General features: G+C 39.0%; 1 protein-coding gene and 1 pseudogene across 1 annotated transcript; one reads left to right on the top strand and one right to left on the bottom strand.

The window, feature by feature from the left end:
* Window positions 1-6,390: 6,390 nt before the first annotated feature.
* Window positions 6,391-82,599, bottom strand: LOC139711376 (uncharacterized; annotated as a pseudogene).
* LOC139711375 (uncharacterized) lies at window positions 72,586-74,972 on the top strand. Its single transcript, XM_071623263.1, has 3 exons — window positions 72,586-73,114; window positions 73,370-73,956; window positions 74,407-74,972. The coding sequence occupies exons 1-3, from the start codon at window positions 72,586-72,588 to the stop codon at window positions 74,686-74,688; spliced, it is 1,398 nt and encodes a 465-aa protein (XP_071479364.1). The 3' UTR covers window positions 74,689-74,972.
* Window positions 82,600-114,450: the final 31,851 nt, after the last annotated feature.

Raw genomic sequence — 114,450 nt, 5'->3', positions numbered from 1 at the left:
GGAGAAAGTCATACATGTAGTTTGTACAAATGGTGGTGGTGTCCCATAGGGGGCCCCTGGATATGTACATGTAGGCCTACATGCAAAGTTAGCTAATTTTGATATAGGTACTTACAATGTAGTTTCAACTTTTTCTTCTTAAAAACAGTTGAGTGCATTTTGACCAAACTTGACAGGTTCCAAGGTTGGGTGGGGGGAATCATAGTGCGTGGTGGTGATTGTCCCCAGGGGGCCATATGACTCCAGATTAAGAGGATGTTCCCCCCGTTCAGACTGTCCCCCGTGTCCCGAAACATCCCCCAGGGGATCCCCCGGTACCCAGGACATCCCCGGGAAAATCGACTGTCTGGACGGTCTGCTCTTCAGTACCCCGTCTCCCGGTTCTATCCCCCGGGTTTTTCGAAAGAAGAGCGACCTTGGCTCGTAATCCGAGATCGCGCACCTGTTTTAATCATAAGTGCGCATGCGCGAAATGTGGTGTCCAGAGAACTGCTTCTGCTCAGGTCGATCATGGTAAACGTACACAATTTCGTGACTACAGCTCCATCCAGGCCAGTGCAGCGGTGCTTCAGTACATGTTGTACACCGCGATTTCAGGTTAAAATGTTTGACTTTTGATAATGATAATGTTCAAATCATCCGCTGGAAACGTTGTCTGTGACGCTTCATATCGTATAATTGTCTCAGTTTAAAACTACTGACAATCTTCACTAGCATGAAGCAAATCAATCCGAGGAATAATACAATCCCACTCTCATTCATCCTCGATGTAGCAAGGCCGTTATCAAGTTCGACAATTCAACAGTGATCGCCATGCAATTGTTCTGTGCTATATTACCGTACCGTATATACTGTGCTCGGCTAACTAGCTTCAAGGTAATTGCATTTCCCGCGCTAGCATGTGCGGGCGCGCCTTACGTTACCCATCTCCCGCACACCGGGGGATGTGTGGACGGTCGGTCATAAAATGAGAAAAATTTCTCGCCCCCTTCCCCCGGGAGACGGGAAACGGTCTGAACGGGGTGAATGTTACTCAAGGGTCCTGCAGCAGTATATCCCCACATCTCAAGATTGCTGGAATAATTTGCCTCAGGTGGAGTGCCATAATGGTGAAGTGTACCTTGGAGGTGAGTAGTAAACCTGTCGATTGCTTGTTTATTCTAGTGATCACTGTACGTATCAAGGAAGGGACCAAATAAAGAGTCCCATTAACTTTGTTCTGAGGTTTTCCTGTTCGGGGTAAAAACTGATGGCAGTTTTTCTGTCAACATTGACTCTGTGACAAGGAACATTAGCTTTAGTGCTGGAAGACCTCTGTTTATTGTTGTTAGGTGATCTGTTTGTGTTCATTTTGCATTGATGGCTGTCAATTGCATGTTTTATAAGTTTGTTTCAGTACTGTTCTGTCTTCTTGCACAAAAACCTTTGAGGTATGTTTTGTCACTGATGTCCCTTTTTCTTGTCTACATGTATTTGGCTGTATGCTAAGCATAAACAATAAGTAGAAGAATCTGATGAATGGGATGTGTATGTGGAGTAAAAATAAAAGTGCTCTTCTTTTCTACTGCAGATGAATTCATGACATTGTAACTGTGATTTCTGTACTCTTTAGAATTGTATTCAGTCATTTTTTCAAGGTCATCCTATGCAACACTTGAAATCAACCCCCTTCCCCCCCCCCAAAAAAAAAAAAAAGTTGTAAAAAATATAGAATTGTCACTCTCGTTTTCTCTCCTCTTTGATTCCATTGAGTAAGTCCACTCCATATTCCAGTTGGAAAGAGTGAAATCCAACAAGCAGCAAACTAGATGCTTTATCATGACGAGTAATGAAAAGGTCTTTCCACCTGATTTTGTTCCAAAATAAGACTTGCATCTGATGGAACATGCATCAGTGGAAAAGGTATACTTCTGATTATGGTTTGTTCCTAAACTCTTCTATAATATTAAAAAATAAAATAAAAAATAAGAAAAAGAAAAAAAAGAAAAAGTGGAAGATGGTACCAATGCGTGGATCACTTCACAAGTAATAATATAAACAGAGTCAATTTCAAGTGTGTTTGGAGTGAATAATATTACATATGCATTCTCACAAGAGACATATATTAGAATATCAATTTTGCCACAAAATATACAGATGTATCAATACACAGACACACATTCATATTTACATAAAATGATTACAATTCATACGTTCAACCCTACATGCTGCATGGATGATGATGATGATGTATTGACCTTCTAATTAATAATGCTTTCATTAACCAACTGAATACATTTTGTATTACACTTTTCACCAGGTCCTGGTCAGACATGTCATAAATCCATTCCTGTTTGGTTGATTGAGAACTGGGCAGATTTAATCACACTCAGTCATTTTAGCAATTACACATGAATTAAAGAAAACATCTTAATATGCTAGTTTCATCGCTAATAACTTCACCTGCTACTTGCCACAAGTGCACCTAAATGACAAACAAAATGGTTAGTTATCCATAAACCATATTATATCTCAAGCTGTGTAAATACATCATTGACATGGTATCCAGTCGTGTCTGATACATGAATTTGGATGACATGAACTGTACAATGAGTTGTTTTGAGGTACTGCCACACATACATGTTCATACAAAACATTTGCACCACAATTTCACAAGCATGATGAACTAAAAAAAAAACACACATTACACATCATAATGAGTGATCACCACCAACAAAACTGCTTTTGGTGAACTGGGTACTCTTTCAGTAGTCTAACAAGAAATTGGTGTCTGTACAGTTAACTTTTTAACCACTTTGCATCAGGAGCCTTAATAGTTATCTAAATAGATTGCAAGTGTAAAGATACAATACTGTTCATGATTTTTGGGTGGTCTTCAGATGAGTAACACCACAATATAGATCCTGAATGATTGTGAAAGTGCAGAGCAGTATGTTTATCATGATCTAAAGTATATGAATATAGTATAATAACAGAAATCTTTGTTACCAGCTTACAAATGTGGAAATTAATGGCAAATGAACGACATGCGTTTGATGGATGGATAGATTGGAAGACGTGTTTCTCCTACTTCTGACCAGGACAACAAAATATGACCAGCATTTTTCTGGAAGTTAAAAAGAGATGTATTGATCACCTTTCAAACTACATTTACCTTAAAAAGTGAGTTCTGACCGATTCTAAATGAGACTTGCCAAATACATAAACACTTGTTTTCTGCACACAGTGTGTATTAACACATCATTTTCTGCTACTGGAAGGAATGAGATTTGAAGAGAATACAGCTCCTTTATGGCAAGATAAAGTTTAACATGTATGTTTTTTGGTTCTACGTCTAAGTAGACTATTGAAATTAACCTAACCACAATATCATATTATGAAATGTCAACAACTTTAATTTTACCCTGACTCACAAACATGGATGACATTTGCCTATCATGCAGAGAGTTAGTTCTACTAGGTCTCTTAGTGACAATCATTCTGTCAGTCAAGATAAATGTTTCTTTGCATATCTCCTACAACTACATTTTGTAGCATAAATGTGGCACTCCTGTGAATACTATATAAATACATTTTACAAATGGTCAAACACACGTACATACCCTGAAATGAAAGTTTGACATGTGCATAGAGCAAATACATTGGCGTGCTGTAAGTTGCAATAGTTGCAGTTACTGCAACGACAATTTAATGTTAACCTTTTCCTGAATTCTACAATAGCATATATTGCCGTTATCACAGATGAATGATATTTCCAGACCACTCTATGACGGGGGCTGTGGAATATCTCGCAAAACCCAGTCATCACAAAGGAACTGCCTCAGTCTATTATTTTCAGCCAGTATTGGGTCAAAAGTCACACATGAGTTAAAATTGATAAAAACTCTGTACCTGCAGACTTCCATCCCTCTCAAGACGAGACAAATAGAATTGAAAAAAAAAATCCTTTAAAAACAGAGTACTACGTGTTAACAAAATACATTTCCCACTTTTGATCCTTAATAGTTCAAAAACTATACATCCGATAACACTGTCATTGATATGAGTACTACCTGAATAGTGTACAATTTAGTTGGAGGTGATTTGAATATGAGAGCATGAATCAGTTTTGTTAAATTCATTATCAATTTTAAAGTTAAGTTCCAGATTTTGGTCAAATTTGAACCCTCTGTACAAAATTAAACTTTACACAGGAACCAATGATGTGTATGTGAGTGTGTGCTTACAATGACCCTGAATAATAGACATGAATACCATGAATATCACCTTTTCAGAGCTCTGCTGACTAGGCTTCTGGACTCTTGCTCCAAGGCACATCAATGCTTTATTAATGATTCATGATGGATTGCCCTGGGCACTGCTAGTCTGAATTAATGGTAAAGGGTAAAATGCATGCACATGAAAAAATATAAGCACATGTTTTCATGTGCTTGCATACACTACATTTCAGGATGAATAAAGACTAGCTGTGATAGTGGAATTTCTCATGAATATGTAATACTAGTATAGAGCATTTCAATCCTGGCCATTGTTCAGGACCATTGTCAGGGTGTTAACCACACACTCCCATACACACCAATTGACCCCAGTGCAAAACTGAAATTTGTACAGAGGGTTGAAAACAGTGCAAAATCTGAAACCTAACTTAAAAATAAATCTTGAATTTAATGAAACTGATTTATTCTATCATTTTTAAATGACCTCCAACAAAATTGTACACTATTCAGCTATTGCTCATATCAATGTCAGTGTTATCTGATATATAGTTTTTGAACTATTCAGGATGAAAAGTGGGAAATGTTTTTTGTAACACCTAGTACTTTATAGTATAAAATGCATTAAAAAAAAGTGGACTCCAAATTCCATTAAAAAAATAAATAGAAGAAACAGGCTGTGAAGTAAAACTGGGTTTGTAGATATATTATGCTTACCAAGAACAATTTGTAAATAAAAATTTATCCTGCATAAAATTTACCACTGCCTGATGAAGTGGATACAAGGCATAAAAACTACATAAAAACATACTCTGTACATACACTGTGTTTTGCTGCAAATCAGTACATGAAAAGTACTCTCTGGCCTGTCACACTATAACTCTGCATAGATACCTCATAAACCTTTCAGAAGAACGAGAATTCTTCTGAAAATTGGACACCTGCGTAATTCATTTATGGAAGTGTCAATATTTGCAAATGTGCACCTTACATTGAAAGTAGTTCAGCCAACTTGTATAAGCAAGGTTAGTTTCAGCAGAATAATGCAAGTGGAAGGTAAGTAATATCAGAAAGATTACTACCATAACAAAATGCATATACAACACATGTATGAATACATTTTAAAGTGTGCGTTCAGCCATTTCTTTGAAGACACTGCAGGACATATTCTCAAGGTGTTCAGTTACTGAAAGCACTCAAAAAATGGATTTGCAGGCATTAATACTCTGCATCAAAAGTATGATTTCATTAGATAATATTGGCCTGCTTGAAATTTCATTACAATTGCTTCAATCTTCACAGAAAATCCTTAGTCTGAAGATGAATCTTGTCATACCAATATATTGCTATCATATCATATGATTGTTTATCCGGACATGATTATGTTACAATGCTGTTAATAGATACACCAACCTACCCATGCAACCTTCATCCAGTGTATCAGAGACACAAATCAATTCATTGCACTCAGCCTTTGCCATGTGATGACTGGACTTGACCAGCAAGTTCTCCCTTTCTTGGTTCTCTTCATCATCTAACAAAATAATCATCACTCAATAAATGTCCTGTATCACCATACTTAGACCAGCATGGTACAACCTAGAAGACATCCCGCTCCAACTGGCAAAAGACTTCAATAACAAGTTTTAAAAAAACACACATTTAGAGAGGCACATAATTGTATGTATGACCATGGAATGTTTGGCATGTACACTCATCAGTCAAGAATATCTCTCATGCAATCACAATCATGATTCCACATGGCAAATATATGTTCAGTCAACAAGTGAGAATGTCTGACAAAAGATTTGGTCCGTGTGATGCGAAATCAGTCAACCTAACCAGCAGGTCTGTCACAGTTGGATATCTCATCCGTACAACCTTGCCATCTCACATGCTCTCCTGTCACATTTCACCTCTGAAATATTGTGGTTTATTAGTAAAGAAAACCACACGGTAGTGGAAGACTTTTGGCTGTTCTGCTTCCTCAAAATGAACCTCAGAATAACCACTCTTGGGCAATGCTCTTTACAGGTGCAGTATTTTTACACCTACACAAGATGAGTAAAAACCTCCAGTCTCCAAGCTGTGTAGCCCACACAGCTGGACCACCAGGAACCAAATCTGACGTCCTCCTCTGTGTAACACTCAAAGGATTCCAAGGATGCCATGAATCCTAGATGAGGCGCTCATCTGTCTCCATATCAAAAGCAGCCAGAGGCATTCCACCGTCCATCTCCTCCTTGGCTGGGTTGTACTTGCCTTTCATTTTGCGGGATTGTCGTAGGTACCACCAGGCGTAGACGCAGAGAACGGCCAGCAGGACTAGGACCACCACAAGGGGAACCACAATCACCACCTGGTTGGTGGCCACAGGCTTTGGTGTAGTGCAGAAAACACCTGTTGTAAAGATAATAGAATTGTGAAAAGTCTCAGTGCCTGAACAATTATATCATAGTTTGTATACATAGCTGATACCACAATTATGATATACATGTAGTCAATTAGGGTCCTTCACTTATCTTCAAACACATTGCATGTACTGAAATTAATGAGTCTTGCTTCAAGCTGTTTCAATAATCAGTGCTTATCAAATAATGAGTACTAAATAATCAGAGCTTATTCATGTCCGCACAGGGCAATCTACAAATCAGTTGCAATAAAAACAACTGAATGCACGAATCATAAATCTGAATAAATACGCAGTACCCACTACTATATGGGATACGAACCATCACTGGCTGACAGGCGGAAGCTGGGTAGTCTAATGGATATGATGCCTGTCTAGCAATCAGAAGGTCATGGGTTTGAATCCCATTTGATAATGTATGCCCATGATTTTTATCATGGCTATTCTCTCTAGGCACTGAATAACTGGTGCTTATTTACATCTTCATGTAATTACAAAGTATCTATGAGAGATGATAGCAGCCCAGAAGGCTGGTACTGTAGTTACAGAGATGCAAGGTATCTCACTGAACATACCTGTGAACTGACTGGTACACCGACATTCATAAGTTCCCTGTAGATTCCTACAGGTAGCTCCATTCTGGCATTCTGACTGTCCATTGGTGCACTCATTGATATCTCGGCCACACTGTGCTCCTGCATACCCAGTCCCTGTACAGTCACAGTTGAATCCATTCACCGAGTCCTCACACTTCCCACCATTTTGACACGGACTGCTGGCACACTCATTCCTCTCCGTCTCACATGAGTCCCCAGTGTAACCCGGAGCACACTTGCACTCAAAGAAAGGTCGATTGTCGATGCAGGTTGCACCATTCAGACAAGGCTGGGAGAGACACTCATTGATGTTCTGTGTGCAGAATTCTCCAGTGTAACCAGTCTCATTACAGTCACAGTCATAGGTCCCATTGCTGTTGATACACACACCATTGTTGTGACAGGCATCTGCTTGCAGACATTCATCAACGTCCACCTCACAGAGCTGACCATCGTATCCTGTTCCAGTGCAGTCGCACTCAAAGGCAGAGGTCATCACGGTGCAATCCTGGGCCTGGGAACAGAGACTACGCATGCAGCTTTCATTCTGGCCACAATCTGTCAGTCCCACGGGTGCCTGTGTGCAGTCACACGGTCCAATATAATTACAGCTTCCGCCATTCAAGCATGGATTGTATGCACAGCTATTGATGACAGTATCGCACAGTTCTCCACCAAACCCGAGGGCGCACTGACACTCAAATCCATTATTCACCACATCTGTACATGTTGCGTTATTCTGGCAAAGTGCCAAATCACACGTCCTTTGGTCAAGCTCACACGTTTCTCCAGTAAAGTGCACAGGGCATTGGCATTCATAGGCATTCACAAGGTCGACACATGTCCCATCATTTGTGCATGGTGCACTGGCACACTCATCGATATCTGTGCCACAGTGGACCCCAGTGTAGCCTGCAGCACACTGGCACAAGTAGCCCACAAAGAAGACCTGGCCCGGGGTGAGGCTCTCTACACAAGTACCTCCATTCTTGCATGGACCAGATGCACACTCTGCAATGTCAACATCACACAGCTGTCCTGTGTAACCTGGTTGGCACAGACATGTGAAGTTGACTTCTGGCATTTGGGTATTATGGAAACATGACCCGCCATTTGCACACGGATTGACATCACACTGATTTATTGGCTCCTCACAATTTTGCCCTCTGTAGTACTGGTTGCATTTGCAGGTGTAATTATTCCCCTGGAGACTGCAGGCTCCTCCATGTAAGCATGGCTGGCTGAAGCAGGAATCTACCAGCTCACAATAGGAGCCATAGAATCCATCAGGACACTGACACCAGTAGTTGGAACCATTCCGTAGGCAGGTGGCTCCGTTCAGACAGGCGTGCTGGAAGCAGGCATTGTACACCTCACAATTCCTCCCCTCCCAGTAGTCTGGGCAGGTGCAGTTATATTCCGTATTCTCGTAATTTTGTGCACACACACCATCATTTTGACACGGTTCCTGAGTACACAGCCTTCGGTCTGTGCCACAGTTTCTCCCAGTGAAGCCTGGCTGGCACACACAGCGGTAGTCCAGGGGAAAGACATGTCTACAGTCCACTGTGGTGGCAGCGTTGCAGGGGTCGTTGTCACAAACATTGATCTCTGTGGCACAGAATCGATCAGTCAGTCCCTCTGGACACACACAGGTGTAATTCTGATGACCATCCACACAGGTAGACCCTCGCTGACACTCATTGACTAGTAGGAGTCAAGGTATGAAAGGAGAATGAAATCATTACATGCACACATTACAGGACAGGTTGTGGTAAAGCTGATACAGGCGACTCCTGTTATAACAAAGTCCTCGCGACTGGCAGTTTTCTTTCATTTTATCAAGATTTTGTTACAGCTAAACACAGAAACTAGACATATTGATGATAATTTTGGGACATGGATTTTTTTCTTCATTGTAATGAAATTTCATTATAACCCTATTTGTTGTAACTGGAGAGCACTTTATCATTTACAGTTTGCAATACTACACATAAAAAAGACCAATGTATAATTGTGTGTGAGAGGACATGTCACAACTCAGTTCGTTCCAATTGACACTTCACACAGTCTCCAACACCTATCTACAGACAAATAATACAGGCAAGGAAAGAGATGAATTCAATATTTAGCTAGCAACGACTGACTGACTGAACACTACTTTCACTATCAAGCTATCACTTTTGGCATCTGCTAACAGCATAGAAAAAAGTTCACATACCAAAACCATATTGAAATCTTATATTTTTGGTTTGCAAGTCAAGACAGCCTGAAATCACTCACACACACACACACACACAAACAAATTTTATTTTCAACTGTTTTTATACATCAACAAAATAAAAAGGTTGAGAAAGCAGAGCAAAAAAAGAAGATTATACAGAGACCAAACCCACCTAAACAGTCATCCACACTAGATGAACATGTGGCACCTTCCCAGCCATCTCTACATTCACACACGTGGTCATTCCAGATGTCCACACAGTAGGCTGTGGCTGGACATGGGTCTGGGTTACAGACATCCACAGAGGTACATCCTGTCTTGACATTGAGTCTGTTGATGGTCACCCCGGTCTGGGCATTGGCTGCGCTGGACAAGTAGTGTAGACGCTGACTGTTGACCATGGGGTTCCTGATACAGCCCTGAAGAAAAACTCTTTGGGGAGACCCTATGGAGATGAGAAAGACAATTTCAGATGTAAAGACCTCTGTACCACCAGTCCAAATACACACTGTCAGACAGACATGCACAATGTCAGTTAAACTTACACACTGTCAGTCAAACACACACATTGTCAGTCAGACATACACACTGTCAGTAAAATATCACACTGTCAGGCACACATACAAACTATCAGAAAGACATACACTGTCAGTCATATATACAAAACAGCACTATAGCTAGGAAAGCAGTTCATGGCTACATATCCGTGTTTCTGTCACACACCTCATTCAATTCTCTATCCCAGATAAAATTACTTTCTTACTTGAATTGATATATTTGTTAATCCCAGGTTCTAGCAGGGATTCATTACCAGGGGAGAGATTATAATGGTTATATATTCACACAATACAGCAGTCACACATCAGTCACATTTTAGCATGTGCCTTGTGAACAGTTGAGATCGCACATTAAGAATCAAGGTTTCAAGTTTGCCCCCGTACTGAGTATAGTTCAATACCTGGAGTGTTCGTTCCACCGAGCAGGATCTCAGCGATGGGGTTACTGGTGCCTCCATGAATAGGAAAGTTTCCCGACAGAGTGAATTCTCTGGTGTCATGTTGCACGGTGATGAAGGAGCCGTGTCTCTCAAAGTGAACCGCCTGCCACTCAGCATCAGTTACATTGCTGCTGATATCCAGTGTCTTCAAGTCTGGTTAAAGCAAAATAGCATTTAGGATACCAGTGTGAGGATTCAATTCTGAGCCATCTGACATTACATATCACTTCACAATGTAAACTATGAAAAGTTGAATGGTGATATAAATGCATTAGTATACAAACAAGTTGGACAACCACCGTTAAATTTGTTGGAGAGTAGACATCCTACACCACACATCAAGAACTAGTATGGGCAAGGAAATCAGCTAAAAAAAAAAACTAGAAATGTCGCTATGGCGACTGGTATGCCTCCGCCATAATGCATGATTCTCCTAATAGGTCTAGATAGTACATGTGGACAATGTGTGATTACATTTTCAAAAAATTGGCAAAATATTAAAATGATAAGTTTGTTACAAATGTGTTGAATGTTCACCTTCCCTGACCTAGGTTTAATTGGATGAATAGGAGAGCATGTATTTGGGGATTTAAGGACTTTAAGTTGACTTTGACCCATTCACATGTTTATGCATTGAGTGATTTTCATGGTATGGAGAAAAAGTGCAATTTCTGTATTGAATAGTAAATTGTTACCATTTTCATCTGGCCTTTGACCCTAAAATTCATAAGATAATCACTGTCAGGCAGAACATGCATAAATATGTAGTAAGTTTCAAGATAACTTGAGCCACTTCCGAGATATGGAGGAAAAAGTTAGTTCAGCACTTTCACTTGATCTTTGACCTATTGACCTTTGAGGCAAAGAAAAGAAAAAAAAACTTTCCAGAGAATCTCTATTAGGTTATACATGCATACACCAAGTGTAAAGAAAAGAAAAATCCTGCTGGCACTGCATAAACATGACGGAAATAGTAAAATTTTGAAGTGTTGCCCTTGACCTTTGACCCCTAACCTTTGACCCCAAGAACCCTAAATTGTCTAGATAATCACTGCCAGTCAGTACATGTATGTTCCATGATGATACCTTGAACAATTTCCAAGGTACGGAGAAAAAAGTGCAGTTTTAATATTTTTATTTGACCTTTTGACCTTTGACCTCATGACCCCAAACTTTCACCAGAGAATCTTAATTGGGTAATACATGTATACACTAAGTTTCAAGAAAATATCTTCAGGCATTGCATAGATATGGTCGAAATAGTGAGATTTTATGTATTTGACCTTGACCTTTTGACCTTTGACCTCGAGCATGTGCACCCAAAAGTTGATAGGCACAACTTCACCCCCTAATACACATACATGCCAAGTTTCATTAGGATACCTCAAAAGGTTTTTTAGTTACGCTGTCCACAAAATTCATTACGGACGGACGGAAGGACGGACGGACAACCCAAAAACATAATGCCTCCGGCACCACTTCGTGGTTGAGGCATAAAAAACAGAAAAAAGAAGATGAGAGCTACAATGGACATCAACTGAGTAATCCTTTTCATGTAGATTCTTTTGCCAGTTTTTAACACTATTTCTTAAAATTATGCTGTCCAGCAGAATGTCATATCTACTGGATAAACTAGATTTTTACAATTATAATCATTCAAGATAAACTTCAGCAATATGAAATAATATGCCTCATACTATATGACGACTTGAATACAGTCAATAATTTAGTTCAATTGGTCGAAGAGTGATGATAAATGAATGCGCACAAACCAGTAAATGAGCTTATCAACAACACTTTCTTGCAACACCTACATGCAGTGTCTACACAAACATGAAAGGGCAAATGAAGCTTACTGGCATCAAAATAAGTCTGAAGCACCAGTGATCCATCAGTGATACGGAGAACAATGTCATCCACTCTGGCATCTTGAAGGTGGAAGAATCTAATCATCATGATGATCCCACCCTGATCACGGGTGTGAAACTCCACCGAGAAGCTATCTCCAAATGAGATGAGTCTGGAGTCCAAGACAAGGCGGGTGTAGCTGGAAACGCCATTATAAGTGGATGATGTAGCTACGGGGGGTAAGAAGAGACAAAACGATTCATAAAGCTTTCATTCTAAGAAACATTTTACATTTCATTGTATATACTATTCCAAACATCTAGCATTAGTGTGCAAAGCAAGTATACACCTTAAGGGCTAATACACACTGAATATAATATCAGAATCATTTTCATATTGGTTTCATGTTCAACAGCCTTACTACGAGTTGACCAGATCTGTATGGAATATGATACTGCTTTCAAAATTGTCTACAAGAATATATGTATGAAGATGTCTCTGCACACACAATACATGATTCAAGCTCTCCATGATTTATCTTTTGTTTCACTTTTTTAAAAACTATGATTATATATATCACAGAAGGTGAAATTGCAAATATTTATCTGTTTTTTAATATCAGCCACCTATTAAACTCACATTTCCTGCAGAAAGTGATTGCGTTTCACAGGCATAGTCCCAAGCAAAACATTAGGCTTTATTTCACAGCTGAATGCATTAACTCAAAATTAATGGATGGCAAATTTTGAGAGTAATGAGACATCACATACTTAGTATTCTACCACTGAATTTCATCCACGATCATGGCGAAGGAACAAATTTCATTTCGTCCCAATGCTGGAAGCTACAATACTTGTATGTAGCATGAAAAGCTGTATTAGACAATACCTTACCACTATCACATTTACAAGCATACAGGAGCCATAACTATACAGTATGTCAAAAAGAAATTGCAACCAGATTTCTGCATAGATAGCTTTCGAAATGATCAATCAATCTGAATGTAATTTCAGGGTATGAAACAATAATTTCTTATGTACTTCTTGCAGAAAACCTCATTTGATTTGGTTAAGTGGTCACAGAGAAATGTGGATTGTTGTAAAGCATGTCATGGGACCGTTCTTCCAAGATTAGCACTAGGATGCTCCTGCCATTTTGTAAGGTATGAACACAATGAACAAAAAGCGGAGGGAAAGGAAGGGATTCCTGACATGCTCTACAAAGATCCCAATATCTCTGTGACCACTGAAACCAATTGAATGGGTTTTATGCAAGATCTATGTAATCATTTAAGTTTCATACCTTCAATTGCATTTTTAATGATTCACCATTTTTAAAGTTATTATTGCAGAAAGTCCAATTTTAATTTTTTTTTTTTTTTTTTTTTGGGGGGGGGGGGGGAGAAGGGACATACAGTATAATTACAGTATAATAGTATATACACTGTAAGGTCACAAATTACTATAACTCATGATAATAATCCAGCTATTCATGATGTCAGAGTAATCTTTTTATTCAATGAATCCAATATAGATATTAGAATGCACAAAATTTCATCAAGATATTGACAGAAGAGTACTTCCACCAATGTTTACAATGTGTAAATGAGTCAAAAGATGATGAACATAATGCTCCAGTAAATTACCCAAGAAATGCAGTGTATATCCAGATTATATCATGCTTTTCCTTTTCCAATATACCAGAAGTTACCTCATCATACTATGGAGAAACGTAAATTGAGAAAATCACTCTACACCCTGTAGTAAAGATATTACACCATTCTACACATAACTATGTCATCTCAATCCTGTTATTATTCCATAGGCCACTCTCTTGCCATTCACCGTGAAACGATATCAACAAAGCCAAATATCCTTTACTAAACAGCCTCTTAGAACACACCGGTGTAACAAATCAAAATCAAATTAAAAGACCCATATAGACGTGGATAGCGTGTGAATTGTCCCAGCACAATAAACACGACTAAAGGAGACTACCAAGAGAGCATCTTGAATGAATTGTGCCTTACCATTCCACTTCTGTTATTCATATTTGAAAAAGAAGGAGGATATACAACTAATGGCGGACATTTGAAGCTTTCAATGAAGAGAGAGAGAAAGAGAAAAACAAACAAACAAACAAACAAACAAACAACCAAACAAACAAACAGTGAAAGTGCTGCTGTAAATCAAGAATATTAAGACACTAAAACACATGTCACACCATTACTGGCGGCCAAAGGAAAAAAATGACTGGTTCTAATACACACACTGGAATATTATCCTTGTCCATTTATCACATAATTTTGGAGAGAACAACTATTTTTCACTGATGTCTTCATAGACTAGAAAACTAGATTGTCTGAGTTCTAAATTCTGGCCAGTGAAACAGCATATGATAAATCATATATTTTGAAGTGCTTTAGATCACACTAGACAATACCTGGTCACAGAGAATAAAAAAAGATGAAGGATAGCAGAAGGTAATATTGTCTGCTTGGAAGCAAACGGGCTTAACTTCACAAGCACTGTGCAGTTTTTACATCCTTCTGGCTCTGAACTAATTATATAGCAATGGCTAATTCTTATTCTTGCTCCATTACAAGAATCATAAGTACATGAACAGCTTACACCCTACACTTGTCTTTCCAAACTTCAGCTCAAACTTGGGTTGCACCCACCTTCTGAACAGTCTGGTTCCACGAAGTCCCTGGTACAGTCACACTGATAACCCTCCCAGCTGGCTTGACACACCCCATCATTCTGACAAGGGGAAGGGAAACAGAAGCCCTCCCTTCGGCACCCTGGAGTCGCTGGTGGAGGGTCACTCCTAGCAATAAAGGATGTGGCCGTCTGTAGCTCCACCTCCTGTCCATTGATTGAGAGCTCTCTGATGCAGCCAACAAAACTACAAGGATAGGTGCGAAAGGGTAACACGCTTTACTTGCATTCTTTCTGGAGCACTATTTGGAAAGGAGAGCCTAAATATCATAAGTGGTTACGTGTAAAGGATCTCACAGTATTGCATGCAATAAATATTTACTAGTTGATACGAGTTAAAGACTGACTGTAGTCCACATTTTATGACTAGCAGCCTGAAATAGACAGGATAGTAGGAAATAAATCAAGCAAGCTTCACAAACAGACAAGCTCAATTTTACCATTTGAGATTGCTCCAAAAACAAGTGTCACAGAGGAATTAGGAACAGAAAATACACAAATATAGCTATACACTGTACATTGCAGGGATTCTATAGTAACTTAATAAAGATATAAGACACACTCTTGAAAATGTGCTGAAATCAAATGTACTTCAACTTTAATGTGCATTTAAAAAAATAAATCTTGTTTTAGAAGAGTACTAAATGATTACTGTATAACAGACAACTTGGAAAAAAAAAACACCTTATATGCACAGCGAATATTACAGCTAGAATGAAGAAAAATCACTGAAGCCAGGGAAAACTTATACACCAGTATATCGTCGCTGGGGTGACAGGACATTGTGTCTCAAATTTTGGTGAAAATTACATTTTTTGATTAATGGTCAGATAGTCATTTAAGAGGTGTCCTATCTAAATCCTATCTGTCTGACCCCCGAAAATGAAGCCTTCATAGCATGTCAGAGGAAAGGCAATCCCATCCAATATAGTGCTTTGGCTGCCATATTTTTTGGCTCTCCTGAATATGTGACATTTTGTAGATACAAGGTCTTGTCACCCCTGTGACGATATGGATAATTCAATTTGCTGCCTGCATACAGAGGGCCAGCCTTACCTAGCTGTGGTAGGCAAGGAGTCCTGGAGTGCTATAAAGGCTGATGCAGTGCTGAGTCTTCCAAATAAGATAGGCATCTCAAGATCCAAGGATGGAGGTGCCAGGATAGTACCTGAACTACTCTCACTGGACTCTGGGTCTGTCACTGGTGTAGAAAGAGGAGATTATAAACATTTCAGTGGCACAAGCACATTGAGCCATGCATATGAAGAAATCAGTATTTGAGTGTACTACAAATGCAGTCAATAGAGCAAAGATGATTATATAACATTGAAAGTATCTAAATGTCTTGAAGAAACTGAATGTTGCATTTCTAGACATGAAAGTCATCATATAAGGTCTATCTTTTATCATTTGGAGACACATTTACTGTTCTTAATGTTACTTAAAACACATTTCATAGCAACAAAGTATTGAACACTGATACTTGCATCTTATCAAGAGCACAATCGGTCAATCGTACAACAGTGAAAAAATGGATCACCGTAGTTTAAGTTTGCGCAGTCCACTGGTTCATGTTTCAAACCATGAATGACTGATACATACCATCAATCATGAGCTGCAAACTTTCAAGGACAGAGAGCTCCATGGTGAACCAGTTTCCATTACTGACTGGTACTGTGATCTCAGTGGACAGCACCCTCCCTGGCTTCAGCAAGTTGACCAAGATAGACTCATTGCCTGCCTGAGAAATGGACAGACCTGATGTCTGGAGGAAAGAAACCCAGGATAAGAGGAGAGGAGAAGAATGGGTCAGTGAACAGGGATGGACATGTATGAACACAAGAATATAGTTTAACAAGGAAAGATAACAAGGTAGTAAGACATAAAACATCATCAAATATGCGTTCCATTCGAAAATCAGAACCACAGTCATGTAGCATGTGAAAATGTTCACGATGATAAATTGTGTTCATGCTGTAAATATGGTAACTGCTGTATAAGCTGTTATTTTCACTGACATTTTCGCAATCTAGGAGGTCACATACATATTCATGAGCTGTTGTTTTTGCGAATTGACACCGACGCTTTCTCAAATGCATTGTAATCCTAGCGCATGTCGACATTCTCACGTGTCGTTAAATTCGCGATCCAGCTGTGATTCACAAAAATTAAACCCTCGCGAAAGTACCAGCTTATACAGTACTACATTCTAGGAAAAATACAGAATATCACTTTTGCTTCAATTTCAGAGGCATATTGAAAATTACCAAGAATATTGACATAAATGTGTTGAAGATAAAATACAGATGAACTCAAGCTTGTCACCTACCATGTACAGAATGAGACCTGGGTCAACACTTCCGGCTGTGAATGAAAACTTGATCCTGTTGATGACCTGTCCCGCTGCAATACCTCCAGCTCCAGCCCCAAAGTGTAGGAACTGGTCTGCATTGAAGCTGGCAAGGGTTTGGACCTCACAGTGAGTCCCCGAGAAGCCCAGAGCACATGAACACTTATAGGAGACCCACAGGTCCATGCATGTTCCTCCATTCTGACAGGGGGACGCTCGACAGGGAGAAGAAATGAGGCACCCTGGGGTGGGGCCGGTAGCATTGCTGTTTGCACCCCCGGCAGTGACAGAGGGGTCTAGGGTAGGAGGGCTGAGGCTCTGGACTTGATTGTTGACAGTGAAATCCTAAAAAGCAGAAAATTCAATTATTCAGTCATTACTCATTTCAACAGGTATTCTTGGTCGACAGTTAGGTAGCATGACTGACAATTTATTGTATGTTATGGGATAAATCAGGAAACCATTATCACAAGACATCAGTGATAAATAACATTCAAGCACAGCAAGAGCAATGACCAAAACAACAACAACAACAACAACAGAACAAAACAAGAGCTACAAGTGCACAAAGAAATTCATGGTAACAAAAAGGAAAATGTAGCCATACCCTTGACATACCTGAATGCATCCAATGAAGTTATCAACAGTCTTCAGTTTGGAGATGATGTAGGGTGAGGCAGCAGGCCCTATACCACCAACATAGAGGTCCTCATTCAGCTCCACTGGGCCTCCTGACACAGAGGGCGCCACACTGCTAGAACATGGTGCTGCAGCACAGTTTCCCTCATCGACCATCACAGTGAGTGCCGAGCCATTGAGAGTGATGGTAACTTTGTGTGTTGAGCCATCGTTGAGGGCGCTGCTCAAAGATGTTATCAATGATTCACTGCCAACATTCATGGTTGTCACCAGAGAGCCATCAGAAATCTCCACAGCAAGATGGTCAGTGTAGCCATTGGACTGAAGCTACAGTGTATCAAACAAAAAATGATAAAACCAATCTTACAAACTGTATCACTGTGATTGGCTACCTAGATTCAACACTTATCTAGCATTAACAGAATTACAAAGAGCTAATTTCAAACTTGCTTTTGAAAGTACTCTTGTAAAAATGTACGCTTGAAATGCATTATGATGATTAAAATATATACCTGTATCCTTGAGAAGAGCTAATTTTGTAGATCATTTACAGAATTACAAGTTTAGTATGTCAAATATTCGGTGTGATTCTGGCTGATGACTACTCACTACCTAAATTTTGAGCAATTTCAATATAAACAGTGAATGCAGATGTTATACTGTTATGCAATATGATTGTATTTCACAACTATGTAATACATACTACAGATTTGTCACTATTATCAGGAAGGATCTGATGGAACCACAAATACTGTTTTGAATAAGTGATTTGTGATATGTACAATTGCCACACTTTCTAGGTAACTATAAGAACAGCTTACAGGTCACATATATGTGCAATAAGTGAAAAGTTTTCAACCTTTACAGAGGTATGATAGTAAGCAAATAATCAACGTTGGTGAAGGTGATGGGACAAACTATCACTTCTGAGGCGATCTGGATGTAGCTATCTTTCCGAAGCGCAGCTGAGGAAAGATAGCATACATATTCAGATCGCCAAGTACGTGATAGTTTGTCTCATTGCCTGAAACTAAAAGTTGATTATTTGCTTTATATTCCACATCTAGGGTTCTAATGTTAGATATTCGTATTTTATTCCACATCCGAAACCGTTATAGCTGTCACAGGGTATCCTCAGGGCTTAAGCTACTTAGTTTACTTTAGACGTATGCGCGTAGATGACAAAACAACGAATTTGCTCCGCGCCCGCCCTGCGCGCGGCAACGAAATAAAAGTGCGTTGCACTGTGGTCTATCACTTGACCCAGGTCAAATGATAGACCACAGTGCAACACACTTTTATTTCGCGCATACTCAAAATTGTACGTTATATCACGCGTTAGGACTGTGTGGACTCAGAGATCAGCGAAACAAAATGACTATCATCATAGAGTGTAACTAACTTTTCTTCTCAGGTGATGTGATGGGCAAAACTACGCTTTATCATGTGATCAGCTCTTGACCAATCCTATAGCAAGATTCTTAGTATGTGGAATATAATGGCCACTACTAGGAGATTCTCCCCACCCCCATAACACACTTACTCCCTCATTGTAAAACAGGACACCAGATGGCAGAGTAGTCACAAAGGTCATCTCCACGGAGACCGATTCCACTATCTGACGTCGTACTCGCCTGCCACCACCGGTCGGAGTGGCAAGCTGACTCAGAGGGGGAAGCCTGATGTAGCCCAACCCATTGAAGCTGGCCTGGCTAACGGTACCACAAAGGGTACCTGAGGTCCCTGGGGCACAGCTGCACTCATACATGTTGATCTCTGGCTCAAGGCAGGTGGCACCATTCAGGCAAGGATTCGAGGCACATTCTTGGATATCATTTTCACAGTTGGCTCCTATATGGACAAGCAAAAAGAGAAAACAACTGAACTCAATGTCAGATAACAGACAGGCAATAGTCCTACCTTCATATACATCTACTACAGTAAACTCCCGTTGTACTGAACACAATTACAATGAAACCCTTGTTAAAATGAAGTAAGGATTCAGGTCCCCAAATTATTGTCTATATAGCTTTGTATGCTTTATCGTTCAGCTACAATGAAATTTTGATATGACGAAAGAAAACTACCAGTACAAAGGATTTTGTTATAACCGGAGTCACCTGTATATAAGGAATGCAATGTTGTCAAACTCATAATATCAGAATAAGTTCTCACACAAAACAAGCAAATATATGATTTTCAATTCAAAAAATAATAATCTCCACACATATCCCTTTTCTGCTCCAATCAAGTCTCCAATTTCCAACTTAAAAGACAGAGTTAATGCAAAATTCTCACCTTCATACCCTGGGTCACAGCTACAGTTGTAGAAAGAGATGTAGTCGTTACATTGACCGGAGGCACAAGGGTTTGAGGAACACTCATTGGTTTCCTGCTCACAAAGAACACCTAGATACAATGGAATAAAAAAACGATGTCATATTTATTTTCAAATGTTTAATGAAATCTGTCATATATGTGCATCTTACTGATCTCTTCAACCTTTCAAAGCTGATATTTAATGGATCTTAAACATTTTGCTATGGACTTTTTTTGACAGAAAAACATAACAAGGTTACACAAAAATAAATGGTGCAGAAGTAGTTTACATGACCTTTTGCGGTTAATTCTTTAAAAATTACCACACACTTTGTCAGGTGCATTACCTTCATATCCAGCAGTACAGTTGCATTCAAAGCCATTGATGAGATCCTGACAGATAGCTCCATTAAGGCAAGGGTCCGATTGACACTCATCAATGTCAATACCGCATAGGACACCTGAAAAATGAGTTAACAGTTTCCTTCTGTCAAAGCTCAAATGTGTGCTGTACTTAAATCTATGCAAGGTACATTTTGTTTCTTACATACATACAATATACGCATTTGAAATACATTATTGTAACTTGATGCACGGGAAACTTATGTCATAGATTATACTATTTGCTGTAGCACTTTCCAGGAGAGGCTACACTAAATCTCAGAAGCAGTATATGTTAATCCAGCACAACACCAATAATCTCTGTTCACAGAGGCAAAGACAGTATGCTAAATATTTCGCAAGGATTGCATTTTCACGAATTTCACGAGTCAGGTGCTATTCGCGATGACTTGAATGTGACGTGTACGCATACATTTCTTCATTCAGTGCCATACTCCATGATCGCGAATTTAACTACTCGCAAAATCGTCAGAAGTCCCAATTTGAAAAGAAATTAGACTTGCTAAATATATGGCATGTACAGTGCTTTGACAAGACTAATGCAAGTGTACAACAACACGTACACAAAGAAAGGAAAGGTTTATCTCATTGACACCTAAAGAGTGAAAATATGAATCAGCCATTTTCCTTGTGAATAAGCCTCTTCTCTCATCGAACAAGACATACCATTATACAGACAGTCCTCAACAGGACCACCCTAATAGACACAGCTTTTCATAGGTCAAGGAACAGTTCAGAATTGGTGCAGAGGACACGTAAAAGAACATACCTTCAAAACCTGCAGCACAAGCACACGAAAAGGAATTGACGCCGTTGAAACAGGTGGCGCCATTAGCACAAGGGTTGGAAGAACATTCGTCCAGCTCTGTCTGACAGTTGGTTCCATTGAAGCCAGGGAGACAGGAACACACGTACTCATCGATGAGGTCAGTGCAGGTGGCATTGTTCTGGCACGGTGAACTGGAACACTCATTAATCTCAGTCTCACACACACCACCTGATATGGGAAGAAAAGACCAAGCAAGTAGTTTGATTCATCATTACATCATCACTATTGCCGTCTATGTCGTGACTAAGCATTATCATGGATAATACAGTCACATTAAATGACTGGATGAGCATCTGTCTATCTAACACACTCAAGGGTCAAATTATGAGTTTTCAAGATTTTGACATTGATACCCTTTCCAACCACAAATCGTACATCATGCTTATGAATGATGTTGATGATAAAAAATAACAAGAGTTGGTGCTAGTTGACTGGAGATGTTTTAAAGGTAGCAAATGCAGATACATATCATTGAAGAATAAAACGTAAAGCATACAACTTGAATAATGCAAAACAAGCTGCATATGTATAGTAAAATATTTTCAAACTTTTCTCAGCAAATTAAGGTCAATGCACTGAGCAAAATTAACACATGTAATTACTTTACCATTTAATGTACAGGGTATGCCATGTATTTCCAGTACCAAAATATTTAGTAAGATGCCAATGAAACATTCCAAACAGGAGTTGCAACTAAAACAACAACAATTTGACACCTTACATTTTTCATTCTTTTGTGTCAACAGACTTTAGGCCAGTTGAAATGAATTGCATATCATAATCACAATGCAAATTTAATAATAGACCTGAGTCTAAACAGCTTGAACACTTTATAGTATTATACTCCTACCCTCATATCCAGGCAGGCAGGAGCAGTAAAATCCTTGCACCAAATCATGGCAGCTTCCTCCATTCAGACAGGGTTGTGGCTCACACTCATTAATCTCCATCTCACAGAAGTCCCCCTCAAAGCCGGGGACACACCGACATAGCGGCAATGCTCCTGACTGCTCCACACACTCGCCCCCATTCTGACATATTGGGGGTACAGTACTGCACTCCAAGACATCGTTCTGGCAGTGGTCGCCGCTCCAATACTGGTTGCAGATGCAGTCGTAGGACCCCCGGTGGTTGTTGCACACACCTCCATTGAGGCAGGGTGAAGTCACACACTCATTGACATCCACTGAACAGAGCTGGCCTGTCCAGGCCGATGGACATATACACTCAAAGCCTGTATCCAGAGAGCAGTAATGTCAGGTGGTTACTCAGTAGTCAGAAAAATATAAATCAGCCAATATCAAAACTGAAACATAAGAAATATCCTCTATATCATTGCTTCTCAACATTTTTTAACCCGATGCCAACTTAAGTTCCAGCAAATTTCTCAAGGACAGTTAGATTGAACACGCATCTTTGTCATTTAATTTTTTGGTGACATTGCGGACCATCTGCGAGAGGTTCACAGCCAACCAGTGGGCCGCAGCCCCCCACCAGTTGAGAAGCACAGCTCTATATCATAAAAGTTTCAGTTTTAATGCTAACATCAATGTCTTGTCAGAACATTCCTGTATCCATTGCCACATTTTGGTATGTCTGTAGTTTCATTTTGTATTTTCACCCAGGTAGTTATCATTCACTCCACTTCATGTAACACAAAGTTTGGAGTGTTGTATAACATTGGCATTCATACTTGAGGATGTTGAGAAAACAAACATATTTGATATTTGTACTTGACTTTTAACTGGTTTAACATTAACATATACCTCATATTGTGACCACTTCACACATTAAGGGTGAAAAAAAAAATGCATTTCTGAGATAACTGTATAGATTTTGTCATTTGAAGTTTCCAAAGAATAAACTCAGCAGTCACCATTTCCCAACATTATCACCTCTTACCTGTGGATGTTTTGAGACAGGTAGCTCCATTCAAGCATGGGTCTGAAGAACAAGCCACATAGACTTCCTGACAGAAATGACCTACGAACCCAGGCTGACACTGACAGGAGAAGCCAGCCGTCCCATCGGTGTACTCAACACATGTCCCATTATTCTGACATGGGTCTGACAGGCAGTCATAGATATCACCTTCACAGCGGGAACCTGGAAAGATATACAAGTTGAATTTCATCTTCATTTGTTTCATGAAACAAATGAGTTGGGTTGGGTTGGGTTGGGTTGGGTTGGTTGGGTTGTTAGTTTTTGGTTGGGTTGGTTGGTTGATTAATTGATTACTTTAATGTCCAAATTGGAAATTCTTTGTACATTGGATATTACAAGAAATTAAACAGACATACAAATTTAATACAGCAAAATGACATACAAATTGAACAATTGAGTCACAACAGTGTAATTCTTTTCTTTCCCATTCACCTACAATGTACTACACTATTTCAAGCTTAGAGTGCTATCAGGTGACATAAGATTGTTGTTTGTCACATGATAGTCGGTCTTTTCACCTGTAAAGCCAGGGGCACAGGTGCAAGTGAAGTCCAGGCCGTTACTAGGGAAACGCTGACAGGTGGCGCCATGGAAACAGGGTTGGGGGTCACAAACATCCGTGTCAAGTTGGCAGTTGACACCACTGTAGCCTTGGGCACAGGTGCAGTCATAGCGGAATAAACCATCCACACAGGTTGCTCCATTAAGGCAAGGGTTGCTGGCACAGCTGTCTATTGGGAACTGGCACTGAGGACCTTCATATCCTTGAGGACACACACACCTGGTATGGGCAGAGGAATCAAGATCAATATCTGGCCTGTAGAACATCACACCTATCTAACACAAACACAACACTTGTACAGTAAATAACATCAAGAAATCCTCAATGTACACCAATGACACATTTCAATTTTTCAAGCACTGGATTGATTCACCACTTTGAATGAAAATCAACTATGATAACATTTACATGTCTCTGAATAAATTTATAGCTGTACAGAATGCTATCAAATCATGGTACAAGTTTGCAGATAAACTCTTAAGCTCTTAAAATATTACTTTCAGTAGTACGAGACTTGCCACATCCTCCAATTTGGCAGTCTTACTTTCCTGTAATTTATGAAATGAGTCATGCCACAAATCTTTAAAAATTCAAGAAAGCAAAATGCTATACATGGCATTAAATAAGATTCATTGATGAAATATACTTATATAACAATGAAATATGATACTATATGTGCATACTTACTGAAAACTGTTGATGCCATCGATGCAGATTTGGAAGTACTCGCATACATTATGGAGGGTACATTCATTAATGTTGACCTCACAGTTGACACCCTCAAAACCAGGGATACACAGACACTGATAAGTATTAGGCATAGGCTGGCTGCAGTAACCTCCATTCTGACACGGCTGGCTGGCACACTCGTCTATGTCTGTTTGGCAGTTGACTCCCTCAAACCCTACAACAAAAGAACACAACATCATCAATCTAGTCCATCATTTCTATTGAAAATCTCCTTGCGCCCATTACCACTTCTGTTATTAAAGAAACTGGGTTAGCTATCATCAAATATGTATGCTTTTAAATTCACCAATTTAGTTGCTCTAATTCAAATTTCATATCCAAAGCTGTCAAGCTGGATACATGCAAATTCAGACTATTCATATAGACAGAATTCAAAGCTGAACTGTGAGTTTATGACATAATTTCAAGCCTGAAAATAATTCTTGTCATGTTGTATAATGAGTACATATCACATAACAGTCATATCCATTATAACAAAGTCTTGTCTGGTTGTTGTGGAGTTCTACATAGCACTATCATATCAAAGGGGATGGAAAAGAAGTAAATGTTATATTGAAACACCTTGCCTTATGGCCAGTACAATGGGCCAACATTGCAATAGTACCAAGAACCACTTCTCCTTCCTTCTGATCACATGATAACGTGTTGTTTACTACATTAATGTCAATACAACATTCCTCATCCTTTCATTAATGCCAAAGTCATATCATTCTCACAAACATAGGAAGAGATTCACTAACCTGGCTGACAAGTGCAGTTGTAGCTGTTGATAAGGTCCAGACATACACCATTATTAAGGCATGGGTCTGACTGACATTCATTGATCTCCTCCATACAGTTTGTTCCTATGAATCCTGGCTGACAGTAACATGTGTAGCCACCTGCATCACACATGAGAGTACATAAATTATCACTTAGATCGATCACAAAGCAAAGTACTTGAGTAAGAAAAGATTTTCCTCAGGGCTGGGTGAAAAGGACACGAAGGCACAGGTGCAGATGCAGGAAAATATAATGACTACAGTACAAAGTATAAGAAAACAGATCAGTGAAGTGACATACAAATTAAAATGGAGCTGGATTATTTGAACAGCATAATCTTATTCAAATTGATTTCTAATGTCATGTGTCAAACACTACATCATTCCTAAAGCAAAAACCATCTGAGTTAACAAATGTCAAAGGACTATTATGAATAATAGCACAAAATCATCACAACTTCATAATGGTAAAAAAATGTGACAAAATTGTTCAAACGCACACATACTTGATATCATTCTTATATGTTGAATGCTAGAAATTGTCAATTTCATGTGATAGGATTAAAGACTCTGCACTTAATCTTATATCATGACATCATGCTATCTTTGAGAATCCTCAAACGTAAACTGTATACTACCATATTTCACGAGGTTTTTATTTTTGATAATTTCATGAGTCGGGTGCTATATGCAATTCAACAACACGTAAAAATATCAACTCTGATCCTGACATGAATGTGACATGCACGTATGAATTTCTCCATTCATTATTTGTACTCCATGATCACGAATTTAACCACTTGTGAAATTGTCAGGAAATCCTGATTCCCTAAAAATTAAACTTGTTAAATACATGGCATACACAGTAAATGTGCTTAAATGAGCTAAGTCATGTTGTAATGGACTAGGAGACTAAAGGCAAACTGGGAAAGGTGACTTCTAACAAATGAGGTGACTGGCAAGTCTTACCAGATGGCTGTTCTAGGCAGACTGAGTTTGGTCCACAGGGATTGAAGTTACACTGTCTGACCAGGGCCTGGCACTGAGTACCAACAAAGTCTACTCCACAGCGACAAGAATAGGAGTTTGGTCCATCCACACATTCACCGCCAAAGTAGCAAGGGTTGCTGGCACATTCATTGATGTCGATGTCACACTTCTCTCCTTCAAAACCTGAAAATGCAACAAATTCTAATATTTATCAGTGTCTTTTTACAAACAAGCTACACCACACAATCAATACCTTCCACAGTGTGTCACACAGAGTGTACAGTAACAATGAGTGAAATATGTGAAAGATACTCCCTACATTTTAGGTTATCACCTAGATTTTAGACATGCAAAGCATTTTCTACACAGTAATCAAGAGGCAAAAAGCAACACGTGGCCAGAGGTTTGCTCAGAATAACTTGCTCAAAATGTGACTTTTGATTTGAAATGTGGGATTTATATGATGTCTACATTTGTTCTGAGTGGGGCTTGTGTGAAACTTTTTGACTTATGATTATTCAGACAGACAACTTACAGATGGCACATGTTTGTTGGACATAAACTTGTGATGCTCAACACAAAGCACGGAGAAGGAAATTCCTACACAGGTACTGTGCATACTAGCAAAGCCTCAATGTTTACAGTTCATCAGTTTATCATATGATTCTCGGCAAGCTAGAGATTGACCACAAAAGTTGAAAAATAGAATATCTGAAAGTATCCTACCTGGATTACAGGTGCATTTAAATCCACCAAAGGTATTGTTACAAAGTAGCGTTTGCGTTGGATGACATCCCCCGTTTTCTTGCAGACATTCATTCAAATCCGACTCACAGCGTTCTCCAGTGAAGTTTGGTGGACAGTCGCAGGAGAACGCTCCTGGTAAGTCATTACACTGGCCCCCAAAGGCACAAGGTGTGGAGAGACACTCATTCATATCCGTCTCACACAACGCTCCACTGAATCCCTGGGCACACACACAAGTGTGTGTGTTGACTCCGTCGATGCAGGTAGCATCATTTTGGCACTGGTTGTTGGTCAGGCACTCATCGATGTCTATCTCACAGCGTATTCCCTCAAAGCCTGGGGGACATTCACACTCAAACCGGTCAAAGAAGTCGATGCAAGTCGCTCCATTGCTGCATGGCTGCGAGGCACACTCATCCAGCTCTTGTGAGCACAGCTCTCCGGTGTATCCAGAAAGACAATCGCAGGTGAATCCATTGGCAAAGTCTCGACATACTGCCCCATTTCGACAGGATCGGAGAGACATTCATTGATCTCTGTCTGACAAAGAGTTCCTGTGTACCCTTGAGCACACCGACAGGAAAACCGGTTGGCTCCATCCAAACAGGTAGCACCATTAAGACAGGGTGAGCTGGCGCACTCATCAATATTCCCCTCACAGTTGACACCTTCAAACCCTTGTGGACACTCACATGTGTAGAATCCTACCAGGTCATTGCAGGTGGCTCCGTTCCGACAAGGGTTCGACTCACATTCATTCCTCTCCACTTGACAGTTGACCCCAGACCAGATGGGAGGACACTCACATCGATACCCATTGACCTCATCCACACACGTACCAGAGTTCAGACATGGAGCCGACACACAGTCATCAATGTTCACCTCACACAGCTGACCAGTAAACCTGAATGGTCAAGCAAAGATAAACAAAAGGCATTTACTTCCCTTAAATGATGACAAAGAAATGCTTCAAACTAGAATTGTTGTCATTTAGAATTTTTAGAAATGTGATCAGAGCCACAAGAATTATGGAGTCACAACGATTATGATTATTTGCCCCCCCCCCCGACCTCGGTCGTCAATAGCGTGATTGTGGAGAAAATCAGCACACACTTTGCCCACTAAATTATCTTAAAGAATGAATCATTAACTTTGCCCCAAAACATTGTTGTTTCTCTAAATTATGCTAATTATGCTACTTTATGCATAATATTTTTTGTGCATTAAATATAAGCTCTAAATCCCTAAATAAAGCTTTAGGTGGGCTAATTTTCTTTGAATATTCTTTGCAGAATAAGTAAGGAATTTATGTGAAGAAATTGCAGTATCAAAATGGATTTCTTATGTATTTCTTTGTTTCTGAAATTTCTTATGTATTTCTTTGTTGTTTAATTTTTGTTTTTCATCATTTCTTTGTATGTAGAATAGTTGATGATAACCAAAAGGTATGTTACCTGAGAAAAACCAGGAAAATAGTTTCATCTTGTAAAACCCATTTATAACACACAAAAGTAATTGGAAACTGCCATTTTCGGTGACATTGGTCATCAAAATGTGCTATATCTCGGCAAGCGTACCCCTAATATTGGCGAAAAGGTCTCAATATCTGCGCAAGATATGAAAGGAAAAAATCACGAAATTTAAGTGGAAAAAAAATTGTTTTTTAAAATCATTGTAAAAAATGTTGGAGGAGACTTATTAAGCCCCCCCCCCCCCCAAACATAGGGTTAAGCAAAATCTGAAACAAACTAGAAATGTCGCTACAGCGACTGGTTATACCCCCGCCAAACAACATTTCATAAGCTTTGGTCAAAACAACATTTCATAAGCTTTGGTCAAAAAACTGAGGAAGTAGTTAAATCCGCAAGATCTTTCCTTGATCTTCTGCCATTAATATTCCGTTACCATGGCAACGTACTTTCGGGTACTGTCGAAAAATGCGTCTTGCACATCTACAACCAAAGGCACACATCTGTACCAAGTTTCATGGAAATTGGGCAAAAACTGAGGAAGTAGTTTGCAACACAAAATTTTCCATCATTTTGGCTCATAATATGTGAGCTGTTACCATGGCAACATACTTTTTGTCACTGTCAAGAAATGTGTCATGCTGACCTATATCCTAAGACAAACATTCAATATGAATTCCATGAGAATTGGAAGAACACTGATGAAGCAGTTTTGCCATGAAGCATTTTGCCCTATATTTTCCCAATAACATGCCGTTACCATGGCAACGCACTTTTTGCCACTGCGGAAATATGTGTCTTGCACATTAACATATTCAGATGAACATCTGTACCTAATTTCATAAAAATTGATCAAAAACTGTGGGAGGAGTTCGCAACGCAAGATTTGTACCCATTTTTGCCCATAATATGCCGTTACCATGGCAACGTACTTTTGGGTACTGTCAAAAAATACATCATGCACATCTACAACCCAAGGCACACATCTGTGCCAAGTTTTATGGGAATCGGTTGAAAACTGAGGAAGAAGTTCGCGACGCAAGATTTGCAACGGACCGACCGCCCGACCGACCGCCCGACCGCCCGACCGCCCGACCGACCGTCCGCCGCTGATTCCTATATACCCCCTTCAAACTTCGTTTGGCGGGGGTATAATAATAATAAGAAGAAAAAAAATAAGACTCATACCAAGTAATAGTTACTATAAACTCAAAGCTAGAAACATTTCAGATGCAAAACCACAGTTTTGTACACACCTGTGACTGACACAAGGGAGGTACAAACTCCTGTACATGGCCCATCTAACAAGAAACCTAAAAATAAACAAGCTTTCAACACCCTGCCAAGAGTTATAGTCATCAATGATACAGAAATCGGGATCCAGAGAGAAACGCATCTGTGACAAGCACTGTAGAGTTTTTATCTGCTTAATGGAACATGATGTACAGGGCCACGCCAAAAGCTCTTGGCACTCCACACTTTAAAACCCCGAGTCCCTAAATAGCAGCCAGATGTCAGCAGCCTGTCAATCCACACAGTGTCATCTCTCACAGGTCTCTGGTCTCTAGGGACATCCCCGGGCCAGAGAACCGGTCATGCTTGACTTCCATTAGTTACTGATGGAGTTTAGTGATAGCTCCAATGAGGCAGCACATGTTTGTTCTACTTTCATATCCATTTAGTTTTCCTCATCATCTCTTTGACACCTCAGATTTTTTTCCCCCACTTTTGCATTCACACTGGGTAGTGTATGTTATGCAGTTAACATTGTAATATGTGTAATGGACTCAAAATCTACAGCGTAACAGAAAAGTGAATTCAAGTGAAATACACATCTTAAACATCTAACTCAAAACTGACTTACACAGAGAAAAGAATGCTCTGCTGACTCATGTATAATCCAGGAGGAAAAAAATGATTGATTTCAATGATGTGATTAATAATTTGAACATTGGCAACCCTGTACACTTCACCAGATAAAGGGACTCTCCTTAGTCACAGACAGGCATTTCTCTTTCTCACTCTTTGGCTTATGATATTTTGATAGTGAAATGTTCCTCTCTACAGGTAACTGTCATTACTTGTTCAAAGCTAGCTTTCTACTACCAAGAATATAACTCTATGTGATCATAACTTTACATTTGAAGACCAAGCAGTGGAAAGTATGACCAGCTTCCCTGAATTTTATCCAACCTTAGTTGAGTGTGAAAGGTATAGATATCTTCAAGTTCACTACATGATGCACACTAGTTCATATTTTGTACAAATATTATGTTAGAACCATGAATTAAAGGTTGAAATATAACTACTGCATACTTACGAGTACTAACTAATCTACCATGGTTTTCAGCCAGTAAGAGTTTGTATGTTAGAGCTCAGTGGATAATGTACTCACCCAAGGATGCATTGACAGGTATAGCTAAGGAAGGCATCCACACAGGTGGCTCCATTCTGGCACGGCCCCGAGGCGCACTCATCTACCTCTTTGGTGCAGTTCTGACCCTCCCAGCCAGGGGCACAGAGACAGGTGTATGTGTTGGTGCCATGGAAACAGCTGGCTCCGTTACGACAGAACCCTAGCAGGCACTCATTGACGTCCTCCTCACACAGCAAGCCTTGCCAACCAGGGAGGCATTCACACAGGAATCCATTGACCAGGTCTTCACACTGTCCATTCACACAGGGGTCTGAGGCACACTCATCGATGTTACGCCCACATCGTCTCCCTGATGAACACACACAGAGAGAGAAAATACATGTAAAGGCTGGCTGGGTGATAAGTACACACATGACACAATAAAGGTATATCTTGAATATTAACATGTGTCATGAATGTTATCACTCTAGGCTATAAGGCTGACAGCTTGTTTTTCAACTTTTTTAGTTCTCATACCTTCTGGCAAAAAAAAACAATCATTAAGTATACCATGGTAATAAACAGTAACCATCTATAGACAGTGTAGATGTACATAACTGATCAGACACCAGTGATGTCTATGATTACATTGATATACATGTACACCTGAGAAGCTATTTGGGTGCACTGTTTGATAAATCCATTTTGTGTATACGATATTGTGCACATTTGCAATGTGCATAATTTTCTTTTTTCATATCCCAGAGCGAGTGCACTTAGCTACAACATCTCAAAGATTTGAGGAGCCTGCTCATTAAACAACCCAATGTTATTGTTTTGACAACATGAGAAGCAATTAATTATGGACTGACAGCAACACTCTACAGTATTTAGTTATGAACCGCCAAGGTCTGGTCAAATTAATGTGTTCCTTTGTGACAGAAATTCCAAGACTACTTATTCTGATAACTAGCCATGACCTTAATCTTAGTCAGAAATTGGCACAGTAGTTAGTTTGCACTGCCAGGAGTCGACGTCTCGATACTTGAAATATAAATGCACCTTAACTTTTACTAATAACATGATCGGCAATTTGTCATTTCTACATGCTTGTAATTATTCAAACATGAGGTGCACACATGTGGTGATATGATCAGAACTACTGCAAGCAATAAGAGGTTATGCAAAGGTGAACAAGATTCGACAGGAAATTCCTGCTACCAATGTAATGCTTACTATACAAAAAAAAGAAAAGAAAAGAAACTCATTGTGTGCTGAGTTTGCAAGCCTGACTCAGTCGACTGCTTGCCAAGTTTGTATATTCTGCACAACCTGCTCAAATGGATTGATAAATCGGTGAAAGCAACAGTACCATGAAAGCTTCATTTGCGATTCCATTTCTCACATGGATAACTTGCATTACATGGTGATTAAATAGCAGTGTTCCATTGGGGTTTTTTGAGTAATTTTTCTGTCATGGTTGTGTCTGCAAAAGTCAGGCATGTCATTTCTTTTGTTTGTTTATGTCATTGATCTGTAATTGTGTGAGTCATGTTACTATAAATGTATTGTAATTTTATAGTTTGTGTATATACAGGGCGCCACTGTAAAGCAGTTAGCAAACTGAATGTGCCTACCCTGTATTCTTTTTTTAAAGAAAACATGAATAAATAAATAGATAAATAAATAAATGCCTACCAAACCAGGACAATAACATACCTACTGGCCATTTGAAAAAAAAAAAGAGAAGAAGATAATAATATTGATTATCATAGCTTAGTCATATAATATACATCACTGTAAAACTTGGACTCTTCTCTACAACTTTTGGTTATTGCAAGCCTAGCATAAACATTTCTATTAAAAGTTACACAACTATAAAAAGCAGAACATTTTCGCAAAAGCGTTCATGCAATGTGGTCTGAGAATAATGTGGCACGCAGGGGGTTTACACCATGACACACATGGGGTTAAGAAAGCCATGGAAACACATGATGTAACTTGTCACCAATTTTGATCACTTCTAGGGAAAGCGATGCTGTCATTGGAAGAGGACCTATTGTGCTTTAATCCCCACAAGACTATAAACAGGCAATCTGTCCATCAACCCAAAACTCTGTGATTTTCTAGAGTTGACTCAAGCAGAAGCAGGGCGAGGACAAATACCAGGTGGTGATGTATGACTACATCAAAGTAAAGACATCGTCACTGCCCTTACATGACATGCCTCCTCATCACAGGAAAAGATCAAGCCTTTCCATCACTCCCACACCAAGCAATAACATGTTAATGCGTCAATTATTACCATGGAGACTATCCAAAGTATCATCATGCTTTATGCCTTGTGTTGCATGCTCTTTAAGAGAATCCTGATATCACTTCCCAAATCCTTTACTTTTCTCACATCTTGACGTACAAAGATTACTATCATCCCATGGAAACTCAACTCTTCGAAAGCAAGATACCAAGTCATGTCTACCCTTGTCTAAGGCAACTCTAACACCACTGAGCAGTATGTTAATGAGTGAATGTAATGTACAGAAAGAATTGACAGTATCCAGCCAGATTACAATATTACAATTTTGGCGATGTTGTCTTGTTCCATCTCTATAAACTAGTTAATACATTTTGCTTGAAAATAAAAGCAAGAACATTATACAAAATTGAACAACGTGATTCAAAGACGATTTTTCTGTTAATGTAGGGGTTTTGATAATCACGGAAAGTTGACACATCTCTTTTGTATGTTTACTTCCAATAAAATAAAATATGTTACGACCTTCTAAGCATCTGTAGTGGATATTTGCCAACAACCAATATCCTTTTGCTAGTTACTGTATGGGAAGAAAGGCACTCCTTCCATAAAGCAGTACATAGGAAACGTGCAACAGTCATATCTCCTTACCTTGCCAGCCGGGAGCACAGGTGCAGTTGTAAAAGTCGATGTAGTCATGGCAGGTAGCTCCATTATTGCAGGGATTGGAACTGCACTCATCTATGTTAATCTCACACCGTTCTCCGGTAAAACCTAGTGAGACAAATCATGGCAGTAACACACAGGCGATTTACAGCTGAAAATCATTTTCTTGTTTTATGCATTTATTGTTGGGTGATAAAAATTAAACATTGTTTAGAAACCTTCAAGCAGCTATGAGGTGAAAAACATAAATATAGATACAGGTATATCGTTGTTTATGTTTTGTTTTTGTGTGTTTTTCCAGTGGGACTAACAACACACAGCACTATGGGGTACAGTCTGGTGGCTATGATAGTTGTGCAAACAAACTCATTTATAACAAGGTCAGATTCTAAGCAACAAGAATTATTTTGTATTGGAATATTTCGAAATTGATTTATAAATGTTGCAATTAGTGTTCACTGAAAGGAGAGAGTGACATTTAGTTGAAGATAAGCAATATGGGGATAGAGTTCCTTGATGACTTACCAGGGAGGCAGTTACAGACGTAGCCAGCCAGGATGTCCAGACAATCAGCATTGTTCTGACATGGGTTACTCTCACATTCATTAATCTCATTCTCACATAGCCTTCCTTCAAGACCTTCTGGGCATGTGCAGGTGAAGCCGTCCATAAAGTCATTACAGGTGGCTCCATTAAGGCATTGGTTTGGGAAGCAGAAGTTGGGGATAGAGCAATTCTTGCCTGAAAATGTGACAAAAGACATAAAGGAACATATGAATGTTGCTGCCTAGACAGAACCAATGATGTTATACTGTCACATGCAATATACCCGTATCAGGGCAATTACCCTCGAAGGACAATTACCAACCCCCCCCCCCCCAACAACTAAATTACTTAATTTTAATTAATGTTATAGGACAATCTTGTAGGTGGCATTTACAAAACAATGATTTAGTGTAGACACACTCCAGCTTACACTACTATGTAACAGTCTTTGATGTGACCTAGGCATGTAACAAGGATTGCTATGGGGAAGGGCTGCACTGATCAAGGAAACTGGATCTCTCACCATGACAACGAAGAAGAAAGTTGTCTCTTCATAGGATCCTCAAATGGTTACAAAAAAATACCAAGTAGAGTTTGAGAAATTCATAAAGTCCTCTGGCTACCCAAACATTTTGTATTTTCTGAAACAACTACTGTTTCTATCACACTGCTGCAATATTCACATCTACAATTTAAAGGGCTCTATCTCTTCATAATGCTGGGAATCCTGCAATAACAGGAAGACACACGCTGACACCATGAGAACAGACACCTTAGAGGGATGTCCCTGAGTAGAGATTTCACCCATTGTTATCAGAGACGCTTGTGAAGGTTAGACTGCGATTTTTGATACAGGATCTTCTGTAACAAGCATTATATCCAAAACTTTTATTGAAGCTTCTCTGTGAGGTATAACACCATTCAAATATCCACAATCTACCTTCCGTATGCAGAGATCGATGAATAGAGTCAAACATGATATTGGATAAAAGAGTACTTTGAATCCACAACCACCTGCCATTCTCATCATATATGCCAGCAAACAACAGTAACAAAGTCCAAAATTAAGAAGCAGTGGGATACAACTGTGACTAAGTACAGCCTACACAATCACTGTGGGATGGACAAAATGTGATGTGACATTTAAAGAGGTATGAGCAAAGCCATAATAAATGTCAATTGAGTGAATCCAGCAAAATAAGTAGAAGACATCAGTGAAAATTTGAGGAGAATTGGACATTCTGTTGAAAAGTTGTGAATTTTTAAAAGTATTGGTGCATCAATAGCTAGATGAGAAGACTACTACAATTTGTGTTGGCATGTGTAAACAATATCAAGAAGATAGAGAGAGAATTCCAACAAAATTTCATTTCTTTAAAATGAATTAAGTGCACATTCCCTCAACTTGTTGCTGATGTATATCAAGGGTAATATATTTCCCCTTGCTTTCTGAAAGAGGTAAGTCAAGTGCTCTTTTAATATGCTACAAAAGTGAAAACATGTTGACTTTTCTTTATATTTTCTAATGTCATTTTACATGCATGAAATCACAAAGTGTTGTAGTCTTCTCATCCAAGGATGGCAGCACAAAAAGTTTTATAAAAAAACATAACTTTTCAACAGATTGCTCCATTTTTCTTAAACTTTTATTGATGGGTTCTACCAATATTGGTGCATTCCCTCAATTCAATTTTTTTTACACACTTGAGTTTCATTTTCCTTTTAATGATCTATTCTCTGATTCTAACTATGATCCCACACTTAACATGCCTTTCCCACTTTCAGCCAAATATCTTCAAGTCAGACAAAAAGCTGCCCTGATATAGTAACCAGGCTGTATCATAGATCAGATATTCAAGTTTCACACATCTGCTGATTACCAATCATATGAGACTCAAATCTGTCATCAATGCTTTCTGGACAGTGATGAAACCATCAGAATTAGCTGGATAGTAGACATGTGGGAAACACTACCAGTGACAAGATCCTCCTCCTCCATACTCTCATGCACTCGGGAGTATCCCCCTACACACTGAGTCACTGCTCTAACAGGAAAAGTCAAACCAAACACTGCCTCAGATTTTCAACCATATCTTATATGAAACTGAACGAAGCTTTCATGAATTTATGCTTTTCATGCAACACCACCAAAGTACAATATTTATTTGAAGGCATTGAGCATCTCTATGGACATGACACAAATGTCACTCTCAATGTTTTTTTTTTTCTTTTTTTCAACATTATCAGGTTTTATGAAATTCAAAGATGGATACACATGTAAACTTCCAGAACATTAGAGATATATACGCTCGTATGCATGAAGCTACTTTTGATATAAAGGTCAGAGATTAGGCTTAATGAGTCAGGCAGTGTTAGATAGAACAAAGTGATAATGTTGGTTGCTATTTCCTGCCAATCACTTACAAGTAACAACCATCATAGTTTCAAATCAATCATATGTAGTGACCATTTGCTGACACAAAACCACTTGAGATGAAAGACATGCAACTCTCTTTTTTTTTAAACTTACCAAATAAGCACATAAAAATCCCAAACCGAAGGATATAAATCCAGTATTTCCAAGTCACAGAATTCATTTTGCACAACCAGAAAAAGAACGGACAAGTCACTCCTCAGATTCCATGATGCTGTCTGTCTGCCCAGCTCACACCACACTCTGGCATGTGTGGGCCTGGCTGGTTTGACTCACAGCCAAAACACTGGATACAGGCAGGGTTAGTGTGATATCAGCCTGGGATTTCCATCGACACACACGCACACTGCTTGCCCTTCAACACGCTGTGTGCTGTAACAATGGTGATGTCATCACCATGGAAAGACCCATGGAGAAAGGGGCTACTAGGGGCTACCAAGGGGCAGCGAAGGGGGTAAGACTGTGATAGGGTCTACAAGTTTCTGTTTTGATACAACAATGGGTGGTGTCACCACTGCCTAAATCCCACAGATACGGGCTAGTTGGAGTTACCATAAGGCAATGAAGATGGCAAACTAAGAAGTTTGTTTAATACTGGTTCACTAGGAAGACATGTCTGGTATGAAAATATGTTTGCGAGGAACAAAGATGGATTTAGAAATTTGGGGCAAGGTTAAAGGAAGGAACGGTAGTGGAGAAGAGTCGAAGGAGAGACTGGAATTGAGAGAGAAATAGTTAAGAAGTGGAGGGGAAGGTGGGTGGCAGAACCTTAATAAAGGAGAGGAAGAGGAAGAAAGAATCAGGAGACACAGAGGAAGAAACAATCGACCTTGAAGCCAGAGATGGAAAGGGGTGGGAATACAGCTTTGCAGTGCTTATCTAACCTGAAAATGATTATCAAATTTTAGTAATTTCATAATCTATTTTCTCCTACCTTGATAAAATCTTCCCAAATTGAATATCATGTAGTGTTACTTGTCAATACTTCATTTGGGAAACAAACAAAAATATTTGTTTTACCTGAACAATGCAAAACAGAGAAAATCAAGAACAGGGGAATGACATTATACAAAGTAACAGTAAATGCTTCACATTAAAGACATACAGAGACTTCTAGGGAATGTAAAAAAGGGAAAGTCACCTACTTGACATTAAAACATAGTGACGCTTTTTATAGGGAATAAAAAAAAAAAGGATATTTAGAGGAAGATAAAAGTGCGACCTGTCAGTTGGATACCTTTATTGAACTCCTCTGTACATAGACAAGTATAGTCCTGAATGCCATCAATGCAGGTTGCTCCATTAAGGCATGGTTCCCCAACGCAGTCATCAATGTTCTCACACATGAGAGGAATCTGTGAGGTGAGACGAAATCCTGGTGCACAGCTGCACTCAAAGTCACACGTCTGGGAGGGCAGGGGACACGCCGGCTCACACAACTCAGATGGGTAGCATCCTCCATGGGACACATTCCTGGAGATTCAGACAGAATTCCAGCATGGATGGGGTTAACAGAAACAGAAAGATGGTAGAAGTAAAAGATGAAGAGTTAAGACACAGGAAGAGGAGCAAACGATGGATGGAAAGTGAAGAGGAAATCAGTGAAAGAGAAACAGGAAGATGACATTTAGTATGACAGAATGGTAGCAAGTCAGGAGGAGAAAGAGGGATAGAGGGCAGGTGATCAGATATGTTACAATGTAAAGAAAAGATACAGCAAAGATAGAAATATCAACAAACATTAAAGGAAAGAAGGACAGTGGGACAAAAATAAGAAATGGATTGGAGAGAGTTGGAGGTAAAAATAGAAAGAGCAAACAGGTTTATGGTAGGAGAGATATGGGAAATTAGAGAAAGGGAGAGAAAGACGGGGAGAAAGACAGGTAGAGAAAGAAGATGTTGAGAGACAGTGACAGAGACAGACAGACATACAAACAGACAGAGGAAGAAAGAGAGAGAAGAGAGGATTATTACATTTTTATCACTTAGGAAAGTCTGTTAATCAAATATTTTATCTATATACAACATGCAGAGATAGTACGATTAAAGGAATGATCCATTTCAATGAAACACAAAAAAATATGAATTTAACATTTTGGTTGGGCTATAAATGGCACTCCAACATCGGAAGCTGCCGTGACTCACTACATAATCATTTTTGAAGCACTCACCTCTCCAATCTAAGCTGTGAATCAAGATCAATCAGTTCGGGTGGCTCGGACGAGATGCTGTAAGTGACAAAGCGTAGCTCCTGGAAGCATGCCCTGAGTGAGGGCAGGCCAGTCTCGGGAAAGGGCTGAGTGATGGAGGTTTCGTCCGTGACACCACCGATAAAGAGCTCTCCGGCGTTAAGAGTTTGAGCTTGGCCAGCTTATGGGTGGAATGGATGCAGTCACGTGATGGTTAGTGGCAATATGTGATGAATTCATGGACACATGGGTCAAAAGGCCATATAACTTATTGGCATTTCCATATTACATCTATTATTGGGCAATAGACATTCAACACATGCATATCAATGTATGTGGTACGGAGACAGAGATCTTTATAGGGAGAAAAGTGTGAGGAAAGTCAGTCTCAAATATAACTTCTATAGTTTTGTATCTCCTATTTTTTTCTTCAATGCAAAGAAGTAGGACAAATTATACATCAATTCAAAGCTTAGCATCAGGAAAATTCATAACTGACACCCCCCAAAAAAATTCCACATTATATGGCTTTTGTGACAATGAATCACATATTTATTACGCTTTTGTATGATGATCCACAATTTGATGTTTAAATCATTATTGACAATTTCTACACCACTGTTTTCTCAAATTAAAATCTTTGTGGTTTTATGGTGTTTTCAAGGTAGCAGCAAACTCCAGCTGTTGAAGTTCTACCAAAGAGATTGACAGATTGCATGACTACTCACAATAGGTGACTTCTACCAGCTCCGCCCCAAATTCATCCTCCAGAGATGCCACTGCTCCTTCTCGTCTCACTCTCACATAGTGCCACTCCCCATCATCAAAATCTGAGCTCATCGTCATGGCAAATGCTCCTTCTCCTGTGCCCTACAACAGGATGGTTACAGAAAACATGTATGGTGTTTGTCAAATCACTGATGATGATATGTTTGTTGTTAACAAATCATTTTGTCATCTTAGGCCTTGTGCAGAAAAAAGCTGCATAAAACCTGACAAATTTTTTCTCATTATATTCATATTTGTGACATATTATTCAATAACACTTAAGCAAAAGGGAATTTTAAACCTCACAATGTCAAATGAATGTGGCAATTTCTCGAGAACAAAATTAAAAGACCTTTAAAGGAACAACTAGAGAAACTCTTTTTTCTTTTTTTACAAATTTGGTAAAACGGAAAAACACATCAACGCTTGAAGATTATCACTGACAGATTTGTTCACTTGATACTTTTGAAGACAATGATATTTCTCTCCTTTTTCTGTTTTTTAATGAGACGAAACAGATCTACTAATTATGATCCATGCTAATGACTTCCTTTTCATCACATGGGCTATGTACATACCCTGGTATTGAGTCCAAGGACTAGTCGGCCATCTTTCATGTACAGAGCTAGATAGGCTGGGCCACCAAGATAGAAGATCAGGCCAGTTGGTACTCTATTCAAGGTAGACCAAGACAAAGAATCATATAAGTGACATTACTCACATTGAAATGGGTCGTAATGTAAAATGCATGGAGCTACATCTTGGAAAGTTTAAATGTCAAAAGAAACACAAAGGTCTATGTCTCTATCACTGGATCATGCACACGAAGGGAATTTCAACCCACAGAAAAAAAAAAAGTATAATGGAAGCAGTGGTATTAGAGCAGCAAAATATACAGTGAAAATCTACAAAACAATGAAAGGAGTTATTACAGCCACAATGATGATGACATGATACCCTGAACACAAGGGCTGGTTTTTGACTTACCTGTAAGACATCATATTTATGACTGGCTTTACTCAGTCTAGTTGTCATGACATTGCATTGTCTGATTTCTCTAAAATTTGTTTGCCACCATATCTTTTGTTCAGCCATATCTATTCTAAATCAGCTTCTCATAAGGATTCATCTCTTCTTCAACATACACACAAGTGATGCTGGTGCAATTCAACTACAATGTATGATGAAGGGAAAAAAATGTCCTCTTATTCAGTGGCAGTTGGCCAGGACAGGAAGAGGTCCAATCAATCATAATGTTTTCAGACAAAATCAGATCACATGATTTGTGTATACACTGATGCAAATCCCCAGTGGAAAGAAATATTCTCTTCTTATTACTCTAAACATGGAAACAAGTTTCATTTGCAAAGCACAGATTAAATTGTTCTCTGACTTACATAAACAAACATTCCGAATGATGATGACAGCATTAAAGGCTATGGTCTGTAGCTAGAGAAAGGTTGGCATTATGACATGCAAAATGTCTGCAGTACCATAATAGATGTTTCCTCAACTGATTTTTCTTTTCTTTTTAAATCTCAAGATTTCTGATCACTCTTACGTAGTCAGATTACAAGTACACTTCAAATACAGAGATTTCAGATTGTCATCTCAGACAATCAAAACATAATGTAATAAATAGTATCCTGGACATTAGTTTCAACACTTTTACTCAACATACAATTTTGCTCATAGATTGATAGTGGACTTGAAATTTCACAGAAAATAATGCATAGTATCAGGTGGATTTGCGTGCCAATTGAAACTGAGAATATTCCAGTATCACCGAAAGCTGACAGACACAAAATACTAGACTGCTCTCAAAACTGTGTCTTGGGTGAGGAAATAAATCCCAGTCTGTGGCGACGTTATCTCATTTCCCCACATTCCACTTTAAAAAGAGCGGGAGGGGGAGAGATGGTACATGTAGCTGGAGTCACTCTCTCAACAAACATATGTCTGCTTGGAATCATCAAAAAGTGAGGAGAAAGGAAAAAAACAAAAACAACAGAGGCCCCTCGAAAGATTCCTGCTAAATCTTGATGTTTTCCTCATTTCTGGTCTAGTGAGAGTTGATGGGGATTGGGTGGCTTAGACTACTGGATTTGGACTGAGAATCATTGCTGGATAAGAGAGAATACTGAATGTCGATCGTCTGTAAGAGGTATCAGTAATACCGAATGTCGTCTGCATGGCACAAGACATCCAATGACACATGAGTGGAAACGGGTCACATCTGTGCCAGGGGATTGTATCAGGGGAATGGAGAACAGTGATTCCATGGTTGCGAGCTATTAAAGCTGACATTCGAGCCCAACCTTTAGTAATGCATTAAATGCTCTACGGATGATCTAAGTCAAATATCACTTCTTTAGTCATTAACTTTCCTTCCAGATATTATTTAAAGGACAAGTTCACCTTCATAAACATAAGGATTGAGAGAATGTAGCAATATTAGTAGAACACATCATTGAAAGTTTGAGGAAAATCAGACAATCCGTTTAAAAGTTATGAATTTTTGAAGTTTTTGTGCAGTACCCGATGGATGAGAAGACTACTGCAGTGTATGAATAACTTAGATGTCACATGCGTACAACAATATAAGGAAAATATAAAGAGAATTTCACAAAATTCCATCTTTTGAAAAAAGTACACATTCCCCTGACTCGTTACCGACAAATGTTATGGGTAATATTATTCCCCCTGCCTTTAGAAAGAGGCAAGTCAAGTGCACTTTTATTATGCCAAAAAAGTGAAAATATGTTGAATTTTCTTTTACATTTTCTTTATACTGTTGTACGCATATGACTCACAAGCTGTAGTAGTCTCCTCATCCAGCGGTTCCAACACAAAAATTTTAAAAATTCATAACTTTTGCAACGATTGTGCAATTTTCCTCAAACTTTCACTGATGTGTTCTACTAATATTGTTGCATTTTCTCAATCCTTATGTTTATGAAGGTGAACTTGTCCTTTAATGATGCAAACTTTGTTTTATTAGAACAGCCTCCAACTGATGGCACTGCTTGCTATAATTCAGGGATATTTTGCGATTTATTCACACATTTAAGCTACATTGTAGTGTTCAGCAAACGTCCCTTGCCAAACTGCCAAGAAGCAAATGCACTTCAAAGTTTGGACAACCAGTTGCCTTGAAAATTGTGAAAATAAATGAAAATGAAATACTTTTTAAAAATGATAATGAAAAATACACAGACTTTCCACTGCAACTCCCATTAGTTACAACCAGATGCTGTATTTTGATGAAATATGTGTCATTTCTCTGTTACACAGGGATGCTAACCTCCTAAACAGCACTGCAGTACTGAGGGCTGAAAAGGCAAAATTTTGGTGGAAATTCATTACTTTTACCTTTGCTGCTATAGACATGTGTAGTAACACAATTCGGGAAAAACAGCATTTTTCATGCAACCTGCAGTATTTTTTTTTTAAGTTCAAAACACTGCAAAAAAAAAGTTACAGCTGGCATCTCATGGTTACAGCTGAAGAGATTGCTCCTGTATGATTGGTCAACAATACAATAAGTCATGTGTTCTGACCACTCACTGATGAAGCCATACATTATATACATGTATGTAAAAATAGAGAACATGTTAGTTGTGTTTGAAGGCACAAAATCAAGGCAGTTGATATTACTTGTTTGTTTTAGAACAGACACAATTGCTCTTTTGACATCACAACATTAAATTCAAAGATGTTTTCACAGATATTCATATAAAAAAACAAAAAGAATCATGGAGCATGAAAGAGTACATACATGTATGTGTGCACGTGTCGGTACACCTGTAAGGTTGTTTTTAAAGATTTGTCAAGTTGTAAATAGGCATTTCTAAAGTGACTTCACTTTGGTAGAATTTTCAGAATTACTAATTATACTATCTCAAATGCATAAAAAATGACTAAAATACTTTAACACAGATGTTTATTCAGAACCACAATGTAATTGTGATGTAATATCTGCTTCCTGACATATTTTGATTAATGGGAGAGGGAATCATATGAGATTCATTAAGATAAGATTGCAATATCTATACATGCATGATTTTACAGAATTTATGGATCATTATTCAAGTACTATCTGTATCACTCAATATACAGATAAAAAGCAGACATGAAGTAAACTAAGATTGATTTGGAATCACCAGATTGACATTGCATGGCTTTCACTGGCTGGAGATTCACATATCTATTGAAGACCAGTTCATAAATGACCACAGAGTCACATCGGTGGGACATGTTAGCATATACAGCCAAAAATATCGATGTGATGGCTCAGCTGGCTTATCAGTGGGTTAGGCGCTTCCTGTCACCAAGCTAGATTACCTGTAATTGGCTCTGTCTTTACCCATAACCACTCTCATACTGATAGGAGAGCAAATGGCAAACACAATGAGGTGAAATATTTCTGACACCCAGTGAATAAAACAATTCAATTATTGTAGCCTTAAACGGCTGACAATATAGCGAATTAGTAAGGATTAGTATGTACAATAACAATGCACATGACAACAAATTTTGCGGCAGCCCTGTGTTGAAAATAACTGAAGATGAGCTAGACGATTTTTGTAATGCCATATTTTTATGCTAAAATCTCTCACATGGTTAATGACACTACATCGCAACTGTAATATTTCTTGGCAATCACAGGAAATTTGCAGTAGAACCCGATTGGACATTGCAATTTGTGACCAAAGCGCAGTTCTCATTGCAAAATTTTTAAAATTTGGGTTGTGACCAGGGTCTTGTCATTTTGATTCAGCATTCTCAATTTCAAAACTCTCTGAAAGGTCACAATTATTTGCAAAGAGCTGACCTGCGCATGGCAGTACATGAATGGTATGCTTGCTATAATTTGTACGATTGCATTTATCACATTGCCAATTGCTACCAAGGCATGCCACAGCTAGTAAAAATTGCAAGGAGCGATACATGCAGTGCATTGTGGGATTTAAAATTTTGCTTTATGGATAATGACCCAAATCCAGCAAAATAGCATCTCATTTCTCCTCACACTGTAAAAATTTCAAAATTTTGGCCACAATCCTGATTGCGACCTAAAACAAAGCATTATTTTGAATGCAATAGGAACAGCACTCTTGTAGATATCTTCACTCAGTTCCAGCTCAAAGTGGATTGTTGTAACCTCTGCAGCTTGCGTGGAAACCCTGACATACATCTCTGCACCAACTGTTGACCGGAGAGAGCTGGGATTAAGACAGGAGATTAGGCTGCTTTTCACGCATAGAAACAATCCTCTACTCTACTAAAATACGGCTTTGGGTGGGTAATCTCTTACCACATGCACACACACACACACGCACACACACACACACACATTTGCTACTTCTAAATTTGAACCAATGTGGATGACTTCACCCATTGGTTGATGCAGAGAATAATAAGTAATAATTTGGCACTGAACTCAGCGAGTGTTGAAACTAGAAACCTCAATTCTTACTGCCACCCTTTAATCCGTGCATTCTGTCTCCAAAATGCTATTCTTTTAAAGATAAGACCACATCACAAACAAGAAATCACAATCAGAGCGTTCCCTGATTCCGAGTGAAATAAAAAAGTAAATAAAGTAAAAAATAAAAAAATAAAAAAATTATACATACATAATACGCCATGTATAGACACTGTTGCTCCAAATTTGGACAATGGGACCCCCCCCCCCCTCCCCCAACTGGGAAGGGATCTGGGAATGAAACCCCTAGAAAGTATGAGATCGAAGTGGATTAGTAATTTCTTCTTAATGCAGCTCATGCATACAGATAAACAGACATACAGATCGATGAAGAATAAATAGATAGATACAAAGATAGATAGACAGATCAGATAGATAGATAGATATGTAAACAGTGCAGGGAAGGCCTAGTAAGGGCCATAGTATTTCCTGATTGCTTTTTTTCCCCACCCAGCAACTTAACCCGTTAAGGATGAGTCCCGAGTATTCTCAGGCAGGTGTCTAAGGGAAATGAGTGTTGAAACAAAATCAGCCTGTCCCAAACAGGATAAGGAAGCACATCACAGGAAGCCTGATTTTTTTTTTCACTCTTGTATTGTGCTTGTTTTGTTAGTTTTGATTTGTTCTGCTTTTTTTTTTTCATTATTCACTTGGTGTCCCCTTGCAAATGCTGAATAAATTATCATAAGAATAATAATTGCATTCTTTCAGATGCAGCTTTGAGTGTTAAAATCCAATCCTCCCAGGGTCAAGAACACAGAGAGAACTATGACCTTGTATTGACAAAATCAATCCTAACTATGCAAATAAGACATACTCTGTATGAGATGATATGGAATGTGTTTTTGTTTATAATGATGGAGAACTCTCTCACTGGTGAACTTAATTCAGAACACTAAGATTTTCCTGAAGACAATAAAAAAAGAAAAAATTGTATTTAGCTTTATGGAAAAGAAATACATTGTATTATCAATATCCTTTCCTTAATTTAGCTCTAATATCTCCATCATTATTTTGGCTGTAATAACCAGTTGCTGGGATGGTGTATGTGCAGTAGCTTGAGTCTTGTAGCTCTACAAACTGTATGCTGTACAATCCTATCATTCCTTTCACATCAAATTTGTGATTGCACAGATAAAAAGTCTGTAATGTGATGATCACTTCCTGGCCGACACCGGGGTAATCTTCTCAACAATCATCTCCGTCTGAACACATCAATCAGGATCTAATTCAATGCCATCTAAACACATTTGAGATGTCTAAATAATGCAGCCATTTAAATTCATGCAAGATCACCAGGTACAGAGAAGTCTCACACGTTGTTGATGTCTATTCACACTAAGGAGTTTTTACAGACATGGAAGTTTGGCAGTCAGTGTCATTAGCTCACTTGAGAGGTTTTCATATCCACATAATATATTACTGTTTGCCAATCTCCATTTCAACGTGGCTCTTGGTAAAGTCATAGCCAAAAAATGTCTAGTATTAGAGTTACATGTCATGCAGCCTCATTTCATGTCAGTGTAATCTGGGAAGTCAAAACTAATAAAAATCTTGCCAGGAGTGGAAGTGAACATGATAAGTTCACCAGCCAAGATTAGATAAAGAAGTACGCAAAAGATCACATTCAAAACCTCCCTAGAAATAAAAAAAAAAAAGTGAAAATCACAGAATTGCTTCAACTCAACGGCTTATTACAATTTATATTTATATCGAGATGACAAAACTCGATAAGGCAAAAGAGTGTCAAGTACCTCGGAGTGAGACATTTCTAAAGGAAGGTAGAGTTTAGCCTTTTAACTATTTCACAGATCAGAACAGATTCAGATGTAGACCCTGACATTTCAGAAGTGGCTCCATTTGACTTCCTACCCACTCCCTCCCAAAAAACTTTACATTTAAAGACCTTTTCTTTCCTGAGCAAGAGCTGTAAGTTAGCTCCGTCTCATCGCTGGGCATAAAATAAATGTCTTTTTATTCCCTTTCATGTTAATGGACCCTGCATAGCACTATCAACCTCATAGCAATATGAAATATTTCAACCTGTACCATTTTAAACATATTATGGCCCTGGCATGAACTCACTGAAAACAGTTCCCTAATAAATCACTGACATTTTTCCCAACAGGTATGGTGAGTCTGTTTTTAGCTTGAATTCCTGCCAATTAACTGGGCAGGATTTATTTCCCACCGTGGCTACCGTTTACCGCAATTACACACCATGGCCTTTTTTAACCTCGCGTGCAACAAGCTTGGAGGATTTTGTTTATAACCATGATCAGGTCTAAGCATTCTTTTCTTGTTTCATAGCGTGACTTGCTACTTTGGCACCACATCCACATAGGCATACAACCATATCAGTAAATGGATACACTGATGTGACTAACATACAGTTAGTGAGAGCTTCCATTCCATGGCATTGTGATGAACACATTCCAAATGTGTTTAATCAGAAAAATCTCACCAGTACCTTAATTTTTGATATGATCATAGAATTGAACCACAAAATCACTTTACACAAACAATGAAAAAGTGAAATAAAATCAATTAGTTCAACAAAAAATAAAGACAGGTATAAGTCTTAGATTATAGTTCCATAAAAAAAGTATTGAGCAATAATCTAGATAGGTTTCATGCAGATAGCTCACCTGGTTCTAAATCGGAGAGACAGGACAGTATGAGTGCCAGGGGTCAGGTCATGATTGATGGACACGAAAGAAGAGCTAGTCTGGAGAGTGACTGTAGTGGGAGGGGCACAGAAGTCTCCAGGACATCCATCTTTTACCCCTACGAGATCAGAGGCAGAGTCGAAGTCTAGCAGGTTGGAGCTGGTCCGGATGTAACTGATGCAGGTTACTAGGTAACCATTCAGTCGCTCTGTGTTCACCTATTAATGCATATCGGATAAGAAGAAAACAATGGTGGAATCGTTTTGCAAAAGAAAAAAGGGAAAAAAATAGCTAATGGTACCCATTTAGATCAACATTACAAATCCAACTCATCAATGAAATATACAAATTCTTGTGAAACTTAAAAAAGAAATGTCTTGCATAAATAAAATGAAATGTCATCTCGTAAATATTTCAAAAGCATACATTGTATCATGGATCTCCATGATTGTATCAGGACCCTTTAAAATTCTGAAAACATATTGGTCCCCATCTCAGCTACAGTATGTGATTAAACCAACACTATGAAAGCATGTATCCCCTTTCACTCTTCTGATACACCTCATAAATTATTAATACATTAGTTACGCCATTTGTTGACCATTACCTACACTTGTATCTACACATGTGCATGTAGTTAATTTGTAAATATTCCAAGTATCTAATAAAGCCTGTCTATGAAGTAGAGCCAAATGACAGTATTTAAAAAGGTGACTTTTAGTAACTGTGACATTATAGGGTTCAAAAATAGATCTTGGAAATAACTGTAACATTTGCTGCCAATTGGCAGGTAATTGATATGCCCAAAGGGAAACTGAATTCTCATTCTCAGTCACATGAACATGCTTAAATGCATTCGACTGCATGTAAGAATATGTCACTCCATAGAGAATTAACATACAATCCAGTTCCATCCTTACAGATGATATGAGTAACAAGACCTCTTCCTGTCTCCAAAAATCTTTTTCTGCACTAGAGAGTTACTCAATACTTGACTTCCCTCCACAAATTATTGAATAACAGTTAAATCCCTTTGTTATCTTTTGAACATATTACTTCATGTTTTGTTCAGAGGTGTCGTTAGAAATCTGATAAAGAAAGTTCTGCAAGCAGTACACAAAGAGGGAGTCTTTGATGGGACACATGCCCTTGTATTTACTGTAGCATGTACAACCTCCAAAAAAAAAAATCATCATAAACAATTTAATTTTGATGTATATATTAGTTTCTCCAGGAAGTTTTAATAGCATAATACTATTGGTACTTTGCCAACAGCATATTCTCTTTCTAGCTGTATGAATAGTGAATGTCTGCCATTTTAGATTGTCTTTTTTTTTTCAACTGTTTTGTTTTACTTTGTTTCATTTTGTTTTGGAGGGCAATTATTGACCAACAGAATTGCAAGTATATTTAAGCTTCGGGGAAATACTCACACAGAGAAAAACACTCAGACAGCCTTTAAATGTGAGTAGAAAGGCATCCCTGGGAGTGACTTCCCTGGGAGCCCACAAAGCACACTGCTCAAGTTGGCTTTTCAAGAAGGCACTCAGCGTAGCCAAGACTATGACTCACTCCCACAGACCATATCCTCCTTCCCACCCCTCTCTAACCCCTCCCTCACCCCTCTCTAACCCCTCCCTAACCCCTCCCTTACCCCTCTCTAACCCCTCCCTAACCCCTCCCTTACCCCTCTCTAACCCCTCTCTAACCCCTCCCTCACCCCTCTTATCCCTCTCTAACCCCTCCCTCACCCCTCTCTAACCCTTCCCTAACCCCTCCCTAACCCCTCCCTTACCCCTCTCTAACCCCTCCCTTACCCCTAACCCCTTCCTCACACCTCTCTTACCCCTCTCTAACCCCTCCCTAACCCCTTCCTTACCCCTCTCTAACCCCTCCCTTACCCCTCCCTCAACCCTCTCTAACCCCTCCCTTACCCCTCTCTAACCCCTCTCTAACCCCTCCCTTACCCCTCTCTAACCCCTCCCTCACCCCTCTCTAACCCCTCCCTCGCCCCTCCCTCACCCCTCTCTAACCCCTCCCTCACCCCTCATCCATCCCGCTTACCGGTAAAATAACTCACACCATCCAAAATGCCTCAGTCTCATAAATCACTCATTGTGCTCTTTAATGAGGAAATATGAATTCTTCTCTCTACTAAATGACCACACAAAATGATGACTTGCACCTTTGTAACATCCTACACACTGAATCTGGGATGTTTTGTATGACAATTAACATTGTGTTATTGAACAATGCATATTGTTTGCCACACACTGCTTGTTTCCAATCAAAGTAGACATAAAGCCAACAAATACTACAGAACAATGTCTTAATATTTGTTCCATGTAAAACTGATGAACAAGCAAATCTACAGGATTAGTCAGTCCAAGAATAATGTCTATTCTATGTTGGGTCAAATTGTCTTAATTGGTTCAATCAGGAAGTACATGTGTACGAGTTATGACAATCAAAGACAGAATAAAAAATGAGAGTTATTTCACACAGGCAGTGGTTTCTTATTGCAGTACAGAATAATGTTTAATGTGATAACTTTAACTTTAAAAGCAGAGTGTTTTCACTGTATACATCACATGAATACTGCCACATGCATCAAGGTAACAAAGCAAATCATTAGTTTCCCTTAATAACAAATCCACTTACAGTGCATTCTTGATCTGTAGTACATGTGCACAGTTAGACTGAAAGATTTACATTACTTAAGGTCCATTTTTGTTTTTTAAATTGTAAAAATCATGGGTGTATGGTTTCTTCTCCAGTACATCTCTCAAATGTTGATTTTCTCTTCTCTGTGAGGAAACAAGGAACTAACATATAGAATGTGAGAGTGATTCAAACTGAATATAAGTCATGAAGTCAGTTCTGACATCTCAAAACCACACCTCATTTTTGAACTGTGTATCATCACTATTAAGAGGTGCCTGTGTGTTAGGTTTTGATGGAAAGAATGGAACAAGAAGAGATGTTTCCATCACTGAAATCAGGGGCAGTAGTATCACATTGGTCACTGTCCCTACGGGTCAGTATCACATCTGGCCAGTATATTCATTGGTCAGTATCCCTACTGGTCTAAATGCTCACTGGTAAGTATCCCCGCTGGTCAGTATCCCTACTATGGTCAGCATCTTCACTGGCCAGTACCAGTGGTCAGTATCTCTACTGTCATTTATACCACTGGTCAGATGACAAGTTGCAAATCTTCCCACTCCTGGGGAAATCTACTCAATCTTGACCTTGGGGTAAAAATCCCTGACAGAGTAATGACATTATCTAGAACTCATGAAAAGTCAAGAAAAGACAGGTCTTGTGATCCACATAGCCCTGATTTTACCCTCTCTTTTTTCAGCTGATGATCAAAGTGACTTAAACAAGGAAGAGAGAGACTCATTGATAATGTAAATATAATCCAAAATATCACAATATATGAGACATTTACGGAATATAGTCAAGGTACAGTACAGTACTACGCATATTCAAGAAGGATGGTATCTTCAATGAAAGTCAATCAGTCTTCAATCTTCATCCACATACTAAGAGTTCATGTGTAAATAATGCTACAATCTGACCAAAGTACATGTAGGTTGTTTGTGACGGAATAGGAAATCATGTTCCTGTACCCTCACCACTCCAGCAGCTAGCAGCCTTCCCTTCCCACCTGGCCACCATATCCTTTATACAAGTGTTACCGCATGCTTTGAATGCATATCTGCAACCTAACTAATCTTCTATCCTAAAGCTCATTTACACTGCGCTTCACATCTAAATGAGGCTGATTGGGGTTTGGAGTCTTCCTTCCTTTTCAACAGGGTGGGTGAAGGGAAGGAGACCCAAATTACTATCAGGATGCCAACATTTTCATCTCAGGGGAGAAACTATTTCTTAGATATCTGAAAGGTGGTTGAAATACCTAAAAAGAAGTAAAGTTAAAGGACAAGTTCACTTTCATAAACATATGGATTAAGAGAATGCAGTAATATAAGTACACTGAGCAAAATCGGACAATTCATACAAAAGTTATAAATCTTTGAAGTCTGTGTTCTGCGATTGCTGGATGTGAAGACTACTACCGCTTGTGATGTCATATGTGTAGAACGATATATATAGAAAGCATAAAGAAAATTTAATTTTGGTTTTCTCACATCATAAAAGTGCGCATGACTTGCCTCTTTCAGAAGGTAGGGGAAATGATAAATACCCTTAACATATGGGCAATTCCATGAGAAATGTTCACTTTGGTGAAAAAATGAAGTTTTGAGTTTCACTTAAGTTCTCAAATATTCTAAGAAAGTAACATATATATTTTCATTTTTCACTAGTCGCATCTTTGTTATTACAAAATTTTTTATTTTTCTCAGTCAATGAAAATACTGTATGATGCGTTGCAATGACGCAAAAATTTGGCTATTTTTAAAGGGTTTAGTGTTTCTGTCTCTAAAGAAGGCCGGATATGTCCTAGAGGGCTTGTTCAGCTTTTAAACTATAGTCCAGTGTATATATCAACGGAAAATCACAACCAGCTTCCTTAGCATTCATCAGTTTATGACCCATTGATCCTCAAAGTTGTGTGATTTCTATAACATTTGAAGCGTCATGTCCGTTACGTTTTTTACTATAAGTTTTCATAGCCAAGAGGAAATTAGTGTAAAGTTGCTGCAAATTCATTTTCTATGTTAGGATTGAATCCCCTTGCATGTGTGAAAACCACTTTTCTATACCACTTCTAGTTTTCCTGTAAATGGCGTAACGGACATGACACTTTGCGTAACGGACATGACACCTCATATTAGACAAGTGGCAGAAATAACACTGTGGCCCAGTGAAACAGGGTGGTGATTAGTTTTAATTGCTTGAGGATAATAGGACATTTCTATACTTGAGTAAATGATTAAGTCTGCACATCACTCAATAAAACAAAAACAAGCAGACTTTGCTTTCTGCCACTGGAAGACTGTTGATTTTAGATGATCTTGCTACCCTGTTACACCGGTTTGATCCATTCCCACCTCTGGTAATCCTGACTGATAAACAGCAGCTGTCATTCCAAGGAGTATTTAGACAATGGACTTTTCACTGTTGGCCTTCCCTTCACTACTTAAAATGAGCACTTTCTACATATAAGTACATTGTAGACCACATTTAACACATATCCGCCATGGAGTCAACACAACAGCCAGGAACTCCTGCACAAATGGATCCTCGTGCATCCAATGAACATGATCACTGATGATACAACAACAAAGAATCCAAATGTTACCAGCATCAATGTCTTCAATGATGGTGTTGCCTCATAATTAACGAAAAAAAAAGTTTGTGCTGCATCCGTACATGTACCTCTCTCATCTCTATGACTCTATAAATCCACACCTTCAGTGGCACGTTAATGAGATATCACTTGCCAAGTAGAGGGCTGAGAATGGAATTGTTTGCTTTATTAAGCGTGTTGACAGTACATGTAGCTCTATCGTCAGAGAAAGTCGGTCTGAATGCTGCCTATCCATGTCATCAATACAACTAAACTAGATGTACCTCTATGCCAAGGGATATACTGGTATATGACAGCGCACAGCATCGTACAAAAAGCACAATTTTGAGATGCTATGAGAAGATGTTTATCCACTGAAAGGTACGCTGTATACTGTAAAACATGATATATTCGCGGCATGAAATTTTCGCGAATTGGAGCCGATAGCCTTTTTCGTGGCATGAAATTTTCGCGAATTGCTACTGGCATTCAATGCATGTAGTGTAGACAAAAGCTTTCGCGTGCATTTTAATTTCGCGAATTTTGGCGCTCGTGAAATTCACGAAATTAAAGTGCACGCAAAAATTCCTCGTTTTACAATAATCATTTACAACCAGTTGGTAGGGAAAGCATCCAGTATTTCAAAAAGTCCTACTCACAAGCTGGTGAGAATAATGTAACCAGTACACCACTCAGGCAAACCTTAAGAAGTGCCTAAGCAAGCAATAAGTTGATTATACAATTTGTACGAGTTGAATTTGCCGTGAAGAACTATGCTTTGTTGCCCAGGTGACCACTCTACATGGAAATGAATTATATGTTGTGAAAATTCTCAGAAAAAAAAAGGGGCTTGATCATTCACTTTTAACCAAGAAAAGAAAGCATTTGTTGACAATGATAAAGTACCGGGTACTGGTACTAGCAGTGGAAGTTTTTACAATTAGTCTACTCTATCCAAGATTGGATAACAGAGGATGATTCTACTCCAAGGATGACATTGATGCCAAATGAAAGAACTTTGCAGAAATGAAATTACATACCTTATTTATTTCAGATGATAACACTAATTTGATAATGGTACCAAACAGTTTTGTGGTCCTGTTTCATTGCATAAAAGTTGATGCAATCCTGAGTGCATTTTAATGATGTTGTAGTCAAACTATTTATTTCATACAGATCTGGTTCGTTCTGTTTTCTTTGCCTATGCGCAGATATGGAGACATGGTTTTCTGTGTTGTACATGTATGCCATTGTGGTACTCTGGGCATTGTACTCCATGTGCTTTAGAGTAGCTGTTACAGTGTAGATCACTGAAACCTGCAATAAAAGGACTTTTTGATGTTTTGTTCAAGAGCATAATGTAGTTAGCAGTGTGCAGTTATTTTAATCTTTTTATTTTGAAACAAAGAAGTGAAAATATGGTTCACCTTACAAGGGTGTCATGTCCGTTACGCTAGTGTATGATATTAAGTATCAAATATTAGGCCACTAAGAAAAAAATAACCATAGTATAAGATAGTAATATGTCCTATTTTGCTATGGTGGGTGGTAGTAACTGGAAATTTGTCACTAATTGTAGCTAGCTGGTGCAGAAGCGAATTTGTTTTATATTTCTTTGTTTTGTAAATATATACAAAGACTAACCCCCCTAAAATGATATAAATACAAGAAATATTACATGATTGCAGTTATGATGTGTGTCCCTATGTTCTAACCTTACTATGCCAACAATTGAATATCTGCTATACCTTGTAATAAAAAAATTCTCTTAGCTTACAAAAAGTGGACAAAACTGTCATGTCCGTTACACTCGAAGTGTCATGTCCGTTACGCAATATTTTAAACTATTAAAAAAGAATGAACAGTAAAACTACTCTAAATTAGGACTTTATGAGTAAAGCGTGACCTAAAGGTTAAATCAAGACCAAAACCAGCTGCATCTTATCCAAAAATTAACAGGAATTTTCATAATGGTAAGTAGATCAAAATGCCTTGTCCATTTAGTGTCATGTCCGTTACGCTTGCTAAAAATGCAATTTCTCAACAACCACTTGATAAATTTCCATGAAATTTTCTGTGTACATTACATAATACTTAAATGTGTCTGATAAACTCAATTAGAATCTTTTGGAGACTCCCAATTTCACTGTGTGATGGTTTGAATCACAAAAAAGTGGTCTGAATGTCATGTCCGTTACGCTGGAATTGACCATATGTCAGTTACAAGCTGAGGGAATGTGCACTTTTTTTTTCAAAAACTGACATTTTGTGGAATTGTCTTTATAGTTTCCTTATCATTCTACACAGGTGACATCATCAACTGTAGTAGTCTTATCATCCAGCACTGACTGCACAGAAACTTTAAAAATTTATAACTTTTGAATGGATCGTCCAATTTTCCTCAAACTTTCACTGATGTATTCTACTTATACTGCTGCATTATCTTAATCCACATAATGAAGGTGAACTTGTCCTTTAACATACTATTTCTTGCTTGATTCAGTTGATTAGAAATTGACTAATACTCATGCATTCACTAAGAGAATAGAAATGAGACTGCACACGTGCTCTCCTAATATTTCTAAGCTTAAATTCACCAGTTTTCCAGATTTGGTATCATACTAGGAGTTGATTCAGCACTGCATAACTAGGTGCTATCTAAGAGTGTTTCCCTTTAAAAATTGTTGCACTGGACATCAAGTCTGCTACCTGTACAAAATAAAATATAACTCATTCATGGCTGATATATTTGTAGACAAAGTGGCATAACTATGAATCAATCAAAGATCTCACTCCAGGTCACATAAATCTTACGCCTTCACATTCTCAGTCTAATTATTCTTTACCCAGATTTTATTTAGTAAACATGGAAATCCTCTTGCCCCTCTTCCACCCCTCCCCCTCCCCACACACACATCTCCTTTACTGTGAAAGTGGACATTTTTGTGGGTGTGGAAATATTTGCGCATTTTGTGAAACATGAATCTATGGCAATAAGAAAGACACTTTGCTTGTAACCTGCAATAATATTTCACATACCTTTGATTCAGAGCAATTAAAACCACGCATAATTAATTCTATCCGACTGAGTGCGAAAAATTACTCAAGCAAACACTTTCCACTTTTACAGGAATCTGCAGTTGGTGACAAAACACTCAGGGAGCCCAAGAGCCTTGTCCTCAGCCATTCAGCCGACATGGATGGCGTAAGTCAAGGTTATAGGAAGTCCCTCTAGTGAGAGTCCTTGCCTGCCCTAGATCCTTTGATACTGTGTGACATACGAGATGTCTGTACCAGAAATTTGAAAGGCAGAAGGGCTGTTATTAATCCCTCCTGAATTTTTTTCCTTTGAGGTTATTACCAGTAGGTAATACTTTGGTCTTGTGTTCTTTCCCTTTGGATTTAATGGCAGGTGTGTACAGCTTTTAGCAGCCATTACTTGGTGATCTTTCTTTCATGAACATTCTCTAAGTGCACCATTTGTTGAAAGAAGGCATTTTCTGGGTTCCTTGTAAATATCAGGCTTTATAGTAACTGCATCACTAGCAAAAATTATCAATCACTGTACTACAAGTATAATGTAACTACAGCCGTATCTGAAATGTAATATTCTTCTCTGACATTCCAATATTCTAGAGTCCATGATATTTGCATACAAATAGTGTATCATGGTATATTGATTGTAGGTGTGTAACAGATTTAATTCTGTTAACTTTGAGTGAGATGGTGTTCATCCATGTCACAACATCACACCTTATGCCACCAAACATAGCTCTTTGCTCACAGGATGGGGGTAAACCTCTGATGGACTCTACCTATTGGGATGACTAGAACTCCATCAGCTCTCTTCCAGATATCATCCCACACAGCTATCAGCACTCATGATTAGTGATGACAAAGACAGTGCATGATATGGGCTGTAAGCTGAACACACACATTACGCTGACTCACCCAAAGTACACTCACTGACAGACTCAATTACCAGCTTCAACAACTTTCCCTTCTGGCCTTTCCTGACCCCCTTCACTCTTCTTCCAATTTATTAGAACAAAACACGAGTTGTCCGTGTTAATGCCCACTTGGGATCACACAGACTTTTTAATGTAAATAATCAAGGCACCAATTCTATCCATTTAAAAACCTTGGGTGAAAGATATTTCTTTTCTTTTGGGGTACTGTCAAAGTGGATATTTTCACGTGACTAATTTTTCGCGCTTGGCGGAGTTAGCAGAGTTTCGCGTGTTTTAAATTCTGCGGAATCAAGACGTTAACTACTGGAACCTATGGCGAGTAAAATTATTCGCATGCTTTTATTTTCGTGCTACGTTCTGGTTGTGCCAAATGTGCGAAAAATTCAACACCAAAAAATTTTTCTATTTTACATTAACCTACAAGTATTTGAAGACCCCGATGAGTGAAAATGGTCTTGATGTACATTTTCTTGATCTGTACTCTACTCTGTTTTATTTTTACATGGGATGCTTGTGTGTAGCATGTTATCTAGAGAGTCCATGTTGGCCACTGAATAGCTCCACCATGGTACTATTATGATAGAAAGAACAGTACCTCGATCAGGGGTGGATCCAGGAATTCCGAAAAAGGGTGGGGGGGGGGGGGGGCACCCAAAATATTTCTGGTGCCACTTCCGGGTTTCATCGGCTGACAAGCGAAAAAAAAGGCTTCAGTGCAGCGCAATTTTTCACTGACTATAATCAGCTGACAAAGATGGTTTCTTCAAAAATAAAGGGGCGTGTCCCTGCCCCCTTTCATTTTTCTTTTATTTCTTTTGTTTAAAAACAATAGGGGGGTACGTGCCCATGGCATCCCCCTCTGGATCCGCTTATGTCAACCATCACACAGCATTTACTGGGACCCTCTACAATGTACAATATGTATGTCAAAATGACAGGAAACAACCTAGTGACCACTGAATTTCTAGGAAAGAACTTCCCTACCACCATGAATGGTCTTTGCTTCCTGTGTGAAAACTGTTGCTAATTAGCATTCACTCATGGCTTGGAAAGTAAATTCATCAAAACTACTAATACTGGCAATATCATATTTAAAGTAATATGTTATTTTCATGATAGGGATGGTAAATGCAGAGAAATACTATAGTAAACTTGAATCGCACATCATTGCTCCAGACAGCAAACAACAGAAAAGTCAAGTGCAATGCCAATCGACTGTGACTGAACAAAATCAGGGCTTATGCAAGTGACCAGAGCATAAATTTGGTCTCCATGTCTGGCAAGTGTGAAGCAGAAATCCCAAACCCAGTACCTTGCGGGCGCTGTAATGAGACAGTTCCTATCCACTTTCCTTGAAAGGTGGCAGAGAGAGTTGCTCGGGTGAGGTAAAACTACCAGGGTATAAAGTTGAAATTGCCATCATGGTGTGTGTGAAAGTTGTGTGTTTAGCTTGATGTGAGTCATGTCATGATGACAGTTGATGAAGTCATCCCATCACTTTGGAGGTGTCCTTTCCTGAAATACTCCATCCAATGGACCAATCGGTCAGTCAGGAAGTCTCACTTGCCACCCTGACCGTTGCAAGCTTACCTACACTTGTATATGTAACCGTGGAGTAACTGACCACAGTCACTGCATAATACTAGAAGAAGTCCTACACCTAAATTTTAAAAGTGACCATTGCATCACTGGGGGCTAACTCAGAATTCTCACTATTCAGTGAGAATTTTTGCAATTTAGTTAAACCTTTTTCCAACCATACATGTACAGGTTTACCGGTAATACCATCATCTTGTACTGAATTCAGAGCCTGAAAGTATAAAACATATATTTTACAAGACCCTGATCCTTCACTGATTCTTTCCAACCCCCACCCCATCCAACCCTTCCAAAGAGAAACACCAATAGCAGCAGAATGTATCTCTGATTCTAAACCTTTTTTATTCTTCAAAGCTGATTAATGCTATGTACACAGTACTGTACGAGCTGAAATTTTTCGCGGTGGTTTTATTTTTGTGAATTTCGTGAATCGCCTTTGAACCGCGAAAATAACAACATGCAAAAATAACAGCGCAAATAACCACGTTCAGTTAGACCCTCACAACCCGAAATTAACAACACGTGAAAATGTCCTCCAAGTAGCAATTCGCGAAAATATCTGTATGCGAAAATTTCAGCTCGTACAGTATACGATCACATTTCCCACCACAGAAAATACATCTATCTGACATAGATCAAGTATTTATGCAGCAGCAAACATCCAATGTATTGCCAAAGTCTGGTGAATAACTTTATGAAGGTTAAACACATTTTAGATGGTTTTCACTGATTTCAAACATGAGAGACCCTCCTTCATAATATAGAAGAAAACTACAATGTACAATTACATCAACATCATATGAGTCAACGCACAGTTATTACATATAATACTAACAAAAAATATGCTGCTAATTAAGATAACAAACAACCAAGGAAAGTCCTCTGTGTCAAAAGCATGGTAGATTTCAGTGCAAACGTGATTCACAGGGCTCGACTATTCTCAATTTACAATCACCATTGCCACTAATTGGAAATAACAAAAGAACTTGAAGTTTGAAATTATCAGAAAAAGTATCCATACCATAATTTGCCAATTCTATTGTTTTCAGTCATTTGTATGTAACTGTTTGGCAAGAATGATAAATGGATTTATTTCTGGCCAGCTGGATACACCCTACTGTATTCCTCCACACACTGAGTACAATGAACTCCTATAAAAATCACAATAGCAATAGGTGTAAGACAATGAAAAAAAACCCCGAATACAATGGGGGGGGGGGGGGGGGGGAGAACAATTATTTGTACTCTAAAACACTGCAGAACGTGGAAAGTTGGACACTGAACAAAGTTAACGCATGATATAACTCACTGTATCTAGTGAATGGGCTTGTATAACATATTCTGAATTTTCTATGCCCTTTAAACAATGCTATTCCTCATATTTCATGTGTATTTATTCTTTTGTATGCAGTTGACAACTTGCACATTTAATTCCGTAATGTTTATAATTTACTTGTAAAATGTGGAATACAGAATGTTATATATATCTAAACCAAACTAAAACCAAACCCAAACCACTGGGTGTAAGAAAGCTAAAATGATGAGAATTGGTGTAATGGTATTAATAAAGGGATAGTACAGTATTGGTGGAGATGAGAAATAGGCTTTTAACTTTTTGCGAGATACCAAGAAAACACTTATGAAATAGTACAGAGCATACCATTTTCAGAGGGATTCAAAGTTTATTTGATGAAAATCAGGTTTGGAGTGACTGAAACATCCAAAAACAAAGTAAAACAAAGCGATCGTAATAAAGTGTGGGTCCCACACTTATTAGAATCACTCTGTTTTGGATATCTCAGCCATTTCAAAATCAATTTTCATCAAATGAACGTTGAATTCCTCGTAGAATCACATGCTCTTTCATATTTCATAGGATGTTTCTCATTATCTTACCAAAAAATGTTAGAAATCTGAAATTAGGTCTCAAACAAAACTATACGATCCCTTTAAGTAAAGCATATTTAAGACAGGTTTTATGAAGACGGATCAGAAAGCAAATCAAAGATACTGACATCAAAAACTGGGTGTGGAATGAGCTGTGGGTCAGGTGGATTCATGGATCTTTGGTGGTGAAGAGACTGTCAGTTCAAGAAAGACGCAAGTTCACGTGAGAGAGAAGGTGGGGCGGTAGGGATTGACACAAGATGGGTGGTTATATCTAGGATTACATTGGCAATCACAACAACATAGCATTGAAGAAGCAGGACAGACAGGGGGTAAGGATGAGTGTTAATTAACCTCATGAGTAAGCCAGACTTATTAGTGTGGAGAGAAACCAGACTTATTAGTGTGGAGAGAAACCAGGTTGGTGTTAGAGCACTCATAAAGGCACAAACTGGGGTCAGATTGGGGTGAGGGCAAGTAATGTGTTGGATAGAAAGTAAGGCTGCCTGTACCTTAAACTGAATTAAGGATTGTAATACTCTAGCAAATAGAGTTAACTGTATGTCAATTTACGTCATAAGTTATGGTATCTGATGGTGAGCATGGTTGTGTCAATATTTAGGTGTTGGTATTCAAAGTGGGGTAACGACAGCTTTGCAAAGGTAGAATGAAATGGAAAGCTGTACAGATGATATATACCACCGTACGATGTAAATTACAAACTTGTAGAGTTCATACACCATCCAGGTCCATGAAGTTATGAATATGTGGTTGAGATGTGATGACAATGTGGTAAACTATCCGTGGAGGATTATGTTATCATCCAGTCTCAGCAGCTAGGGCTTTGCGTCCACTGAAACAATCCACCTGCTACATCGTAGTATATCAACAAATAGTGGATGGATTCAACTCAGCCTCCTCCAAAAATAGCAACTCACCATGAAATAACGAAGCTCACTCACTCGCTGTAGCACACATAATACTTCCAAGAAAGTCATGTCATATTGATGAAGGTCTAAAATGACAAATTTTATAACCAATTAAATTAACACTGACTCTACCAATTACTTAAAGAATTTTTGTCATAGATTAAATTTCCTATCATATGACCCCTCCCCCCCCAAAAAAAGACAGTTGTATTGAAAGCTTTTACCCTACTGTACACGTAGTACTCTAACAGCTTCTACAGCTTTATGCTGATCACAGCAAATTATTTTATGAAAACATACAAATAACACATATATGGGAAATCAAGCAATGACCTGCACTTTATACCTATCAAATTTTCTGAATAAAGCTTTCAGTACTTGAGAAATCTCATCTTACGATAACAGTGGGAACATATTTGCTCAGTACAGTTATTAAAGGGAATGTACAGTACTGGTTGAGGTGAGGATTCAGCTTGTAACATTTTGCTAGATATCTAGAAACCACTCTATGAAATGTTAAAGAGCATACAATTCTCAGGGGAATCAAACATTTATTTGATGAAAATCAGTTTTGAAATGACTGGGATATCTAAAAATACAGTAAAACAAACATATCCTAATTAAAGTCATGGCCTGTCAATTTTATTGGGATTGCTATTTTGGATATCTCAGCCATTCCAAGACCAATTTTCATCAAATTAACATTGAATCCTTCTTGAAATTACATTCTCTTTCATATTTCATTAGAGGTTTTTCATTATCTCACCAAAAAATGTTATAAACCTGAGGTTAGGTCTCGACCAAAACTATACGACCCCTTTAAATTGTTCTCTTTTTTTTTTCTTTTTTTTCCCCCTTTTTTTTTGGGGGGGGGGGTGGGGTATCATGCACTATACTGGGCTGTCTTCAATCTATTAGTATTCAACACACCCTTTGATAAAAAAAAATATACATCTTTTAAAGCCTTTTCTTTACAGCACCATTGAGGTGTCTGTATGAAGCAATACTAGTATCTCACTTTTCTTTTTTCAAATTCCTGCATCTACAATGGGTTGTAATGTGATGTCATGTAATCCATGACAGGCACTAGAAATATCTTTGGCTGGCCTGTGACTTTAACTAGAATAAAGGAAATTGGGCTGATTATGGTCACTAAAACAGGTAAAGATTCTCCTCAGTAGAATTAGTCTCAAAATAGAAAGAGGCTAATTAGATCAAAAGCAGATCAAAAGCCGTTCAAATTAATTTCTCCATAGGCATTCCGGAACAGAATTAAAGAAGAATTAGACTGCATCCCACACACAAGCCTGGGTCAGCAGTAATCAATTGGAATTTTGTGAAGCCAAAGTATTTCAGGGTCATCATCTGGAATATTCAACTTTGATCTGGCACATTCTTCTTTGGCAGCAGTGACTTTATAAAATGAAATGACAATGCTTCTCTGCACATGTGTTTATTTACCAAAAGTGCCAACATTTCATTTGAGGTCCAGTCAGGTGCCAGCTTTGGCTAGCACTCCAGCACCAGTTGATATTAATCTTTACTGCTTTTCTACTTACTATTTATGCTGTACAGTATAGTACATGTATCAAAGCACCAAATGAAAGTTTACATGCCCATAATGTCATGAAAGTATCTATGCTCAGTGATTCACAATTCTACAATCACTAGCATATTAGAGTGTATGAGTTGAAAATATGCTTATAAATCCTATCAAACAATTTACTGTATGCTTTACACACTTTGTAGCTCTGCTATCAGTTCTACAGTGAGTAAGAGTCAAACATTTGCTTCATTCCTTGTTCAAACCTTGCCACTTAATTGGAATGTTATGATTATAATCTTACTGTTGATACGTTATGACACCTCCTGATTACATACACATGCAGTAAGTGATGTACTGTATTGTTTCATCAATTTTAATTAGAGATCTCCTCATATTGTTTGTTTTCTGCCTGAAGGATTAAATGATGGCTCAATCAAGCCACACAACATGATGATGAACAATAGGAAGAGAGGTGACTTTCACTGCCTGGTTTGTCATATGACAAGCCTTTCATATTAGGGTCAGTCCTGCAATTACCTCACATCAGGGTCTTCAACACATCATGCAAAGTGAGACAAACACATTTAGGTCAGCCTAGTTGGTCAGTTGGGTCATAATGAAGAAACAACAGTCAGGCCACTGCTGCAAAGTGTGGGGATAGTCATCAAAGGAACCAGTGTTGGTGGGCTCTCTGTATGGTCTTTTTTTTTTTTTTAAATAAAAAAGAAATAGAGAAGCACTCTGAGAGCGCAGACCTCCGCTAGGCAGCTCATTTCCACCACTGATTTTGTTCTTCCATAGAGATCAGTAATTTCCACGAATACCCGGTACTTGCATGCTGAAAATCGCCCAATTTCTTAATATAGAAACCTTTTGTTCACATCATCATCTCCCAGCTGAATGGTGCCTTGCCCAAGCAGAGCACGCATTTTAGGGCACGTACTGTATGCAAAGCTCAGATACGTGCAGCTTAAGCTCTTAAGTTCATTGACCCTACCTGCCAAAAGATGAGAAATCCTTCAAAAATCCATAAAGATTCCCAGATCACAACCAAAATTAAATAATCTGTTCCATGTGTCATAATCAACTTTTTCTGCAAGTTTCATTCAAATCCATTCACAACTTTTTGAGTTATTTTGCATGCAAAAACAAACAAACCAACGGCAATGAAAATAAATGTCATAACCTCCTTCCTTGACGGAGGTAACTAGACTGAATTCTTCGGTACAGCAAGAAGATTAAGGCAGACTGCTGGGACTATAGGGTACTGGAATCATCCACATCAAATCCAAATGAATAATGGTAACACTGATAGGACATAAGTAACAAACATGCAATATCCTTTGGCAGTAATTGAATATGGTGATTGGTTCAGAATCAGTCATATGATATAAAAATGACAGCATATTCCTTGTTGCTTGTTCCCAGGGATAAACACAAAGTACTTTCAAATCACTCATCATTATATACATGTAGGCTTGTGGATGAAGTGATACCTTGATCGAATACATTTCACATTTAATCATTCCATGTAAGCAAAGTAAAATCGATCTAATTTGTGTTGTCTACTTTAGTGGGGTGGCTTAGGGACAAATATACTGATAATCGTGACACGCCGGACAAAAGTGTAATTTTTTCCTCAGACATTTGTATATATATAAGGATCAAAATTAGGGGGTGCTCCAAGAAATCTGCCAACAGTAATAATGAGAAAATACCCTTAATTTGCACATTTTTTAAAATTTTACATATGAAGCAATGATGTCTGAATTCATAGACTAGTACAACAGTGCATTCACCTAATTTCTCAATGCTCGCATCTGATTGGTCTAAAGTTCTGAAAGGCCAGCTAGCTAGCTAGGCAAGACAGCTAGCTGGCTACAGGCTAGGCCTACATGTAATGTACAGTGTACTGTGCGTGAGCACACCGCACAGTGCAGGAAGGCCTACACGTACATATTATGTGTATGTAGCTGCATCGCAGCTAGCTGCAGCAATTTGAGCATGAGAGAAACAGCTGTGTCCAGCCAATGCAGTGACTAAAAAACTCCATTCATCTTGGCCTTTGTTGGCTTTGGCCACTTTTGGGGATCGGATCTACATGTATGTTTCCTCATTACAAAGGTAAGTCACTTTTTACTCTTATAGCATTTACTGGAATAGACCTCCAATGTTATTCAAAAGATGAGATTTAACTTTGTCGTCAGGCCTAGAGGGTTTTCTACTCAAGGTCAAGCTAAATATGAAAGTAATATAGAATGACAATGTCAATTCTAACGTTAAGGGTAGTCAATAACAATAACTGAATTATTACCTGAATTACCTACGATGACGCCCAGTAAATTGAAAACTTGTAGAGGGCCACAAATTAATTGACTGATAATTCCGTGGATACAGTACCAGGTACTTCACATGGATCTCCTCAGCCCCAGGCTCAGGATTGAATCCTTTGAACGGCCCTCTTACAATAGTCCAAACAATACGACCAAGCGTTGTGGGACCGGACGCGTACATATATAACTGTTATAGAGTTGTACTTGTACTTTGAAGGGGAAATGTAACGATTTAGCAGGTTAATTCTCACGCCGTTTTCAGAGTACGTTGTCTAGCATTTAAAATGAGGAGTCTATATCAAGTCTTTGAGGGAAAGGGTGCAATTTAGTTTTCACGCGCAAACATAAGTTTAAGTGTCCAGAAACACAACCCCCATCATACAACTCAAGTTTTCAACTTACTGTCTGTATACTGCCTCTGGGTGTCATCGTAGGTAATTCGGGTAGGCCTAGGCCTACTGAGTAATTGTTTAATAAGACAAACGGTTGGAGACTAACTTAGTTAATAGAGTGAGTCCAACCCGTTGTTTAAGTTACACCAAAATTTGAAAAAAGATATAGAACTAGAACCTATCTAGTCTAAGCTTTGGCAATTAGGCCCCTAACTGGTGAGAATGATATTGATAGTTTCATTTATTGAGTCTAAGACTGGTGAGAGTGAGACTGATGTGTGTGACAGGAAAGGTTAGATCTAGACACTAACCACTTGACTTATAGGTATACTGTCTCTAGACTCTAGTATGCAATGTAGGGACCCTAACAACGTTAATGACATTCTTTGTTTTGGGTCAGAAAATTACAAATTAAGCTTAACGTTAGACTATAAGAGTTAGACTGTGGTGTATTAGTGTAACGTTAGACTCATCCATGTAGCCGTTTGTTAGGCCTAACGTAGGTCGTTAGGCCTAACTGTTAATTGGTTTGTTTCAGACCCTCTATGTAAACTATTGTAATTGTAACGTAACAAATTAGGAGCAAGCAACCTGTAACTTTATCAAAGATCGTGATCTTTAACACACTTAGGGGTTCTAGGTTTAAGCCGACAAGACACCGTGCAGAACCTTTTGATTCAGCGACTGGGCTGTCTATGCAGTCTAGACCAACCTGTGTAGGCCTAACGTTATATGCCTAGGCCTAGGCCTACTGTAGTGTTGGTTAAATTAGGCTAGGCCTAGGCTGTAACGTTAGGCCTTTAGCGTTAGATTGGAATGCATGACAGATTCCATTTGTTTGGGGGCAGTGGATAAAAAATTAAGCTCGTTAGGCCTAGGTCCTAACGTGTGTCGTTAGAACTAGATCTAGGCACCCTAAACAGAGAATCTGGAGGTGACACCTGACTGCTAGACAGGTTTCTAGCGTTAACCATTAATTCTTACTGTTAGATCAAGGTCTAGACCGCTAGACTGAAGAATCAGGCGTATAAACGACGGTTATTTATTAGATCTAATGTTAGCTTTAGAATCTAGATCTAACGTTAGATCTAGAATCTAATGTTACATCTAGGTTCTAACACTTAGGAGCCGTTCTTTGTTATAGATCTAACAGTTAGACGAAATTCTAGACATAGGACCTAGATCTAAATAGATCTAGGGATCCTAGAGGTCTAGTTCTAGATCTAGCACCTAACATTAACAATGTAATAGAGAGTCTAAGAACGTTTCTAAATTCTAGACCTCTTCGATCGTTGATTAGGCGTAGGCCCTAATCATTTTTAATTTTAGAAGATTTTTCATTTACATCATGTGAGCCAGTGATTTCATGATTTAGCATTTTAGATGTGCTAAGCCTGAGGATATTGCATTTACTTTTTAAAGACCTTCTAGACCTAGACCTCTATGGCCTGTATATAAACAGTAGGCCCCTGGCCTAGCAGTTCTAAGTACCGGTAACACTAGGTGTCTAGAAAAGGTTCTAACCTAACGTTAGTTAGGTCTAGGCCTAAGCATATACTGCACGTTGCCAGATGTAGACCTTACTAAGGTTAGAAGTAGGCCTAGAACAATCTAGTTGGGTCAAATTCTTTAAAGCGGAAGTAGGACCCTAGGCCTAGATTCTAAACTTTCAATCAGTTGTAGACTATCTAGACCGTTTTATATGGAACATAATATGTTACTGTTAGACCCTACAGGGGTAGATATCTAGACCCTCTAACAATTACATTTGACCATCAATGTCAGTTGCTGAGTTAGTCTAGCGTTAGACCTCTAACATTAAGCCTTCAAGTTCTGTTCTCAAACAGTCATGACAGTAGATAAACCGAATCTCCAGTGTGGAGCACCTTTAGGCCTACTATAAAGAATGAGAAAATTCCCTCCTTCAATTTAAGCCTATAATATTTAATTTCATGTATCACAGACAATTGACTGTACAGATATTTTTTTCAAATAAAAATTAGATCAAGAAATCCTCGGATTGAGGTTTTAAATGATTACAAATCCACTAACTGTTATTTCTCATGCAAATTTCAAATGTTCAACTAAATAATTTATTAGATAATGTGTTTTTTTTCCTCAGGGATTTATTCCTACTATAAAATAAACTGCACTTTTTAGATACTTCAGATGACATACATACATTTCATCATGTCTCAGTCTAGTCACATTGATCTGCAGTCTGTTTACAGACTTTGTGAGGAGGTCTGCACACTGTACCGTACAACATGGGCAATTGCAATACAACTATGTACGTAGGCAATGCAATGTACTAGTATTAGGTTGCTAGTCTTGGAATTCAGACCCACATCACTACATGTGCATGTTTACAATAATGCACTACTTTATACTGGTTTTCCTATGGTAGCAGGTGGTTAGTCTGTGTTGCAGACCTGAGGGGGGATTGTTGGAACAGTCCAGTATTCTTAAGCACCTTTTTACTAAATTATTTGATATTACTGATAAAGGATTATCAAAGCAGTATCTACCTCTTGAAGAGAAATAGCAAAGCGTGGCATCACACCGGTTCAGATAAATGTTGGACAATGACAGAACCAGGTGTGTTGCAGCTAATATTTTTTTTTCTACCAAAACCACTAGTCTACCAGCAGGAGAGCTGCATTTATTGCATTGAAAACTTTGTTTTGGGTATTGCCCCACATATTTCCAAACAAATGTAACCTGTTTCCTTTGAGATTGTCCGAGTCCCATAGGTTTAACACAGGGACTGCTCAGTTTCTGTAAGCACTTATGTATTGTTTTCCCTTCTGCTCTCTATGTGTTTACTTCTTATGGAGGTTATTCAAAGGTTTAAAAAGGGTAAATGTTTATTGTTTCCAGAGTTGAAGTAAAATTGAGACATTTTGAATTCTTCTTATAATATCTTTACATTTGTAATTTCACTGATAAAGACTCCAAGTGGTTTGAATATTTTGGGTCTGATAGCTATAGACATGCTATTCAAAAGTAATGTTTGGTTGGTTCACATTTGTAATTGTAATTGGCTGGTGAACAAAGTCTAGGGGGAAGTTTACAAAGGCGTAAAAAAATGGCTTAGAGTGGAATATTCCCGACCACAGAGGCGGTTTATTCAAATATTTATGATGCTTCATGTCAAAATGCATTCCATCCCAAATCCATGTGATTAATAGGAGGAAAAAGTGTACTACATTAAAAACAACAATAGTTCAACTAACCTCATGCGTCCAGCAGCAAAATGAAATGATTGCTAAGTTCTAGTGTCTTGTCAATCAAAGATGATGTTACATAATGACATTTATTCAAGTCAGCTACAACTGTATATCTATAAGCCAAAGTGAAGGGGTGGAGGTGGGGAGAGAAGAATGAAGTAAGTTACTGGTACCGGTATCTGTAGTATTGATTTTAATTATATTCATTTTAATTTTCTTAATTCTCTTTAGGTCACCATGGATTGGAGCATTTGTGTAATCTGCCAGGAACAAACACAAGAAAAACTTCACTGTCCAAAAAAAGGGGGACTCAATGCTGAAAAGGTTTATGCTTCATTTTTGAAAAATGTTGAGGAGTTCAGGAAAATAAACGCCTTGCCAATTGATGTGGACTTTGGATCTGAAGGAACAGTTGAGGCATTTGTGAGAAACAATGCCTTGTGGCACCGTTGTTGTCATCAACAATTTAATAATGACAAACTCAAACGCAAATTGAAAGGGGAAAGAAAAGATGAAGAAGAAGGAGATGCACAATGTGACATGAGACGGTCAAAGCGCCAGAAGTCGGGATTTGAATACAGGAGTTTGTGTCTCTTCTGTGAACAAATTGGCAATGACAAACTGCATAGTTTTCAAACATTTGAAGCTGATCAGTCTCTCAGGAAAATGGCAAGTGATATGCAAGATGAAGAACTCATGCACAAAATAGCAGGAAGTGACATCATTGCTCTAGAAGCGAAGTATCACATAGATTGTTTGACTAAATTTAGGAACAATTATAGGGGCCATCAGCGCAAAGTTGGTTCTTCCAGTACAGAAACGACAGAGGGCGAACGAGCACATGCTCGAGCATTTGTTGAGCTGGTTTCTTATGTTGAGCTTGCAATAGAAGATGGGCAGTACATCTTCAAGCTATCCGATCTCCACGAGAAGTATGAACAGCGTCTCGAAAGTCTTGGACATCATGTATCTGTGAACAAGGGCCGGTTGAAAATGAAGCTTGTGGATCACTTCTTCGAAACAGGCGTACAAGAACAATCAGATGGCAAGAATGTTGTTCTCATATTCCCTGAAGGTATGCAACAAATGCTGAAGGATGCTCTAAAGGACAAAGACTACCAAACTGAAGCTTTCCTGTTCGCCAAAGTTGCGAAAATCTGCAGAGAAGAAATGTTCAGGAAAACACATTTTGAATTTTCCGGCAGCTTCCCCCCGAATTGTCAGAAGATGCTTCCAAGTCTTACACTCCTGTCATCAATGATCCTTTACGGACCAGACTTAAAACACAATGAGGATGGTGATGACTCACAGGCATGTTGCACAATGGCCCAGATGTTCCTCCATAATTCAAAGAAGAAGAGCAGAAATCCGACCCCGCATAAACGCCAGTCTCAGGATAGAGAACCACCACTTCCAATCTACATTGGCCTGAACATCCATACCACGACAAGGAACAAGCAGCTGATAAATCAACTGGCCAGGCTTGGTTTAAGCATCTCATATGAGAGAGTTCTACAGTTAGAGAAGAAATTATCAGTTGCAATGTGCAAGCAGTTCACAGCTGAAAACATTGTGTGTCCATCCATTCTGAGGAAAGGCATTTTTACAGTTGGGGCACTAGACAACATTGATCATAACCCATCGTCAACTACAGCTAGAGGATCGTTTCATGGAAGTGGCATAAGTGTCATCCAATTTCCTACACAATACCATCCTGGACGGAGGCGGGTATCACAGTGGTTTCTTCCTGCAAATCCAAATGAGAGACCTCAACTGCTTGATTCGTATAGCATAGTCGAATCAGTCCATCTCAAAGCATCATCTACTAGTGTTCCCAAGGTTACTATGACGGCTGTAGATGGAAAGCTTCAAGACGCACAAGAAGAAGAGGGAAAATGGATTCAGCATGCCTCTGAACTACTCGACAGACAAACACTTAAGAAAGGAGAAGTGATCTCATGGGCTGCATATCATGCATCTAAGCAATCACCTCCTCTTGATCCTCCTGCTGTCATCGCACTTCTCCCTCTCTTCCAAGAGAAGGCAGACTCGCCTGCCATGATAAAGCATGCTATGAATGTCCTTGCAACTGTCACTAACTTCCTTAATCCAGGCCAAATCCCTGTGTTGGCGTGTGACTGTCCAATATTCGCTAACTGCAAGCACATACAATGGACCTGGCCTTCAACCCATGGTGAGGATAAGTTTGTGATCATGTTTGGTGGATTTCATTTGGAGAAAGCCTTGTGGACAGCATTTGGTGATTTCCTTGACAAAAGCGGATGGACGGAAGCTCTTACCGACTCAGGTGTTGCATCATCAGGTACAGCTAACTCCTTCATTAAAGCTGCTCATGTTACAAGGACCCGACATGCTCACCAGGTAACTGCCCTAGCTCTTTCGAAGTTACAACATCAGGCATTTGAACAGGTTGCAGCAACAAGTGGGAACCGAACATTTGAGGATTGGAGACATTCTATGTCTAGTAAAAGCCCTACCTTCCAGTACTGGGACTTGGTTTTGCGAACTCAGATTTTGATCCTGATATTCATCAGAGCTCATCGAGAGAGGGACTTCCTCCTCTTTGTGGAGTCACTGCAAAGCCTGATGTTCTTGTTTTTTGCACTGGACCACTACAATTACTGCCGTTGGGTTTCTGTCCATCTGCGAGACATGCAGTCCTTACCAGACGCTGTATCAGAGGGGCTCCAGAAGAACTGGGTTGTAAGCAAAACACAGAAGAGGTTTTCTGCACTTCCAATTGATCAAGTCCATGAACAGGAAAATGCAAAAGTCAAAGGTAAAGGTGGAGCCGTGGGCTTAACCGAAAATCCTGATGCTTTCCAACGATGGATGCTTGCAGGTCCCGAGCAAGCCAGACTGTTGACAGAGTTTGAACGTGAATACTTACCTGAAGAAGATCCAGAGGAAAACTGCAAACATCATGAAGAGACTCAATCAGATCAACAATCTTTCAGTAGTCAAACAGCAAAACTGATTGAGACAATCAGTGAATATGGCAACCCTTTCCTTGAGGACCATTCTGAATTGTTGGTCTTGCACTCTCGGGTATGTGCTGATAAATCAGTGGTAGAGACAGTACAGCATATCGAAGAACTTGGTTCCAGTCAGTATCAAGCGTACAATCGGGAAGTGTTCATTGAAAAAACCAAATCCATCCATGCACCAATCAAAAAGAATTCTCTTCCGCTCTTCAAGACATCAGTGAAGACACAAAGGAATCGCAAAACTGCAAAAATTACATCTCTTCAGAATGATGTGAGCCTCTTTGGTCGCATGTACATCGCAAACCAGCTGCGTGATGGTGACCCAACAGTATTCTTCAGCCACGAGAATCAGGTACACCCACCATCTCTATCAATTGGCGGGAAACTGCGCTTGACATCAAGCAAGTCCAAATTACTAACATGTCTGGACACAAATGGACAAGGAGAGCCGCCTGCACACATAGACTGTAAGATTTTTGATGGTGCAGCTCTAGTTCATGGGTTGCCAACATCATCCGTGTCTACATTTGAAGACTATGCAAGAACAGTGTTCAAGCCCATTCTGGACCGTGAATTGACAGGAATCAAACGACTAGACTTGGTGTGGGACCGATATTTAGCCTGCAGCATCAAGGAATCTACTCGACAGAAGCGTGGAAGTGGATTGCGCAGAAAGGTAGCACCCACGACCAAAATGCCAGCCAACTGGAAAGACTTCCTCCAAGACAGTACTAACAAAGAAGAGCTGTTCGCATTCCTGACACAGAGAGTGGCTGAACTAGAGTGTCCCAAAGAAAAGGAGCTGTATGTAACCTCAGGTACGTTATTCTTTATGTACTTCTGATTTAGACAATACTATCTCTAATAATTATAAGATTAAGATACATTTTGTGTAATTACAACCAATGCATAACAAAAGCTTGATGAGTGGGAATTAGTTTGGGAAGAGCTTCATATGATCTCACTAATCTTGAAGTATTATCCATGTAACTTTAGAACACATGTATCTATGGGTCCATAGGCAGAGAAGAAAATTCAAAGTCTTTCTCTTTTTCTCTTTTATGACTTTTCAGGTACTTCGGTGATTGCAAGGGGTGATTGTGAACCCATGGCAGACTGCACACATGAAGAAGCAGATACAAGAATCACAGTTCATCTTCAGCATGCAGTGGAGAGAGGGTCAAGGAAGATTGTAATCCGAACAGTGGACACAGACGTTCTTGTTATTCTCATCGGACAGTTTCCATCATTGTTCATTGAACATCCTGACATTGACATTTGGGTGGCGTTCGGTGTGGGGAAGAACTTCTGTCACTACAACATCAATAACATTTGCAAACATCTTGGAGATGACAAGTCACGAGCGCTGCCCCTGTTTCATGCTTACACAGGTTGTGATACCACGTCTTGCTTCCTTGGAAAAGGGAAGAAAAGTGCATGGAGGGTCTGGAAATCTTATCCTGAAGTGACACAAGCATTCCTTCATTTTGTGGATCATCCATTCCAAGCAGTAGATGTTTCATCTGAACATATCAGTTGTCTTGAGCGATTTACAGTCCTGATGTATGATGTGACAAGCAATCTCGTCTCTGTGAATGAAGCGCGCCGAGAGCTCTTCTGCAAGAGGAAAAGAAACCTGGAGAACATACCCCCAACTCAGGTACGTTCATTTGCACATTCACAGTCACTTTCCTTACCCCAAGGGATAGGACATACACGGAACAAGAAATTAAATTGCAAATACTTTTGAAAAAAACATGATTAATGTCCTGAAAAATCAATGAAAATAACATAATGATACCAACATCAGTGTTCATAGTTTAAATAATCATTTCCTATAATGCAAATGGAGTTAATCATTCTGTTGGGCAATGCGATACTCAAGTTCTTGTTTGTACAACCTTCAAAGCCTGGTGGCTTGTTTTGAAACTTGCTATTATGAAAATAGTATTTAAGTACTGGTATTAAAAAGAAACAGATATGATAGGAATTTGTCACCATCTCAACCAAACAGTTCTTTTTTATGTTAAGGTAACATGTTATTATTTGTTGAAACAGTTGATTAACTATACAATATATCTGGTGTGGTTTTTTTTCCAAACTATATTAGGATGCACTGCTCCAGCATATCAAGAGGGTATTATACCAAAGTGGCATTTGGACAACATGTCGCCAGGCACAATCTGCAGTTCCTTCTCCAGAGGGATGGGGATGGACAATGGAGGATGGTCACTGGGCACCAGTTTGGTTGACCATTCCTGAAGCAGCTAAAGCCTGTAAGGAGCTCATCAAGTGTGGCTGCAGGGCAGAAGCTGGATGTGTTTCTCGCTGCAAGTGCTCGAAAGCTGGATTACCATGCACAGAACTCTGCTCTTGCTGCTGTCAGAAATAAGCTTGCCCACATGTCAGGTATAATTACAAAATTGTATGCTAACCGGGTGCCAGAGAAGCCCACAATGATGAAAACACAATAATTAACCAGAGCTGGAGCCAACTTGTTTTATTAATTATTTATTTTTGAATGAAATTCACCTGGTGGTAAGCTACAAAGTATATGTGACATGTATATTGTACACGTTTACAGCTCTAGTTCTGTTCCAGATCTTGTCAAAGTATACACATGATAAGACGATATATCATACTAGTATTGGTTACAGTAAGCAAAGCATGAGTATACAACAGGAGCATTGTTTATTTTCATGATTAGATTATGAAGCCTAAGTCGCACAGAAATAGTAAATTCAATGACATACCAGAAGTGAAACCACGGAAATAAAGCAGAAATACATTTTTTTTTTCGAGATTCATTGCTTATAAAAATTCTGCTATACCGGTACATTATATTGATCAATCATACCAACCCTGGTGGGAGTCTCTTCAAAGTCATGGAAGTTCTAACAGGGATGCCAAGTGCAAAAGAATTTTATTAGTGAGATTTTCATGGCTCAGCATCTCGGCGCATGAGTGAGGGTGGGAGGTTTTTTTTACCCCTCCCTCGGTATCGCGGTAGGGAGCTTTTTCAATTTTTAGCTCTTAATGATGCAATCAGGTTCATACTTAAGTGACTGTTTTTTACCTATTTTGAATGACAAAAGGGAAATATACCTTCAATTGCAACTATCACATTAATCCTTTGGGCTATGCTCATTATTATAGGCCCGAGTTGCAGACTTCGCTCGATGTGTGAGAAAGATGGGTGCCATGCGTGAGATTGTGAGATGGCCCCTAAATGCTCGAGTCTCACTCAGAATGCGTGAGACTTGGTAGCTCTGTTCTAAAGTCTCCTATGAATTTAACCAAAATCTAAATGTGTAGTTGCCATGGCAACATATACCACTTAACATTCAGAAAAAAGTATTACAAATACCTCCAATCGTCCAGTCGATCAGTTGCACCTATTCAAATGAAATCTCTTCAGAACTGGAAGTTATACTGTATAGCTTCCTGTAATCAACTTCAACTTAAAACCTTTGTATTGGGTTGCCATGGCAACGTAAAAATCAACGATCATATTCCTCCCCTACTATATTTGCTTTGTACCTTCTTTCATATCAAGCTTGTGAAAATTTCATCTTTCCTACCTGGAGAAATAGGTAAGAAACCTGATTTTTTAGAAAAAAAGTTCATTGACCTTTGACCTTTGACCTTTGACCTTTGGCAAATTCACTCCAAATTAGGTTGAAATATTTTAATTGTTCTCATTATTCTTCCAGCCAGGTTTTATCCAGATTTGACATTCCTGACTCGAGAAATAGCCAAAAAACCAATTTCATAAACAAAGGTCGTTGACCTTTGACCTTTGACCTCCTTCCCAGCATCAGTTTCTTTGGAGCACCCTTTTTTTTGAAAAGGCATATCATGAGGTACCTTTGGTGAAAAAATCATGCTTTTGTCCACCGTGTCACGATAATTTCACTAAGCCACCCCACTACTTAGACTGTGCAGGATGCAATGTAAGGAGTGTTTTTTCTTTCAATTACAAAAATGAACAAATTTTATAACTGTTTCTGAATGGAAAACTAAAGCTTTTTAAGGTGAATGAATGTCTAGATTGCATGTATTGTCTTGTTTCAAAGAACTGCCAGAGTCAGCACCACATCAGCCTTTTTTTTTCTCAGAGCTAATTTGTGCCTCTGAGTACCAAAGTTTGTCTAATGATGGCTAGCCCCTCATCCCTTGCTACATTCTTTCTAAAACCTCAAGACTTTAATACCATCAAGTCTTGTAAACCCTATTCAATGTGACAGCTATGGCTTTCTCTTGTGATATCACTTCAAAGACCAGCTCTGTCATTCTCATGTGCTTGAATGATAACCTGAATAGTCCCCCCCCCCCCCCCCCCCCTCCATGCTCTTTAGACATGCTGAGTGAAGGCTGCAGTAATTGAAAACTCATTGTACATCTTTTAGCCAGGGAATCACACCATGTGTAATCAGTTCCCCTGAGCAGAGAGTGAAGATCCGCCATGCCCTCTTCCTTCTTCTCCTCCTCACAACACTTGTTGATGAGAACATCACTTTCAGTGCAGGAGACCATCAAGTATCAAGACTAGCTCTTAATGTGGACACATCCTTCTCATCTCCAGTTAGTCATCATGGAGGAACATGCTAAAAATTGACTAGTCATTATCCTGGGAGACCAAGAAAACAACCAGATCTTATCTCCTCCCACAGCCTGATTAAACCACAAAATCAAGATTAGTTATTGTGTATGAGGATGAACATTTGAAGTTAGAGTCAAATGAACATATTATTTTGGCTACATTTGTCTACAAATTAAACATAGACCTAATATTTCACATGACTGTCTTGATTTGTTGTCATGATTAATATTCTCCTGATGTAAGAAGGTACAGTTTGTACCAGTAACCAATATGTATCATTCAAATCGTTATTATTGTACACTGCCTGTGGCATTTTGTGTGAGCTTCAATAATGTCAATTCATGGGAACTGTACACTGTGTATAAAGCTTGACAACAATCTACATTGTACACAATATACACCACTTTTTGGTCTCAATGTTTGTGTGGTTTTTTGTTTGTACTTCAAGTGTGCTACATAACTGACAGTACAGAAAATCAACTTCTTTATTTCCTGCTGCTGAATTTTAAAACTTTATGGATTGTAACATTTGTGTATAACATATCATAACCAGTCAAGAGTTCAGTTTTAGCCACTGACACACTTTGACTAGATCAGTAAGAGCTACACTAGCATTCCACCTACAGCAGTTAGCTCATATCCTTCTCAAATTACATTGGTTCATACTTTCTCTTACAAGCTATAGTACTGTTTGCATGCCTACAGATCTGGTCTGCAATGATATTGAAATATATGACACTGACATATAATATACCATAATGACTGTTGTTCTCAGTTGTAATGCTTACGGGCCATGCCCTAAGGAAGCTGTGTAATATGGGAGACTTAGAACGGTAGAGGAAGGTATCGCCCCCTCTAATTGCTGTTAATCTAACCTCTCTGGTCTTTGAAACCTAGACCTTGTGACCAGCATCAGCAATATGAACAGCGCACACAAACATCCTACAATTATTCCTGGCATTTCGATTGACTCCCATGTGTCATATGAGATATTTGCTCCCGTTCTCCCTCCATCGTGCCCCTCCCTTAACACCATATCACTCTTATTTTCAGAAGTGGCACACCTTTGGTCATATGATCACCTTGCTGTGATGATCAGGAATCTATCTTACAGGGCGTGGTTATTCATGCATTTCCTAGACCCTCTTGAGTTTCTCTCCTACCCAATGTGTTTTTGACATCACGGCATAGCCACAATCTTTGCAGTAGAAAGAACAAAGTGCAGTAAAAGGTTGTTTAACATGAAGCATCCATCATCATGAACCGTTGTTTTTGACATCATGACAGATCCACAATCTTGGGAGGAGAAAGTACAAAGTGCAGTAAAGGGGTAAAAAATGACGCATCGATCATCATGATCCAGAGGTGTCTGAGACTTCAAGAAAACTATCTATCCGCTCACCCTATACACACAACGGGAAAGTATGATCATCAAGCCACGGCTGCCATGCAATACAAGGCCATGAAAGAGCAACACAAGCCTATGGCAGGTCATAGTTAATCTATTGATGCTTGAGCTTGGTGACACAGGGGAGAGACTGTTGAACAAGTCTTCTCGAATTCAGCCTTCTGAAGGGACAAAGTCCTAATAAATGGCTTTGTGAGGCAAGGCAGACTTAATTGATGACAAACGCCAAACAATGCAAAATGCTTCCTGACTCATAGAACATATAGGGTCTTTCCTTCCCATTCCCCACCCCAACTTCCCGACTCTTGACTTGATGTACATCCCAACTTCTTTCCTGGCTGCAGGTTCCAAAATGTTTCCATACACACAGACGTTCTCTCTCCTTCCTTCTCTTGCAAGATGCACGCCAAGACAATTTCCACACCAGCTGTGACCATGGCTTTGACAGATTAATAATTCATGAGACCCAAGGGTTCCAGCCTGTTGGTCAAATCCTGTCTACTCAATCTCCCTGAAATTACCAAGCATAAGATCTGCTAGATCTTATGCTCAGTCTATTCTAGTGATAGACGTTTCTGGGCTTTCCTTCGTAATTATCCAGGAACTAATCTGTTTGCAAACGATACAAGCTCTAGTATGTTTAATTACTATATATGCCATATATTTAGCGAGACTAATTTATCATGAGTCAGGACTTCCCAACAATTTCGCAAGTGGTTAAATTTGCGATTATGGAGTACCGTACTAAATGGAGAAATGTATGCATACATGTCACATTCATGTCCAGATCAGACTTAATACATTTGTGTGTTTTTGAATTCATGAATGGCACCTGACTTGCGAAATTTGCATACATACAAACCTTGCAAAATATTTGATGTATACAGTATTAAAATCAACAAACATCTGGCACATGTATCGAAGCAAACATGAATGTCTTACCGTGAGGTCATTGATGTCATCGTAGCCTCCAATAAAAAGCTGGCCCAAGAGCTGATCCATATCCAGGGCACTCTGGGACTCTGGGGTTAGATAGTTCACTGGTGCTGCAATGTTGTTGATGGTGGCAAAGGTAGTCCCGGGGAATGAGCTTCCAAGGTTGAAGATGGCCACACTGTAAGAAACGTTGGCTTCCAGCAACCCATCTCCTATGAACAGCTGAAGTTGGCCAAGGGCAAAAACAGGTGACATACATGTTTGTACATGTAGAGTGTAGTTTAATATCAACATTGCGGTTAACTGTACAAGTGCACTAGATTGGTCCTCACTGCATGTAATAATGATTTTGATTTAAACAATGCCACATCATAATGGTCCAGATTCATCATAAACATTGAGGCAACTGAAAGAAATTACTTTATACTATTTCAATTTCATGAAACACATTCTATCATTCAACATTTTTACTATTCTATAATAATCTTGTATGATATGTGGTATGATATAATCTTTGCTTGTAGTATTGCATTCTATTGGACGTGAAAACATATTCATTCATAAGTTGGGATTTTGATAACTGACTGGAACTTTAAAAGAGTGAGAGGAAGGAAAGTAAATAAAATACCTCAACCAGTGAATCCGATTCCACCTTCCACTCCAGATAGAGCCTACCACCATTAACACCAAGAGCAAAGAAAAAGTCCTCCTCCTCATCATCATCCCCCTCCTGGTAGATCAGCATCCCTGGGTCATGGCAATACCGGAAGCTGAATTCCAACACCTGTTCTGCACCCCTCAGCTGGTTTTCTTCTGAGTCTGACACGGCATCATAGCTTATGTAGGCATCAATGTCAATGTACTTCTCTGCAGCCACTGTGCACATTGAAAGTCCTGTCATGAAAATATATTAGATGAGAATGTTACATTTCATGCCTAATTTGACATCTAGAGATATTTCAACTTTACTCCAGGATGATCGAATGGTTTTATCCATCTCACCACACAGGAGTCTGCTGTATTGCACAATAGATCATCTTGGTATACAACAGCTGTGACTGTAGCTGACGAGGAATTTACTGGTAAGTAAACAGTTTTAATGAGCTTGCTTCCATGAGATGGTCTTTGTTGTTCAGAGAATAATTGACAGGAGGCAGATGGGATGGGAAAACTGTGTATGGACACCTTCAGAGAAGTACTGAATCCAAAAATTTTGTTACACTGCGTACGGTGAATTTCAAAAGCAGCACATTAATTCTGATTGCGCTACACAGCTGACTGTAGATTAATTGCGATTGGTAAATGCAGTGCTAGACTGCATTGGAATACCATGCAAATTTGGAACACATCATTTTATTACTACATGCACGTACAGTATAGTATATGCTCCCCTGGTCTGTCATACCCAGCATCCTTCATACATTTTGTATGACACAACATGTCCCAATACACCATCTTGTTTCTCTTGTTAGGAATACTAGGTACAAATTTTGCTACAAAAAACAAAAAACAAAACAAAACTTGTTTCTCCACAAACCAATGCTAAATTTTATTTTGGTCTAGAATGTAAATCTCCAGTCCTAACAATTCTCTTATCTATGGTAGCTGTCAAAAAATCAGATTTTACTATGATCAGTTTATAAAATCTTATGAAAGTAACTTGACAGTTGCATCTAGACAGAATGTGCAGATGACTGTGGCTGTGAAAGGAAAGTGTGCAGCAGTCAAGGAAGTACAATGTAAAGTGCTATTTTGGTGTGTAGTGCTCGACTGCCAAAAATCAAGCAATTGCACAGTATTGCACTCGAATGGACAAAACAAACACAAAACATACTCCAGAGCAGGATTTACATTCATTTACTCACAATCTCACTATTTGACATTATTTTTTTTTTCTGCACTGCAAAATCACACAAAGCTGATGATGATAGAATTATCTTGTTAGATACAATTGATGGCAATACATCAGGATTTCAAATAGCATTTGCCTGACAGTGGACAAGTTATTCTTAATTCTGATAGTCAGCTGTACATACTGCATTTGGCCACATGAATCAACAAGTTGCAAAGGGCAGTTAAATCTTCAGGTTTTAATAGGTAGTATATGATTTACTAGCTTTGAATTGACACAACATTGATGGGTCATTTAAGCTTTTGTTTTTGTTGATAGAAAGATCACAGCTGAAAATTGTCTTTTTTCCAATGTTGTCAACAATGGTCGTTTTGTAAAGGTAGGAGTGACATTGATCAGCAAGACACAGCGTAGCAGCCTCCGGTAAACATATTGATTTTCCTTCAAGCTCTTCCTATTGACTGCTTTCGAAACAGGTATTGATTTCGTAAGGTAAGTTCCTGTAAGAGCTGTGTGAGTTATATACAAGTTTGAAATTCTGGGAATATCAATTTTGTGTAAGGTGCAGCTTGCATTTAACTTTTGTGCTGCACATGCTTAATATTGCAGTTTGAATGCACCTACACTGTACATATCTGTACAAGGTACAGTATAAGGACATGTACCGGTAATCCCTAGAAGATCTAGATTTTTGCCTTCTTGGCAAAAGTGAACAAAATGAGAAAAAACAGTGACAACTACAGTTCAGTGTTATTTCAATGATGACAGTGAATAGAAGCCACACTAAGGTACACCTGTACATTGTATAATGTCAATTCTGAATTTGCACACAAGACACTTGAGGTGAATACCATTACAATTGCGATCTACACTGATTTCCCATAACTCTGAGAGAATGAAGTACATAGAATTTTACAAGTATTCAAGAACAAACACCTGACAGATAATTTTGACAGTGTACAGTACTATGCTGACAACTGTGTCACATACACACTAACTTTGTGATTACTGTCACAGGTATCTCTTGAATTGTCATCTCTCATGTGAATTAATCAAAAGAATTTGTCATCAGCACAGCTACAAATGTCCTTGTCCTTTGCCATGAAAGAATGTTTTCCTAATATCAAGTGTGTATCTTCATGACCAGTGAATAGAGAAAATTGTCTTTACCTGATATGAGTACTAGTGAGAAGAGTACAAGGAAATGTTGGCATGATGATCTTTGGAATGGTTTCCATGGCAACAACCTCCAGCACTCAGTTTCTTTCAGTGATATCCCTGGATGCATCCAACCTGGCTGTTCTTTCCTCCTCTTCATGGCTTCTGGTGTGTGTTCTCCTTCACAGTGTAAGTACTGAAGATTACTGGTATGTGACTGTTGGTTAGTGTGTCATGCTCCACACTGGACTGGTTTCTTCCTCATAATCCGACTCTGCTAACTTCTCAAACATGTCACAGCCTGCACAAAGTACATGTATGTAAGATCATATCATCAGTGTTCCCAAAATTTGTTCAAAGAGTTTCATTGCATCCAGTCATAAACCTCACAGACATTTCATCTCTCTGTGCATACATGCATTTTCCAATTTCCCAATTTCTCGTTCCTCAATACACTTTGTTCCTTCTCGTCCCGATGGGGTATGGCAGCCACCTGAAATCAACACAACAAAGAAAAGAATATAAAATGACTGCCTGCATACTACACAGGGAGTGTGTTATCAATGATGAATACATCACTCAATATGTGATCTACAGGTTGAAAGAACTAATTAGTAATAACATGCCTATGATGCATGTCAATTACACAAGGTATAACCAGGATGTACTAATGTTCAGACAGTAGGTTTACACTGTACATATTAAATCATACTCTCCAGGACCTCCATACTTTTGCAACTTGTCTGTTCAAGACACTATACAGTACATGTAGTTCTGGTCAATATAAACTGAACAAAATTACAAAGTATCTAAAAACTTATAAATGTGGATAAAATTATACTCTTGAGGGAGTAAATATCTGCTATAAGACAGCACATTTGTTCATATCACTAATAATGCTGAACTAATGTGAAAGTAAATCACAATCTTTTACCAGATCAGAATCAATGTGAAAAACAAAAACCTGGCATACATTATATCTTATCTGTTACTTCAAATTCATCTCAAGTTCAAGTTCATTTGATGTACAGTAGCTATTTTCAAAACAAAGGACACAAGCAACTATCAGCCAGACCAAAAATAGAGTATGACGATATTTCCAATCAACACTCAAACCTGCTCAATTTGATTTGAGAAAATGTATTCCTACATCAGAGTCACAAAAGTCTGGGATGATGTTCGAAAGGAACTGAGCAAGGTAATTAGTAAGCTTCCAGACACTCAAGAACTGTGATGAATCCAGCCCACCAATTTCGCAGTACTCCAGAGTCTCTTGATCACCCTGTCTGTCTGTAGATAATTAGGCTAAGACTATGCGGCACACTCCTTCAACCATGCATCCCTCCTCCAACAGACTCTCCCCTCTCTCTCCAGATGGCTAATCAAGTCCAACGGCACTCACACAGCGTGTTATACACAGGACAGGAAATTCTTAGTTTGTTGGCTGTAATGAGACTAATTTCCCCAAGTTATGGCCAACTTTGCACAAGGGGTGTAGAATTTTAAAGATAAATCTGCACTTTATGGGGGGTGGAGCAATTTGTCATACCTCACTATCTCTACACTATAATATAAATCAAAACAATGATGAGAGCACCACATGTAAAGCTGCATTGCATGAAATATTGACCTCCAAATAAAATGTAGAGTCAAAATCAGTTCAGTGTTGTGTTCTCTGAAGGTCACATGTCATGAATCTGTAAGTCAAGAGGTACACACAAACAAGAATCTTGTTTCATAAAATTGTATGATGTGATATTTTATATACATGTAGATCATATTCACCCTTCTAAAGGTGAACTAAAAAGTATGATGAACTGACGGTCTGGTTGCATAGGAAAGTCAAACTGAGCAAACAAGAAAAACAAAATTGCAGAGTAAGGTGCTTGGTCAACTACACATGACAATCTTTCAGGCTTGAAGATATTTTAAGTAGATTTGTCATCGACCCCTGATTGTTTTTTCAATCCCCTTAATTCTAAACCTCTAATCCACAGTATAATCCCTGATGAATGTTCATAGCATAGAGACAAAAGTTACCCTCAGAAACCAAACATTACACATGCATCCATGAGCAGCCCAAGGAATGAAGTTGTTTGTTATGATTCTTGAAGTCAATTTGAATATCAAATGTTTGCATCAGCAACCAATTAAAAAAAAAGATGAAGGCAGTGAAATACAAGACAACAATATCTTGTCTGGCCTTTTTTTTTTTCAGCACTAAACTGAAGGCAACACACTCAGCATCTACATTGTATTAAAGACAAATACAGGAATATCACACTAGTTGTATCATGTCACAAGACTTCAAGATCTCACAGCCATTACATACGTTGTTGTATAGATACCTACTTTTAATACAATGAAGTAGAAATTTTTGCGTGAGTATATTTTTTTCAACTAGCCAGGTACAGTTGGAGTAAAACAAATTTTGCATGTTTTTATTTCTACAGAATTAAAGAGATGAAGTATCATAACATAGGAGAAGTCAAAATATTTGCATGTTTTTATTCTTTTTTTCAAGTTTCATCTTAAACAAAATATGCAAAACTGTCTACTTTAGCAGTACTCCATCATACAATGTTGAGTAAAGGTCACCACCACTGGTGTGTCATATGAAGTGTGTGGATCTTGAAGTCATGCACCTCTTGTCTTGTGATGGTCTTGTCTTCTAAGGATCTTGGGGTCTCCCAAGTCTTGGGGTCTCCTAGATTGTTAATAGGATAATCACACACATTTCCTGACTCACAGCTATTCTGTCTCTGCCCATTACAACGGGGCATAAGTGAGAACTACAGACTTCCAGTTTGACAACCAGTAATATCCCTTTTTCCAAAAACAAAAACAGAAATTTCACCTTTCCCTTCTCTTCTTTCTCTCCTCTTCTGAACCTCCTCCTTCACTGCTACTCTGTGACCACACAAAATGCATCACAGTCCACAAAATACTGCACATACAGAGCACTACAATGTGTAGACCCCATCAAAAATGTGTTCAACTTTAATACTTTTGATATGAAGTACGGTAAGTTATAAAGTATAAAGTATACACGCTTGTATTTCAATGTCTTAAAAGGCACTCTATAGGAATTATGAAATCAATTCCAAATTACTGCAACATTGTAGCAACATAAGAACTAAATCAACACAAAAAGGTAAAAAAGAGTACTCTCAATCTCCATAAAATAAGTAAAATTTGCATCTCCCCTGTCTATCATCACTGTTACTGTCAATCGCAATAATACAACCGTGTACACGATATACCAAAACTTCTAACCACAGTGCACCACACAGCACAGTACAGAAGAATTGATGTCTGATGCACATTATGAATACAATATGTACCTTGTATCACACTCCCTATTTCGTATTATAATGACACATTGGCATACATTTACTACCAGGTAAATGTCTTTCAAGGAACCTTGTAGAAGAGTGTTTGCATGAGTCACTTTTTAAGACAAACTGTATATTGTGTAATTATTGAATGCAAAACCTGAAATCACTGTACAGTGATGTGACTGTACAGTGTAAATATGTCTTTAAATTGCAAATTAGACTAAAGGTGGACAATACATTCTCATTGTTTCATCTTATATCATAACCTGAACACAATAGGAAATTTAGTTCCACCCTTCAAGACTCATCAAGCTGAAGTCAAATGTCAACAATCCAACTGCTGTGTTCCATTATGGCTTGCAGTAAGAGCCGAGCTGTGTCCAAATGTATCACCAACAATAGACAATACTTCCAAGATCTGTTTTATTCCTGTTACAGACTGTATTCTGAGATGTAGACATGAAATAGATTAAACACCCCCCAAAAAACAAACAAACAAACAAACAAACAAACAAACCAACAACACAAGAACAACAACAAACAAACACAAAAACAAAAAGAAAATGCAGTGAACATTATGCAACCAAGGGAATTAAATAGGAAAATATAACAAGATAGACTGCATAAAGAACTCTCTGTGATGGTATTAATTGCATCGTGCCACAGTATTCTGTGTGATTGTTTAGGTCATAGGTCATTCCTCCTCTTCAAGCAGTTCACATTTCAAACCCATATAAAAAGCAGTATACCTACAGAGATCAGGCTCTGCTGATCAATATTAGAGGGATCATGACTAACCATTTTGCTCAAATGATTCCCACAGGCCTTTCAGCAGGAATCTTATGCCTTGTTTGTCTGCTTCCATAGCCCCTAATCCAGCATCTCTCCAGCTCGGACCTAGTCCCTCCCTCATTACTGGGTACCTGGCCCGTTCCTCACCCTTCCCTAGCTCGACCAGACGCTGTGCTTCGTACAGCGTCAGACAGTCGGAGCCTCGCCATCAAAGTGGGGAATCACAACGCAACTACAAAACTTATATCAATTTATACATTACTTATAGACGTTTGTATGTTACTCACGTAAAGTGCATGCTTATATTACAGAAGGTACATAAGTCCACAGAGAGCCCTCACGATAGTCCATTGAACAAAAAAAATGGCACTTTCTAGCGCAATTCCCGACCGTCGGGGTTCATCGTTGCAGAATTCAAAATGGCGCGTTGACCACTCAGCAAATTATGCGTGCGCGGCGTGGCTACTGGAAGTGCAGCGATCTATTGCGTGCGTGCGCTCTTTGGTAGCAGCACGGTCGACAGCGTGACCTTTAAAGTGCATTCAGATCGCATGAACTGCCGATTATCAGATGTACAGTTCGCACATGCTGCATAAATCTTCATTTTCGATAAGTTGTGAAATGTGTATACTATGTCAATATCGATAACATAGATATGTAGTGTCATTAATGAAGATTACATTTAATGAGATTGAGGTGACAAAAAATGATGTTAAGTAACAAAACTCAAAAGCGATCGCAATGCGATCACTGAGCTCTCTTTGTGTTGTGGGTCGTGACGGTACAGCCCTGTCGCTATTTATACAGCGACTGGGCTGTGTATAGTTGACCCTTCCCTAGCTCCCACTGCACCAGCCCCTCCCTGGCCCCTCCCTGGCCCTTTAATATTCTTCTAAACTGTGCACACACTGCAGTATGTACATGTCAAAGTGTTTCCATCAATTCTGAGCATTACAACAATATACAATGTACGTGTACATGTACTGTATGTCAGGTAACTACAACTGTAATACCTGAATCTCCAGATAGATCTTGGCATAGCTCTATTCATGCAATCTAACGATTAAAAACAGAGCATTCTTTATGGTATTTGGGTGCACAGTATTTAAATTCTTCTGCATCATCACATAAAGAGGCAAAGGAAGTAAGGTCAAAAAAAAAATACATGTGCATACATTATCTCTGGAGTAAAAACAATAAGAACATTTAAAAATCACTTTTGTTTGACTCCTGTCTCATACAGCAAAGGGTAACTGGGTAATCAACCCTGGGGCGCTCTTTCACACAGTTTAATGTCCTGTGGGAGCGCCCTGAGTCGACAGAGTGGTATCTCTGTACTATAAAAAAAGAAAGGCAAATTTAAGCATGTCTAAAAGTGTCCTATTTTACCAGCAAATGGCTTACTTTTAAACTATACATACAGTGTATGTGCCATATTTAATTCATATCAGCTGTGCACTTGCTCATTTCAAGATTGATCCCATGGTCTTGAAAAGAAGTTTTTTCTACGAGTTCATCTCCATATCTAATACCTTCTGTTCATTCCTTTATTTTTTTAAACAACCTTTGCGTGGCACTTCGCACATCGGCAATATGAATATCTAATGCATGAAAGTTGCAATTTTCTTAGCCTTTGGACAAGGCCCTTTCGCTGTGCGCTTTCTAGTGGCGAGCGAAAGGGTTCGAGTGAAACGCGCCCAGCAGAGAGAGATCAGGCACCACATGTAATGTTGCGCAGCAAGAGTGCCTGGTCAAAAGGCTACACTGCTACCAGCTAGCGCATGCGCTTAGGTTTAAAATCGGAGCAGTTGTTGTTCTCACAGATTCCTCTTGACCGAATCATTTAAAGTCATCAATTAAAATTTGGACAGAAAGGGACCAATGTTCCCAGGTACAATGTACATGTTGTCAACAACTGAACTACATCTGTATGTATTCAAATTGAAGCAATTTTTAGTACTTAATTTGGAATTTATATATGGACGATACTACCCTGTACGAGACCCTGAATCCTTAAATCCACAGCCCGAACATGAAGCATTGATTCAGGCTGGTCACAGTTATTGGGTAATCTGAAAATTCAGTGTAACAAATGACAGGCATACTGTTTGATTCAAGTTTGATTCAAGGGGTTTGATTGCAAGCATGCAATGCTTCACAAAACAGTCTGTTTGCATGGTTTGAGTTACCTACTGTGATTGCTATATCATGCTTATAATTATATTTTCTTTTGTTGCATAAAACTACTGTACATTACTGAAGGAGGCATGTACAACATTTTTTAGTTTTTCTCCTAATGATCCTTATTCCTAGGGATTCTTACTTTTTGACATTTTGTTGATTTATGACATGAGAAAACAGGAATTAACTATTAAGTCAAACTCAAACATAGTCTTTTACTGATGTTTCAGATGCTTATAAGTAAAAAAAAATGCTATTGTGGCTGTCATATATAGATCAAATCACAAAGGTACGGTACTGCACTGTACACGGACAGTGCGGTAGGCCCCCTACATTATGTTTGTGCTGAATGAAATGCAAAATACTTTTATTCATGAAAAATGCTTTAAACTGTTCTTGATTCAGCCATATCAGTTCGGGAAACCCACTCACAAGGGGGGCCCCTCCTTATAAGTAACCCGTCCCCCTTATAAGTAACCCCGTCCCCCTTATAAGTAACCCCCGAGGCACCCCTTATAAGGAGTCTCCACGCTTTTTTGCAATGCAACGCGAAAATGAAAGGACTGCGGCAATTCGATTGATTATGTCCATAAAGCTTCATAAGTTTCCTAGTTACTCACGAAATTTGAGCAAAATCGGTTTGAGGCATCATATCTAAAATCATGGATTTAAATGCGATGTCAAACGACCCATGCGAATGCTGAAATGCGAGCGATTACTGGCGTGAGTGTCGCCAGGCGCGGCGGCGCGGCAATGCTTGAGTGCAGACGTGGCGACTGAGTACATGTACACAGTCGCCACGTCTGCACTCAAGCATTTGCCGCGCCGCCGCGCCTGGCGACACTCACGCCAGTAATCGCTCGCATTTCAGCATTCGCATGGGTCGTTTGACATCGCATTTAAATCCATGATTTTAGATATGATGCCTCAAACCGATTTTGCTCAAATTTCGTGAGTAACTAGGAAACTTGTGAAGCTTTATAGACATAATCAAGCGAATTGCCGCAGTCCTTTCATTTTCGCGTTGCATTGCAAAAAAGCGTGGAGACTCCTTATAAGGGGTGCCCCGGGGGTTACTTATAAGGGGGACGGGGTTACTTATAAGGGGGAGGGGCCCCCCTTGTGAGTGGGTTTCCCGAACTGATATCATGTTTACTGCCCTTGACTCTAGCACTGTGTATGAGGGAGTAAAGAACAATTCCACACCATCATGTGAGCATTGACTGAAATCAATATAAAAGTATCGAGTATAAAATAGGATTAACAGAATGGTAAAAGTTTCATCAAATCTGACCAAAATAAGAAAGTCTCCCTCCCACATTTCCATCAACAGTCAGTGGTTGCAACCACAATTCTACAAAATCATTAAATTAACTAGAGCATCTATACACAGCCCAGTCGCAGTCTGGTCGGGCTACAAAATCATTAAGTTATTAACCGCAGCAGCGACCCCATGTGCAACTTACAATGTAAAAATTTAGCTGTGGCAATGATTTCATTTCATGAACTCAGGCTCAGCAAACTGTCACTGGTTTATGCAGAGAAATATTATAAGTAGATGTTATTGCACTGCTCAACACAATGTTACTAGCACGCCAATTCTGCAAAATAAGTTAACTGCTCGAAGGAATTAAACGTGAACTTGGCGAAAGAAGCAGCAGTTTATTTGACAACAAAATACACACGAATATTTGAACATATGGGACTAAGCACTTACCATTTTACGTGGTCCACATCAAGCAAACCGATTGATTTAAGCCTCAGTTAATACACCATGAGCACTCTATTATAAATAAAGAAAGGTGGTAAAAATGTCTACTTACCATATATGTCAATCCACCAAATGAGGATTGCAGCATGCAGTAGTAAGGAAATAGTTTGCAGCAACCGTTGTGTACAATTGTAGATTGTCGTCGTGTCGCCCGTGGCTGCTCATGCTGCTGCATAGAATTTGAACGGCTTGCTACACGGTTTCTTCACGCTCGACGCCAATCAGCAGGGACGCCGTTGCGTAGTCAAGTGTGTTACTGGGTGGGGATTACCAAAGGTTCGCGAGGAGCCATTCAACTCAAGCCAATGACTCATTGACAAGAATCGCTAAGCGTGCGGCGCTGAGTGGACAGAAAATGCACATGATCATCATCATGACAATCAATCAGTGAAAGTTTTATGAACTTTCTGCTAATATAGTCTTATAATTGTTTTCTGTCTAACTGATGAACCTAGTTTAATGCCGTTCTTTCTTTCAATCTCACCTCAACCTTCATTGTTTTAATGTTTTATAATTTTAAATGCGTATTTTGTATTTCTTTGAGAGTGCCAGTATCCAGGGCAGCATCACAAAAGGTTTTTTTGTTTGTTTGTGTTCTCTCATTTTGTGTGTGTGTGTGTGTGGGGGGGGGGGGGGGGGGGGGGGTGTTGTTGTTTTTTGGGGGGGAGGAGGGGGGAAGGGTCGATGGTACCCCTTATTTGACGAAAAGAATAGTCATGGTTCTGGCGGGGGCCTTGTTATCGTTCTTGCTTGATATTATATTATACCTCTCTTTCGATGTCCGTGCTCAATCCCAAATAATTACAAACAGCAAAAGTGATAAGCGTTTTGAAAGAAGTGGTGGAAAACCAAATTCTAGCTTTTGGTCAGTTGTTACCTCATCACGCCCTCTCTTGTCTACTAACGTGATAATGGAAATAGATCAAGGTGGTTGCAAGCACGACAACCTGGATACGAGTGACATTGTGCCTCCACAAGTTTTTATTTATTACCTCTGGAGACGTTGAATCAATAATTGCAAAATAATTTTCCCTGTTTTACAGTGCAGGCAAAACTGCACTCCCATTGAAGACGTATTAGTACGGGCTATACTACAGGACCTATCTACAGAACAATGCCCTGCGCCTTACTGGTATACTGGTGAGGACTTCGATGGTGCATGGTCTAAATGTCGAGTTCCAACTGATTAAAAAAAAAAAGTTGATATCTTTTCCTTCACTCTCTAAACTTTTGAAAGACACCTGCAAAGTTAAACATAGCAACATAGTCATGCATGCATACAAGAGGAACTGAGAATATAACGCTGATTCGGGAAACTCGTTGAGTATAATGTATCACAAACTCATCAAGAGAGTTGTATCAGTTTGTTTAATATTTCAAAATCATTATCATTGCAATTGTCATTAAACATACGACCACAGTTATCGTCATAATTATCATTTTAAAGTCTAAATTATCATCATCATTAGCCATATCGTTATCATTAATATCATCATCATCATCATCATCATCATCATCGATGTTAGTAAATAAGAGCAACAAAGCACAAATGCTGTGACAAATCAATTTAAACCAATAGCCTTTCAAAATCATGTGCTCTCATGCAGAGAGCTGTTTGCCATGGTTCTCTATGAGTTATTTAACTGACCGCAGAATATTATACACTTTTTAGTTCATCAACATCAGTGGAAGCCAATATCGATTACGGTGTTCCGCAAGGGTCAATTTTGGGCCCGCTCTTGACTTGTTCATCATATTGACAGCATAGTCAAACAAGTATATTCTTGTTCAATACATACGCTGATGATACTGTTATTTATTTCTCACATTCAGACATCACTATGATTGAGTCTGTTTTGAATTCTGAAATACAGAACATTTTCAGTTGGTTGTGTACATCTAAGTTGAGCCTCAATCAAGATAAAACTGTATGTTTGTCAGATGAAGTTAAAAAAGTGTAATAAACTGCATTTATTGGTAAATGAAAATATAATTTGTCAGGTACTTTCTACGAAATATCTTGGCATGATCTTAGATCCATGTTTGAAATGGAACCTCCATATTGATAAAATATGCACTCGAATAAGTAATTTGATACGGTTGTTATCCCGATTACGACATACAATCAATTGTCTAATCTAAAAGTTGTTTATACCTGTCTACCTTCAAAATACTCTTCATCTTCACCAACCACCACGTAATCTACGTTCATCAAACTCGCTAAAATTACAGGTACCTCGAATCAAGCATAATTGGGGGGATCGGGCTTTTTCATATATGGGCCCAAAACTATGGAATGGCCTACCAAAATCTCTTAGAGAAGCATCTTCCATTGATAGTTTCAAAAAGAATCTCAAGACGTATATTTTTAATTTGAATTGACAATATTGTATGCCTGTATGTAATGTATGTGTACGTATATATTGTTTGTTGGTTTATTGTCTTATTATTTTCTGTGATACTGTTGTAACATGACACAATATGTACTCTGTTCTATAGCGCCTTGAGTATCTTTTTTAGGTAGAAATGTGCGCTCTACAAGAGTCTCACTATTATTATTATTATTATAATGCAATTATTCTTCCTATTTTTGATTATGGAGATATCATATATGGTGCAACCAGTGCTAAACATACAATGTTATTACAGAAACTTCAAAACAGAGCATGTCGAATAATATTAGGAATAAGTCCGTATAGACATATGTCGGTCAGAGAGCTGCATGCACGTCTAGGCTGGAAGTCATTAGCAGTTCGGCGTTGTTGCCACTTGAACACCATGGGTTTCAAGGCATTAAATGACTTTGCACCTCCGTATTTAAAAGATCAATTTCAATATTATCATTTTAATTATTCACTTCGGTCAACAGGTAACTTAGCATTGCCAAATCCTAGGACAGAATATTGTAAAAGAACTTTTTATCATAGGGGTGCTGTGCAATATAACAATCTCCCTCCAAATTCAAAAGTTGTTTGTAGTCCTGCTTCATTTTCTAGTAAGTTAATATAATTTGTTCCAGATTTTTTATAATCCCTCTATAGTATAAGTTGATTTTCTTTGTAGCTCAGTCAATATATTCTTTTTTCTCTTGTCAATGACATACTCTCTAAAAAAGAAAGAGTGAATTTTCACTCGATTTTCACTCCCCTTGGTAGTGACGTCAAGGATCACTAGAAGTGGAGTGAATTTCGAGTGAACAGAAATTTCACTCCAAAAGAGAGTGAAAAAAGACGGAAATTTTTTTGGTGGGATGTTCACTCCTTTCTCACTCTAAATTCACTCCTGTCGTATTTCACTCTTTTGTCAGTCGTTTTTCACTCCGGAGTGAAAAAAGACGGAAATATTTCTGGTTGGATATTCACTCCTTTTTCACTCCAGGAGTGAAAAAAGACGGAAATATTTCTGCTTGGATATTCACTCCTTTCTCACTCTCAATTCACTCCTATTGTATTTCCCTCTTCTTTTGTTACTCCGGAGGTTTTTCACTCCTTTTTCATTCTTTTTTCAATCCCAAACGGAATTACACTCTACATGAGCACACATCTCTATCACAGCACTCAGTGCACTAGTTATTCAACCCTGGAAGAAAAAGTGACAATATGGTGATGAATTTGGGAATAATGTAGGTGGTCTGGAGCCATTTCTGGATAATGAATACCAATCAAACTAATACAAACAAAAACAAAAAGTAACGTTCATAATATAGATATTTGTTAATATTAATGCATGTATTTTGAAGCAAACCATCCACCACTGGTAGCCCAGTGCATTGCCAACTTTGTGTTCCAGTTTTGAAAGTCATTCCTACCCGAGCTGGATCAATACATGAAACTGAATAAATATAAGCTAGTAATCCAAATGGCTGTAGTTTCATTCTTTCTTATTAATTTATTCTTTCTTTAAGTAGCATTGAGGGGGATATAAGAAGATAATGTACTAAATGCTACGCATGTTATGCTTTTTTTATGAGCTGATTCTCTATATTTCATAAATGTGTGATGTCCACTGGATCACCTGAAAAAAAGAAAGGAATATACCTCTTGAAATATCTACACTTCAACGACAGAGCAATACACCATTACAAACAGTCTTCATGTGCTGAGTATCTGGTTTTCCATGAATTATGTGGCCAATAATAATTTTACATATTTTTATCATTTAAGAACAACTGTCACCATAATCATCACAAAGTCCCTGTAAATATGCTATTCTAGCTGTCATTCCCAAAGCTCTACAAATGAAGAGTTTGTTTGCAAAAAAGTCCATATGTGCCAAATGGAGATATTTGTGATTTAAGGTCAAGAAAAAAGTAGAGAATAATAAGAAAATGTTTGCTTCTTTTGATCATAACTTCAAAAATGTACCTTTATATGTAGTGACCAATATATCATTTAAAATGTATCATTTTGTACTTTATGACAGAGACTGTACTTCAAAATCTCAAAAATGGACTTATCAGTTTTTGTGAACAAACTCTTGAAATATTAACATCACACATTTCCCTGAAAATATGCCAAATTCATAAAGTTTGTGCAAAAGTGACAAATTTTACAAGTACCCTTCCTGAACATGTTTAATTTTCGACTACAAGTGAATATGGCATGTTCAATGATAAGCTACAAAAGACTTGCAAAGTATAGTCACCATTATCTATATTATAATACAAAAACAATTACACATGTAGTAGGAATTGTGATTGCTTTGAAAAATTGACACAAATACAGAAATTTTCAATACTGCATGGTTAATCAAGTTTGGATCCTCTGTCATGTAACACAGTGATGCTCTACAAGTACATTGTACAAACACCTAAACATACTCGATCAGAGAAGCATGGTCTTGACTTTAAGTCTTTAGGTGGGGTATTTACGTAGATGATAGAGCCAGAGGGGGGCCTCCCTGGAACCCCCCCCCCCCCCCAGACCTCGGCCATCAACTGTGCGATCATTACAAAATCCACACACAAATTGCCTGTGACACAATTTATAAAACGGTAATATTGATTTTCAAAAAAAAAGTCACTTGGCTAAATTATGCTAATTTGAGCATGAATCAGACCATTTGCTGTAAAGTTCCAAAAAGGCACATTTTTTTTTGGTGTAAATATTCTTTTTAGTGTCCATAGCAAATGTAAGAGAGAAAAAAATGTGCCATCAAAAAATTCTGAAGTATCTATTTTTTCTATTTACTCATGTATTTCTCTGTTTTTTACTTTTTGATTTTCACTGCCTTTTCAATGAAATTTGTCAGCGACACGTCCAGCATGAAAATATTTATGTTATTGATTACAATCAATAACCCCCCAAAATAATCATGCCTTCATGAAATTTGGCATGGAATGTCAAAGGGGGAGGAGGGCTCGTAGCCCCCCCCCCCCCCCCCCCCCTCAACCGGGCCTACTATTTATGGAAAAAGAATTGCAATCAATACAGTTGACACAACATGCATCATATCATTGATCTTCTTCACTTACATAAGGCATCATTGTACAATATTGAACACTTGTAATCCTTCTGAGTTTTGCCAGATGTAGCAACAACTAATGCATGCAAACTGAATTTCTTATAGAGTGATTTCATGTGACGTCATGTTGGCCACCATAATGGTGGCTTCCATAGCAAAGGCGATCAATATTCACTCATGCATGCCTCTCTAACAAAGGTGTTCTTTTGCCTTAGGTTTCCCTGAAGTAAACATTGCTGCAGCTTTTGTATGCAGGCTTGATTTCTAGTCAGTTTAGGCAATTGACTTCATTATGGTGGGCAATTGTGACATCACTGCAAACACTCTATAGAGTAATTCCGTGAAGTTGGGGCACAAAGTGTTACATTTTAGCATAACTCAATACTAATTATGCTATACATATATTGTTTATAGGCTTTACATTTGTATTGAGACTATACATTTTCCTGGAAATTTTGTGCCATTCAGACTCAATTTTGATGAAGTTATTAAAACGATATGTAACGGTGTCCTGTAGCATCGTGACGCGTCCATGTAGCATCGTGATAGTTAAAATCTGATCCTAAAAGACAAATTAATGCAATTAGCTTGACCAAAATTTGATATATGCATAATTACTAGATTAGTCAGACAGCTAAATATCTTAACCCTCCTTTCCACCGTTTTACTTTTACAAGAAAATTACACAATGTGTCACTATGCTAAGCGGTGGCCACCAAATGTTGCAAAAAAGGACACCGCATAGCATCATGATACATTTTGTGATTTTCTTTTAAAATTCAAACTGTGTACAGCAAATTTGAGATATTTAGCTATCTCATTCATATCTTGTAAATGCATATTGCAAAATTTTGGTCAAGCTAATTGCCATGATTTGTCTCTTAGGACCAAATTTTAAAATATCACGATGCTACAGGACACTGTTTCATATTGTTTAATAACTTCATCAAAATCGAGTCTGAATGGCACAAAATTTCCAGGAAAATGTGTGGCCTCAATGCAAATGCAAAGCCTACAAACAAAAAATGTATAGCATTATTAATATTGAGTTATGCTGAAATGTATTTTTTAAATATCATGATGCTACATGGACACTGCCCCAACTTCATGGAATTACCCACATCAAAATATGATTGTCAGTTGCAGGTTATCTTAATAATTTGTTACGAGGTCAAGGGAAGAATTATCCATAAGTTTGACTTGGCACATTAGTGAACTAATCTATTTGGCTCCATCTACTCTAACGCCATATATTTATCAATGATGGGCTGCAGATGTTTTGTGGAAAAAGAAGTTGAACCAGTTGAGCTTCTACCCTCAAGTTTTTCAAAGTACAGTACATCAATTACATAGAGGTGAAAATGTACAAAATAACTCTGGGTCCCGTAACCCTAGGGATCAATGATTCCCATCAATTTTGTTTATTTTTTTCCCCCTACTCCAAAGAAGATGGATGCAATAAATTTGAGCACATGCATATTGTGCTGCATCAATGTTAATCAAAGGGGTGACAAATGTATGTGGTAACTTAATCACAACATGGAGACATGATCTTCATCCCAAGAGCATGGATGACCATTGGAAGATTCTACTATTTAGCTGCTATTTGTAGCATCCCCCCCCCCCCCAAAAAAAAAAAAAAAAAATTAATAAGATCGAAAAAATTACATGCAAGTGTCTGTCAACAGTTAACTTCTCTCTTGAATATGAGACCATAAAAAGATTTTATTCAAGCAAGTCAGAATTGCCTGGAGAGAAGGGGGTGCTTAATCATGAGCGCAGCCAGGTTCGTATCATGCGGAATGCCAAGCCAAACATTCTTTGATATGCTTGGAACACCTCACAGATGAATGTATTGATTAACATGTGGCCATGGAGAGGAGATTTTTTCTTGACAATATAAGTCAAAACTATTTTCAGTTACTAGTACAACAATCAACAATTTAAAGCATTAAGAAACTCTTTTCATCGGCGAGTCCTGTTCTACTTTTTATGTTGAAGTGCTGCAGTACATCCTGGTAACAGCTTCATGCTAAACTACCGCTGAGCCTGATGAGGCTGACTCTTGTACAAGAATGTAAGTTCCAACGTCAGAGGAGCATATACTGTATCTCAAAAGAGGAAAAAGTGCAAGGGTATTTAGACCTATACACCGATGGTAGCTGTCTCTTCTCATTGGGCTTCTAATCTTACGTTGGAATGGTGCTCGGTCAGGGGCTTGGTGGGAGCTGCAACTACTCTCTCTCTCTCTCTCTCTCCTGATGAGTGGTGTCATAGCTCCTCAAGGTCTTCAAACGATACTCAATGAATCCATGATCCTTGCCATACAGGTATACTCCTGAAATATAAGAATGCATTGTAAGTCAAAGTTTTTTCTTGAGTCTCAACAAATTTGACTTTGGCACAGAGTTGACTATAACTGATGAAGATCTGGTAGCAGTAGAAATACATGTAGTGGCACTCTTATGGAAGAAAACGAGAACAGGTTTATCATAAATGAACGGCACAACTGGCATGTTGGAGGTTATCAAGTTACATTACGTTACGTTAAAGTTATCGTTCATTGAACCTAAGTCATGGAATCAGGCCAATCTGCACACAAACTTTTTAGACATCTATGAGAAGGTACATCAAAGATTATAAAAAGTCCCCACATTGCCTGTATATTTGCACAATGATTTAATTAAGAAATAGATGCAATTTCCCTGTAAAGGCCATTTTTTTTTTTTTTTTTTTTTTTTTGGGGGGGGGGGGGGGGGGTCATGCCCATGACCTGAAAAACTTTGGGTCCTTGCCCCCTAACTAAACAAGGATGATCAACTCCTAGTTTGGCTGCTTAATTCTGTCCACTAGCTCTGGAGAAAAGGTTGAAAATATTGAAGTTTTTGCAAGCTAGATGAATAAGATACCATGTATGTCACTTAGGCTTTCTGCTATAAAGGGCTAAAAAAAGTTGTAGATCACATAAACTTATGAGTATAAACTTACATGTCCTTTTGCACCTTGTGTGGCGTCTCACAAAGTGGGGTACTGCATTGCAACTGCCTTGGTTACAACGTCTTTTGCTCACTACTTGGGTATCTGAATTTAAAAAGAAAGCAAGAAGAATGTTAATCATATTATACGACGCAAATATATAACATCAAAAATTTGGCCCTCATCTTAATCTTTTAAGGGACTGAACTATTTTTATGTTTTTTTCTTGGCATTAATTTCTATTGCTATTCAGTACCACTGTTTCAAGTACATTTATTGCTACTTGAGCCAGATATCAGTTAATACATATGAAAATTTCATGCAGATAGGTTAAGTGTGAATGTGCACAGTTAGTAGAAAAATTTATACAAGATGTGATTATCCATTGAACTTCATGGCACATCAACTCCAACTTTTTTATTCATCATTGTGATGATCATATCATAAGTATTAGGACTATTACCAAATCAATATACATGTGGCCTGATGGGGCTACCAAGAAAATAAGTCAGCGTGGAGTCTTGTTCGTTAACTCTGTTTACATGTTTCATACAAGTATATCAGTCTTTATTTTTAAATCTATAACCATCACTTCATTAACAATGTTATACTTACCGGTCCCTTCTACTTTCTTTCTTTCTTTCTTTCTTTCTTTCTTTTTTTTTTTTTTTTTTTGGGGGGGGGGGCAAATTTTAGTCTGTTGTTCTCTATACTTGAGAAGACAATAAAAAAAAATGAACAGGCAAATTACATTGTTATATATTGGATGGAAATGTAGTACAAGACATGACAATGGGAAACTGGTATTCCAGACCAATTTTCAATAATTATAATAATAATATCTTAAATAATTGAACTTACGCTGTACAGTTTTCTGCTTCCATTTTCAACAATAAATATGCTACAATGATCTGGACGTGCAGATGTCTCCTCGGAACAGTCAGAACTCCTTCCCTCAGCTTTTGAAGTATCTCCTCCCCCTTGAAGTGATGTGTGTGTGTTGAATTCCTGGGCAAATAAGTAAAATTTAATGGTTTTATGAATCATACAAATGGCATGAGGATAGTAGGTCCCTCTAGTTTACATTATAAACTTGAAGTGCAAAATCATTCAACATACATATTTGACATAAGCAACAGCTCTACTTACACAACTCAAGACTGACCATAACATGGTTTTCACTTCTGTCGATACGGCAAGTACCCAGTACACATTTTTTCTTAAATACAAGTACTAACCTGTCAAGAAATCCATTTTCAGAGGGAAGGACAGCTCCAAAACTGCTCCATGAAGTATCTTGAAAATTATTTCTTCAAACAAAATAAAACCAACCAAGCATTCAGTCTCTTAATGTAGCCTCTTATGTAATTACTGAGACTCTAGAATGTAAAATAAATGTCAATCAATTTCAAACTAGTCTCCCTTCATTAATCATCGTGAAAAACAACAGAATAGCTTACAGCAGGGTTAGTGCAATGGAAGTCCATATCTCAGAGGCTCCTTCGCTGATGTTGGCCCGGTGTTTCCAGCATTCGTCAACCCTGAATTCAATGGCTAGTCGTTGACCACATCTGGTACTTTGCAATCTGGTGATCTGCACCCTCTTCGTGTGACAGAGACTGTACAGCTATCAATATCCGTCTTTGTGCTCCAAATGATGACCCCTACACCGAGTTCCTTTAAATCACCACCACTCCCAAAGAGCTGTCATGTATCTAAAGCTGGAGGAAAGTATGAAAACACAAGGTTCAGAAATGGATTTAGAACTCGATCATTTCCACAAGACAATATGCAGTTGTTTTGTCCACACAAATACTAAGTGAGCACCAATACAAAAGCTAGTAGGCCTAATTACTTTTTTAGCTACATCAGCATATTTAACGTTAGAAAGACCCAAAGATGATCTCTGCCAAATTTCAATACCTAATAAGGTCACCTGTAACTTTCATAAAAAACAATGTTGAAACATAGTACCCGTCATCGTCTGCTACAAGGGGGATCGATCTCCATGACGTGTGATGAGCACGCTGATCTTCAGCTAGAAGTGTGATGTCACAGTGGACCAACACTTAACACGAACAGTACACGCATCGTACTTCTTACCTAGTAGTACAGTAGTAGATGATCACCACACATGACGTGGGAGTGTACGTGGTACTAGTATATTCTCCCAGCTGTTTGGATACTCGAATGTAGTGGCAAATAAAAGTCCTTTTTACTACATACAGTGTATATAATGAACAATAATCATAAATCACCAAATTTTACCATTTTTCATTACCGTACTGATCGAGATCACCATCTCATCTGGCAACACAGTGTCAGTGATTCGGCTGTCAACTCAACAATAGCAATGTAGAGTACGTGTCTAGCGCTAGGCGCTTGCTTTAGCACAGCTTAGTAACAGTTATAGTATTTATAAGTTCTATCTTTATTTACACTCGACTACATTAATCTCTGTGTGATGAGTATGCTTGTACAATGTCAATTCAATGACTAACGACCAACGTTTCACTCATCACTCATTTTTTTTTTTTTTAAATCAGAACTCAAATTAACTGGTCTATTTTGTTTGAAAATTAGTCTCTAAAAAAGTTAAAGACTTTACATAGTCCGAGAATAGTTCAAGCCCTAGATACCAACGTGTACAATTAAAGACTCAACGTATTATTACATCCCAACACCCACCAGTTGAGTTTCGGCCTCGGATTCTACAACTAGCTGTTCGTATTAAAAGGTGTTCTTCGACCAGCCCCATAGCTAACTGTGTATAAGGAAAGCCCCGGGCCCGGGGTTATTCGTAAGGTAACTTACATGTTCGTTTACGGAGAGGTATAACGTTAGACTAGCCCGTAATACTGGAAAAACTCAACAAGTTATAATTAGATCGATCTTTTATGGTTTGCTTACCTTCAAAAATGTGAATGATATCTCCGCCCCACTCAATTTGAAGACAGAAATTTTCTCACGTCCATCACGACATCCAGCTAGGCTCTGATTCTCACGAATACCACACGCACGTAATTCTGTGATCCTATGCATAATACACGCACAGCTAGCACACACACAGCACACAGTCCACGCACAGGCGACGCGTCGCTCTTCAAGTAAACCATGCCCGCGCCCAAGCCAGGGGAAATTGCGGCTGGTGATTGGCTTAGAGTAAACACATGACAAGGGAATTCTCAATTCCTATTGGCCTAGCCAAATGCGTTTAATTATGTATTCACTCGGAATTCACTCGGCTTAATTTTCACTCGGAATTCACTCGGCGAATAGGTTTCACACAAATTTCACTCGTTACAAGAGTGAAATTCACTCGACAACGAGTGAAAGTCACTCTTAATCGAGTGAAATTTTATTCACTCCTTGCGAGGAGTGAATTATTCACTCGAAATTTTTTAGAGAGTACATATTTTTACAGTTTGCATCTTTTTATCCTGATATCAATATCAATTTCATGTTAGGACCCCATGGAAGAACATCCATAGGGGTGTCTTCGTAGACTGAGCTGAATGGGCTATCCTACCGCACATATTCGCTGCTTATTTTTTTTCTCTTGTTTTCTTCCCTTTCCATATTTGATGCATTCTCTGTTTTAAGCATTATATTCTTCTGTTGATCATATGTTGTATATTGCTTGTCATACTTTTACTGTACTCTTTTTTCTGCATGAATTTACGGTGAATAAATAAATCAAATCAAATCAAATCAATGTGTCCCTTTAGAAAGAGGTGTAACAATTTTCGAGAACGAAAAACAAAAGAGAGAAGTTACGAGGTTTGTCACTGAGGGCGCTCTAGTATACGGCAGAGCCTTCAGTAAGGGTGGGATTTCACGGGGCACGCGAACGATTTGCGAATGACGCGAATGGCAAAATCCAGCATTCGCGTTTTAGTCTGCAAAAGATCGCCAAACAAACGTGAGGGTTCGGAAGCGTCGTCAATTGTTCGCGAATGTCGTTTTTACTTCGGCGAGAATTTCAAAAAAGTTTGAAATTTTTTGCGAAACTTTTCCGCACACTTAGTCGGGATTTGCTCGTGAATTGTTCTCGAAAGTGTCTTTAAAGCTTCGTCATATGCGCAAGACCTTCGCAAGACACGCGCGATGTTCGCAAAATGTTCGTGAAATCCCCCAAAGACTCCGAAACTTCGGAGAATGTCTCGCGTATGTTACGCGAAATCTGCGAAGTTTTTCCGATCATTTTACGACGTAATCGCAAACTGTTCGCGTACCTTTTGAGATATTCTCGCGAACGTTTAGCGCACGTTTGGGGGATGTATGCCCTGTACGTTTTCTACAAATAAAAATCGTAGCATACATCTAAACATCAAACAATTATTAACAACTATAGTAACAAAAGAAATTAAAGACTAGCAAAGATAAAGAATATTTGATATACAAAAAAAAAATCGCAGAATACACTTAAAATCAATCTTAAGTATGTAAATTTCATTTGAACTATAGAGATTATGTGTTGGAGGAACTGCAAAAAAAAAAGATCAAATGCTTTACTAGTGGAGATACGTCCTAGGGAGGAAAAATGTAGGCAAACACACGATAGAGAAATGAGAGAAAAAGAAAGGAGAAATACAGGAAAGAAAAAAAATTCAACTCAAGAAAGCTGTTTTGAGTTGATTTTTTTTCTTGCTTCCACCTCTCCTTGCTATATTTTCTCCCATGATTATTGAAAATGTTTCGTTGTTCGCATTTCCGTCGCGTGTTCTTCGTGTACGTAACATGCTGTACTTTAGCAATGATACACACGACAATCGCACTTACGTCGTGGGAACTTCGCACAAATTGCGCAAGAATAGTTTTCGGCTTCATTGTCGGAACACATTCGGAGAAAAACTTTTCCGAATGTTGGATTTTGTCATTCGCGTCCTTCGCAAATCGTTCGCGTGCTCAGTGAAATCCCACCCTTAGGCTCCTCTATAGTGGAGGTCATATTTCTTATTTGACTTTTTAACATCATAAATGTGTATTTGATGATATTTGCCCCTACATCAAATGAGAAATTACACATTCAAGGGTTATAAAGCTTCTCAAAGGGACACTTTTGAAAAATCATGCCCTTTGGTTTTTTTTTTTTCAAAAATAAATCTTGCAGTGTTGATCAGTTCTTCATAAGATGAATACATAGATGCAGGCAGTATCCTTGATTATGGGGGTGTCATCATCACCTTATTGCCTACAAAGTACTTTAAAAGACTTTGTTTTGTCAAACAGAAACTTCATGTATTTTGAGCTGTTTCAGTGGTAGCCAAAACAAAGAAATACATTAAAATAACACAGTCATTCAAAGTTGTGTGATACTGATGACTGCTATGTACAAAGATCTAGTACCACAACAACATAATAAGAAAACAAATTGTAGCCAAGCAGAGTTGGGGGGGGGGGGGGTGATAGAGGAGAGGGATGGGGGGGGGGGGGGGTTAGGAAGGAGAAGGGGGAGGGAGGAAGAGATCTGACGCAATAGATCAACATAAACCAGCAGAGCTTGTATGGGATGAATACTTCCCATAGACTTGTGTGCATTGCGTGCATTCTCTATAGGGCTCACACGGGTAAATAATTCCCCATAGAGACGTGTGTTAAAATTCAAATTTCAAAAAAAAAATCTGTAAAATAGCTGGGAGAAATGAGGTGTTTCATATTCACTAACCTGGATAAGTGAGATATACCCTTTCATCCATCAAATTTCCAGTGTAGGTTCTTCTGCTCAAATTCTGTCCAAGGGTCCGCAAAGCCAGACTACGTATTCTTGTCACTCAAAAAAATCACCAATTTTCCGTACACGTACCCAATGAAATATAGTCCCCTCAAATTCCATCAGAAAAGCTTTCATCTTCCAACCAAAATGCAGTTGGTAGAGGAATTCATACTCAATATCTGCAGCTATTCAGTTTTTTGCCAAACTACATCATTTATTTTTAATTAATTTTTTCTTCATTTATTTTGGTATCTTTGGTACAAATTTGAGAAGGTGTCTGGGACAGTCCATTTTATTTACAGGTGTGAGCCCTATAGGGCTCACACGGGTAAATAATTCCCCATAGAGACGTGTGTTAAAATTCAAATTTCAAAAAATTCTGTAAAATAGCTGGGAGAAATGAGGTGTTTCATATTCACTAACCTGAATAAGTGAGATATACCCTTTCATCCATCAAAATTCCAAGGCAGGTTCTTCGGCTTAAACTCTGGGTGCTCTGTCCAAGGGTCCGCAAAGCCAGACTACGAGTTCTTTTCACTCAAAGAATCACCTATTTTCTGTACATGCAGCCACTGAAATATAGTCCCCTCAAATTCCATCAGAAAAGCTTTCATCTTCCAACCAAAATGCAGTTTGTAGAGGAATTCATATACTCAATATCTACAGCTATTCAGTTTTTTGCCAAACTGCATCACTGATTTTTAATTAATTTTTTTCTTCATTTATTTTGGTGTCTTTGGTACGAATTTGTGAAGGGGTCTGGGACATTCCATTTTATTTACAGGTGTGAGACCTATAGTCCAGGTCATATTTCTTATTTGACTTTTTAACATCATAAATGTGCTTTTGATGATATTTGCCCCTACATCATGCATATCGTCGCTCGTTTCACGAAGTGACCGGAGAGGCAAAAAATGAGAATTTTTATGAATTTGAGATAATGACATATTGTGATTACACTGATGTATATCTACAACCACACAACCATGAAATCGTAATTCTGATTTATTACGTGATTACAGACGTGATGACATACCATTTTCTTCAATCATCTCGAAATAATATTATCCTTTTCACGAAGTGACCGCTTAGTCGCGTAGCCACAGCTGTCAGTTCAGTTCTGTCAGTTGGGGTGAATTACAGCACCTGGACCTGGCTCTTCCCAGGCCACTCTAGCCCTTTCAAAACAGATATCGATCAAGTAAATCCATGCTATCGAAGAATGACTAACGTCACGTTTACTTCAGTATTATCACACATCTCACCTCAACAGTCAACAATAACTTGAAAAAAAAAAACATTTTATTGAAAAATTATCAGAAAATCATTTAGAAAATGTAGAACAGAATTAAGTGGAGAAATACGGACTGTAATGATAGATCATTGATGGCCGAACTACTAATTAATGCACACTCAACGCAAACTTCAAGCAGGAAGGTCTCACCCATAGCTCCCTGCTCCAAGACACAACGCTATCCTAGGGTCTATCCTATGTGGAAACCAAGTAATATCGATTACAAATATTGGAAAATGACACCCGAAATATTAATTAATGCAAACTCTACGCAAACTGCAAGGCACAGCGCTATCCTATGAGAAAACCACATAAATCGATTCCAAATTTCGGAAAATGACACCCCGAAATACTAGCGTAATTAATGCAAACTTCAAGACCAAGCATTATCCTATGTGGAAATGACCTAAATCGATTGCAAATATCGGAAAATGACACCCCGAAATCTTAATTAGTGCAAACTCAACGACACAACGTTACCCTATGTCCACGTATGTAAAAACGACCTAATTCGAGAACAAAATATAAATATCAGAAAATTACACCCCAAAATATAAAACAAATATAGCTTATTGAAAACCTAGGTCTCACGGAAAGTGGGAACAATCAAGCATCAAATCTCACTCTAGTAGAAGCAAAAGTTTAGTTAGCGGCAGATTAAATGACATTTATAAGGAAGAGTGGCGCATTGATGTAGAAGAAATTTTAATAGCCCCAATGTTTGCATTATCGAATTTTCAAACAGGAGCTTCATTTTAAGAAATACCTGAAGCACTTGAATGTTTCGAAAGGAAATTTTCATGCAAATTCCGTTGTGCTAATCACAAATCCCAACTGTTTCTGGAAGATATCATCAATAAACTTCAATTCAATTCAATTCATTTTAATCGTCCAATAATAAAAAAAAATTACAGGAAATTTAGTGCGGGATTTTAACATACGAAGCATAACAAATACAATATATATATATATATATATATATATATATATATATACATATATATATACACATATTTATATATATATATATATATATATATATATATAATTTTATATATATACATAAATATATATATATATATAATCATATATATAATTATATATATATATATATATATATATATAAGTATATATATATATATATATATTCCAGGGCCGGGGCAGCCGTGGGGGCCGTGGGGGCTCGGGCCCCCACACTTTTTGTGCACCATACAAAGGAATACATAAGGTGTCATCACTTTGGGCCCCCACACTTTTTTCAACCCGGAAATACGTAAGTGGCACTAAAATAGAAATAGATAGAGATCTTGAAGTATGGCGGCGGTAAGGTTATGTGTTTTCTCTGAAGACCTTTTTTTTTATAACACCCGGAAATGGGAGGGGAGAGAATGAGCTGAGGACCTTTTTTTTTTTTTTTTTTGCTTGTCAGCTGAAGAAACCCGGAAGTGGACGGGGAGAGATGAGCTGAGGACCTTTTTTTTTTTTGCTTGTTAGTTCCCAGGCCCTGTATTCACGGAGAGAGAGAGAGAACACGAAATAGTACATGATAAATAATAAATAACTGAATATGCATGCAAAGTCAAACTGAAAAGAACAATTCTATAAAAACGCGGCATAAAACCGACTCAATCAGTCAATTGGCATGATGTTAAAACTCCCGAAACCTTCACTGTTGCTATGTTCCCAGTCTCACCTCCCCCCACCCCCAGCCAGCGATAAACTGAAACAACTCAAATCAACTCACCATAAAATACAACGCAACAAGCAAATTAAAACATACGAAAACAATATCAGTGATTATATCATCATCAACATTCTTTCTACATTCCACCATTGTATTGCACATAATCACTTTACAATACTGAGATATACAAGATAACAAATATATTGTAATCATATGTCAATTTGCCAGAAAACAAAATTATAAAGGGAGGATGAACGGTAGAGAACAGGAAGAAAAATAAGAATGGAAAAGGAAGCGGAGGTATAACAGCTCGTAGATAACATAATCTATATCAAACATCATCGGCATCATAACATCATCATTACATCATAAATCCAAAAACTGTAAAATCCCAAGATGGTGATCCCAGGTGATGATGATAATGACCCGTCTGTGGCAATGACTGTAAAAATGACAATGATTATGATGGTGAAGCTGATAATGAAGGTGGCGATAATGCTGTCGTTGAGATGATAATGATGGTGATAAAAAACTAGCAAACATGGGATCTTCAGTGCAGTTTCACTTTTTTACAATATCGCCCCAACCCGACAACTTTCCAAACCATAAATCACCGCAAATTTGTCCCCTATCTATCACAAATAGTCCATTTGAAAGCCCAAGACTCCACCAAAAGACCCGCTCATCACAGAAACAATTCCGACACACTCCTGCTTACCTCTATAACCTCCCTCAAATTACTCAATGACAGTATAGTATTCAACGTGAAAACAGTGGAAACAATTAAACACAAAATTATCAGATAACGGACGGGCAGGCCTCGGGGAGCCCATTAAAGGGGGCAACCTCACGGGCGACCTTGGGTAGTTCAGCGGGTGCACGTCACGAGACCGACACCCACGAGTCATACAGCCCACAAGTTATACAGCTCACAAGTGATACAGCCCACTAGTCATACAGCTCACAAGTCATACAGCCCACGAGTTCGACACTGAGTAAATAAAGCCCACGAGTTCGACATCAAGTCAAATAAGCCCAGGAGTTATACGGCTCACGAGACCGACACTACGCACAAAAGGCTCATGAGACCGACAGTAAGCAAACAAAGCCCACGAGACAGACACTACACTTAAAAGGTCCACGAGACCGACGCTACGCATACAAGGCTCACGAGACCGACATGACGCAAAAGAGGTTCACCAGACCGACACTAAGCAAAGAAGGCCCACGAGACCGACAGGATGAACAGCGCCACCTGTAGACCAATAAATTGTATAGGGTGTCCTGATAATAGCATAGGAAGATATGAGAGATGGAAAAGAATAGTTGCCATCTCCGGCAGGGTGTTACCCCATCAGTTGCCCCCCCCCCCCCCCCCCCCCTCCCCCCTGAAATGATCAGGATCTTTAATTGTGTTTGCATGGGTGTGTGTTTGTGAAAAAAAATGAACAAAGTACAGTAAAAGTGTGTAACAGATCTTTCCACAATAAACCTGCGAGGGTGTTGATTTAGTATTAATAAAAAATAAAAAATAACGTAATCCTCTATTAAGGTAGCGTTAGGGATTCGGAAAAAACCAGATTCATCCATAAAAACAGCTATTGTATTTCACGATAAAATGTACTGTTCCAGGGATGCCAAGTTCAAAAAAATTTTATGAGTGAGATTTTCATGACTCGGCATCGCTCGGCATCTCGGCGCGCGAATGTGCTAGCGAGCGAGGGTGTGGGAGGGGTTTCCCCCCCCCCCCCCCTTTGGCCTTCCACGGTAGGGAGCTTTTTCAATTTTTAGCTTTTAATGGTGCCATCAGGTGCATACTTAAGTGACCATTTTTTACTTATTTTGAAAGACAAAAGGGAAATGTACCTTCAATTGCAACTATCACTTTAATCTTTGGAGCTATGCTCATTATTATAGGCCAAAGTTGCAGACTTCGCCCGATGCGTGAGAAAAATGGGTGCCATGCGTGAGATCGTGAGACGGCCCCTAAATGCTTGAGTCTCACGCAGAATGCGTGAGACTTGGTAGCTCTGCTGTTCGGAGGAGAATAACACAAGCCACAAAATTGAGGTGAATCCCTGCCATATAAAACGTTTTAATCAGTAGAATTACATTATAGTTACAGAGAAAATTACAAATAGATCTGACTACAAAACGTCAAGGCAGGAGGGTAGAATATCTAAAATAGAATAAGCAACTAGTGAATCGGGAAAGAGAAGAGGTAAAATATATATCTTGTCCATCTTCTAGCTAAAAACTGGGAAAGCCTATTAAAAATAGCACGATGGCATTATCAAAGCTCTAAAATTAATCCATGCATCGTTATTGTCCTCTTTTAAATTCATTTTGTGTTTTTGTCTCTCTTTTGGGGGGATGAAGAATACTAATTCTTCTATTCTTTTTTTTTTTGGGGGGGGGGGGGGGGGGGGGCGGGGGCATGAAGAATACAATTCAATTTTTCTACTTGATAACAATGTCGCTCCCTGACACACTTGCCCCCCCCCCCCCCCAGAAGTATGTAGAAATACATATTTGATGACGTTCATAATCATGTAGATGGTCACCATCTTTCAATTGATAGCGTTACGAAATTAAACCCGCCAGTATGTTATTTTTCCGTTCATGGAACACCCTGTACAGGTGATTGACATGTAGATGGCGCTGTTTATCCTGTCGGTCTCGTGGGCCTTCTTTGCCTACTGTCGGTCTCGTGGGCTTTCTCTGCTTAGTGTCGGTCTAGTGAGCCTTTTTAGCTTAGTGTCGGTCTCGTGGGCCTTTTTTGCCTACTGTCGGTCTCGTGGGCTTTCTTTGCTTAGTGTCGGTCTCATGAGCCTTTATTGCTTAGTGTCGGTCTCGTGGGCTATGTTTGCTTAGTGTCGGTCTCATGAGCCTTTTGTGCGTAGTGTCGAACTCATGGGCTGTATGACTCCTGAGCCGTATAACTCGTGGGCTGTATGACTCATGGACCTAATATTGATGTCGGTCTCGTGGACCGTATGACTCGTGGGTGTCGGTCTCGTGGGATGCTCCCAGTTCAGCTACTTATGAGTTAACGGGTACTATTGAAAAGTCTAATTGCAAATGGAATGAAAGAATTCATACTAGGTGTTTCAAAAAACATTTCCCACTTTTGATTCTTAATAATTCAAAAACTATACATCAGATAACACTGTTATTGATATGAATGATAGCTGAATAGTGTACAATTTGGTTGAATGTGGTTTAAATATGAAAGCATAAATAAGTTTCATGAAATCCATGATTAATTTCACAGTTAGGTTCCAGACTTTGCTCTATTTTCAACCCTCTGTACAAAATTTCACTTTGCACAGGGGTCAATGGGTGTGTATGGGAGTGTGTGGTTAACACCCTGACAATGGTCCTGAACAATGGCCAGGGTTTGAATGCTTCATTATTCATTCATGAGAAATTCCACTATCACAGCTAGTCTTTATTCAGCCTCTGGCAGTATCTGTGTAAAGTCAAACGCCTGTCGATACTGTCGTTGAGTCGCGTCAGTGCTCTCCCTACTTCTGAAAAACAAAATTACAATGAATACCTTCTGTTCTATTGTAAACGTGGTGACAGGAAGTAAAGAAAATAAATTAGAGTATACACTTGTGTATATGGAGCCTTGAATAAATCTACTCTGAAACAAATCGCCCCAATGATAAATGCTGCTGAACTCTTTACCAAAATGATCTCTTTTTATCGAAAAAGCGACAAATTTGTCAGACTATTTAATTAGTAGACAGTTGTATTAAAATGAGGAATTTTAGATCATTTATGCTTATTTATATCCCAAATTTAGTGATATGTCAGAAGCAAAATTTGAAAATGATTGCCAGCTGGAATGAAATGTGGTGTTTGCAAGCACTTTACCGTGCATGAATTCAGACTAGCAGTGCCCAGCTTGGGCAATCCACATGAATTATTGATCACGCATTCATGTGCCAGGAAGTGCCAGACTGACGCCTAGTCAACAGGTGGTTCAGGCATGTCCATTGTTCAGGGCCATTGTCAGCACACACTCACATACACATCATTGGTTCCTGTGCGAAGTTCAATTTTTGTACAGAGGGTTAAAATTTGACCAAAATGTGAAACCTTGCTTCAAAATCAATCTTAGATTTAATGAAACTGATTTATGTTTTCACGTGCAAATTACCTTCAACCAAATTGTACACTATCCAGCTATTACTCATATCAATGACAATTTTATCGAATGAATAGTTTTTGAAATATTTATGATCAAAAGTGGGAAATGTTTTTTGAAACACCTAGTATATCGGTTTGTCTTGCATTTTGCAGACTGCCGTCGTTTGCCAGATCTCAACCAACAGAAACATTGATGAAGGGGTATCGTGTATTGATAGATCTGTATTTATTATATTTGTGTATATTTTCTTTGTTCTTTTCATGAATCGTATTTCACTCTCATTTACTTGATCATAGTTATTTTGTATATTTTCAAAGTTACTTGCAACTCTGTTTCCATTATTGAATTGGTAACGTGAAATATGACTTAACATTGGACTCCGATACCCAGAATATGGGTTGTTGAGTGAAGTAAAATGTTCACTTTCCACTAATCACAGCACTGCAAACACGTGAAAGGAAGGTGTCGATCAATGAACAGGTTCTGAAATGCAAACTCCTGAGCGCCGTTGGTCGTAAAATATGTTTCCCACAAATTTCTGACAATTACTGTACCGAATCAATCAAAATCACATTAGCTATATTAATAGTTGTCTTTGTATGTTAGTACTTCCATCAATGTTTGTTCACAACAACAGGTAAAACTAAACAAATTTATATGCAACTTATTTGACACATCGACAGTCTATCATTTATTTTAAGAGACAATTTAGGAATAAAATATCACAACAATGCTATGTTTGAAATGTTAAATCCTTCTGTTCGATATCCGCTCCCCTCTTCATCTCTTCTTTTCCTTCTAATCTCAACTTGTCTCATCTATTCCTTCTGTTCCGTATCCTTCCATCACATTTTCTGTTATCAATCGGGGCTTTACTTTCAGTTGTTATTGTTATTGGTTTTTTAAAATACCATCGTGGTATCAATACTTTGTTGTAATTGTCATACACGTAATAGATATTCTTTTATTTCCATGTATAATGTAGGAGATATTGTGTTTCTCAATATTCTTGATTTCAGTCAATTAAAGCAATGATCCCAGGGGCATCGACCTGTTTCAATGATGGTGATGCGGAAGGGAAGTAGTATTACGTATTAGGATGTCTCGGGTGTCATAACTTGTGAGTATTGTTTAGGACATAAGAATATGGAAAATTAATATGAAAATGATACACAAGTTATGAAACATGAATAAAGGATAACAAAATAAAAGATATTACGAATATGAATAAAGATAGAAATAAAAACATAAAGTAATAGGACATACTAATAAGAGAAAGCTAAATGAATGACGTCACTACTTTTGATATTTATAATGACGTCAAGAGCTTCACTTATTCTATAAATGACGTCATAGGTTGCGTAAAGGTGAATTCAGATAACCCTCTAGGGATTCCTGCACCCCACCCCCTGGGTGCGGCACACTCTAGCTCTGCACCCACCCCCCTGGGTGCGGCACACTCTAGCTCTGCACCCCACCCCCTGGGTGCGGCACACTCTAGCTCTGCACCCCACCCCCTGGGTGCGGCACACTCTAGCTCTGCACCCCACCCCCTGGGTGCGGCACACTCTAGCTCTGCACCCCACCCCCTGGGTGCGGCACACTCTAGCTCTGCACCCCACCCCCTGGGTGCGGCACACTCTAGCTCTGCACCCCACCCCCTGGGTGCGGCACACTCTAGCTCTGCACCCCACCCCCTGGGTGCGGCACACTCTAGCTCTGCACCCCACCCCCTGGGTGCGGCACACTCTAGCTCTGCACCCCACCCCCTGGGTGCGGCACACTCTAGCTCTGCACCCCACCCCCTGGGTGCGGCACACTCTAGCTCTGCACCCCACCCCCTGGGTGCGGCACACTCTAGCTCTGCACCCCACCCCCTGGGTGCGGCACACTCTAGCTCTGCACCCCACCCCCTGGGTGCGGCACACTCTAGCTCTGCACCCCACCCCCTGGGTGCGGCACACTCTAGCTCTGCACCCCACCCCCTGGGTGCGGCACACTCTAGCTCTGCACCCCACCCCCTGGGTGCGGCACACTCTAGCTCTGCACCCCACCCCCTGGGTGCGGCACACTCTAGCTCTGCACCCCACCCCTGGGTGCGGCACACTCTAGCTCTGCACCCCACCCCCTGGGTGCGGCACACTCTAGCTCTGCACCCCACCCCCTGGGTGCGGCACACTCTAGCTCTGCACCCCACCCCCTGGGTGCGGCACACTCTAGCTCTGCACCCCACCCCCTGGGTGCGGCACACTCTAGCTCTGCACCCCACCCCCTGGGTGCGGCACACTCTAGCTCTGCACCCCACCCCCTGGGTGCGGCACACTCTAGCTCTGCACCCCACCCCCTGGGTGCGGCACACTCTAGCTCTGCACCCCACCCCCTGGGTGCGGCACACTCTAGCTCTGCACCCCCGACCCCCTGGGTGCGGCACACTCTAGCTCTGCACCCCACCCCCTGGGTGCGGCACACTCTAGCTCTGCACCCCACCCCCTGGGTGCGGCACACTCTAGCTCTGCACCCCACCCCCTGGGTGCGGCACACTCTAGCTCTGCACCCCACCCCCTGGGTGCGGCACACTCTAGCTCTGCACCCCACCCCTGGGTGCGGCACACTTAGCTCTGCACCCCACCCCCTGGGTGCGGCACACTCTAGCTCTGCACCCCACCCCCTGGGTGCGGCACACTCTAGCTCTGCACTACCCACCCTCCTGGGTGCGGCACACATCTAGCTCTGCACCCCACCCCCTGGGTGCGGCACACTCTAGCTCTGCACCCACCCCCTGGGGCGGCACACTCTAGCTCTGCACCCCACCGGCCGTGGGTG

The sequence above is a fragment of the Diadema antillarum genome, unplaced genomic scaffold, assembly GCF_040938485.1.
Source record: "Diadema antillarum isolate AM-2024a unplaced genomic scaffold, OU_Dant_1.0 seq00001651_RagTag, whole genome shotgun sequence".
Lineage (NCBI taxonomy): Eukaryota > Metazoa > Echinodermata > Echinoidea > Diadematoida > Diadematidae > Diadema > Diadema antillarum.
The sequence above is the reverse complement of the archived record's forward strand: the minus strand, read 5'-3'. Positions and strand labels throughout refer to the sequence as shown.

What these genes read in the sequence shown, in the direction of transcription:
- LOC139711375 (XM_071623263.1), top strand. Translation starts at nt 72,586, where the DNA reads ATGTACATCGCAAACCAGCTGCGTGATGGTGACCCAACAGTATTCTTC. An exon ending in GGAGCTGTATGTAACCTCAG is followed by an intron (nt 73,115 to 73,369) that starts GTACGTTATTCT and finishes ATGACTTTTCAG; the next exon opens with GTACTTCGGTGATTGCAAGG. An exon ending in AGAACATACCCCCAACTCAG is followed by an intron (nt 73,957 to 74,406) that starts GTACGTTCATTT and finishes AAACTATATTAG; the next exon opens with GATGCACTGCTCCAGCATAT.